This window comes from Choloepus didactylus, chromosome 4 (genome assembly GCF_015220235.1).
Source record: "Choloepus didactylus isolate mChoDid1 chromosome 4, mChoDid1.pri, whole genome shotgun sequence".
Classification (NCBI taxonomy): Eukaryota; Metazoa; Chordata; class Mammalia; order Pilosa; family Megalonychidae; genus Choloepus; species Choloepus didactylus.
In genome coordinates, this window is record NC_051310.1 from 164,833,545 (window position 1) to 164,952,549 (window position 119,005).

General features: G+C 36.2%; 1 protein-coding gene and 1 pseudogene across 6 annotated transcripts; one reads left to right on the forward strand and one right to left on the reverse strand.

The window, feature by feature from the left end:
- The first annotated feature begins 41,084 nt into the window (after positions 1 to 41,084).
- G2E3 (G2/M-phase specific E3 ubiquitin protein ligase) lies at positions 41,085 to 117,602 on the forward strand. 6 transcript variants are annotated; one of them, XM_037834726.1, is made up of 17 exons: positions 41,085 to 41,184; positions 66,202 to 66,288; positions 68,223 to 68,271; positions 70,510 to 70,550; positions 75,956 to 76,053; positions 78,445 to 78,546; positions 88,352 to 88,476; positions 89,542 to 89,707; positions 93,810 to 93,916; positions 94,577 to 94,693; positions 97,947 to 98,071; positions 98,161 to 98,293; positions 100,372 to 100,679; positions 102,553 to 102,734; positions 106,495 to 106,667; positions 115,259 to 115,449; positions 116,245 to 117,602. In XM_037834726.1, the coding sequence occupies exons 4-17, from the start codon at positions 70,514 to 70,516 to the stop codon at positions 116,499 to 116,501; spliced, it is 2,121 nt and encodes a 706-aa protein (XP_037690654.1). In that variant the 5' UTR covers positions 41,085 to 41,184; positions 66,202 to 66,288; positions 68,223 to 68,271; positions 70,510 to 70,513; the 3' UTR covers positions 116,502 to 117,602. The 6 variants fall into 6 exon arrangements, with proteins under 6 accessions (XP_037690654.1, XP_037690651.1, XP_037690655.1 ...); XM_037834723.1 differs by lacking the exon at positions 68,223 to 68,271; XM_037834724.1 differs by lacking the exons at positions 41,085 to 41,184; positions 68,223 to 68,271 and adding an exon at positions 41,332 to 42,120.
- Positions 80,219 to 82,359, reverse strand: LOC119530933 (annotated as a pseudogene).
- Positions 117,603 to 119,005: the final 1,403 nt, after the last annotated feature.

Sequence of the window (119,005 nt, forward strand, 5' to 3'; positions counted from 1 at the left end):
GAGAAGAAAAAGAAGAAAAAGAGGAGAAGGAAGGAGAAGGAGAAAGAAGAGAAGGAGAGAAGGGAAGAAGGAGAAAAGAAGGAGAAGGAGGAAGAGAAGGAGAAGAGAAGAGAAGAGAAGGAGAAGAAGAGAAGAAGAGAAGAAGAAGAAGGAAGAAGAAGAAAGAAGAAGAAGAAGAAGAAGAGAAGAGAGAGAAGAAGAAAGAAAGAAAGAAAGAAGAAGAAAGAAGGAAGGAGAAGAAAGAAGAAAGAAGAAGAAAGAAAAGGAAACTCAAATCCTCCCATATCCTTAACCACTCTCCCCCTCCATTGTTGACTTGTAGTATTGGTATAGTACATTTGTTACTGTTTATGAAAGAACTTTGAAATACTACTAACTCTAGTATATAGTTTGCAATAGGTATATCTTTTTTCCCTATATGTCCCTTGTGCCGGTTTGAATGTATTGTGTCCCCCAAATGCCATTATCTTTGATGTAGTCTTGTGGGACAGACTTTTGGTGCTGATTAGATTTGCTTGGAATGTGCCCCACCCAGCTGTGGGTGGTGGACTCTGGTGGGATAGTCCCATGGAGGCGTGGCCCTGCCCATTCAGGGCAGGCCTTGATCAGGGGAGCCATATAAACGTGCTGACTCAGAGAGACTGAACGGAGTGCAGCTGTGAGTGACGTTTTGAAGAAGAGCAAGCTTGCTAGAGAGGAACGTCCTGGGAGAAAGCCATTTTGAAACCAGAACTTTGGAGCAGACACCAGCCACGTGCCTTCCCAGCTAACAGAGGTTTTCCGGACGCCATTGGCCATCCTCCAGTGAAGGTACCCGATTGCTGATGTGTTACCTTGGACGTTTTGTGGCCTTAAGACTGTAACTGTGTAGTGAAATAAACCCCCGTTTTATAAAAGCCTATCCATCTCTGGTGTTTTGCATTCTGCAGCATTAGCAAACTAGAACATCTCTCTATTATTAACTTTCTAGTTGTATTGTCATACATTTGTTCGGGTTCATGGAAGAGATTTCTAATATTTGTACAGTTAATCATGGACATTGCCCACCATAGGATTCAGTTTTATACATTCTCATCTTTTGACCTCCAACTTTCCTTCTGGTGACATATATGACTCTGAGCTTCCCCTTTCCACCTCATTCACACACCATTCAGCACTGTTAGTTATTCTCACAATGTGCTACTGTCACCTCTGTTCACTTCCAAGCATTTAAGTTCAACCTAGTTGAACATTCTGCTCATACTAAGCAACCACTCCCCATTCTTTAGCCTCATTCTATATCTTGGTACCTTATATTTCATGTCTATGAGTTTACATATTATAATTAGTTTCTATCAGTGAGGCCCTGCAATATTTGTCCTTATGTGTCTGGCTTATTTCACTCAGTATATTGCCCTCAAGGTTTCATCATCAGCCCAATTTTTTTTAAGATGGTTTTGTTCCCATGCCATACATTCCATCCTAAGTAAACAATCTATGGTTCTCTGTGTATTCACATATTTATGTGTTCACCACCCTCACCACTGTCTATGTAAGAGCATCTACATTTCTTCCCCAAAGCAGGAAGAAGAGTCAAAGAAGGTAGAGAGGCAAAAGAAAAAGAAAAAAGAAAGAGAAAAAAATGACAGCTAGGAAGCAGCAAAAGGAAAGATAACCTTAAATCAAAGTAGAATTAATAGTCAGACAACACCACCAATGTTAAGTGTCTCACACCCCTCCCCTTTCCCTCCCTCTTATCTGCATTTGCCTTGGTATATTGCCTTTGTTACATTAAAGGGAGCATAATACAATGATTCTGTTAATTATAGTCTCTAGTTTATGTTGATTGCATCCCTCCCCCAATGCCTCCCCATTTTTAACACCTTGCAAGGTTGACATTCACTTGTTCTCCCTCACGAAAGAACATATTTGTACATTTTATCACAATTGTTGGACACTCTAGGTTTCACTGAGTTACACAGTCCCAGTCTTTATCTTTCCTCCTTTCTTCTGGTGTCCCACATGCTCCCAGCCCCCCTCTTTCAACCATATTCATAGTTATCTTTGTTCAGTGTACTGACATTGCTATGTTACCATCTCCCAAAATTGTGTTCCAAACCTCTCATTCCTGTCTTCTCCTATCACTCTGTAGTGCTCCCTTTAGTATTTCTTTAGGGTGGGTGTCTTGTTCACAAAGTCTCTCATTGTCTGTTTTTCAGAAATTATTTTGAGCTTTCCTTCATATTTAAAGGACAGTTTTGCTGGATATAGGATTCTTGTTTGGTGGTTTTTCTCTTTCAGTATCATAAATATATCACACCACTTCCTTCTTGCCTCCATGGTTTCTGCTGAGAGATCCACACATAGTCTTATTAAGCTTCCTTTGTATGTGATGGATCGCTTTTCTCTTGCTGCTTTCAGGATTCTCTCTTTGTCTTTGATGTTTGATAATCTGATTATTAAGTGTCTTGGCGTAGGCATATTCAGATCTATTCTGGTTGGAGTATGCTGCACTTCTTGGATCTGTAATTTTATGTTTTTCATAAGAGATGGGAAATTTTCATTGATTATTTCCTCTATTATTGCTTCTGCCCCCTTTTCCCTTCTCTTCTTCTGGGACACCAATGATATATACATTCTTGTATTTCATTTCTTCCTTAAATTCCCAGAGATGTTGCTCATATTTTTCTCCATCTGCTAATTTGCACATAGGCTTTCAAGTATTTTGTTCTCCAGTTCCTGAGTGTTTTCTTCTGCCTCTTGAGATCTGTTGTTGTATGTTTCCATTGTGTCTTTTGTCTCTTGTGTTGTGCCTTTCATTTCCATAGATTCTGCCAGTTGTTTTTTTTGAACTTTCAATTTCTGCCTTATGTATGCCCAGTGTTTTCTTTATAGCCTTTGCCTCTTTTGCTGTATCTTCTCTAAACTTCTTGAATTGATTTAGCATTAGTTCTTTAAATTCCTGTATTCAGTTGAAGTGTAAGTTTGTTCCTTTGACTGGGCCATAACTTCATTTTTCTTAGTGTAGGTTGTAATTTTCTGTTGTCTAGACATCCGCTCTCCTAGGCCACCCCAATCAGGTTTTCCCAGATGAAAACAAGCTCAGGTCACAGAAGGAGGAAATATTCAGTATCCAGTTTCCCTGACAGTGTGTCTTAGAGGATTGACACACCCTGTGCTTTTCTGCCCAGCAGGTGGTGCTTGTCAGCCTGTCACAGGCTGGTGTAAGGGGGTGTGGCCTATGGCTCTCCTCCCCCAGGCTCTGGGGTCTGATTCTCAATGTAAGGCAGGTAGTAGAGCTGGACCCCTCCTCTTTCCTCTTAGGAAGATATGCCCCCTATAGAGAGGTCATTTGCATATAGATAGATTCTTTGTTTCTATGACTCTGCTATCTCCACCCTTGTCTGGGTCAGAGTGCTGCGATTTTAAAATGGCTGAGGCTTTCTCTACTGCAAAGCGCTGTGAGCTGAAAATGGCTGAGGCTTTCTCCACTGAGCCACCCAGGTTGACAGAGAGAGAAAGGGACAGAGAGCCCCCAGATTCACCCGACAGCCAGAGATAGCACCTGATCTTCTGGGCTTCCCGTCCTGAGACAGATATGTCCCCTGACTCTCCCAAGGTGAGTTGTCACCAAAAGCCTCTGTCTGCTTGTTGGGGATTCACTGTCTGTATTGAGTAGTTAACATTAAAACCTGAGTCTGAGTTGGGCTGAAGTACACTCACTTGTTCTGAGAGTGCTGCTCTCTAGCACCATGAGGCTTCCATGAGGGAGGTGCTCTCAGCTCTTTGCATGGGCCCGCAATTTTTACTTACAGATTTTATGCTGTGATCTCAGGCATTCCTCCCAATTCAGGTTGGTGTATGATGAGTGGACAGTCATGTTTGTTTACTCACAGTTATTCCAGGTTATTTACTAATTTTTCTGTCATTTATGAACTGTTCCAGGGGGAGTAGCTGGCTTCCACTCCCCTCTATGCTGCCATCTTAGCTCCTTCTCCTCTAGTGTATTTTTTGTTTCATCTATTGTGCCTTTCACTCCCATAAGATCTGTTATTTTTCTTTGCATGCTTTCAAATTCTTCCTTATGTTTGCCCAGTGTCTTCTTAATATCTTTTAAATATTTAGCCATCTCCTTGAACTGGTATAGATTTGTTTGAAAATCTTTGATTAGTTTTCCAGATTCTGTATCTCCTCTGACTTTTTTTATTTTTCCTTTGACTGGACCATATCTTTCTCTTTCTTGGTATGGCTTATTATTTTTTGCTGGTGTCTGGGCATCATATTATCTTTTGTTATTGTTTGGGTTTGTGTTAATGCTCTTCTTTGACATTTGGTTCATCCATATTACCCAAGCAGGGCTGGGCTAGGGGCTCATGAAGGAGACACCACCAGTTCCAAATGGCCCCAGGAAGAGGGTCAGGTAAAGATGCCAAAAGCCTTTAGTTCACTCCCCAGAGGTTCACCTTCCTGGCCTGCCCAGCATGTAGTCCTCTTTACCCAAAAGCCCTTTAGATGTCTTCCCAGAGATGTACATTGCTTGCCTGCCAGCAGATGGTGCTCTTCAGCAACCTATTCCCCCTCAGCCCTCAGAACACAGGCTATTCTTAGCTGTAGGCTTCAGTCAATGGCCTAGCCAAGCAATGCTGGGCAGGCTAAAACAGCCAGTCTCAGCAGTCCAAATTCACTGGCCAAAAGCTGAAACAGTGCTAGACTATGTCCTGCTCTATTCTTCAGAACATGGATCTCTGCTGCCTTTTCAGTCTGCAGCTGCCTACCTGCCAGGGAGTAGAGATCCTGAAGCTTTCTGCCCTGAGAATGAGCAGCTGGGGCTGAGGTGGGTTACTCATGATCTGTCATGACAGTTTTTCTCTCTCTTTTTCCCACATTTTCTTTGGTGTTGCACAGAACTCCCTCTTATCTCCAGAGCCAGAAACACTGCTCTGGACAGTTTGTGCCTGTTTCCTAGTTGTTTTTCTGGAATAGAAGTAAGCCCAGCATCTCCCTAATCAACCATTTTGGATCCTCCCTCCACATGATCCAATCTTGCAAACATTGGGTTGGTATAATGTCAACCTCAAATGCTAAAGCTGTTATATAATCAGTCTTGGAGTCTGCTCAGGTGATGGGTTTCTCTAATAATTCTCAGGCATTCCCCTTACCATAACTCATAGCTATCACCCTCAGTCTTTTAACTGAGGAACATTCTTTCCTCACATCCCCACTAATTTAATAGGGAGGGTTCCATTGCAAATGGGACTGCCAAATAAAATGCTTTCTTGGTGGTGTCTTCCATGAAATCCCCGAAGGCTCCACTATTCATAATAACATCTTTAATAATTTGGACATTGTCTTATAGGCACTGTTGTGCCCAAATCAAGCTCAAAATAAAGACTCCAAACTTCTTGAAAAGAAAAATTCTACTATATAAGCAGAATTACAGAGGTTGAATCCATTTAGGTTTATATTGACCAATCTACACTTTTTTCCAAATTTTCACAATACTCTCAAAGCCAAAGGCTGACTAGGAAACAAAATCAATGAATGAAAACCTAACAAAAAAACTCAGCAACCTTGTAACAGTCCTCACAACACTCCTATCTACCCAGTGAAAAATCCTAATGGGCAAGAATTTCAATTTGTTCGAGATTGCAAGTCCATAAAAGAATAGTTGTTACTCACACCCCTATAACAACAAACTCCAATCTTATTTTCTTTTATGACCTCCTAAGCCTACATATTTTACAGTTGTTGGTGTGTTCTGTTTACTTTAGAATCCCTTTAGATCAAAATAGTCAATACTTGTTGCCTTCTTCTGGGATAATCAACAGTATACTTAGATTATTATGCCAGGCATTTACTGAGGCACCTTCTTAGTTTTCACACATTCTCAACCAGGACCAGGACCTTAAATTTCCTGTGAATCTATTCATCCAATATGGATGTTCTTTTGTTGTGTTATAAAAATGATGTGAGCTCTAAGACTTATTCCAGTTATTTACTTACTATTTTAGCTCATAAAATAATGTTTTCAAAGAGGAGTTATGATTTGGTTAAAATAGTGTTTTCCAGGACTCAATTTATTCCAGGAAGGTAGTCTCTCACTCTTGAGATACAAAAAGCCATTCAAGAAGATGGCGGCTAGGTGAGACAGGGCAAAAAAACACCTCCGTGAAAAATACTAGATAAAAACCAGAAAGTGACCCAGAACACCATTGCCAGTGATGCACCAGCCAGACAAGGTCTGCTAAATCCACAGGGAATGTGCATTTGGTGAAACCAGGAGCCTGCATTCTGAAACAAGTGAGTGAGTCAGCTGAAAGTCCCACAGCCATGCTGCAGTGTGGGGAATGGTGGGCTGGCATTTGGAGACAGGTTCCCAGGGAACCTACACCAATACCAAGTTTTTTAAAGACTAGTTCTTTAAAAAAAAAAAGCCCGGGAGCAGCTACAGATACGACGGGGAGAGCTGCGCAGTGAAGCATGGTGGGAGTGGACTGGGCTAACGCCTTGGTGTCTGGCATGGAGGATACCCCTTCCCACACCCTCTGCTGATTGTCTCGAGACCAGAGGAGCAGAGGGGAGCCAAAAGGAGGAAAAGAACCGCATTCCTTGCAGCCATCTCCCCAGCGGGCAGGGGATGCTCCTGCGCGGGGCCAGACCCACAGCCCAGAGCCACGCCAAGAAACCCAGTGTGACGGGGAACCTTTCTCGCAGCACTACACACAAGCCACAATATCGGCAGTGGACAGTGGCCTTTAATACACCCATGGCTGATTGTTCCGGAGCTGGGAGGGCAGAGCTGTGTGAAAAGGAGCAAGTTAATGCTTCCCATTCAACTGTCTTTGAAGTGGGCTGGGAACACCCCTGCATGGCCCAGCAACCCAGGGCTTCCCTGGTGGGCTGGCATGTACTAGTGATGTGGCACGGCCCTCCCTCAGCAGAGGTCCTGGAAGAGCACAGCTGGGAAGGGGGAACCTCTCAGAAATCCCAGGGAACCTACACCAATACCAAGGACTTGTGGGTCAGTGGCAGAGAACAGCCTTAAATCTCCGGGAACACCTGGCAGGTTTGATTATTAAAGCTGCCCTGCCTGCCTAACCACCCAGACACATGCCCCACATTCAGGGTGGACAGCACCAGCAGCACACCCAAACTTGGTTCACCAATTGGATCCCACAAGAATCAGACCCCCACACACCACAAAGACAAAGTGGGGGAAAACTGACTTGAGGGGAATAGGTGACTCACAGACACCATATGCTGGTTAGTTAGAGAAAGTGTACACCACCAACTTGTGTTTCTGAAAAATTACATTGGTATCTTTTTTTACAACTTGAAAGAACCCTATCAAGCAAAGCAAATGCCAAGAGGCCAAAAACAACAGAAAATCTTAAAGCAGATGATAAAATCAGATGATATGGAGAACCCAAACCAAAACACCCAAATCAAAAGATCATAAGACACACAGTACTTGGCACAATTAATCAAAGAGTTACAGACAGGCAACAAGAGCATGGCTTGGGATATAAAGGACATGAAGAAGAGCATGGCACAGGATATGAAAGACATAAAGAAGAAATTGCAAGAGGAAATTAAAAAATAGAAGATCTTATGGAAATTAAAGAAACTGTTGGCCAAATTAAAAAGACTCCAGATACTCATAATATAAGATTAGAGAAAGCTGAACAACAAATCAGCCTCCTCAAGGACCACAGAACAGAAAATGAAAGAACAAAAGAAAGAATGGGGAAAAAAATGAAAAAAATCAAAATGGATCTCAGGGATGCGATAGAGAAAATAAAATGTCCAAACTTAAGACTCATTGGTGTCCCAGAAGGAGAAGAGAAGGGTAAAGGTCTAGAAAGAGTATTCAAAGAAATTGTTGGGGAAAATTTCCCAAACCTTCTACACAATATAAACACACAAAGCATAAATGCCCAGTGAACTCCAAATAGAATAAATCCAAATAAACCCACTCCAAGACATATTCTGATCAGACTGTCAAATACTGAAGAGAAGGAGCAAGTTCTGAAAGCAGCAAGAGAAAAGCAATTCACCACACACAAAGGGAATAACATAAGACTAAGTAGTGACTACACAGTGGCCACCATGGAGATGAGAAGGCAGTGGCATGACATATTTAAAATTCTCAGAGAGAAAAATTTCCAACCAAGAATACTTTATCCAGCAAAACTCTCCTCCAAATTTGAGGGAGAACTTAAATTGTTCACAGACAAACAAATGCTGAGAGATTTTGCCAATAAAAGACCTGCCCTACTTCAGATACTAAAGGGAGCTCTACTGACAGAGATACCAAGAAAGGAGAGAGAGATATAGAAAATTTTAACAGACATATATAGAATATTACATCCCAGGTCACCGGGACACACATTCTTGTCTAGTGATCACGGATCTCTCTCCAGAATGGACCATATGCTGGGGCATAAAAACAAGCCTCAATAAATTAAAAAAACAAAAAATGTATTTGTTCAAAGCACATTCTCTGACCACAATGGAATACAAATGGAAGTCAAAACCATCAGATACTTGGAGAATTCACAAATACCTGGAGGATGAAAATGAGGGGGAGATAAAAACATTCCCAGATAATCAAAAGCTGAGGGACTTCATCACCAGTAATCAGTCCTATAAGAAATGCTAAAGGGAGTTGAGCAGGCTGAAAGGAAGGGACACTAAACAATTGACTGAAACTACATGAAGAAATAAAGATTTCCAGTAAAGATCACATGGTAAATATAAATACCAATGCTACTGCATTTTTTATTTATAACTCCACTATTTACTTCCTACAGGATCTAAAATACAACTGTAATGATAAATCAGTGGTTTGAGACTCAATGTAAAATACGTAATTTTTGACAAGAACTACATAAAGGTGGGGGAATGATGGAGTATAGGAACATAGTTTATGTGTCATATTGAAATTAAGTTGGTATCAAAGAAAAACAAGATTGTTATAGATTTAAGATGTTAAATTTAAGCCCCATGGTAAACAGAAAGAGAGTATCAGAGAATATGACCATAGAGATGAAAAGTAGAGTAGGGGTTCCAAGAAGTGGGGGAAGGGGCAATGGGGAGTTAAGAAATGAAACTAGGGTTTCTGTTTGGGATGAAGGGAAACTTCTAGAAATGGATGGTGGGAAGGTGATAGCATTGCAACATTCTAAATGTGATTAATCCCACTAATGGAATGCTAGGGAGGAGGTGGAATGGGAAGATTTAGGCTGTATATATGTTTCCACAATTAAAAAAAAAAAGTCTAAATAGATGACAATTAAATGCCAAGGATGATTCTGGATGGGATCTGAGGATGGAGGAGAGGAGGCTCAAAGGGACACAGATGGGTCACATACAAAAAAAAGGAAATACAGAATGTAAGCTCTGTATCAATGTTGAATTTCTTGAACTTCTTAGCTGCACTTAATGAGATTGCATCGAAGAATGTTCTTGTCCATGGGAAAGGTATATGTGAATTATATTGTTTGTCCAAAGATATTTGCAGCTTGCTCACGTATGTTCAGAGGACAGAGCAATAGATGATGGATTATAGGGAGGAAGGGAGGGAGAGAGGGAAGGAAAGAAAGAAATGGTGGTGTGACAGGATGTTAAAGGTGGTGGATGGGGTATCAGGAGAGGAGGGTGGGGGTATGATGGAGTTCTATGTATGGGGTCTGTACTGTTTTTGCAACTCTTCCTGTAAGATTGAATTTACTTCAAAATAAAATTTTTAAAAAAAGCCATTCAAAACAATTCTGGACTATTAACTAGGAGATTAAGAGGATTTCTGATTCTCTATGGCTACTGGCCATGACACTATATGATTTAATCAAGTCCTAGGTAACTGAACCTTTTCCCTGATAACCAAATATGAACACGCCCTTTGTGAATTAAAATTAGCTCTTTAAAATCCCTTCCCCCAGTCTGGGACTACCTAATTATCAAAAATATTTCTACCCAGTTATACAAAAGAGATGTGGATAAGCTGTTGATGTTTTGACTCAACTTTCTGGGAATCACCAGAGACCAATACCTTTCTACAGTCTTTCTCTTGACCCAGTGGCAAAAGTTTACTCACCTTGTCTAAAGACAAAAGACGTAGTAGCTATTATAGGGGAGACTTCTGTTGACTTGTGTATCAGGGTTCCCCGAGACTACCCCCAGGTTTGGTGACTTGCTAGAAAGACTCACAGAACTCAGCATATAGTCCTACTCACAGGTAAAATTTTTACAGTGAAAGGATATGAACCAAAATTGGCAAAAGTAAGGGCTCATGGGATGAAATCTGAAGGAAACCAGATAAAGCTTCTAAGAGTTCTCTGTTTGAGGCACCACTACTCTCTCTCTTACAGAGGGTTAATATATACACTAACAGTAGATATACTTTTGGGGTAAATAATGATTTTGGAATGCTTTGGAAACTGTGAGGATTGTCTACCTCAGCAGAAACCCCAATTAAGAATAATCAGATGATTAGAGAATTTTTGTGTGCACTAATGCTTCCTAAAGAGGTAGCTATGATAAAATAGAAGGTTATACAAACAGGATTAACATAGAGATTATATGTTAATCTGACTGATCATTATGTGAGACAAGCAACTGTCACCAAGATCCTAGCCCTCAGGATACCCCAAGACACCAAATCTTTGCTAAATTCAAGGATGAAGTTATATACTACTAGCTGCCATGTGACTTGCCATGTGACAGAGGAACCAAAGATCACCAGCAGCCAGTCCAGAATGCCACAGACTTCGAGGGGAAAGCATCATCTTGATGATGCCTTGATTTGGACATTTTCCCAGCCTCAAAACCATGAGTGACTAATTTCCATTGTTAGAGCCGAACCATTTCATGGTATTTGCTTGAGAGCCTAGGAAACTATAACAGCCACTGTACTCAATCAACATTGGTGGGGAAACATTACTAAAATTGCTGAGAGTGACTCAGGTTCATACTCATCTGTCACCAGCATAACTGTAAAACTTTAAAGGTGGGACATGAACTGGAGCCCAAATTCAAGGTCCCTTTGAAAACCTCCAAATGAATTTCAAGCAAATACCCTGGTAAGGCATTTTGAATATATCCTGGACATTGTTTGCTTATTCTCAGGATAGGCTGAAGAAAATTGTGGATTTAACTGTGACAAAACACACACACACACACACACACACACACACACACACACACACACACCACTTGATTTTGTGTTCTCAATTTGGAGGATTCCAACCCATCTCACTAATGATGGGGCATCAACGCATCTCCCCCCCCCCCAAATTTACACCCTATACCCACCAAGTAACAATTCCCCCAAGGGCACCCATTTTCCTGGGACTATTATTAAAGAGTTTGGCAAAGCTTTGCCACTTACAAAGAAATTTAACTATTTATATCACACCCAAACTTCAGGAAATGTAGAAAAACAAATGAAATTCTAAACTCAAATGAACAAAACTCAAAGACTTGAATTCTATGGCCTAAGTTATGAAATAATCAATGAAATCACAACAGCAATGAGATCAATTCCATCTGTAGTTCATTGATTCTTCATTTATGAGTTAGTAATAAGCTGGTCCATTCATCTAAGAATATCATCTCCAAATTTAGACTCCACACTACTACAAGAAGACCCACACAAATAGTCTTATTATCAGCAAAGATGAGCAGCCTTTTTTCAACATTCTTTTGAACAACCTTTGTCTGATCTAATACCTAAAGATCTAGTCTTCTGGAAAAGATATCAGAGAAAAACATCTCTCAAACCCTAATGCTAAGGACCCTATATAGTATTGTTAACAACTAGCACAGCAGTGAAACTTCAGGGATTGATGGTTAGGTTCATGTTTCTCAATTAAAAAGGAATCAACAAGTCTTGAATCACTGAAAGAGAGCCCCTTCTGGAGGCCTCAATCTGAGGAGTCCCAGGAACCCTCCAAAAGTAGACAATCTTCGGAAGAAGATAATTTACACCCAAGACCTTTGGACCAAGAAAAAATGACTACATGAGATGTAGAAAAGTTCTATCCAAGAGCCACAGGTAGTCAAGCTTTCATCTGTATTCCTTTGTTCTTTACTTTCTCTCTTAGTTTGTCAGGGCTGCTGTGACAAATACCACACAATGGGTGCCTTAAACAGTAGGAATTTACTGTCTCACAGTTTTAGAGGCTAGTAGTCCAAAACCAAGTTGTGGGTAAGGCCATGCTTTCTCCAGAGTGTCTAGCTTTCTGGTGATGGCAATCCTCCACTACATGGTGATCTCTCTCTAACTTCTCCTACTTCTGGCTTCTACTGATTGCATCTGAATTTCCTCTACTTATAAGGTCTCCAGTCATATGGATTAAGGCCCACTCTGATTTAATTTGTCTTCATCTAAAGAGAATCTTTGGAGACCCTATTCACAAATGAGTGCATATCTTAACTAATATCTTCAAAGGTCCTGTTTGCAAAAGGGTTCACACCCATAGGGCCAGTGGTTAGGACTCAAATATGATTCAATCTCCAACACTTTCCTACTTCTTTCCTTTTTTGTTGTTTGAGGTCTACCTTTAACTATGATACTGTGATAGGCAGATTAATGCTCCTACAAAATATATCCACATCCTAATCCCCAGAACCTATGAGTGTTAACTTATATCAGAAACTAATAGATTTGCAGATGTGATTGAGTTAAGGGTCTTGAAACGAGATTATCTTGCATTATTTGGGTAGGCAATAAATGTAAACACAAGTGTCCTTATAAGAGGGAGGCAAAGGGTGATTTGACAACAAAAAGATTTGACAACAAAGAGGAGAAGGCCATATGACAACTGAAGCAGAGAGATGTTTGAAGATGCCAGGATGCTAGCTTTGAAGAGGAGAGAATGGTCCAAAAGCCAAGGAATGCAAAGAATACAAATCTAGAAACCGGAAATGCTGAGGAAATGCATGCATCTTTAGAGTCTCCCAAAGGGACCATCCCTGCCAACACCTTGACTTTAGCCCAGTGAAACTGATTTTGGACTTCTGGTCCCCAGAACTGTAAGAGAATAAGTTCCTGTTGTTTTAAGCCACTAAATATGTGGCAATTTGTTACAACAGCCATAGGTGTCTAATACAGTTACCTATAAATGCCCTATTCTTTTATTTTTTCTAACAACTTTATAGATGTATAATTGATATAAAATAAGATATACATCTTTAATTAAAGCAATTTGGTAAGTTTTGCCATATATACACCTTTGAAATCATCACCATATTCAATCAAGACTATGTACATATACATTACCCTCCGAACTTTCCAAGTACCCCTTTGTAATCTCTTTCTTTTAGTTCTCTCTGCCTCTGTCCCATCCCCAAGCAATCACTGATCTGCTTTCTATCAGTATTTATTATTTTTCATTTTCTAGAATTTTACATAAGTGGTATTATATGGTATGTATTCTTCTTTGCATTCGCTCAGCTTAATTATTTCAAGATTCATTCTTGAAATAATAGCAAGTATCAATAGTTCATTTCTCTTTTGCTATAGTATTCCATTATATGGAGAATTTTTTTCATTTAGAAAACTTTTTACCTTGACATAATTTTAGACTTATGAATATTTACAAAGGTAGTCCAGACAGTCCCTGTATAACCTTCATCCAACTTCCCCTAATGTTAACACCTTAGAAAACAATGGTACGTCTATCGAAATGAAGACATTAACCCTAACACATAGGGAAATCTTTTTTGACTGACTGCTTTCACTCAGCATCATTATCTTGATATTCATTCTTGAAATAATAATGTATATCAATAGTGAGGTGGTTAGGTTCATCTGTCATCTTGGCCAGGTGATAGAGTCCAGTTGTTTGGTCAAGCCAACACTGGCATGATTGTTTCTTTGAGGACATATCATGGACTTAAATCATCAGTAAATTGATTGCATCTATGGCTAATTACATCTGCAACCAAATGAAGAAATTGCCTTCAACAAAGAGAGATGTCTCATCCAATCTTTTGCTTTAAAAGAAGTGAGGATTTCGGCAGTCAGAAGAGAGAATTTCCATGTGTACTGCAGCAGGTAGCTTGTCCTGGATAATTCTTCAAGGACTTTCATCAGAGGTCCTACCTTGTAGCTTGCCCTATGGAATTTGGATTTGTGCATCCCCACAGTCACATGAGACAATTCTTATAAAAATCTCACAATATTTACAGATATCTTCTGTCAGTTCTGTTTCCCTAGAGAACACTGACCAATACAAATAGTTTATTTCTTTTTATTGTATTATACCACTATATACATTATGCCTATCTGAATCTTGGCCCATTTGTCAATTGGGTTGTTTTCTTATTGAGTTTTGAATGTTCTTTATACACTCTGGGTGCAAGTCCTTTAGCAGATTCTGTTTTGCAAATATTTTCTCCCAGTCTTTGGCTTGCTTTTCATTTTCTTCATAGGGTCTTTTGAAGAGCAGATATTTTAAATTTTGATAAAGTATAATTCATCAATTTTTTTCTTTTATGGTTTGTGCTTTTAGTATTATCTAAGAAATCTTGACCTAACCTAAGATCCCAAAGATTTCCTTTTATATTTTCTCCTAGAAGTTTTATTGCTTTAGATTTTACATTTAGAGCTATGATATATTTGGAGTTAAATTTTAAATATGGTAGAAGGTGTGGATTGAAGTTCATTTTCTTATATATGGAGATCCATTTTTCATAATTTTCAGTGTAGCGGTCATAGACATTTTTGTTAGAATCATCCCTAAGTATTTCGTATTTTTGTTGATATTTTAAATAGTATTTTATAAAATTTAATTTCTAATTATCCATTGTCAGTATATAGAAATACAATTTATTTTTGTGCATTGATCTTGTATCAGAATCCTTTTCAAACTCATATATTAGTTCTAGTTGCTTGTTTCCTCTAGTTGGTTGGTTGTAGAGTCCTCCGTATTTTCTACATAGACAATCATGTCAGCAAATAGTTTTAGTGTTTCCTTTCCTATGTAAATACCTTCTATTTTTCTTTAAAGCCCTTATTCTTGATATTGCTTTTTCCATTTTTAGTCACTCATTGGTAGAGTCCAACACATGGCTACAATTTATGCATGAATTAGCTAAAGCATAAACACAAATGACTCTTGGGTTTGTATTCATTTTCCTTGAGGAGATTAGGAGATGCCAAGCACCAGTTTCTTGTAATGAGTCAGTTGGCTTTCTGAATAACTGGACTCAACCATTAGGTAAATATTTAGATGGCAAACAACATAATAGGTCAGACAGGCAGAAATCTAAAATCTCCTATCATATTATCCATATGATAGAAATGGAGTTCCCCATGTTTCCAAAACAATACTTAGGACCCTTTTATAAGAGCTAATTTTTTGTGTGTGTACATGTGTGTGTCTATATATATATATATATATATATATATAGACACACACGTACACACACACATACATATACATATAGGAATAGAAATTGGAAGACACCTAGAAAGCAGATAGTATGTATCTGGAGGCAGTATTACTGCCTGAGATCTTACAAATAAGGCACTCTACTCTCTTTTGCTTTACAGCTACCTATACATCTCAATACTATAAATGTCATCGCCTGGTGCCAGATCATGAGTGATGTCAAAATGTCTCCTCAATATTTTACAACTCCTAAGGAGTGTTTTAGCAGAAATAGACCATTGGGTGGCCCTCAATAATTGGTATGGGATTTGTGATAGCCTCCTGACAAATGGGAGAATGATGTCAGCAAGATGGGATAGGAAGCACCAAGCTCCTTTTTGCCCACGGAACATCAAAAAACAGACAGAGACTTCATGAGGAGGCAGTTGCATGAATCAGGCACTCCTCACCTAACAGAGGGAAATGGTCTCAGCAACCAGTACAAGGGGGAAACTAGGATCCTGGAGAGAGTGAGGAGGGGCAGCTCCCCTCTTCCATCCCCCCTCCTTCTCCCTACAACTGGAAATGCCATTCTCTTAATCCTCTCTAATTAAACCAATTGGGCATGCCACAGGAACAGAGGAAATTGGGCTGGAGGCTAATTGTTACCAAAAATACCTCCTCCACTTCCTGGGATGGTGGATTAGGGAGTTCTAGGATTCAGTCCGTCCTCCTGGGTAGCTAGCAAATAGCCAGGAACCATCTGAAACAACTGTGTGAGTGTCTCCAGATAAACTGCAGTGAAAAGCATGAGTAGATCTCTCCATGCTGCGGAGGCTGGTACCCATGCCCCACTGGTGTGGCAGGCTGCCTCGGGAACCACTCCCTGGCTGGAAGTAGAAGGCCTCTCTCCTAGGAATGGAGGGGAAGGGGGACTTGACCAGGCACCAATTGCAGCTTTTGATTAGTGAATTTGAACTGCTGGGTACCAGTCTGAGCACAGCTAAATTTACAATGCACCCAGGACAGAAAGAAACTGGTAATTTTGATTTCAACCCTGCTCCCAGCAGGGGAGGAATAAGGGTGAATAGAGAGACACAGTGGCTTCTCAGAGAGGCAGAGATCAGTTTGCTGAAGGATGGTGCTTCCCCAAGAAAAGGGGGAGACAGGGCCAGACACTGATCTGGGTCTTGATTGGAAAATTTGGGATGCTGGATTCCAGCTCTGAGAGAACAGCTACAGTTTGGACCAGCATAGAGCAAAAAGTAGCTGGCAGCCTCTGTTTTGACCCTGTCCCTGACAATGAGAGACACAGTTACCTCTCAGGGTGGCAGGAGACAGGTTGCTGAAGGGTGGCTATTCCCCAAGAAAAGGGGGTGGGGAGGCAAGGTCCAGCACAGTTTGCAATTGTTGTTTAGAGAATTCAGAGCCTAGGGTCTGGGATCCTAGCAACAGTTTCAACTCACACTGGCAAAAAGTGGCTGGGAGCCTCTATCTCAACCATGTACCTGGCAGGGGTGGAAGTGAGACTGATTTAGAGACACTTTTCAGGGCATCAGGGAACAAGGTGCTGAAGGGCAGCTCATCCCCAAGAAAAGGGGGGAGGCAGAGCCCAGCACAGTTTGCAGCTGTTGATTAGAGACTTCAGATTTCAGGATCTCATATCTGAGCAACAGTTTCAACTTGCACTTACCAAAAAAGAAAAAGAAAAAAAAAAAGCAGCTGGCAGCCTCTGTCTCACCCATGCACCCAGCAGGTAAGGAAGCTTGGTAAGATTAAGCTCTTATCAGAAACCATGGAAGCAAGAAGGCAGTGGTATGATGTATTTAAAATACTGAAAGAGAAAACCCGACAGCTAAGAATTCTTTATCTGGCAAAACTGTCCTTCAAAAATGACAGTTAAATATTCACAGATAAGCAGAAGCTGAGAAATTTCATTAACAAGAGACCTGCCCTACAAGAAATACTAAAGGGAATGTGACAGGCTGATAGGGAAATACAGGAGAGAGAGGTTTGGAGGAGAGGGTAGAATGAAGAATATCATTAAGGCAACTAAAAATATTAAAGAGAGACAAAAATAAGATATGACATAGAAAAGGCAAGGACAAAATGGTTAAAGAAGGCTTTATAGTAGTAACATTGTGTTAATGGGTTAAACTCCCCAATCAAAAGATAGACTGCAGAATGGATAAAAAATATGATCCATCTACATGCTGTCTACAAGAGACTCACTTTAGACCCAAGAACACATATTGGTTCAAAGTGAAAGATAAGAAAAGATATTCCACACAAGCAGTAACCAGAAAAGAGTGGTGGTAGCCATACTAATATCAGACAAAATAGACTTTAAATGCAAAACTGTTAAAAAAGACAAAGAAGGCAACACTGAAGGGGAAAATAGATGTCTCTACAGTAGTAGTTGGAGACTTCAGTACACCACTCTTACCAATAGATTGAACATCTAAAAAGAGGATCAGTAACGAAGCAGACAAGTTGAAAAACATGATAAATGAGTTCGACCTAACAGACATTTACAGAACACTGCACCCAACAACAGCAGGATATGCATTCTTCTCAAGTGCTCAAGGATCATTCTCCAGGATATATTATATTTTGGGTCACAAAACAGGCACTTTCTCTGATCATAATAGAATGAAGCTGGAAATAAATAACAGGCAGAGGACTGGAAAATTCACAAATTTATGGAGGTTAAGCAACACACTCTTAAACAATCAGTGGGTCAAAGAAGAAATTGCAAGAGAAACCAGTAAATATCTTGAGATGAATGAAAACCAGAACACAACATATCAAAATTTATGGGATGCAGTGAAGGCAATGCTGAGAGAGAAATTTACTGCCCTTAACACCTACATTAAAAAAGAAGAACAAGCTAAAATTGGAGACCTACCTGCCCAACTGGAAGAAATAGAAAAAGAACAGGAAACTAACCCCAAAGCATTCAGAAGGAAAGAAAAAACAAAGATTAGAACAGAAATAATTAAATTGAGAATTCTAAAAAAAGTAGAATCAACAAAACCAGAAGTTGGTTCTTTGTAAAGATCAATAAAATTGACAAACCATTAGCTAGCCTGACAAAAAAAAAAAAGAGAGAAGATGCAAATACAATCAGAAATAAGAGGGGGTACATTACTAGTGACCCCACGGAAACAAAAAGATCACAAGAAGATATTACGAGCAACTGTATACCAACAAAGGAAACAACTTAGATGAAATGGACAACTTCCCACAAAAATTTGAACAACCTACACTGACCCAAGAAGAAATAGAAGACCTCAACAGACCAATCACAATACAGAGATTGAAATGGTGATCAAAAATCTCCCAATGAGTAAAAGTTCAGGACCAGATCCCTTCACAGGTGAATTCTAACAAGCATTCAAGAAGAATTAATACCAATCCTGTTCAAACTCTTCCAAAAAGTTGAAGATGAGGGAACACTACCTAACTCATTCTATGAATCCTACATCACCCTAACACCAAAGCCAGAAAAAGATACTACAAGAAAAGAAAATTACAGACCAATTTCGCTAGTGAATATAGATGCAAAAATCCTCAACAAAATACCTGCAAATCGAATCCAACTGCACATTAAAAGAATTATACACCATGAACAAGTGGGTTTTATCCCAGGTATGAAATGGTGGTTCAACATAAAAAAATCAATTACTCTAATACACCACTTAACAGATCAAAGGGGGAAAACCACATGATCATTTCTATTGACACAGAAAAGGCATTTGACAAAATCCAGCATTCTTTATTGGTAAGAACATTTTGAAAGAGAGGAATAGAAGGAAACTTCCTCAACATGATAAAAGCCATACATGAAAAACCCACAGCTAACATCATACTCAATGGTGAAATACTAAAAACTGTCCCTCTAAGATCTGGAACATGAAAAAGATGTTCACGGTCACCTTTGTTATTTAGCATTGTGCTAGAAGTTCTGGCTTGTGCAATTAGGCAAATGAAAGAAATAAAAAGCATTGAGATTGGAAAGGAAGAAGCAAAACTTTCACTTTTGCATATGACATTATCCCATATTTATTAAGTCCCCCCAAAATCTACAACAGAACTATCAGAACTAATAAACGAGTTCAGTAAAGTAACAGGATACAATATCAACACGAAAAAATCAGTGGTGTTTCCCTAGACTAGTAATGAGCAATCTGAGGAGAAAAACAAGGAAAAAATCCACTTACAATAGCATAAAAGAATCAAATATCAAGGAATAAATTTCACCAAGGATGTAAAGAACTTGTACACCAAAAACAACAAAACATTGCTAATATAAATCAAAGAAGACCTAAATAAATGGAAGGACATTCCTTGTTTATGGATTGAAAGACTAAATGGTTTTAAGATGTCAAATTGATTTACAGATTCAATGCAATTCCAATCAAAATTCCAACAGCCTATTTGCAGAAATACAAAAGCCCATCACCAAATTTATTTGGAATGGTAAGGGGCCTTGAATAGCCAAAAATGTCTTGAAAAAGAAGAACAAAGGTGGAGGGTTCATACCTCCTGACTTTGAAGCATATTACAAAGCTAAAGTGGTCACAAAAGCATGTTACTGGCATATACATAGATATATTGATCAACAAAATCAAATTGAGAGTTCAGAAATGCACCCTCACCATTATGGTCTATTGATTTTTTACATGGCTGCCAAGTCCATCCAACTGGGACAGAGCAGTCTCTTCAACAAATGGTCCTGGAAAAACTGGATATCCTTATCAAAAATAATGAAAGAGGATCCCAACTGACACTGTACACTAAAATTAACTAAAAATGGATCAAAGACCTAAATATAAGAGCTAGGACCATAAAATTCTTAGCAGAAAATGTAGGGAAGTATCTGCAAGATCTTGTAGGAGATGGTTTCTTAAACCTTACACCCAAAGCACAAACAATGAAAGAAAAAACAGATAAACGGGTTTTCCTCAAAAGTGAATACTTTTGTGCTTCAAAGGATTTTGTCAAGAAAGTAAAAAGGCAGCCTACTTGATGAGAGAAAGCATTTGGAAATCACATATCCAATAAAGGTTTAATATCCAGAATATATAAAGAAATCCTACAATTCAACAATAAAGACAACCCAATTAAAGAATGGGCAAGACTTGAATAGACACTTTTCCAAAGAGGAAATACAAATGACTAAAAAGCACATGAAAAAATGCTTAACATCATTAGCTATTAGGGAAATGCAAATCAAAATCACAATGGGATATCATTTCACACCTACTAGAATGGACATTAAAAAAAAACCAGAAAACTACAAGTGCTGGAGGGAATGTGGAGAAATAGGAACACTTATTCACTGCTGGTGGGAATGGCGAATGGTGCAGCTGCTTTGGAAGGCAGCTCAGTGGTTTCTCCAGAAGCTAACTATAGAATTGTTGTATGATCTGAAAATCTTGATACTAGGTATGTATTCAGAAGAACTAAAACAGGGACACATATAGACTTTTGCACACTGATGTTTATAGTAGCATTATTCATGATTGCCAAAAGATGGAAATAACCCAAGTGTGCCCATCAACTGGTGAGTGGATAAAGAAACTCGTGTGTGTGTGTGTGTGTGTGTGTGTGTGTGTGTGTGTATGATGGACTATTATACAGCTGCAATGAGAAATGAAGTCATGATGCATGCAACAGCACAGTTTAACCTTGATGACATTATGTTGAGCAAAATAAGCCAGACACAAAAGGACAAATATCTTATGGTGTCACCAATATGAACTAATTAATAATATGGTGGTATACAGGAAAATATAATTAATGCCATCTAAGAACTATAGTTAACAGTAACATTGTAATATTCTTTCATCATTTGTAACAAAGCTACTATACAAAAGCTAAAGGTCAGTAATAGGGGATATAGGGGGTATGGGTTTGTTCATTTTTTGGAGCAATGAGAATGTTTTCAAATTGTGGTAGTGAATGTATAACAGTGTGATTATACCAAGCCATTGACTGTACACTTTGGATGGTTGTATGGTATGTGAATAATACTGTTTTAAAAAAGAGATAAAAAAGGATATTATTTATTGATAAAAGGGTCAATTCATCAAGAAGATATAACAATAGTAAACTTTTAGGTACCTAACAACAGAGCACTGAAATATATGAAGCAATAATTGGCAGAATTGAAGAGAGAGAGAGTTCTACAATAAAATTGAATACCATAATACACCACTTTCAGCAATGGATAGAAGTAGATAGAGACTGATAAAAAAAAAATACATATAGGACTTCAACAACACCATAAACCAAGTAAATCTAATGGACATATAGAGGACAGTCCAGCAAATAACAGTAGAATAACGTTCTCTCATGTGCCTATGGAACATTCTCCAGTATAGATCATATATTAGGCCATTAGACAAGTCTCAATAAATTTAAAAAGGATGAAAGTTTACAAAGTGCCCTCTCTGACTACAATGGAATGAAACTAGGAGTCAATATAGAAGGACAACTGGAAAATTCACATTTATCTAGAAATTAAACAACATGCTTATAAACAACCAATGGGTCAAAGAACAGAAAATAGTATTAGAACATACTTAGAGATAAATGAAAATGAAAACACAGCATACCAAAACTTATGGCATGCAGCAAAGGTGGTGCTCAGAGGAAATTTATACCTGTAAATGGCTACATTATAAAAGAAAAAAGATCTCAAATCATTAACCTAACTTGTCGCCTTGAATAACTAGAAAAGAAGAGCAGACTAATCCCAAAGTAAGCAGAAGGAAGGAAATTAGAGCCTAATCCATAGAGACAGAAAGTAGATTAGTGGTTACCAGGGGGTGGGGGAGGGAGGAATGGGGACTTATTGCTTAATTTAATGGAAACAGATTACATTTGGTATGATGTTTTGGAAATAGATAATGGTGATGGTTGTGCAACAGGAATGTAATAAATGCCATTGTATTATACACTTAAAAATGGTTAAAATGGCAAATTTTATGCTATATATAGTGTTCCATAACAAATTTTTTTTAAAAAGTCTACTGGCTCCCACCTGCAAACTCAGTAGGAACTTGTTTCCTAGGTAAAATGATGCCTGGCGTCACTCAGGATTCATTTTGGACCATCAGTTTCTCCTCTTAAAAAAAGAAATCTTTAGATAACTTAATTAAAAGAGCAGAAAAACAGAGGCTTGATTTGAGAACCAAACAACATTTAGTATTTAGTATTTGTTTGTGGCACAGTGTTTAGATGTGTTGTCTCCAGTGTGTTGAATGCTGCTGTGTAGCCACTGTGCCATCAAGTGATTCAACAAATGATTTACAAAATAAAACAAAACAAAAACCAGAAAAATCAGATAATTATAGAGACTGAAAAACTACCCCCAGAAACTGATTCACAATCATGACACCTCAATAAAAGTGTAAGCTCACAATAAAAAGACAACTCAATTTAAAAATGAGCAAAGGACTTAAATAGACATTTCTCCAAAGAAGATATGCAAATGCCTAATAAGCATATGAAAAGATGGTCAACATCATTAACCATTAGTAAGTCAAAACTACAATGAGATACCACCTCACACATGTTATGACTGCTATTATTAAAAAGAATGGAAAATAACAAGGGCTGGTGAGAATGCAGAGAAATAGGAACCTCAGTACATTGTGGTTGGAAATGTAAACTGGTACAGCCACTGTGAAAAAACAGTCTGGTGGCTCCACAAAAAGTTAAACATGGAACTATGTACCATTTGACTTAGCAGTCCCACTCCAAACTGTATCTGTGCCCAAAAGAATTGAAAGCAGAGAATCAGACAGATATTTGTATATCAGTATTCATAGCAGCATTATTCACAATAGCCAACAAGTAGAAGAAACACAGGTGGACATCAGCAGTTAAATGGATACACAAAATGTCATATTTACAATGGAATACTAATCAACCTTAAAAAGGTATGACCTTCTGATACATGCCACTACAAGAATGAACCTTGAAGAGATCATGTTGAGTGAAATAAGTCAGACACAAAAGGTACAGATATAATTTCATATGATTCCATTTAAATATGAAATAGCTAGAATATCCAAATTCATAGAGATGGAAAGTCAAGTATGGGTTTCAAAAGGTGGGGAGTGAGAAGAAGAATGTAGTGTTAATGTAACTATTATAATCTGAAATATAGATGGAAGAAGATGGTGGCATAGAGAGTGGAAGCTAGTTTGTCCCTCTGGAACAACTGATAAACAACCAGGAACAACTAGTAAATAATCTGGAATAACTGCGGGGGGACAAACATGACTATCAACTCATCATACACCAACCTGAATTGGGAGAAATGCCCAAGATCGCAGCACAAAATCTGTAAGTAAAAACTTCAGATCCAAGCTGGACAGCCTGAACTGCAAAGCTTCACAGTGCTAGAGCAGCACTCTCCAAGTGAGTGAATATAACTCAGCTGAGGTCCAACTGGAGTTTTAATTAGCAAACATGGACTGCTCAATACAAGCTACAAATCCCCAACAAGCAGACAGAGGCTTTTGGTGATGACTGACCTTGTCAAGCTACAAATCCCCAACAAGCAGACAGAGGCTTTTGGTGATGACTGACCTTGGAGAGCCAGAGGGTACCATGGACTGGCACTGAATGGGGCTTTCTCTCCCTTTTTCAGCTCAGTGGAGAAAGCCTCAGCCATTTTCAGTTCCTAGCACTCTAATCCAGACAAGGGTAGAGATAGCAAAGAGAGACTATTCAAATGTAAATGACCTCTCCTTAGGGTGTGTATCTTTACTAAGAGGAAGAAGGTGGTGCCAAGCTCTACTATCTGCTTTCCATTCAGAACCAGACCCCAGAGCCTGGGGGAAAACAGCCATGGGCCACACCTCCTTACACCAGTCTGGAGCTACAAGCTGACCTGCTGGGCAGAAAAGCACAGTGACTTGAGGCCTCACAGGGTGTACCAATCTTCTAAGACACCCTCAGGGAAACTGGATACTATTCCCTCTTTCCAAGACCTGAACCCTTTCTGGTCTGGGAAAACCTGATTGGGGTAACCAAGGAAACCAAATGCCCAGACAACAGAAAACTACACTAAGAAAAATAAAGTTCTGGCCCATCAAAGGAACAAACTTACACTTCAACTGAGATGCAGGAATTTAAACAACTAATGCTAAATCAATTCAAAAAGTTTAGAGAAGATATGGCAAAAGAGATGTTCCATATAATGAAAACACTGGGCATACATAAGGTAGAAATCAAAAGTTCAAAAAAACAATGGGCAGAATCTATGGAAATGAAAGGCACAACACAAGAGATGAAAGACACAATGGAAACATACAATAGCAGATCTCAAGAGGCAGAAGAAAACACTCAGGAAATGAAGAACAAGGCACCTGAAAGCCTACACACAAAATAACACATAGAGGAAAGAACGGAAAAATATGAGCAAAGTCTCTGGGAACTTCAGGACAAAACAAAATGCAGGAATGTACATGCCATTGGTGTCCCAGAAGGAGAAGAGAAGGGAAAGGGGGAAGAAGCAATAATAGAGGAAACAATCAATGAAAATTTCCCATCTCATGAAAGACATAAAATTACAGATCCAAGAAGTGCAGCATACTCCAAACAGAATAGATCTCAATAGGCCTACACCAAGACACTTAATAATCAGATTATTAAACATCAAAGATAAAGAGAGAATCCTGGAAGCAGCAAGAGAAAAGCAATCCATCACACACAAAGGAAGCTTGATAAGACTATGTGTAGAATTCTCAATAGAAACCATAGAGGCAAGAAGGAAGTGGGGTGATATATTTAAGATACTGAAAGAGAAAAACCACCAACCAAGAATCCTATATCCAGTAAAACTGCCCTTCAAACATGAGGGAGAGCTTAAAATATTCTCTGATAAACAGACAATGACAAGATACCTGCTCTACAGGAAACACTAAAGGAAGCACTGCAGACAGAAAGGAAAAGACAGGAGTGAGAGGTTTGGAACACAATTTTGGGAGACAGTAGCACAGCAATGTAAGTACACTGAACAAAGATGACTGTGAGCATGGTTGAAAGAGGAAGGTCAGGACCATGTGAGACACCAGAACGAAAGACAAAAGATAAAGACTGGAACTGTATAACTCAGTGAACACTAGAGTGCTCAACAATTGTAACAAAAGGTATAAATGTAAATATGTTTTTATATGAGGTAGAAAAAATGAATGTCAACATTTCAAGGTGTTAAAAATAGGGTGGGATTGGGTGGAAAATACACTCAATACAAACTAGAGATTATAATTAACAGAAACATTGTATTATGCCTCCTTTAATATAACAAAGACAATATACCAAAACTGAATGCATATGGAGGGTGGGTATAGGGGAATGGTATGGGACTCTTGGCATTGGAGATGTTGTCTGACTCTTTATTCTACTTTAGTTTAATGTTATCTTTCCTTTTGTTGCTTTCTAGCTGTCATGTTTTTTTTTTCTCTCTCTCTCTTTCCTTTTTCTTTTTCTTTTGTCCCTCTACCTTCTTTGACTCTTCCTCCTTCTTTGTGGAAGAAATGGAGAAGTCCTTATATAGATAGTGGTGATAGTGCTGAATACATAAATATGTGACTATACAGGGAACCAAAGATTGTTTACTTAGGATGGAATGTATGGTGTGTGAACAAAACCATCTTAAAAAAAAAATGGGTTGATGAAGAAATCTTGAGGGCACTATAATGAGTGAAATAAGTCAGACACATAAGGACAAATATTGCAGGGTTTCACTGATATGAACTAATTATAATATGTAACCTCATGGACATGAAATATAAATTACTAGGATAAAGAACAAGGCTAAAGAATGGGGAGTGGTTGCTTATTATAAGCAGAATGTTCAACTAGGGTAAACTTCAGTGTTTGGAAATGGACAGAGGTGATGGTAGCATGTTGTGAGAATAACAGTGCTGAATGATGTTTGAAGGTGGTGGCAAGGGTAAGCTTAGAGTCACATATGTCACCACAAGGCAACTTGGAGGCTAAAAGATGGGAATATCTAAAACAGTGAATCTTGTGTGGACAATGTCCGTGATTAATTAGAAACACAAATATTAGAAATCTCTCTCAAGAACTAGAACAAGTGTATGACACTATAACCAGAAGTTAATAATAGAGGGGCATATAGGAAAAATATATATATACCTATTGCAAACTATATACTACAGTTAGTCATATTTTAACATTCTTTCATCAACAGTAGCAAATATATACCAAAAACTATGAATCAATAATGGAAGGGGGGGCCCAAAGCCACTGAACTGGGACATAAAAGTCTTTTCAACAAATGGGGCTGGGAGAGTTGGATATCCATATCCAAAAGAATGAAAGAGGACCCCTACCTCACACCCTACACAAAAATTAACTCAAAGTGGATTAAAGACCTCAGTATAAAAGACAATACCGTAAAACTCCTAGAAGATAATGTAGGGAAACATTTTCAAGACCTTGCATTAGGTGGCCATTTCCTAGACTTCACACCCAAAGAACAAGCAACAAAAGAAAAAAATAGATATTGGGAACCTCAAGCTTAGAAGTTTCTGTACCTCAAAGGGATTTCTCAAAAAGGTGAAGAGGCAGCCAACTCAATGGGAAAAAATTTTGGAAACCATGTATCTGAAAAAAGACTGATATCTTGCATATAAAAAGAAATCCTACAACTCAATGACAATAGTACAGACAGCCCAACTATAAAATGGGCAAAAGATATGAGAAGACAGTTCCCTGAAGAGGAAATACAAATGGCCAAGAAACACATGAAAAAATGTTTAGCTTCACTAGCTATTAGAGAGATGCAAATTAAGACCACAATGAGATACCATCTCACACCAGTTAGAATGGGTGCCATTAAACAAACAGGAAACTACAAATGCTGGAGAGGATGTGGAGAAATTGGAACTCTTATTCATTGTTGGTGGGACTGTATAATGGTTCAGCCACTCTGGAAGTCAGTCTGGCACTTCCTTAGAAAACTAGATATAGAGTTACCATTCGATCCAGCGATTGCTCTTCTCGGTATATACCTGGAAGATTGGAAAGCAGTGACACGAACAGATATCTACACACCAATGTTCATAGCAGCATTATTCACGATTGCCAAGAGATGGAAACAACCCAAATGTCCTTCAACAGATGAGTGGATAAATAAAATGTAGTATATACACACGATGGAATACTACACGGCAGTAAGAAGGAACGATCTCGTGAAACATATGACATCATGGATGAACCTTGAGGACATAATGCTGAGCGAAATAAGTCAGGCACAAAAAGACAAATATTATATGCTACCACTAATGTGAACGTTGAAAAATGTAAAACAAATGGTTTATAATGTAGAATGTAGGGGAACTAGTGATAGAGAGCAATTAAGGAAGGGGGAATGATAACCCAATAAGAACAGATAAGCTACCGTGGGTAAATTTAATGTTCTGGGAATGCCCAGGAATGACTATGGTCTGTTAATTTCTGATGGATATGGTAGGAACAAGTTCACAGAAATGTTGCTACATCAGGTTATTTTCTTGGGATAGAGTAGGAACGTGTTGGAAGTAAAGTAGTTATCTTAGGTTAGTTGTCTTTTTCTTACTCCCTTGTTATGGTTTGTTTGAAATGCTTTTTTTATTGTATGTTTTTTAAATTTTTTTATATAGTTGATTTTTAAAAAAAAAGAGTTAATTAAAAAAAATGCAAAAAATACGCAGAGCCCCCTTGAGCTGGTGGAGAATGCAGGGGTATTGGGCTTCCCCACCTCGATGGTTGCTGATGTGCTCATAGACATAGGGGACTGGTGGTTTGATGGGCTGAGCCCTCTACCAAGGACTTGCCCTTGGAAAGACTGTTGCTGCAAAGGTGAGACTAGGCCTCCCTATAATTGTGCCTAAGAGCCTCCTCCCGAATGCCTCTTCGTTGCTCAGATGTGGCCCTCTCTCTCTAGCTAAGCCAACTTGAAAGGTGAAATCACTGCCCTCCCCTCTACACGGGATCTGACACCCACGGGATTGAATCTCCCTGGCAACGTGGAATATGACTCCCTGGGAGGAATCTAGACCTGGCATCGTGGATGGAGAACATCTTCTTGACCAAAAGGGGTATGTGAAAGGAAATCAAGTAAGCTTCAGTGGTAGAGAGATTCCAAAAAGAACTCAAAGGTCACTCTGGTGGGCACTGTTATGCACAATATAGACAACTCTTTTTAGGTTCTAAAGAATTGGAATAGCTAGCAATAAATACCTGAAACTCTCAAACTACAACCTAGAACCCATGAATCTTGGAGACAATTATATAAAAATGTAGCTTATGAAGGGTGACAATGTGATTGGGAAAGTCATATGGACCACACTCCCCTTTGTGTAGTTTATGGATGGATGAGTAGAAAAATGGGGGAGGGAAAAAACAAAAACAAAAACAAAAACAAAATAAGAAACAAACAAAAAAAAGCACCCAGTGTTCTTTCTTATTTTAATTGCTCTTTTTCACTTTAATTTCTATTCTTATTATTTTTATGTGTGTGGTAATGAAAATGTCAAAAATTAATTTTGGTGATGAATGCACAACTATATAATGGTACTGTAAACAATTGAATGTATGCTTTGTTTTGTATGACTGCATGGTATGTGAATATATCGCAATAAAATGAATTAAAAAAAATAATGGAGGGGGTGGTTAGGGGTTTGGGAGGATTTGAGTTTCCTTTTTTTTTTTGTCCTTATTTCTTTTCTGGAGTAATGAAAATGTTCCAACAACTGAAAAAAATTAATTGTGCTCATGGATGCACAGCTGTATGATGGTACCATGGGCAATTGATTGTACACTTTGGATCTTTGGATAATTGTATAGTATGTGAACAGTCTCAACAACAAAAAAATATATAATGAGTATAAGGTTTCTGTTTGTATTGATGGGAAAGTTCTGGTAATGGACTGTGGTAAGGGTACTGCAACATTGTGAATATGATTAATCCCACTGAATGGTATTCTTGAGAGCAGTTGAGAAGGGGAAGTTTGTATAGTATATATGTTTCCACAATTAAGAAATAAAAGAGAAACTAAAGAGACAATGACAACTAAATAGAAGGTATGATCCTGGTCTGGATGTTGAACTTGATAAGTATACTCAAGGTGTTCACATATACGAATATCCTCGTTCTTAGAAAATTTACATGACAGTATCGGTGTTCAAGGAGCATGAACTACTGTCAAATGTTTAGAAGGCAGGTAGGGAGAGGTGGGGAGGGATGTGGTAAAAGTGGCAAAATGTTAAAAATTGGGGGATCTGTGTTTCTGGGTGGGGGGTATGTTAGAGTTCTCTGTATGGGTTTTGTATTATTTTTCCAACTGTTCTGTAAGTTTGAAATTATTTCAAAATTAAAAATTAAGATTAAAAAAAAAGAGTAGAAGATTAGATTGATCATGTCCACAGATGTGAAGGCAACTTCAGCTCAGGCTGAGAAGGAGAACAGGAACCACGTACATGCACACAGTTGACCTTCAACATTGATATGACTTTATTATTCTGCTGTCTTTGCTAACTTAACTTTTCCACTGTCTTCTTCAACTTGAAGAAGTTGCAATTCAGGAAATTCTTGAAGGGAAGATATCTTTCCAGGAAAGTTAAACATTGCAAATGATTTTAATTTGTTTCAGGAACTTCCTAAAGAAGAAGATGATGATAAAGATGGAGGAAAGAGTCAGCAAGTTAGAATCTTCATAAATTTGAATTGTTTGACATGGAAACTTCTGAATTATTTTTCAATAGAGTCCCCGTTATAGAATTATATCAATTACTGTATGCATTATTTGCTTATACCCTCATATTGCTTTACATGGGAATTAATGGGAATTTTTGAGAATAATTTTCACTATGCCTAATCTTAAGCTTCTGTGCTGAATTTAGAAACTAATTCCCTTGCAAGATATGCACTTCACTACATTGAATTTTTCCAAAAAGATAAGTATGTTTAAGTGCAACCTCTCTAATTAGTTCCTTTCAACTTTTTGGTGGTAAAATATCCTGTGTGAAATGATCCTCATAATAAAGATAGAAGAAGTTTGTTTTCATATATATGTATATATATGTATGTATATATATATATTTTTTTAATTGAGATTGTTCACATACCATACAACTATCCAAAGATCTAAAGTGCACAATCAGTTGCCCATGGTACCATCATACAAGTGTGCATCCATCAACACAATTAATTTTTTTTCAATTTTTAGAACATTTTCATTACCCCGGAAAAGAAATAAAGACAAAAAAGGAAACTCAGTGCTCCCATGCCCGTAACAATGCCCCCCTCCATTATTGATTCATAGTTTTGGTATAGGTCATTTGTTACTGTTGATGAAAGAATGTTAAAATACTACTAACTGTAGTATATAGTTTACAATAGGTATATGTTTTTTTCCTATATGCCCCTCTATCATTAACTTCTAGTTACAGTGTCATACGTTTCTTCTAGTTGGTGAGAGAGATTTCTAAAATTTGTACAGTTAATCATGGACATTGTCCACCGTAGGATTCACTGTTTTAGACATTCCCATCTTTTAACCTCCAACTTGCCTTGTGGTAACATATGTGACTCTGAGCTTACCCTTTCCACCACCTTCAAACATCATTCAGCACTGTTAGTTATTCTCACAACATGCTACCATCACCTCTGTCTATTTCCAAACGTTGAGGTTCACCCTAGTTGAACATTCTGCTCATAATAAGCAACTGCTCCCCATTCTTTAGCCTCATTCTATATCCTGGTAACTTATATTTCATGTCTATAAGTTTACAAATTATAATTAGTTCATATCAATGAGACCCTGCAATATTTGCCTATATGTGTCTGTCTTATTTCATTCAATATAGTGCCCTCAAGTTTTCTTCACCAACCCATTTCTTTTAAGATGGTTTTGTTCACATAACATACATTCCTTCCTAAGTAAGCAATCGTTGGTTCCCTGTATAGTCATGTATTTATGTATTCAGCACGATCACCACTCTCTATATAAGGACATCTCCATTTCTTCCACAAAGAAGGAGGAAGAGTCAAAGAAGTCAGAGAGACAAAAGAAAAAGAAAAGAGAGAGAGAGAGTGAGAAAAAAACAAAACAAAAATGAAAACAAAAACTTGACAGCTAGATGGCAACAAAAGGAAAGATAGCATTAACCTAAAGTAGAATAAAGAGTCAAACAACATCACCAATGCCAGGAGTCCCATACCCTTCCCCATTCCTCACTCCACGTAAGCATTTAGCTTTGGTATATTGCCTTTGTTATGTTAAAGGAAGCATAATACAATGTTTCTGTAAATTATAGTATCTAGTTTGCATTGACTGTATTTTCCCCCAATCCCACCCTATTTTTAACATCTTGCAATGTTGGCATTCATTTGTTCTACCTTATGTAAAAACATATTTGTACCTTTTATTACAATTGTTGAGCATGCTAGGTTTCCCTGAGTTACACAGTCCCAGTCTTTATCCTTTGTCTTTTGTTCTGGTGTCCTACATGGTCCCAACCTTCCTCTTTCAACCATGCTCACAGTCATCTTTGTTCAGTGTACTTATATTGCTGTGCTACTGTCTCCCAAAATTGTTTTCCAAACCTCTCACTCCTGTCTTTTCCTTTCTGTCTGCAGTGCTTTCTTTAGTGTTTCCGGTAGAGCAGATATCTTGTTCACAATCTCTGTCATTGTCTGTCAGAGAATATTTTAAGTTCTTCCTCATATTTGAAGGATAGTTTTGCCAGATATAGGATTCTTGGTTGACGGTTTTTCTCTTTCAGTATCTTAAATCTATCAGCTCGCTTCCTTCTTGCCTCCACGGTTTCTATTGAGAAATCTGCACATAGTCTTATCAAGCTTCCTTTGTATGTGATGAATCGCTTTTCTCTTGCTGCTTCCAGGATTCTCTCTTTATCTTTGACATTTGATAATCTGATTATTAAGTGTCTTGGTGTAGGCCTATTCAGATCTATTCTGTTTGGGGTACACTGTGCTTCTTGGATCCATAATTTTATGTCTTTCATAAGGGATGGGAAATTTTCTTGATTATTTCCTCTAATATTGCTTCTGCCCCTTCTCCCTTCTCTTCTCCTTCTGGGACACCAAGGACATGTACATTCTTGCTTTTTGTTTTGTCCTTAAGTTCCCAGAGACATTGCTCATATTTTTCCATTCTTTTCTCTATCTGTTCTTTTGTGTGTAGGCTTTCAGGTTCTTCAGTTCCTGGGTGTTTTCTTCTGCCTCTTGAGATCTTCTATTGTATGTTTCCATTGTGTCTTTCATCTCTCATGTTGTGCCTTTCATTTCCATAGATTCTGCCTGTTGGTTTTTCGTACTTTCAATTTCTACCTTGTGTATGCCCAGTGTTTCCATTATATGGTTCATCTCTTTCTCCATATCTTCCCTAAACTTTTTGAATTGACCTATTATTGGTTGTTTCAATTACTGTATTTCAATTGAAGTGTAAGTTTGTTCCTTTGACTGGGCCATAACTTCATTTTTCTTAGTGTAGGTTGTAGTTTTCTGTTGTCTAGTCATGGTTTCCTTGGTTACCCCAATCAGGTTTTCCCAGACCAGAATGGGCACAGGTCCTAGAATGAAGAAATATTCAGTATCTTGTTTCCTTTTTATTATTTTTATGTGCCAAAATGAAGAGGGTTTGGTCCCAAAATATGGAAAGGGCTTTCTGTTTTGTTTTGTCTTACTTTGTGCTTACTGACCTTTAAAAATCAAAAGTCTAGAAATTATTGTTTTAGATATCTAATTCTGTAGTTCTCAAACTTTTGGACTTTACACTCTTTAAAACTACTGAGGACCCCCAAATTTTTGTTTAATTGGAAACTAAAGCTGAGAAATCAAAAAAAAATACATTTAGTTCATTTTAGAAATAGCAATAATGAAACTGTTACATATTAACATACATATTTTTTGTTCAAGCCAAAAATAATTTAGCAAGAAGAGTGGTATTTGTTTCCCTTTATGCAAATATCTTTAATGATGACTTAATAGAAAATAACTGGTTACTCATATCCATTTCTGTAATCTATTGCAATGTAACATTTCATGTAGCCTCCTGACAACTCCACTGTACTCTTGTGAAGAATGTAAGTGAAAAAAGCCAGTGGTCTTACTGTTTTGAAAATCATCAGACTTCATAAATCACATTTTGAGAATTTCTAATCTAATTCAACCTCCAACCTAACACTGGAATCTTCTCTGTATTAATATTGACAAAACTTCTACCTAAAATTAGATATCTTAGATCCCTTACCAAATTGACATTCTACAATTCCACAGAATTCTAAACAGATGTCCCATAAAAACCAAACTATATTATTAACTGATTGTTTAAGGTTAATGTTAGTTTTTTATAGTTCATATCTCTCTTGGTGTGTAAACTAAAGTATTGTAATGGAAAAAGAACAGGCTTTGTAGTCAAACAATCAGGTGTTACAATACCAGTTCTGCCTACTCTGGCCTTGGACAAGTTATTTAATCCCACTAAACCCTAGTTTCATCACCTATTTTCTTTGTCAGGATAAAGTAAATCAACTTTTAGACAGTCTTAGCACAGTGTTTGAATTACATAAAGTATTAAATAAATGTTAGCTCAGTTTTTCTTTTCTAATATCATGCCATTCCTTAGTCAACCTTATGTATAGGAAAACTGATTGTTTATAATCACTGTCTACATGGTGAAATTTAGTATCCATTGCTGTACAAATGCCAAAGAATTGAACTGCCTCTGAGACTTGCAAACCTAAAACATTAACAAAAAGAGGGAGGGGTGGTAGCAAACAAAACACCTGACATCCTCCTCCCCCAAATTTTCAGTATCTGAGCTACAGAAATAGCTTGTTAAAACTAATTATCAGTTCTATAAATTAACATGGATTAATTTTTCAGATTAGCTGCCAAAGTGAAAAGTAGTGAAGAGGTCACTGGGGAATTTAACACAGGCTCTGAAAGAAAGAAAGAAGGAACATGAGGTTAAAATCTATTCAGGAGAAGAGTCCTGTGTAACTCTAAGTTGACTACCAGCCTAAAGGTTCTGGGCATGGAATCCCACATGCCAATGAGAGAAGGAAAGGGATGTTAAATGTACATTTTGCTCATTTTGCCTGCCAATTATTGCCATTATAAAAGTCCTCTCATTTAAAGTTCACAACAAACCTATGAGGTAGTTATTATCTATCTATTTTATATGTGAGCAGTGAAGCTCAGAGGTTTGTGTTCTTTATACTTACCTAGCTTGTAAGTGATAGAGCTAGGGTTCCAACCCCATACTGCTTAGTTCTAAAGTCCAGGCACATCATGTTGCACTACTTGATCTCCTTGAAGAATGTTTTCTAGAGAATTGCCCTGAGGGTCGATTTAAATTTAGGCAAGTACATGCTTCCTAATTGGTAATTCTGTGCCCTGGACCTTGATATAATTTGAAGTTTAGTTTTACCCCCATCAGGACACTCAGGCGAGAAATCAGGCTCATTATAACTGAATCGCTTTATCAACTCAGTTGAGAAGTCATTTCCCTTGAGTATTCTGAGAGGGATTAAAAAAAAATCAGCAAACACAAAATAAACTGAAAATAGTTTTGATTGCCAGCAATTGCATCCAAGAAATTTTAAGATTCAGCTCTAATATGTTGTTCATTACTTCATTTATGCTGGGTGGCATTACCAACATGTGTGCCTGTATTCAGAGTTACTCTTAACTATAAAGAGGCTCTGATTTTTGTGGAAACACTTCAGGCCCAAAGATGGCAGTTAAGAAAAGTAATCCAGAGAACCATTTGTTTGAAACACCAACCTGAAGAGGAGTAATTTTAACATAAACATATACCTTTGAATTATATTAACTTTATACTATCATACCTTTGATTTACTTCATTATCTCATATAGGCTACAAGCAAACTTTAAGCCCTTTGTGTGCTAAAGCAGGAATGATATCATTCTAAATCACTGCTGTTAGTGTACCTGCTTATTATCCAAACAACCCTGAAACCAGAAACCTGAAATTGCTGTTTTGAGTGTTGCTTCCTGCTGCCAAGCCGTGGTGTGTATGACTTAAAAGACACCAAATCTCTTAAAAATTTAGATCAAAACATTCATGTAAATGAAACATTAAGGAAAAGAAATATTTGCTGATAAATGTGCCAGTTTGAATGTATTGTGTCCCCCAAATGCCATTATCTTTGATGTAATCTTGTGTGGGCAGATGTTACCAGTTTTGATTAGATTTCCTTGAGTGTTTCTTTGGAGATGCGCCCCACCTAGCTGTGGGTGATGACTCTGATTAGATATTTCCATGGAGACATGGCCCCACCCATTTAGGGTGGGCCTTGATCAGTGGAGCCAAATAAATGAGCTGATGGGCAAAGGGAACTCAGTGAAGCTGTGAGTGATATTTTGAAGAGGAGCTATAGCCAAGAGGGACACTTTGAAGAAAGCACAGGAGCTGCAGATGAGAGACAGTTTGAAAACGGCCATTGAAAGCAGACTCTTGCTCCGGAGAAGCTGAGAGAGGACAAATATCCCAAATGGAACTAAGAGTGACATTTTTGAGGAATTGCAGCCTAGAGAGGAACGTCCTGGGAGAAAGCCATTTGAAACCAGAACTTTGGAGCAGACGCCAGCCACATGCCTTCCCAGCTAACAGAGGTTTTCCGGACACCATTGGCCATCCTCCAGTGAAGGTACCCGATTGCTGATGTGTTACCTTGGACACTTTATGGCCTTAAAAAAAAAAAAAAAAACAAGGAAAAAAATATGTAGTGCCCCCTTGAGGAGCCTGTGGAGAATGCAGGGGTATTGGCCTACCCCACCTTGATGGTTGCTAACATGACCACAGACACAGGGGACTGGTGGTTTGATGGGTTGAGCCCTCTACCATAGGTTTTACCCTTGGGAAGACGGTTGCTGCAAAGGAGAGGCTAGGCCTCCCTATAATTGTGCCTAAGAGCCTCCTCCCAAATGCCTCTTTGTTGCTCAGATGTGGCCCTCTCTCTCCAGCTAAGCCAACTTGAAAGGTGAAATCACTGCCCTCCCCCCTACGTGGGATCAGACACCCAGTAGAGTGAATCTCCCTGGCAACGTGGAATATGACTCCCGGGGAGGAATGTAGACCTGGCATCGTGGGACGGAGAACATCTTCTTGACCAAAAGGGGGATGTGAAAGGAAATGAAATAAGCTTCAGTAGCAGAGAGATTCCAAAAGGAGCCGAGAGGTCACTCTGGTGGGCACTCTTATGCACAATTTAGACAACCCTTTTTAGGTTCTGAAGAATTGGGGTAGCTGGTGGTGGATACCTGAAACTATCAAACTACAACCCAGAACCCATGAATCTCGAAGACAATTGTATAAAAATGTAGCTTATTAGGGGTGACAATGGGATTGGGAAAGCCATAAGGACCACACTCCACTTTGTCTAGTTTATGGATGGATGAGTAGAAAAATAGGGGAAGGAAACAAACAAACAAACAGACAAAGGTACCCAGTGTTCTTTTTTACTTCAAATTGCTCTTTTTCACTTTAATTATTATTCTTATTATTTTTGTGTGTGTGCTAATGAAGTTGTCAGAGATTGATTTAGGTGATGAATGTACAACTATGTAATGGTACTGTGAACAATCGAATGTACGATTTGTTTTGTATGACTGCGTGGTATGTGAATATATCTCAATAAAATGAAGATTAAAAAAAATAAATTATATCTCTAATAACTACAAAAAAAAAAAAAAAGACTCTAACTGTGTAACCAAATAAACCCCCTTTTATAAAAGCCAATCCATCTCTGGTGTTTTGCATTCTGGCAGCATTAGCAAACTAGAACAATAAACAACAACCTACTTGTCTTAAAATGTATTTTGATTTAAGTGCAAAATTTGAAGTACGAAACTGGTTAGGTAAACTAATATAAGAAACACTTTTGTGAACAGGTGAATAAAATTGCATTTAGAAATTTATTAGCCCTGCTGACAGATAATACAACAATACTTATTGATCATGGGGTCACGCACTAATACTGATATTAATTCAGAGCAAATAATTATGTTGATGTTTTAGTTATGAATGTGAAATAATTTATATCATGATCAGTAAATTTTAGTTATTTTCCTTCAGTTCTGGCGGTTGGATTCCAGGAGCCACTATCAGCCAGCCATGCTTCAAAAAGAAGTACTGGAGTTTTTATTTCTGTAGGACAATCCCAAAGTTGCAGAGACTGGGTTGAAGTGTTACTTCTCAAAATGGTTGTAGCAGTTTGTGTTCCCAACAAGATGGATGAGTGTCACATTTCATCCCCCCCACCCAGTGTTGGATGTTGTACTCTTTTTAATTTTTGCCAATCTGATAAAAACAAAAAGTATTTGATTGCTTGATTTGTATTCCTCAAAGGTAAGGTAGTGAGCTTAATATTTTTTTACATTTATTGTCCTCTCTTATTTCCTCTTTAGTGAATATTTTTGTTCATTTCTTTTGCTCATTTTTATTGCTTTTATTAAAATCTAATTATAAATTTTTTTATAAAGGATTGTTAACCTTTTGTCATATGTATTATAAATATTTTATCATAGTCTCTCATTTAACTTTGGACATTTTATGGCGACTTTAATGTAGTTTTCTGGATTCATCTTTTATTTTATGTCTTCTTAAGTTCCCTGCCTTGTTTAAGAAATCTCTTCCACTCTAAAGTCATAGCTATTCTTCTGATTTTTTTCATACATATTTATATTTCAATCTTTAATTTTTATATAATTCATTTTGGTATATGTGCAAGGTAGAGGTCTAACTTTGTATCTTTCATACAGAAAGCCAGTTTTTGCCAGTTCTTATTCATTTATGGATGAAATCATTCTTCCCACTAACTGAAATGCCACTTTTATAATAAATTAATTTTTCATGTATAGTTGAATTTTTCTGGATTCTCTATTTGCCTTTTATGCTCATACTCTTTTGTTTGATCTATTTGTCTCTTTATTCTTGCTAATACTCTTTGATTGTACTAGTTTTATGGTAAGATTTACTATATCATAAGACAAATTGTCCAACCCCTGCCTCTGAAAATCTTTTTTTCTAAAATTTAAAAATTTTTGCATATTCCTATTCCTATATGAAAATTGAAATTACTTATATTCTCTAATTACATTTTCTAAAAGATATTAGGTTCTATACCTTTCTTTAAAATTTATTTCTAGGCATTTTATATTTTTTGTCAGTCAGTCTGGTTGTGGTAAAAACCAAGAACCTCTCATAGAAGGTTCTAGGAACTCTCCTGCCAAAGAAGTTTGTATTGGATCTTGTATGTAAACTGAGGACCATTGGTCTGAAAGTGTTTTTGTCTTGTTTTCTGCTGCATACTCAATGAATAGGAGGTAAAAGAGGTTATATTAACTATGATTAAAATTTTCTATAAATTCTATTCTCAACTTGTTCAGATTATTGAGGGGTTAGAAACTAAAATTCTTTGTCTTTTTTTCTTCAGTTTTTGCAGCTTTTACTAAGTGGAATACTTATATCAATGTATTTTGCTTAATTTTAAAATTTTATCAGTTATTAGATACTTCAGTCCAATAACCAAAGTTTTTAGATTTTAAATATTTACTCCAGTGAATATTTTCTTTAAAAAGTTCTTAAATTTGCATTTACTCAGGCTCCTTGATTGAGTTAATGTGTATTTATTAAACATCTTTGTGCATGCAGTGCTGTAGCTTTATTTGAATATTTATTGTATTCAAATTCACCTATACTCTCTGGGAGAAAAAAAAAAAAGAATAATCGTTTAAGTACTACAAATAACCCAATATTCCATACAATAAACACCAGCTCTATGCAATATATACAATTGAACCTGGCTAACCCTTTGGGAAAAAAATACATAAATCACTTTAAGGGGCTCTCTATTGCTGAGGAGAAATGAAGTTCATTGGTCTGACTGATGGCCAGCCTGGTTGCTAGGTTGTGGTGAATTTTTCAACGTTTTGATGAAGAAATTGAAAAATTCATTAAGGGACCTAGAAAAGGAATGACTAAGGAGAACTCAGGGGACAAACATTAAAACACACACACACACACACACACACACACACACACACACACACACCTCCTTATCTGAAGTTTTGTATGAAGAAAATCATAAATATTTTATGATCATTTTGGGGACTTTTCAAGGGCAATCTTTTGAGTATCTTTAAATTTTGTTCATGGGTAAACTTGAAAACTGAATTCCTGTGAAAGAGGAAACTTAATGGTGGAGGCCAGAATTATGAAAGATATGGGAAAATACATGCATAGTTTCTGCCTTCAAATATGACAATATATTTAATGGAGCCACATTAGACATATCATAAATCTATACATTTACTAAACTCTTATTCTGTATCCAGAATGCACTCATTTTTAAGTCATTCTTTAAAAATAATTAGCAGTGCAGAAGTAAAACATGCTTATTATATATTAAAAAAAACTCAAATGGTTATAAAGTGAAATGTAAAAGCCCTCAATCTTTCTCTTCCTGCCAGTTCACTCCCAGAGACAAATGTTGAACAATTTAAGTAGCCATCCAGAAACTTTGTATAATACACACACACATTCAAAGAGGGATACTATTCATAGCCCTTGTAAAACAGACATTTTTCAGTGTTCATTTCAGTATTCACGGATTTACTTAAAGTGTCTGCAGTAGTGTTAGTATAGATTTAGGTTATTTCCTTTTTTCCATTGTTAAAAACGGTGTATCCGTGAACAGCTTATAGCTGTACACCCCCTTGTGTCAAATTATCAGTAAAACAAATTCCTAGAAATGAAGATGTTCTGTAGTGGCTTGGTGTGAACTGATCAGTTTAGCTAAATCAGTTCTACCAGAAAATGTGCGCATGATCTGGTGACAATATCAATAACAGCCCTAAAGGTCAGGGTTCAGCTTTTGTTTTGATCCCCCACCCCTCCTGCTTAAGAGGATGGATGTCCTGTTCTTTCCGTTCTGAAAGCTCCATCTTTCAGAAGCTGAGAAAGTTTTGGATGAGGGTATATTGTATGGTCTGTGGCACAGGAAATTGACGCCGTTGCCCAAGGAATCTCCCACAACTATCTCACAGGGGTTTTGTTAAATGATCCCTTATCAGGGAGAAAAACACTTATCTTTTCTAATACCTATCCTCAAATGTTTTATTTGGGACCAGGAACTGCTTCGAAACTTGTGACTGGAATAGGAGAGATCTGTGCAACTGGCTTTTTCTTTTCCTCAAACAGGAGAGGGGAAAGAGTAAACGTCCTGACTGTGTCGGTACAAGGAAACCGCTTACTAATGTTTGTTCGGGGTTTGTTTCTTCCTTCTCGTAGTTGATGTTCTTTGCGCGAGGGCGAGGGGAAGGGCAAAAACGTCCCGATTTCCTTAGTCAGTGCATTTATTTTCCCCTTTCCCTGAAGGCTATGAAACTTCAAGATATCTCTACCCACTTCAGAAACAAGAGGGTCCTCTCAAGAGCCACCGGATAGAAACATCGAACCCGCGCCCGGGGTTCTCTGTGGACCTAAGTAGGGAGAGATCCGACAAAAATAATCCACAGGATGGGGAGGCAGCCCCGAAATTAGGAGCGACGTGCGCGACTCACAGCTCCCCACACTGCGAGCCAGGGAGGCGGGATCAAGAGTTCCTTCCGGGTTGCGGGCGGAAGTAGGCGAATTTGAATCCTAAGGGCCGTTGGATGGGGTGGCTCGCGGTGGCTTGCGACGCTGCGCGAGAGGAAAAAAGTGCTACATCCGGCTCTGGAACTTCTGCCGAGAGCGCCTTGGTGAGTAATGGGGAACGGGAAGAGACAGGATATTCTAGGGAGAGAAGCGGGAGGGGGGGATAGGACGGGGGGTCGCGAAGCCGGACAGAAGTTCCCTGAGGCGTAGCGGGGGTCTCAGAGTACCTTTAAGGGTGTCTAGTGGTGGGGTCGGGCGTGGAGACTTTGGGAAGTCGGGGGGTCTCCCCGGCCACGGCTCCCAATGGTTGCGACGTGTAGCCAACTCTCGATGAAGTGTTGAGGGTTCGGCGGCCCTGCCGGTCAGGGAGGAGAAACCTTGTTTATATGCTATCTTTGTGACTTTCTCATGAGTGCAGTTTAGTATTTCCACCAGTTCGGCTCGCATGCGAAAGCTGCAGCAGTATTTAAATCTAACTGCGAAAGCGTTATCACAGGTATTCGAATCTTCCTTTATTAAAGATGGAAGGTTGGGGGCAGGTTTAGAATGAAGAGATGCTCTACGTGGCTCAGAGTTCCTCCTAAGAGGTACGCCTGTGGCAGTCTTTATTACTCTGGACCGCAGGGAAGTGACAGCCTTTGAATTGCCTGGTGGGGATTTAAACTGAAATCTGAGTATCCTTTGTATTTTAAAACCCGGATATTTTTCTTTCACGGTTGACATTTTTCTTGTACCGCAAAAATCCGAGACTCTTGCTCATTTAAACTGGCTATAGTAACAGCGGTGATTCACAAGGGTCTTAGTTTGCCAACAATAGGGATAAGGTTTAGTTCCACAGCCCTGCCTTTTCACTCACTTCATTCATTGGCCAAATGAGTTGTTGGGAGTCATTTTGGAAGTACACTATTAACGCTTTCAGAGTCAGAGTTTTCTTTGTTTTCGTTTTTTGTTTTCTTTTTAACGACTACCCCGAACATCAAGCTATCTAACCCGGTAGCAAAGCGTTGTCTTCTGAAATAGTTTAGATGTGTATCTTTAAGGTAAATTATAAATGAATACTTTAAATGTGTAAAAATTTTATATCTTGCCTTATTGAAAGCCATTAGACTAATTTTGTTCTTTATAGGAACAGAAGGTTTGTGTTCCATTTAAGGTTTGAACACCAGGGTATCGTACTATTTAAGTGTATATTTACCTTTTAAAAAGTAGCGCGGCCTATTCCCATTCCCCATCCCAGCTAATGAGCTTTAGTTTTCAATATTAGTCAGGTCGAGTGATTAAAATAGTCAGTGTTTATTTAAGTTGAAATATCAACGTTTTGCTTAAGATTGCAACAGAGGCATTATTAGTATACTTCTCTAAGGATTGCAGAGAGTGGTTCTGCTCGTTTCTGCTCATTTCAATTTTTTGTGTAACTGCCACTTTGGTACATTTAAAGTAAATGTTTTAAATATATTTTGTTTTTCCAAAATACTTGAAGGATTTTGATTCTACATCCTAATCTGTTCCTTTTCCCTACCTAGACTTGTCTCGTTGGAATTTTTGCTTTACCCACCTAATTTCAGTGAGTTTCAAACTTACATATATTGTGTATACATTACTTTGAAAGGTTGTTAAGTGCTGATTTCTGCACTTCAAAACTCAGTGATTCTGATCTAGAAGGTCTGGAGGATTGAATAATCTGAATATTTTACTAGTGGTTAGAAAATTGGATCAGAGTTTTTAAAACACTGATCTGTACTTTCCTAGAGAGACATTATAATACTTCCATTAAGAGCATGGTTCATTGGAGCCAGATTGCCTGTGTTGGAATCCCATCTCCAACCATGAGCAAGCCATTATCTCTCTGTGCCAGAAGGGTTTTAGTGATATCATATGGTTTGTAAATTAGACAAATATGGAAAAATAAGTATTGAAATCATAGACTTAAGGACATTTCAAGTGGGAAAAAAATTAAGAGCAGTATTTGCTAATCTTCATGAAACTAAATGCTTTACACATATTAGCTCATGTAATCTTCACAACCACATTATTATTTCCATAATAAGATGAAGAAATTGAGACACCAAAAGATTTAGTAATTTTTAAAGAATTTATGTATATTTTTTCATTTAACTTCCTCCTGGTGCAGTTTTTTTTTTAATTGAGTAATCATAAGTTAAGTGTTATACCAAATTAACTTTATAATAGTGAATTATTAGCCTCATTTGTGCATTAGGGGGTTCTTTTTTTTAGATTGATTCATTCTAAATTGAAATGTTGGGTAATTAAAAAAACAGAAAAGTATGCCTTTCTTTCCCAGTGTGAGCAGTTAAGACTGTTACTTGACCTCCAGGCCTACCAACTGTTCATAGGAAAACTTGCACAATTAGTAGGGACATCATTCTGACTACCAGTGGGTAGGGTTAGTATTTGGAGCATATGATCCTAAATCGCATCCCATACTCCTTATCCAACAATTCAGTTCAGGTATTTGAATCAGAGTTGGATAGCTTATGCAGGTTAGACCATTCACATTATCTCTTCTTAAATTTTGGAGTTGGCATACCAGTAGACTATTGGGAGTGAACCTGGAAAGGTCTTTATGCACTGGGCATGACATTGAATCATGAAGAAACATGAAGCCAGTATGCAGAGAGGGAAAGGGGGACTGTTTTCGTGAGGGCTAGTTAAATATTTAAGTAAGTCAGTATAAACTTGTAACTTTCCATAGATTGTTCCTTTTAACTTAAACAGATAATCTTTTTTATTTTTGGTAAGACTTGTTAATTTATTAGTATTATTAGAGAAGTTGTAGGATTACAGAACAATCATGCATAAGATTCAGGATTCCATATACCACCCTATAATTAACCCCTTGCATTAGTGTGCTATGTTTGTTAAAACGATGAAAGTACATTTTTATAATTGTACTATTAACTACAGTTCATGGTTTACATTAGGGTTCACTGTGTAGTACAGTTGCATGGATTTAAAAAAATTTTTTTTCTATTACCATATATACAACCTAGCATTTCCCATTTTAACCACATTCAGATATATATATTTCAGTGCCGTTAATTACATTCACAATGTTGCACTGCCATCATCACCATCAATTACTAAAACATTTCCATCATTCCAACTATAAACTCTGTTCCTTTTAAGCCTTAACTTCCTATTCCTTATCCCCACCCTATCCTACAATAATTTATATTCCAGATTCCGACTCTGTGAGTTTGCATATTCCAATTATTTCAATTCAGTGAAATCATACAATATTTGTCCTTTTGTGTCTGGCTGATTTCACTCACATGATGTCTTCAGGGTTCATCAATGTTGTTGCATATATCAGAAATTCATTCCTTTATACGCCTGAAAAATATTCCAGTGTATATATATATATACCACGTTTTGTTTATCCATTCGCCAGTTGATGGACTCTTGGGTTGCTTCCATCTTTTGGCAATTGTGAGTAATGCCGCTTTGAGCATCAGTATGCAAATATCTGTTCGAGACCCTGCTTTCACTTCTTTTGAGTATGTACCTAGTAGTGGATTTCCAGGTCAAATGGTAGTTTTATACTTCGCTTTCTGAGGAGCCATCATACTGTTCCACAGCAGCTGCACCATTTTACATCCCCACCAGCAATGAATGAGTGTTCCTGTTTCTCCAACACTTGTTATTTTCCTTTTTTTAATAACAGCCATTCTAATGGCTAGTCTCCTTTCCTTTCAGTCTGTAGAGCTCCCTTTAGCATTGCTTTTAGGGTAGATCTAGTGGTGATGAACTCCCTCAGTTCTTATTTATCTGGGAATGTCTTACTCTCTCCCTCATTTTTGAAAGCAAGTCTTGCTGGATATAAAATTCTTGGTTGGCAGTTGTTTTCTTTCAGCACTTTAAGTATTTCAACCCACTGCCTTCTTGCCTCCCTGGTTTCTGATGAGAAATTGGCACTAATCTAATGGGCCCCCCTTGAACATAACATGTTGCTTTTCTCTTGCAGCTTTGAGAACTCTCTCCTTATCCTTTGCATTTGACAATGTGACCAATATATGATGGGTTGTGTTTTTCCTCATGTTTGTCCTGTTTGGTGTTCTCTAGGCTTCTTGGATGTGCATATTCAAGTCTTTGCTAAGTTAGGGAAGTTCTCTGTCATTATTTCTTTGACTATTCCTTCTGGCACTTTCTTCTCCTTCTGAGACTCCCATAATTGTTTACATTGGCACGCCTGCTGTTGTCCTCAGAAGTGTTTTAGACTATTTTTGTTTTTTATAATTTTTGTTTCTTTCTGCATTTCAGCCTGACTCACTTCAAGTGTCTTTGTCTTGGAGTTTGCAGATTCTTCCTCCAGCTCCAAGCTGCTGTTGAAACCCTCCTGGGAATTTCTCATTTCAGTTTATTGTGGTCTTCAACTCTAGTAGTTCTGTTTGGTTCCTTTTTAAAATGTCTGTCTCTTTACTAAGATTCTCATATTGATTATTTGTTGTTTTCCTGATATCTTTTCATTCTTTCTCTGTATTTTCCTTCATCTCCTATTCTGGTCATCTTCATTGGTGTTTTCTGGTATTTTATCCTCTTCCTTTGGAAAGGCCATCATTAACTATTTCTATGTTTGTCTTGTGCTCTTTTGCTGCACACTGCATATTTTAATATTTGAAAATGTTAGCTCTGGGATTTATTCCCCAAGATGTCTATTTCTTTAGTTTGTAACCTGCTGATGAGAAGACAAGAGATTTTCTTAATTATCAGCCCTCCAATCAGGAGCGTCTGCCCAAAGCAGATGCAGAATGCAGGGTCCTCCCTGTCTTTTCTGGGCCTATGTCTTGCCTGGAGGACAAATTCTGTGTTGAGGGGCATGCCTAAGAGGAGTTTCCCAAGTCAGTCCTTCCCTACTGAAACAAGGCGGGTACAAACTGGCTCCAAACTGCCATGGGGAAGAGATGAGGAAGGGCCTCAAGAGTTTCTTCCGTGTTCCCCACAGTTATGCTCTCTTGACCTGCCCAACAAATGCAGCCCTGAGGAAGGATAGCATCTTTAAGTTTCCTTTGCTGCTTTTGTCAGTGCAGGTTGGAACAATGGCCACCCTCTCAGCTGGTCCCCAGCAATCTGAAGTCACTAATCAAAAGCCATGATCAGTGATTGGCCATGCCCACCCCTGGTCTTGGGGAAGAGGATTTTTACGTCCCTTTCTGTCACCAGCTGTCACCAATGAGCTAGCTAGGAGTTAGACACCAAAGCAGCCGCCTTAGCAATGGGGATGGGTGTCAGTAAGCGTCCCCACAGAGAGAGCAATTTACTAGTCCTTAGCATAATTTAACAACCTGTTCCTCCTGCTCTTCCCTGGATGCTGTGCAGTGTGCTTCTGAACTCTGGAGTTTTGAAATAGTTGTTTAGTAGTTCTGGAAGGACTGAATCCTGGAGCTTCCTACTCTGCTATCTTCCTACAGTACTGCTCCAAGGTTGTTAACCTTTTAAACATCTTTTTAATGATATACTTTGCATACAATAAGATTCTCTGATTATAGGGATACAGTTCTGTGGTGGTTAAATTCGTTTGTCAACTTGCTTAGGTTATGGTGTCCAGTTATCTGGTCAAGCAAGCACTGGCCCGATTGTTACTGAAAGGATATTTCATAGACGGATTTGCATCTACAATCAGTTGATTACATCTTGGCTGATTGTATCTATAGTGAACAAAGGAATATGGGGAGTCTCCTGATCCAATCAGTTGGAAGTGTTAAAAGCCAGAACTCAGGATTGCAGAAGTCAGAAAGAAGATTTTCTGCCTCAGTTTTAGTCAGCCAGCTTTTTCTGGGGAATTTGGACACAACTCTTGGAATAACATCACCTTTATTGGAGTTTCCAGCTTGCAACCTGCTCTATGGCATTTGAATTTGCCAATACCCATAGTCCCATGAGCCAGTTTCTTATAATAAATTCTTGTTGTATACGTCAACCAGTATGTGGTATTTGTCACAGTAGCCAGGGCTAATGTGGATTAGATTGTATGGATTTGTTTATCACAATTTGTGACATCACAATTTGTTTATCTATTCTTCTGTTGATGGATGTTTAGGTGGTTTACATATTTTAGCTGTTACAAATAAAGCTGCTATGGACATTTGTGTACAGTAGACATGCTTTCACTTTTCATGTCTGCATCATATGGTAGGTATGATGCTTAGCTTCTCTTTTTAAAAATTAATGTAAAATTCACATAGCATAAAATTAACCATTTAAAAGTGTACAGTTCAGGGGCACTGATTCATTCAAATGATGTGCAACCATCTCCACTATCTAGTTCAAAACATTTTATCACTCCAAAACAAAATCCCATACCAGTTAAGCAGTCTCTCCCCCTTCTCCCATACCCCCAACCCTGGAAACCACAAATCTGCTTTTTGTCTCTGTAGATTTACCTATTTGTATAAATGAAATCTTACAATATATGGCCTTTTGTGTCTGGCTTTTACTTAGAGTAGTGTTTTTGAAGGTCATCCTTGTAGCATGATATCAATACTTCATTTCTTTTTATGGCTGAATAATCTTCCATTATATGTCTATGCCACATATTGTTAAGACATTTGGTTGTTCCCATCTTTTAAATATTGTGAATTGTGCTGTTATGATATGCAAATTTTTGTTCGAATACCTGTTTTCAATTTTGGGGGGTATATACCTAGTAAAATTGCTTGGTTACATGGTAAATCTATATTTAACTTTTTGGGGACAGCAGCTGCAATGTTTTCCACAGCAACTATCTATTTGTATGTTGGCCTTTTGGGCATTTGTTGTTGTTTTGGAGAAATGTCTATTCAAGCCCTTTACATTAATTGGGTTGTTTGTCTTTTTGTCATTGAGTTGTAACAGTTTCTTATATATTCTGGATACTGGGCACTTATCAGAGACATAATTTGCAAATATTTTCTCTCACCCTCCCGGTTGTCTTTTCACTTTCTTCATGGTGTCTTTGCACAAAAGTTCTAAAGTTTGACAGAGTTCAACTTATCTCTTTTCTTTTGTTGCTTGGGTTTTTGGTGTCGTAGCTAATACTAATAAACCATTGCCAAATTCCAGGTCATGAAGACTTACCCCTTATTTTAAGAGTTATATAGTTTTGGTTCTTACCCTTAGTTCTTTGATTCATTTTGAGTTAATTTTTGTGTATGGTGTGAGGTAGGAGTTCAAGTTCATTCTTTTCACGTAGATATCCAGTTGTCCCTGCACCATTTGTTGAAAAGACTATTCTTAACCTATTTAATGATCTTGGCGTCCTTTCTGAAAACTAGTTGGCCATGATATGTAGGTTTAATTCTGGACTCTAAATTCTATTTCATTGATCTATATGTCTATCCTTTTATACCAGTACTACTCTGTTTAATTACTTTACCTTTATAAGTTTTAAAATCAGGAAGTTGAATCCTCCAGCTTTTTCAAGATTGTTTTGTCTTTAGGGGTGCCTTGCAGTTCATATGAATTTTAGGATTAGCTTTTCCATTTCTGTAGAAAAAGTTGTTAGGATTTCGATAAGGGTTGCATTGACTTTGTAGGTTACTGTGGGGAGTATTGCCATTTTAACAATGCTAAGTGTTCCAATCCATGAACGTGGAGTGGCTTTCCATTTATTTAAGTCATCTTTAATTTCTTCCAGCGATGGTTTGTTGTTTTCAGTGTACAAAATCTTATGCCTCCTTAGTTAAATTTATTCCTAGGTATTTTATCAGTTTGGGTGCTCTTGTAAATGGAATTGCTTTCTCAGTTTCCTTTTTGGATTGTTCATTGTTAGTATATAGAAACAGTTTATTTTTGTATATTGATCTTGGTCTCAGCAGCTTTGCTGAATTTGTTTATTATTTCTGATTGTTTTTGTGGATTCTTTGAGGTTTTCTGTATAGAGAATTATGTCCTTTGCAAATCTAGTTAGTTTCACTTCTTCCCTTACAATTTGGATAGCTTTTATTTCTCTTTCTTGGGTTGATTCTTTTTTAAATGTTTAGCAGAATTTTACAGTGAATCCATCTTGTTCTGGGCTTTTCTTTGTTAGGAGTTTTTTGATTACTGATTCTATCCTGTTTTATAGGTCTGTTCAAATTTTCTGTTTCTTCTTGAGTCAGTGTTGGTTTGTGGGGGTTCTAGGAATTGTCCATTTTGTCTAGGGTATCTGATTTGTTGTTATGCTAATTGTTTGTAGTATTCTATTGTAATCCTTTTTATATCTGTAAGGTCTGTAGTAATGTCCTCACCTTCATTTCTAATTTTAGTAATTTCATTTTTTTCTCTTGGTCAGTCTACTTAATGATTTGCCAATTTTGTTGATCTTTTCAAAGAACTAATATTTGGTGTTGTTGATTCCCTATTATTTCCTATTCTGTTTTGTTTACCTCCATTCTAATCTTTATTACTTCTTCTGTCTTTTGGTTTAGTTGGTTTTCTAGTTCCTTATGGTGTAAACTTAGGTTTTTGATTTGGGGTCTTTCTTTTTTTAATAGGCATTTACAGCCATAAATTTACCTTTCATCACTGCTTTCACTACATTCAGTAAGTTTAGGTGTGTTGTATTTTCATTTTCATTCATCTTAAAGTATTTTCTCATTTTCCGGTGATGATTTCTTTGATCCATTGGTTGTTTAAGAGTATGTTGCTTAATTTCCACATATTTGTGGATTTTCCAGTTTTTCTTGTGTTATTGATTTCTAGTTTCATTCCATTGTGGTCAGAGAAGATACTTTGTGTGATGATATCAGTCACTTTCAATTTATTGAGACTTATTACTAACATATGGTCAGTTCTGGAGAATGTTGCGTATGTACTTGGGAAGAATATATATTCTCTATTGTTGGGTAGACTGTTGTGTATATGTCTGTCAGGTCTAATTGGTTTATGGTGTTTGAATTTTCTGTTTGTTTGCTGATCTTCTGTCTGGTTGTTGTATCCATTATTGAAGTGAGATACTGAAGTCTACAACTATTATATTTGAGCTGTGTATTTCACCCTTCATTTCTGTCAGTTTTTGATTCATAAATTTTGAGACTCTTATTAGGTGTGGATATGTTTATAATTGTCATGTGTTCTTGATGGATTGACCTTTTTATCAATATTTATAATGTCTTTGTCTCATAACAATTTTTTACTTAATGTCTGTTTTGTCTGTTGTTAGTATAGCCACTCCAGCTCACTTTAGGTTACAATTTGCATGGAATATCTTCACCCTTTTACTTTCAGCCTATTTGTGTCTTTGGATCTAAAGAGATTCTTTTGTACACCACATATAGATGATATAGATCATGTTTTGTTTCCATTCTGTCAATCTGTGACTTTCAATTGGAGAGTTTAATCTGTTGACTTTTGAGGTAATTACTGATAAGGAAGGACTAACTTCTGCCATTTTGTATTTGTTTGCTATATTTTTTGTTTTTCATTTGCTCCATTAGAGCCTTTTGTGTTTCATTGATTTTATTTTTTTTTTATTTTTGGAAGTGTACCATTTTGATTCTCTGCTCATTACTTTTTCTGTGCAGTTTCTAGTTATTTTCTTAGTGGTTACCATAGCATATGGCCTGAAACTACATTTTAATATCATTGCTGCCTTAGCATCTGAAATGGAGAGGGCTTCACAAGGCTTAACCACAAGGTCCCCTCTCCATTGTGCTCCCAAAGGTAAGGTTTCCTTGTCAAACAGTCCTCCTTGTTGAGGCAAATAGGCATGGTTCCAACTTAACCCTGAGAAGTAGTCTTTAGTTCTTTTCCAGCGCTCAGAATTATTCAAGTAAGACAATTGTATCTTCCCATGGGAACTGGGGGCCACCCCACCCTTTTGATACTACAAAGCTTACTTCCCACAGCTATTGGTTCACTCAGTCAGTGCTACTCCCATATAGATCTGTGTGGTGGCATCCTATCCCAGGCTGAGTATATGTGACTAATAAACTGCTGTTGCTCTCATCTGTCCAGTTTTGGGTATCCTGTGTTCAGCTATCCCCTTAACCCTAGGGTAGGAATCCCTCCCTCACTAATGGGGTGGAAAGTGGTGATCAAAACAGTTACTTATAACAATATGGTTTGAATTAATACCCATTTAGCTTGAATAGCATGCAAAATTTCTATTCTCATGTGTCTTTCTGTGTTTCTCTGTGTCTCCTTTATGTTGTATATTGTGGCAAATTACATCTTTAACTTTATCCATTGGTGTCATTTATAATTATTGTTTTACACGTCTTTTTTAATCATATGGGGAAAAATAGGAATAACCAACAAAAAATGTATTATTACTGACTTTTATAGTTTCCTATATAGTTATCTTTGCCAGTGTTCTTTTTCTTTACATGGTTTTGAGTTACTGTCTAGTGTCCTTTAGTTTCACCATGAAGGACTACCTTAAGCTTGTCTCATCAGTCAGGTCTACCTGCAGTGAACTCCCTTAGCTTTTTTTAGGGGGGGGAGGTGGTGGGGATGAGGGGAAGCGATACATTTATTACAGAGATACTAGTGCTCCTCACAGTGCTTGGAATTCCCATTTTAAATTTGCCTTTATATTGTGTAAAAAATACACACCAATTTTATTGCCTTATAGATAGTTCCTTTCTTTTTTAACCAAAAAGTTTCTTTAGCTTGATCTATTTACCAGATGGACTTTTTTTAAAATTCAATTTTATTGAGATATAGTCACATACCATACAATCATCCAAAGTGTACAATCAGTTGTTCAGAGTACCATCATAAAGTTGAGCTTTCATCACCCCTGTCTATTTTTTGAATATTTTCCTTGTACCAGAAAAAGTAAAAATAAGAATAAAAAATAAAAGTAAAAAAGAACACCCAAATCATCCCCCCCACCCTATTTTTCATTTAGGTTTTTGTTCCCATTTTTCTACTCATCCATCCATACACTGGATAAAGGGAGTGTGATCCACAAGGCTTTCACAATCGTACTGTCACCGCTTATAAGCTACATTGCTATACAATCATTTTCAAGAGTCAAGGCTACTGGGTTGCAGTTTGATCATTTCAGGTATTTTTTTCTAACACTTAGCTTTTTATCTGAGAATGTCTAATTTCTCCTTTGTATTTGAAAGATAGTTTTGCTAAACATAGAATTCTTGATTGACAGTTTTTTTCTTTCAGCACTTTAAATATGTGATACCACTAATTTCCAGAACTTCATGTTTTGCTTTTCTTTTTTAAGAGAATTTGGCTGTTAATCTTACTGAGAATCGCTTCTGTATGCTGAACAGCTTCTCTTTTGCTGCTTTCAGGATTTTCTGTTTCTGCCTTTGTCAATTTGACTATAATGTATCTATGTGGCTTTCTGAATTTTTCCTCCTTGGAGATAATTGAGCTTGGATATATAGAGTTCTTTAAAAATCTGAATATAAATCCTTTGTTAAATATGTTTTGCAGGTGTTCTCTCCCAATTTGTGGCTTGCCTTTTCACTTTATTAACAGTGTTTTTTATATGAAAGTTTTAGTTTTTAATGAAGTATACTTCATCAGTTTCTTTTTTATGGTCCTTAACCATTTTTGTCATAGCTAAGAAATTGTTAGCCAAGCTAAGGTCACTTAGATTGGCCCTTCTGTTTTCTACTGGAAGTCCTTTTTTTTAATCCATTTTGAATTAAATTTTATGCGTGGGGTCAATGTTCAGTTTTTTTCCCATACAAATATCCAGTTATTCCAGTACTACGTTATTTATTTAATAAACCATCATTTCTCCCATTGAATTACCTTGGCATCCTATTGGAAAAGTTATCATATGGATCTGTTTCTGGCTTTTCTGTTTTTTTCCATTGATCTATATATCTGTCTTTATGTTAATTTCATACTGTTTTGATTGATGTAGGTATTATTCGGAGCTCTCCAGAGAAACACAACCAACATGATGCACACCCACACATATGCAGATAAACACATACACATATATGCATGTACTTGCATACAGAAGTACATACCAATTGATTATAGATACAGATCCCTTATTTGAGGTAGCCTCACAGTAACAAGCAGGCCAGTGAATGACAAACAACTGGTCATCATAACCTACCCAAGTTGACACATGAAATTAACCATCACAGTGTACCTCTGTAAGAAGTCATGAAATCAAGCAGTCTGTCTTCTGATCTCTTTCTTGTAACATTCTTTTTGCTGTCATAGGGCCATTACATTTTCATATTAGTTTTAGAATCACCAGGTGTCAGTTTCTACAAAAAGAAAACCAGCCTGCTGTGGATTTTCTTTGATACTGTGTTAAATTGGCATCTTAATATTTAGTCCATGAACATGATCTATTTATTTAGGTCTTTAATTTCTCTCAGCAGAGTTCTGTGGTTTTTTAGAGTACAGTCTTTTGCCTAATTTTGCTTAGGTTTTGCCTATTGTGATTTCAGTTGTTTTTCTGATTTCATTTTCTGATTGCTTGTGGCTATTATATAGAAATATAATTTGTTTTTGTATATTAAATTTCTTTCACTAGAATTTGCTAAACTCACTTATTCTAGTCATCTGTTTTTGTAGGATTTTCTACGTGGCTGATCATGAGTAAAAACAAGTTTTATTTCATCCTTCCTAATATTTATCTATCTATCTGTCTATTTATTTATTTATTTTACTTCGGCATGCAATGTTAAATTTAAGTATGAGAGTGAACCTTTGTAGATGACCTTTACTAGACTGAGAAAATTCTATTCCTAGGTTGCTTTACAGTTTTTTCGTGAAGGGTTTTGAATTTGGTCAAATGCTCTTTCTGCATCTATTGAGATAACCATATGTTTCTTCCTCCTTTATTCTGTTAATATATGTAAAACTTTTATTGATTTTCGAATGTTCTCCAACTTTGCAATCCTGAAGTAAATAGAGATGTATTATCCTTATTATTGTTAACTTCTCTTTAATTAAAAAAAATCAGTTGCCATTTGTTGAGCATCTTATTATTGCCAGGTACTCTGCTAAATGTTTTATGTGTGTTACTTCCAATTCTTACAATACCCTTCTAGTTATCTTATTATCCTAGTTTGAGAGATAATAAAAGTGAGACTCAGAGACATTCATAGCTGCTGAGCTCTAGCTCTGAGTTTCAGGCATCACGCAGGTACCCAAAGTTCCGTAGACTGACCATGTTATAGACAATGAGCTCAGCATCTCAGAATTTGTATATGGTCATTACAATTCAGGAATAGATATGCCTGCTGTAAGAGCGTACCATCTAGGGACCATTACAATAAGCGTTTCCCTAATAAGCTATGCTCTAAGGTACAATTCTCAGAGTTTACACATTGCAGTTAGTCCATATTGGTGCGGTATTATAATGTTTGTCTTTTCATTTCTGGCCTACTTCACTCAAAATGCTATACAAAGGATCCATTCACCTTGTTGCGTGTCTCACAGCTTCATTCCTTCTCGCAGTTGTATATGCATACACCACAGTTCACCATTCTGTTCATAGTCGATGTACGGTTAGGCCATCTCCACCCATTGCAAATCATGAATACTACTTCATAAACACCAGTGAGCAAATATTCATTCACGTCCCTGCTCTCAGATCTTCCAAGTGTATACCCTATAATGAGGTTGGAGGACCTAATGGCACCCACATAGCTTCTTGTGGAACCACCGCACTGTCCTCCAGATAGGCTACACCATTTTACTTTCCCACCAACAGTAAATAGATACATCCCTTTCTCCATGTTTTCCTCCAACACTTGTATCCCTATTTATATTTTTTCCTACATTTTTATAGAGATACATTCACATACCATAGAGGCATCCACAATTTATAATTAGTTGTTCATAGTAGCATCATATAGTTGTACATTCATCACTGCAATCAGCACTTGAACATATTTATTACTATGAGAAAAATTTTTGTTAAAGAATAATGAAAGATAATTAAAAAGATATCATACAATACAATAATAAGGTCAGACAAAAACACCACTACCAAGAATCCCATGTCCCTTCTTTATATCCCCCTCTCATGCACATTTAGCTTTGGGATGTTGCCTTTGTTATATTTAATGAAGCATATTACAATGTTACTGTTAACCATTGATTCCAGTTTGCTTTGATTATATTTTTTCCCCAATACCATCCCTTTTTCAGCATTTTCCTGTATTGAAATTCATTTCTTCTGCAACATGTAACAACATTTTAATATTTGTACGTTTAGTCACTATCATTGACCACTCTAGTTTTCGCTAGATTTTATATAGTCCCAGTCTTTATCGTCTATCTTTACTTCTGGTGTCATACTTGTACTTAGCCCTCCCCTTTCAGCTTTACTAACAGATATCTTTGTTTGGTGTACTTACAATATTGTGCTACCATCAGACAGTGTTATGCTATCTATTTCGCATCTATGCAGTCAATCCTGTTGAGCATACTATACTACTTCAGCATCAAGTGCCAGATCTCTTCCCTCTTTCTATTTCCTGATGACCTGTGTTCTCAGGTTTTAACTCTCAAAGTTTGCTCATTAATGTTAGTTCATATTAGTGAGACTGTACACTATTTTCCTTTTATTTCTGGCTAACTTGGCTCAACATAATGTCCTCAAGGTTCATCCACGTTATTATATGTTCCATGACTTTGTTCTGTCTTACAGCTGTGTAATATTCCATTGTGTGTGTGTATACCACAGTTTGTTTATCCACTTGTCTGTTGATGGACATTTGGACTGTTTCCATCTCTTGGCAATCATGAATAGTGCTGCTATAAACATTCGTTTATGAATGTCCTCTCGTGTCTTAGCTTTCAATTCCTCTGAGTATGTACCTAGTAATGGAATTCGTGGATCATATGGCAAGTCTATACTTAGCTTCCTGAGGAACCACCACACTGCCTTCCAGAGTGCTTGCACCATTCTACATTCCCACCAACAGTGAATAAGTGTGCCTCTTTCTCCACATCCTCTTCAGCACTTGTAATTTTTTTTTTTTATAATGACCATTCTAGTAGGCGTGAGATACGTTTGTGGTTTTGATTTGCATTTTCCTAATAGCCAGTGAAGTTGAGCATTTTTTCATGTTTTTGAGCCATTTGTATTTCCTCTTCAGAAAAGTGTTTGTCCATGCCTTTTGCCCATTTTTAAATTGAGTTGTTTATCTTTCTGTGGTTGAGTTGTAGAATCCCTTTATATATTCGGAATATTAATCCCTTATCTGATACGTGGTTTCCAATTTGTCTTCCATTTGGTAGGCTGCCTTTTTTTTCTTTAAATTCAGTTTTATTGAAATATATTCACATACCAGACAGTCATCCATGGTGTACAATCAACTGTTCACAGTGCCATCATATAGTTGTGCATTCATCACCCCAATCTATTTTTGAACAGTTTCCTTATACCAGAAAGAATCAGAATAAGGATAAAAAATAAAAAAAAGAACACCCAAATCATCCCTCCCCATCCCACTCTATTTTTCATTTAGTTTTTGTCCCAATTTTTTTACTCATCTATTCATACACTGGATATAGGGAGTGCGATCCACAAGGTTTTCACAATCATACTGTCACCCCCTTGTAAGCTACATTGTTTTACAATCGTCTTGAAGAGTCAAGGCTACTGTGTTGGAGTTTGGTAGTTTCAGGTATTTAGTTCTAGCTATTCAAATATATTAAAACCTAAAAAGTGTTATCTGTATAATGCTTAAGAATGTCCACCAGAGTGGCCTCTCAACTCCGTTTGAAATCTCTCAGCCACTGAAGCTTTATTTCGTTTCATTTCGCATCCCCCTTTTGGTCAACAAGATGTTCTCATTCCCATGGTGTTGGGTCCAGATACATCCCAGGGAGTCATATCCTTTATTGCCAGGGAGATTTACACCCCTGGGAGTCAGGTCCCATGTAGGGGGGAGGGCATCGAGATCATCCACCAAGGTTACTTACTTAGAGAGAGAGGGCCACATCTGAGCAACAAAGAGGCACTCAGGGGGAGACTCTTAGGCACAGTTATAAGCAGATTTAGCCTTTCCTTGCAGCAACCAGCTTCATAGGGATCAGCCCCAAGACAGAAGGCTCAGCACATCAAGCCGTTAGTCCCCAGTGTTTGTGAGAACATCAGCAACAATCCAGGTGAGGAAGTCCAACACCTTTGCATCCTCCCCCAGCTCTTCAGGGGGTCCCCAAATATATATTTTTATTCTCCACTGAAATTACTTTAGGATGTGTTGCTATTTCATTCTAATCTATACAGACCTACCATAGCTCTCTTCTTATTCAAAGTTCCGTGTTATTGTAGTGTTTGAACAAACTGACTGTAGAAGTTATATTGTTTAGAAAATATAGATCCTACACCAAATAAACATCTCTTCCCTTGGTCTCACATGGAAGTTGAAGTTTTAACAGTCAGTTTCAACCTTTACCCTTTGGCCTGATTTGTTCTAGTCTCAACCAGATCTGCTTTATTGCTTTATTCATATCTCTAATTGAAGTCTGGGCTCTTACAGCTTTTTTTTTTTTTTTTTTAAACAGTTTCTGTTTGCATTAATACTGATATTCATATCTGCCGAGCTCTAGCTCTGAGTTTCAGGTGTCACACAGATACCCAGTGTTCCAGAGACCAATCAGGTTATACATTAAAGGATCAACATCTTAGAGTTTGAGGATGGCCATTACAATTCAGAAATAGATTTGACTGCTGTAAGAGTTTACAATCTGGGGACCATTACAATAATCATTTCCCTGTTAGGCTGTGCTCTACGATTCAGTTCTGAGTTTACACATTGTGGTTAGTCCATATTGGTGAGACATTATAGTGTTTGCCTTTGTTTCTGGCATGCTTCACTCAACATGCTGTCTACAGGATCCATTCACCTCGTTGCATGTCTCACAACTTCACTCCTTCTCATAGTTGCTCAGTATTCCTTTGTATGCATACACCACAGTTCACCATTCTGTTCCTCAGTCAATCTTTCCTTAGGCCACCTCCACCCATTGCAAATCATGAATACTGTATCCATAAACACTAATGTGCAAATGTCCATTCATGTCTCTGTTCTCAGATCTTCCAAATACGTACCCCATAATGAGGTTGTAGGACCTTTTGGCCCCACATACGTAGCTTCTTGTGGAGCCACCACAGTGACTTCCAGAAAGGCTACACCATTCTGCCTCCGCATGAACAGTAAATAGGTACATCCCTCTCTCCATGTTTTCTCCAGCACTTCAACTTCTACTTATATTTTTCCTACAGTCTTACAGAGATATATTCACATAACATACAACCATCCACAGTGTACAATCAGTTGTTCATGGCATCATCACATATTTGTACGTTTATCACCAGTTAGCACTTGAACATATTGATTATTATGAAAAAGTTTTTTTTTTTTTTTTGTGAATAAGATAATAAAAAGAAAAATAAAAATGTCATACAATACAATATAATAGTAAGGACAGAAAGTAACACCACCACCAAGAATCCTACATTCCTCCCCATATCCCCCTTTCATACACATTTAACTTTGGTATATTGCCTTTGTTACATTTAATGGAAGCATATTGGAATGTTACCATTGACCATAGACTCCAGTTTGTTTTGATTACGTTTTTTCCAAAATGCCATCCCTTTTTCAACACTCTGCATGTTTGACATTTATTTGTTCTCCCACATGTGGGAACATTTTTGTATTTGCACATTTAGCAACAGTCATTGGCCACTCCAGTTTTTGCCAAGTTATACAGTCCCAGTCTTCATCATCTATCTTTACCTCTGGTCTCATACATTCCCCTGTCCCACTTCTTTCAGCTTTTACTCACAGAGATTTGTGTTCCATGTACTTACAATATTGTCCTACCATTACACAGTATTATGCTGTCTATTTCTGGATCTATCCAATCAATCCTGCTGAACATTTCTGTAGTCCTTCAGCATCAAATGGCATAGGCTGCCTTTTTACTTTTCTGACAAAGTCCTTTAATGTACAAAAGTGTTTAACTTGGAGGAGATCCCATTTCTATTTCTTCTTTGGTTGCTTGTGCTTTTGATGTAAGGTCTGGGAAACCACCTTTCATCACACGATCTGTAAGAGATTTCCCTACATTTTCTTCTAAAAGTCTTATGGTGTTGGCAGTAATGTTTAGGTCTTTGACCCATTTTGAGTTAAAATTTGTATAAAATATGAGATAGGAGTCCCCTTGTATGCTTTTGGATTTGGATATCCAGTTCTCCAAATACCATTTATTGAAGAGGCTGCTCTGTCCCAGTTGCATTGGCTCAACTGCCTTATCAAAGATCAGTTGTCTGTAGATGTGAGGGTCTATTTCTGAACACTCAATTCTGTTCCATTGGTGGGTATATCTTTTCCTTATGCCAGTATCATGCTGTTTTGACCACTGTAGCTTTGTAATATGTTTGAAAATCAGGTGGTGTGAGAACTCCCACTTTGATCCTCTTCTCAAGATATTTTTTGCTACTTGGGGCACCTTGCCCTTCCAAGTAAATTTGGTTATTGATTTTGCTATTTCTGCAGAGTAATTTGTTGGGATTTTAATTGGTATTGCATTGAATCTATAGATCAGTTTACGTAGAATTGACATCTTATCTATATTTACTCTTCCAATCCATGAACCAGTATGTTCTTCCATTTTTTTAGATCCTGTTTGATTTCTTTTAACAGTTTCTTGTAGTTTTCTCTGTATAGGTCTTTTGTGGCCTTGGTTGAGTTTATTACTAAATACTTGATTCTTTTGGTAGCTATTGTAAATGGAATTTTTTTTCTTGATTTCTTCCTCATGTTGCTCATTACTTGTGTATAGGAAAATTGCTGATTTTTCTGTGTTGATCTTGTAGCCTGCCACCTTGCTGTATTCATTGATTAGCTGTAGTAGCTTTGCTGTAGATTTTTCTGGATTTTCTACATATATGATCAAGTCATCTGCAAACAGTGAAAGCTTTACTTCTTCCTTTCAAATTTGGATGCCTTTTATTTCTTTCTCTTGCCCAGTTGCTCTAACTAGAACTTCCAGCACAATGTTGGATAACAATAGTGATAGTGTGCATCCCTGTGTTGTTCCTAATCTTAGGGGGAAAGCTTTCAGTCTTTGGCCATTGAGTATGATGTTAGCTGTGGGTTTTTCATATATTGCCTTTATCATATTGAGAAAGTTCCCTTCTATTCCTATCCTTGGAATTGTTTTCAAGAAACGTTGTTGAATTTTGTCAAATGGCCTTTTCTGCATTGATTGAGATGATCATGTGTTTCTTCTGCTTTAATTTAGTGATGTGGTGTATTATATTAATTGATTTTCTTGTGTTCAATGAGCTTTGCATACCTGGAATAAATTCCACCTGGTTGTGGTGTATAATATCTTTAATGTGCTATTGGATTTGATTTATGAGTATTTTTGCATCTATATTGATTAAAGAGATTGGTTTGTAATATTCTTTTTTTTGTGGTATCTTTGACTTTGGTATTAGGGTAATGTTGGCTTCATAGAATGAGTTAGGTAGCTTTCCCTCTTCAACTTTTTTTGAAGAGCTTGAGCAGGATTGTTTCTAATGCTTTCTTGAATGCTTGGTAGAATTCACATGTGAAGCCATTTGGTCCTGTGCTTTTTGGGGGTGGGGAGTTGGCTTTTTGATGACTGACTCAATCTCTTTACTTGTCATCAGTTTGTTGAGATCGTCTATTTCTTCTTGAGTCAATGTTGGTTGTCCATGCTTTTCTAGGAAGTTGTGCATTTCATTTAAGTTGTCTAGTTTATTAGCATCATAGTTGCTCATAGTATCTTCTCAATAATATCTCCTTTATTTTGTGGGGTAAATAGTTATATCTCCTTTTGCTTTTTTTTTTTTTTTTTTTTTTTTAAGCCTAGCTAAGGGTTCATCAGTTTTACTGATTTTCTCAAAGAACCAACGTCTGGTTTTGTTGATTTTTTTCTTTTGTTTTCCTGTTCTCATTTTCATTTATTTCTGCTCTAATCTTTGTTATTTCTTTCTTCTGTTTGCTTTGGGGTTAGTTTGCTGTTTCTCTAATTCCTCTAGGTGAACAGTTAATTTCTCAATTTTTGCTCTCTCTTCTCTTTTAATATAGGCGTTTAGGGCAATAAATTTACCCCTCAGCCCCACCTTTGCTGCATCCCATATGTTTCAATATGTTTTGTTTTCATTGTCATTTCCGTCGAAGCCTCTTGTAATATCTAATGTTTTCTTCTTTACACACTGGTTCCATATATTTGTGTATTTTACGACCTTCTGCTTGTGATTTATTTCCAACTTCATTCAATTATAATCTGAGAAAGTGTTTTGTATAATATCATGTTTTTAAATTTGTTGATACTTGCTTTGTGGTGCAAAATGTGGTCAGTCCTTGAGCTTTTGAGAAAAATATGTGTCCTTCTGTTTTGTTTTGTTCTATAAATGTCAAGTCTAGTTTGTTTATTGTGCAGTTCAGCATTTCTGTTTCCTTAATTATCCTCTATCCAGATGTTCTAGCCATTGATGACAGTGGTGTATTAAAGTCTCCAACAATTTCTGTAGAGGTATCTACTTCTCCTTTCAGTGTTCTTGATGTTTGCCTCATGCATTTTGCGGCTCTATGGCTCGGTGTACAAATATTTACGATTGCTAAGTTTTCTTGATCAACTGTCTCTTTTATTAACAAATAGTGTCCTTCTTTGTCTTTTTGAGTTGTTTTACTTTTGAAGTTTAATTTGTCTGATATTAATATAGCTACTCCACTTTTTTCTGGTTGTGTGCATGAAGTATCTTTTTCCAGTCTTCGCTTTCAGCCTATTTTTGTCCTTGTGAATAAAGTGAATTTCTTGTAGACAGCAAATAGATGGGTCTTGTTTTTTAATCCATACTGCCAGTCTGTGTCTTTTTATTGTGGAGTTTAATCCATTAACATTTATTGTTATTACTGTAAGGGAGTACTTTCTTCTACAATCTGTGTTTTGGATTTTGTGTGTCGTATCTTAATTTTTTCTCTCTATCCTTTACCCTTCCTGATAGTCTTCATTTCTACACTCTTCTCCAGACCCCTCTCTCCTGCCTTTTCCAATCAGCCTGTAGCACTCCCTTGAGTATTTCTTATAGCATTGGTCTCTTATTCACAAGCTGTCTCAGTGTTTGTTTGTCTGAAAATATTTTAATCTTTCCCTCATTTTTTTAAAATATTCATTTTATTGAGATATATTCACATACCACACAGTCATACAAAACAAATCGTACATTCGATTGTTTACAGTACTGTTACATAGTTGTACATTCATCACCAAAATCAATCCCTGACACCCTCATTACCACACACACAAAAATAACCAGAATAATAATTAAAGTGAAAAAGAGCAACTAAAGTAAAAAAGAACACTGGGCGCCCTTGTCTGTTTGTTTGTTTGTTTCCTTCCCCCACCTTTCCACTCATCCATCCATAAACTAGACAAAGGGGAGTATGATCCCCATGGCCCCCCCCAATCCCACTGTCTCCCCTCATAAGCTACATTTTTATACAATTGTCTTCAAGATTCATGGGTTCTGGGTTGTAGTTTGATAGTTTCAGTTATCTACCACCAGCTACCCCAATTCATTAGAACCTAAAAAGGGTTGTCTATATTGTGCATAACAGTGCCCACCAGAGTGACCTCTCAGCTCCTTTTGGAATCTCTCTGCCACTGAAGCTTATTTCATTTCCTTTCACATCCCCCTTTTGGTCAAGAAGATGTTCTCCATCCCATGGTGCCAGGTCTACATTCCTCCCCAGGAGTCATATTCCACGTTGCCAAGGAGATTCACTCCCCTGGATGTCTGATCCCACGTAGGGAGCGGGGAGGGCAGTGATTTCACCTTTCAAGTTGGCTTAGCTAGAGAGAGAGGACCACATCTGAGCAACAAAGAGGCATTCGGGAGGAGGCTCTTAGGCACAATTATAGGGAGGCCTAGCCTCTCCTTTGCAGCAACAGTCTTCCCAAGGGCAAATCCCATGGTAGAGGGCTCAATCCATCAAACCACCAGTCCCCATGTCTGTTTTCCCTCATTTTTGAAGGACAATTTTGCCAGATATAGAATTCTTGGTTGGCAGTTTTTCTCTTCAATGTCTTAAATATATCATACCACTGCCTTCTTGCCTCCATGGTTTTTGTAGAGAAATCCATACATAGTCTTATTGAGCTTCCCTTGTATGTGGTGGATCTCTTTTGCTACTTTCAGAATTTTCTCTTTGTCTTTGACATTGGACAATCTGATCAGTAAGTGTCTTGCGGGTCTATTGATTCTTTTTGGTGTATGCTGTACTTCTTGAATCTAATCTTATGTCTTTTATAGGAGTTGGGAAATTTTCAGTGATTATTTCTTCTATTATTCTTTCTGTCGCTATTCCCCTCTCTTCTTCTTCTGGGACACCCATACATGTATATTCATGCACTTCATATTGTCATTCAGCTCCTTAAGACCCTGCTTATGTTTTTCCATTCTTTTCCCTATCTGTTCTTTTCTGTGTATGATTTCAAATGTCCTGTCTTCTAGTTCACTGATCCTTCTGCCTGTTGAAATCTGTTGTATCCCTTCATTGTGTTATTTCTCTCTTCTGTTGTGCCTTTCATTCCCATAAGTTCTGTCAGTTGTTTTTTCAAGCTTACAAATTATTTATGGTCATCCAGTGTCATCTTTATATTCTTCATCTCTTTTGCCACATTTTCCTTCAACTTGTTGATTTGGGTTGAGAGATTTGCTTGAACATCTTTAATTAGTTGCTTCAATTCCTGTATCTCAGTTGAACTGTTAGTTTGTTTGGCTGGTCCATATTTTCATATTTCCTAGTATGGCTTGTTATTTTTATCTGTCTAGGCATCTGATTCTTGATTAGTTTATTTTGGAGCTGATTTTCACTCTTTTACCTAGAGTTTTCTCTTTTTGGTTGGCTTTGTTCTCCAACCTTTGGCATTCAGTTCAACTTATTCTAGACCTCTAACATAGCTGCTGTTCAGTTGATCAGAATTTTTCACCGCTTGTTTTTCTGGTTCTTTCCCTGCCTTTATGTATCCTTTTTGTGAGAGAGTCTCCCCAGATATGGTCGTCACCAATCAGTTTTCCCAGTCCAAAAGGGCCCATGTCTCATTAGGAAGATATGGAGTTTCCCTGAGAATGAGACCCTCCTGTGAAGCCTCTAGACTCTGTGCTCTTCCTTTCCTGTCCAGCAGGTGATGTTTGTCAGCCCACAGCTCCCCACTAGGGTAAAGAAGTGCCACAGGTGCCTTTAATTCGCAGACTCTGTCTCAGCCAGGGGTGTGACTGACTGAAGCTGGTTTCTTTTTTCCAGCCCCTGGGCTCTGAGTTCTTTTAAGGAGGGCATCCTCTTGAAGTGGCCATGCTCTCTTTTAATGGGGAAGTTATGCCCTTTAGGGAATTGTCTCCCCCACTAAATTCATTGCTTTGTCTGTCAGACCTGTCTTAGCTCTACATTGCCTGGGTCCAGAGGCCAGTTGCAAATATCTGAGGCCTTTTTTAAGGAGCTTAGAATAATTATTTAAAAAAGAAAAAAAAAAAAAATCCCTTTTCAAGGCCTTTTCTCAGCCCTCTAGTTTTGTCAGTCCCAGTATAGACTATTTAAAGATACGTGCTTTAGGCTGTTATCTCTTTCACCTGAAAAAAAGCAACCCTTTTTGGAGCCAGACCCCAGCTCCCCAGGTTTGCAAATTAGAACCCAACTTGTTGCCCATTTCTGTGTCCTTTTTTCTTGGAGCCAGCACTTTTCCAGTACTCTTTTTTGTTTGTTTTCTGCTGTTATTGTGAGCCCCATCTCCTGTCTGCTTGGCCCAAGATACCCCGCTTTTTTTTTTTTTTTTTTTTCCCATGGTTGTTCCTGATTTATCTGTGCTTGGAGCTTTTATTCAGCAGTCCAAATTTCTTAATTAATTCTGCACTTGAGGCTAGGTTGAGCCCCCCTTTTTGCTCCCAGCACGGATTGTTTCTTTTTCCCTTGGGGAACCAGCTCCAAGACAATCTGCTGTGCCTGGGGTGGAGGCTCGCCAGATCCCTGGCCAGGGAAACTTACAGTTTTTCACTTCAATCTCAGCCGTTCCACCCATTCCAGATGAGTGTATGATGTGTGACTGGTCACTGAAAACCCCAAAAAGGCTTTTTCATACAGTTCCTGGCTATTTCCCGGCTGTCCTAGAGGAGTAACTAAATTCCACACCTCACCACTCTGCCATCTTGCCTCGCCTCCAGCAAAGATATTCTCTTAGTCAATGTGAAATTTAAAAATTAGGGAGGCTTAACTCAACTACTCTAATCTGTATTCAGTTTTTTTTCTGATGTCCCAAAGATGTCCTTTATAGCAATTTTATTCCCAAGGACAGGAAACAGTCTAGGTGCCTCGTACACATTTAGTAAATAAAATACTTTAATTATAATGTTTTATTATGCAATACCGAACCAGAAAAATAAATTAATGCTTTAATATGTATAGGACATGCAAAAATAACACCATCTCTTTCTAATTGTGAAGAGAAAGAATTAATAGCACATCAAATAATGTAGTTTGTGTAGTATAATTAAGTTGAACCTTTTTGATTAGTGATTTAAATCAAATCATCTCTGTAGTGAGAATATTTGTTTTTTAAAATGTTAGGTGAAAATTCTGGCAATCTTTTTCTTTGAAATATCTGTTTTCAGCATGTTTTCTGTGTATTAGACATCCCTCTATTTCAGTTTTGTTATCAACAAGATTAATTGCTTTAGGAAATGCTGGATGGACAGAGCATACTGTTAATATATTTATTCAGATGTTAGCCATCCAAGTGGAATAAGAGGGAATTTAGCTTACTTTCTTGTATTAGTTATTTATTGCTGTTTAACAAATCACCCCAAAACTTGGTGGCTCAAAACAGCAAACATTGTCTGACAGTTTGTGTAGGTGGGAATTTGAGAGGAATTAGCAGGGTGGTTCTGGCTTCGGGTTTCCTGTGAGATTATTAGCCAGCCATCATCCAAAGGCTTGTCTGGGGCTGGAAGACGAGCTTCTGTGATAGCTCACTCACATAATTGTGAGTAGGAATCCTCAGTTCCTTGCCAAATGAGTCTGTCCATGGAGCACTTTGAAAGTCCTTATGACATGGCAACTAGCTTCTTCCAGAGTGTGTGATCTATGAAAGCAAGGAGGAAGTCACAATGCCGTTTATAAGCTAATCATGCATTGTCATTTCTGCCACAGTCTTTTAGGTAAAAGCAAGTCACTAAATGTAACTACACTCACGGAGAGAAGAATTAGGCTCCACCTTTGAGGGAGGAGTATCAAACTGTAAGTATCACTGACAGTAACCCAACTGGGGATAAACAGTGAAAGAGACTCAAAATACCTCTTCACAGTGGCTTCCTGGAACTCTTCATTAAATTGTTAGTGATTTCCCAAGGAAGGGAACAATTTGACATTATTTCTAAGACCAAGTCTGTTATTAAGTTAAGGTATCAATATATTTAATGTGAAAAACATTGTTTTCCTCATTCCGCTTAGGAAGTCATAAAATTCATATACTTGAGGGGTAACATCCAGAACAAATTATAAAAGCCAAATGAAAAATACCTGTATGGTTTTTATATTTTGCTGAAGTTTTGTTTGGGAGACTGAAATAAAGTGATAGTCAATGAAGTCTTAGAAACAAAAGTTTTATTCAGGTGCTGGGGATTAGCAGAAGGTTAATGTGAACTGGTCGGAGGATGACTCTTACAATACCTTTAGAACTTCCAACTTTAGGTAACTTGATTTTGATATAATTTCAAATTTACAGAAAAGGCACAAGCATAGAATAAGACACTCCTATATATATCTTTTATTCAGATTCACCAGTTGTTTATGTTTTGTGCCATCTGCCTTTTTTTTTTTTTTTTTTTTTTTTTTTTAATCATCATTTTATTGAGATATATTCACATACCACGCAGTCATACGCCATCTGCCTTTTCAATCTCTCTCTTGTCCTAGCCCATTCAGCCTAAGACCTCCAGGGATAAACCTGTGATCTGACAGAGGCTATTGATGCATTGGAATGTAAGAGATTGCACACCTGTGTAACCACAGGGCTTCTCAGCAAACAAAGGATAAAATAGAGTTATTACAGGATTTGGGGGTAGGGTGTTGTTTAGGTGAAATTTAAATGAAACCGTATTTGACAGGCTCAGAGCAAATCCAGGGCTATGTGTAAAGGAGTCAACCTCAGGTCTGGACTACAAAGTGGAACAGACTAATGTAGATAGGAATGTTGTGTTCAGGAAAGCCCATATTGGTAGCTCTGCATGTAGGTTGGAAATCAAGACTGCTTTTCCATATCAAAGTTACCTAGATATTGTAAGCAAAAGTAGGATATTTCAGAAAATTTCCTCATGTCCCTTTGCAGCCATTTACTGATCTGAGAGGCATGCACTGCTCTGATTTTTTCATTAGTTTATCCTGTTCTAGAAGAAATATATGTTGTGTTTATAGTATTTTCCCCTCAATATTGTGTCTGGGATTCATCCATGCATTTGGAAATTTGGTAGTTTCTTCCTTTTTATTGCCAATTAGTATTCCATTGCATGAACATAGTACAATTTGTTTATCCATTTTCTTGTTATGGATTTTTGTGTTGTGTAGTGTTTTGTGTTTTCTATTTTGAGGGTATCATGAAGAAAACTGCCATGAATATTCTTGTATAAAGTTTTTTGTGCACGTAACATTTTTATTTCTCTTAGATAAATAGCTAGGTGTGAAATTCCTACATTAAAGGTTAGATGCAGGAGTGTATCTTTAACTTCATGAGAAACTGCCAAAACTTTCTAAAATAATTGTCACATTTTATATTCCTAACAGCAGTTTATGAATTTCCGATTGCTTCATATCCTTTACAATATTCGGTATTGATAATCTTTTTGATCATATTCTAGGGTGTGTTAAGTGGTTTTAATTTGCATTTTCCTGATTGCTAATGATGTTGAACACCTTTTCATGGGTTTATTGGTCATTCATTTACCTTCCTTTGTAAAATGTCTGCTCATGAATTTTGTCCATACTTTTTATTGGGTTATTTGTCTTATTTATTATTGAGTTGTGAGAATTCTTTATTCTGGCTGTGAGTCTTTGTTGGATACGTCTTTTACAAATATTTTCTCCCCATCTGCCTATTCATTTTCTTATTGGTGCATTTTGATAAGGGGAAAGTTTTAATTTTGAAGAAGTATAATTTATTAGTTTTTCTTTAATAGTTACTGCCTTCTGTGTCTGAGAAATCTCTGCCAGCCCTAAGTAATGAAGGTATTTTATGTTTTCTTATAAAACCTTTGTGGTTTTAGCTTTTATGTTTACATCTGTGATGCATTTAAAGTTAATTTTTGTTTAGTTTATGGTGTCATGTATGGGTCAAGGTTCTTTTTTTTCTTTAAAGTTAATTTTTGTTTATGGTGTCATGTATGGGTCAAGGTTCTTTTTTTTCTTTTCATAAAGCTATCCATTTTTTCTAGCACCATCTGTAGAGAAGACTTTTCTTGACCCCACTGCTTTGGTGCCTTTGCTGAAAATCAAAATGATTGAAAAAGTGTAAATCTTCTTATGGTCTCTATTTTGTTGTGCTGCTCTATATGAAATACTCTGCATTAATACACTTTGAAAGAGTATATAAAGTGCTTTGTTAGATATTGATATACAAAAGAGAAAACCTTTTCCCTTCATGTATTGATAGATTGGAGATCTTTTGTGTGATCAGCTTGTGGCAAATGATATCTGGAGGCTTTCTTTCTAGTGATCCCCCCACATACTTCTCTGCTACTTTTTTTGTTAATGTGAAGTTGATATTCACATTTCCATTCATTTATATTTATCAGTAAAGATGAGAAAGCACTTGCTTAGTACAGGGTGTACTGAAGCTCAAAATAGGAATGTTTTAGGGACCGGTTTTAAGTAACAAAGTTGTCTATACATTGAGTTAGCAAGGTCTAGACAGCCTTTTTGGCCCTGGCACCAGGAAGAAGAAGAAGATGGAAAGTAGTAACCACTTAGGAATTGTTATTTTTATGAAGAAAACTTATTCTGGAACCACTAGCCAATCATTTCAGTATCTCTAGCATACCTATCAATCACATTCATCAAATATTAGCATTGTGCTGAATTATCTGTGTATTTTACCCTAAGGGAATTTACCATTTGGCTGAGGAGTTAACAAAATTGAAATATACTTAATACAAAGTAATATGTGATTACTATTTTCCTTAAAGCCATTGAGAAACTTTAAAATATGTTTATTAAAGTTGCCTGCATTGAGAACATCAACCAATATTCTGAACCTACAGTAAATGTAAAAGTAAGCAGTAGATTGCTGCAATTCATCCTCGGAGGAGAGGATTTATAGAAATCTGTGTTTTTCATCCTTTAATGTTTAATATTCTGTATTCCATATCGTATTACTTCATTACTCTCATGTTAAGTGGCATAGTGTATACGCCTTGTAGTCACTCAGTTATTTACTAGTCTACTCCTACTTACTAGTTCTCTGACCTTGGACAAGTTTTTAATCTCTCTGAGTATCAGTTTTTGCAACTATAAAATGATACTGCATTGACCTAAAAGCATTGCTTTTTTAAAAAAATAATTGTTTTCCCACTAAAATTCTAATAGTTTGCACATGTTATTGTACTTGATATAACAACCTTTCAAGTAGGCTGTTCATATACTCTTGGTAATGTGAACTTTGATGTTACTAAAATATTATCCTTCCTCTATTTGATCTTTTGACACTAGAAAACAGGAAAAAAGTCAGATTCCAGTGATAATTTAAGTAGTGGGATGTGAGGAGATGGGCAAATATATGATCATCTAATTAGTAGTTCTCAAACAGTTCCCCCTTTTTGTAACAAATATTTTGAAATACTTTCTAATACAACCTATCTATGGACCTTGATAATTAATATAACACCTTAAATAAAGGATATATAGCATAAAATAATTTATAAAATATGTCTTCCAGTATGTAAATGTTTGAGCACTACTGTACTAGAAGATGCAATGAGGCAGTTAGATGCTTGTAGTCCTGGAAAAATTCTTCTTATCCTAAACTAGCAAGGAAAGACTTGATGTTTATGTGTAAAATGGGGTTAGGGTCTACATGTTCTACATAGTTTTTTTTGTTTGTTTGTTTTGTTTTGTTTTTTAACCTACTTGAATGTCTAGGTGGAATTTTGAAGGTCTAGACTATTCATTGTTGTATATACCTGTTCAGTATTGTAATCTTGAGCCCTTTCCACTCAATGCCAGTGGTCAACTTAATCATTTTGGCAATTAAAAAATATTTCCTCCAGATTTAAAATGTCCCCAGATTTTACCACCCTTGTTGAGAAATATTGGTCTTAGATGTGTGAAAGGTGAGGAAATTAAGTACTAGAGAGAAAAATGATCGAGTGACTTATTTGTAATCATGCATTGACTAAATTTAATTAAAGTGGATAATTTGAGATGTTAACAATTATGACGGCTGTATTGATATGTTCTTATTTTTCCTAGGAAAATGAATGGAAATAAATCTGGTGAATCACAGAACCTTGGTAAGTATATTTAAAGTATTTTAACTATAGTTTAAAATATTAATGAATCTTACTCTCTTTTATTATAACAAATCTCTTTAGAATGCTGCTCAAACGGTAGGAATGAATTTCCTGATCCATGCTTAGTTCTTGTATCTGTGCACCAAAGTATAACGTGTATTCATTTCAACAAAATCTGCTGTAAGAAGACAGTTTGTAAATTGCCAGATTTTGTTTGCATTCTGCATATATATTTATTAGATATGGTTTGTATTTGAATAGAATGGTATTATTTATTTAATAAATATAATATTTTCACCTTTTATTTACTTATTTATTTATTCATGTGACTTTTTTTATGAAAGGAAAAATACTGGTGAGAGCAATTCAAACAATACACTAATGTTTAACATGAACGGGAAAACTTTTTCCTCTAACTTCTCTAATAGAAGTAGTTACTTTTTTTTAAACCTTTGTTTTGAAATAATTTCAAATGTACAGGACAATTGCAAAATAATACAAAACTCATACAGAGAACTCTGACCCAGATACTCAGATCCACCAACTTTTTACCTTTGCCACATTTGCTGTATCATAACTATCTTATCAAAACAGTCACTTTGGATCTTTGATTTTAGTTGATCTTCTCTTCTTCATTTGTTAGTTATAAAACGTCTATTGACTTGATACCATTAAAGATGAAGAATTTAAATTTGGTTTCTTTATACTCTTCTGCCACTACTTCTCCATCTACTCTTTTTGAGTCTTCTCTGATTACCTCTAAAATTCAAGTATCACACTTAAAATTCTATATATTGACTGTCCCTTAGAGAGTATCTGTTGACTCCACATTATGTTAGATAAGGAAATCTGTGCTGATAAAGATCCCTCTATTTCCTGCATCTACCTCTGAACTTCTATCAACTATGCTAATAGTTCTGAATCTTTAGTTTGTGGACTCCCTTTGTGCTTTGCCAATGCAAATGCCAACTGTACTGTAATTTACTTAATACTTTTCCTAAGATTAAATACTTTTTTAGAAAATTTTATTAATATGTTCAATGTGGAACTTTATTTCATTATTGTAAGAGAAAGCATATTTGCCATAAATAGGTGATATTAACAATAAATATAATGAAATCAGAGCAATTTTATTGAATTTTTAAAATTAAAATAAAAAACAATAAAGTAAAATTATAGACAAAAGTAATTTGCTTATAAAACTGAAAGCCTCAAAACCTCTAGCCATTTTTCATCCAGGGCCTCCATACTGGGAGAAAGGAAGCAAGGGAAGAGGGAAAGAAAATGACATCTGGAGACCCACAGCATATAGCTGTGGTCTTCATCCTGGGTTCATCCTGAGTACTACTACTCTTCTGTAGTCTCAGTTAATTCCACGTATCTCCCTTCCTCCTGAGAGCTGCATGTATACTTATGGCTTAGAAGTATAGGCACTGAGGATGAAGAAGTTAAAGTGGGAGCTGATGGCCTATGATGACCAATATGAACAAACAATTGCTGGAGTTAATGTGGGGGCAGTTTTTTTGTGTGCGAAAGGAATGAGAGCTGAAACCTTTACAAAGAGTTGGGGCTCGCGCTTTCAGTTAGTAGTTCTCTCATTAACTTGATAATGGACAATATGTTGAGGATATTTCACAATATTAAATATCAGCTCAGGCTGTTTCTTTCCAGTTCTGGAATTTATTTTGTAAGCAGCGTGTTAACAAATATAGTACCTTTTCAACTCACGATGTCTATTCTTGATTACGTGTGTTAGTCAAAACACAAGCTGCTGTAATAGGTTAACCCTGAAATCTTAATGGTTTAACAAAAAAGTATATTATTGCTCATGTTATAGTCCAGCATGAGCTGGTTGGGAGAGATGGGGCAGATAGAAAGTCTGTTTTCCATGCAGCATTTAAATATTCAGGCTCCTTCCATCTTGTACCTATCTGTTGGTCTTGAGGTCTTCAGAGTCTTTTCTTTTCGGCTAGTGATTTTCTGCTTGTTTCATTAGCATATTATTAGGAATTTTCTGTGTAAATAAAAATAGAAGACAAAGATTAGTATTTACAATCAGTAACATTATTCAATTCTATCTATATAATCACACTGATAATACTGTCTCATTTAATCTTCATTCCTGCATAGTTTGAGGTAGTTACTGTTATCTTCATTTTTAAGATAAGGAAATTGAGGCATAAATTGGTATGTGACCTGTGTGACTGTCTAGATTCCACAGCTGGAGTATGGAGCTAAGTTTCTGACTCAGATCTCCCTGACTCCACAGGATGCCTTTTTCATTATGGTATAAAGTACACGTAACATAAAATTCACCATTGTAACAGTTTTAAAGTGTACAATTCAGTGGCATTTAGTTCATTCACGTGTGCAACTATCAACACTCTCTTCTTCCAAAATCTTTGCATCATTCCAAAAGGAAATCTCATTCTCATTGAGCAGTCACTGTTCATTCCTCCTCTCCCAAGTCACTAGCAACCACAAATCTGCTCGCTGTTTTTATCAATTTGCCATTCTGGTTATTTCATATAAGTGGAATCCTGCAATATGTGGCCTATTTGTGCCTGGCTTCTTTCACTTAGCATTACGTTTTCAAGGTTCGTCCATGTTGTGATATTCCTTTTCATGACTGAATTATACTCCATTGTATGGTTATCTCACATTTTGTTTATCCATTCATCAGTTGATAGATATTTGGGTTGTTTATACTTCTTGTCTATTGTCAATACTGTTGCTCTGAATATTTGTGAACAAGTTTTGTTTGAACACCTGCTTTCACTTCTTCTGGGTATATACCCAGGAGTGGAATTGCTGGGTCATATGGTAATTCTATATTTAACTTTCTGAGGAAACTCCAAACTGTTTTCCATAGTCATCTGCATATTTTACATTCCCATCAGTAATGTATGAAGGATTCATTTTCTCTACAGCATTGCCAACACTTTTTTTTTTTTTTTTAATTTTAGTCATCCTCATGAGAGTGATGTGTAACTCATTCTGTTCTGATTTGCATTTCTCTAATAGCTAATGATGTCAAGCATCTTTTCATATTGTTTTGGCTATTTGTATATAATTTCTGGAGAAATGTCTATTCAGACCCTTTGCCAATTTTTTAAGGGGTTTTTCTTGTTGATGAGATGTAAGAGTTCTTTATATATTCTGGATACTAAACCATTGTCTTGCCAGATATATAACTTGCATATATTTTCTCCCAGTCTGTGGATTGTCTTTTTATTCTTCCTGTGCTTTTGGTATCATATCTAGTAAGCCATTGCCAAATCCAAGGTCATTGAATTTCAATTTCATTAAATGAAAATTTACCATGTTTCTTCTAAGAGTTTTATAGTGTTAGCTCTTACATTTAAACTTTGATCCATTTTGATTTAATTTTTGTGTGTGGCGTGAGGTAGGGGCCCAACTTCATTCTTTGGCACATGGATATCTACAGTCTTATTGAGACATAATCCACATTACATGCAATTCATCTACAATTCATCCAATTAAAATATACAAATCAATGGTTTTTGCTATGAACACTGTTTTAATTACTGTAATTCTGTGGTAAGTTTTGATATCAGCAAGTATGGGTCCTCCAACTTTGCTGTTCTTTTTCAAAATTGTTTTGTCCTTTGGGGTCCCTTGCAGTTAATATATGAATTTTAGAATCAACTTTTCCATTTCTGCAACAAAGGTGATTTGGATTTTAATGGGATTGCACTGAATCTAGATCACTTTGGGGAGTATTGCCATCTTTACAATATTAAGTTTTGTAATCCAGGAATATGGCTGTCTTTCCATTTACTTAGGTCTTTAATGTCCTTCCAAAAGGTTTTGTAGTTTTCTGTGTACAAATCTTGCACCTTCTTGTTGAATTTATTCTTAAGTGTTTATTCTTTTTGGAGCAATTATAAATTGAATTATTTTCTTAATTTCATTTTCAGACTGTTCACTGCTAGTGTAAGAAATACAATTGATTTTTGAATGTTTATTATCTTGTACCCTGAAACTTTATTGGCTCTATTAGTTTTTTGTGTATTCTTTGGTGTTTGTATATATATATGATCATGTGATCTGTGAATATTAGATATTTTACTTCTTAATATCCAGTTTGGATCCCTTTTATTTCTGTTTTGCTAATTGCTCTGGCTAGAACTTCCAGGATGGAAGTGATGAGAGCACATATCCCTGATCTTAGGTTAGGTGGGAATTGTTTAGTCTTTCACTCTGAGCATGATGATAGCTGTGTGGGTTTTTCATAGATGCCCTTTATCATACTGAGAAGTTCCCTTATATTCCTAGTTTGTTGATTGTTTTAATCATGATAGGGTTTTGGATTTTTTCAGATGCTTTTCCTGCATTGAGATGATCATGTGACATTTTCCCTTTATTTTATTAATGTGGTGTATTACACTGATTCTTGTTTTTTAGAACACCTTACATACCTGGGATAAATCTCACTTGATTATGGTGTATAAACCTTTTAATATATAGCTGGATTAGTTTTGCTTACATTTTATTGAGGATTTTTGCATTTATTCATTGGGGATATTGCTCTACAGTTTTCTTTTCTTGTGTAATCTTTATCTGGCCTTTTTATCTTTCTGCTTGCCCCATCCTAAAGGTCAACCAGAGGTGACCTCCCAGCCCCTTCCTTCCTAGACTTCCTTCAGTATATCTGCTGCTTGTCTCATCTGTTATCCCTTTTCCCTGTGTTGCTGTGGTTAATATTTGCCTTTAAATGCTTTTGACAAAGGGCAGCCTCTACTGCCCAACCCATGAGAAAATTCTGAGGCAGGCAAAACAAAGACAAGGCTCTGAGCTGATCACTCTGGGAGCCATGAGACAGTCAAAACAGACAAGCACAGTTCTTGAGAACAAGGTCCATATTGTCCTATGTTGGACCAGCAAGCTGCACCAGGAACATGGGCTGCTGCCTGTATTGCTGAGCTGGGGAATTGGGGATAATAGGCAGGTAAGTTAAAACACTGTAAGACGCTTTTAACAAAATTTAGCAGCTTCTTTCTTTATTAAGCATTTCCTTGATGGTTGCAAGTTTTGATTAGATTTCAGAGTTCTGAAAAAGTGAATTCTGACTGTGCCAGCTTAATCATTGCTTTAGTGGAGGGATGGAATTTTGGAATTCCTACTCTGCCACCTTTTTCAGCAGCCATCCACAAGTTGCCATTTTTAGCTACATACTGGATTTCATCATTAAAAATTGGTGAAAAAATACAGTCACATTAATGTTTTAGAAGTAGGTATTGGAAATTTTAAGTTAGTGATAGTAATACAATGTAATTTTCTCTCTCAGAATTAAACACGTCATTTGAGAGAAGCACCAGTTCCATAAGTTTTTTGAAATTTATTACTTACTATTTTTTATGTTTACCTTTTTTCACTGTTAGTTTGTGTTTTCTGTCGAAAAAATGATGACTGTCCTAATAAATATGGAGAAAGGAAAACTAATGAAAAATGGAGTCTCACTGTACATTACTATTGTTTGGTGAGTATAATTTACAATTAAATTCTAGAAATTTGGTACTCTTTTTAAGAAAAGTTTAGGTCCTGACACTGATTTCTGAAAATTGGAGATTCTTTGGATCTCATTTCTCTATGTATCAAATGAGATTTTTCAGATATCAAATCCTAAAAATCTGAAATTACTTAGTCTATATAATACCTGTCATCATTACTTGTTTGTTTTTGTTTAACCCTTCAGGGGCTAAGTGAAGAAAAGGAGAAAATGGTTAGAAGGAAGGGTTTTTTGTTTTTTGTTTTTTAATTAAATCACTTTCTTTTGTTGCTAGTAATGAGTCTCAGAAAACACTTGTCTGAAAGTTAAGGGTGTAGAAGAAAAGTATTTTATTTCACAGAGAACCAGGAAAGAAAAGTTCTGGATAAAAGTAATAGGTATTTGCGTAAAGGAAACAGGTTAAGGGTTACTCAGAAGAAATAGAGTGATTTTGGACTCAGAATTAGCCTCTTGTTTGTTCCATTTCCCCCCTTCCCTTCACCAAATTTGCAGTTCACTGAATCTGTGCCCCAAGATATTAGCCACCACCATTACTACCTTAGCATGCCAAGGTAGCATTAGTACAGACACTATTTTTTGACCTCTGTATGTTATCTATTGCTACTTAACAAATGATCCTAAAACTAAGCAGCTTAAAACAATAAACTTACATTATCTCACACTTTCTGAGGTTTGGAATCCCAGGATTGGCTTAAGGGTTTCTCATGAGGTTGCGTTCATGTCAGCCAGGGTGCAGTCACCTGAAGACTTGATTGGGCTAGAGGATCCACTTCTAAGATGGCCTACTCACATGGCTTTTAAACCTCAGTTTCTCTAAGCTGTTGGCAGAAGAGCTCAGTTCCTTACCTCATGGGCTTCTATGCAGGGCTGCTCATGGTATGGCAGCTGGCTTACCCCAAAGTCAGTGATCGTAGAGAGAGATACAAACACTGATACCAAGATGGAAACTTATGACCTAGTCTATCATACACTATGATTTTTGCTTTATTCTGTTTGTTGAAAATGAGTCATTAAAACTAGTCATGGGTCACAGTCAAGGGGAGGCAATTAGACTCTACATCTTGAAGGATTATCAGTGAATTTGTGGACATACTAAAACTGTTTAAATGCTTCCTAGAGAAACCATCTAAAGCATTCCTTGATAGTTCTCTAAGACGACAGTTTAGTGCCGCAGGTACCCTCTGGGTTACATAGACTTACAGACTGGTCTGGGACCCCAATCAAATTGTAACATGACTTAAACATGCAGTTGACATTCCAAATATGTGTGCAAGTTGGTTTCTCTTATTATGTTTTGCAATACAAAAGAAAGTCTTGATTTTTATGAGTTTATTTTTTTTATGCAGTAGAACAAGACTTGTTTTATTACAAGATTATTTTTGCAAAACTATTAAGTAATGTGTATTACTTTTGTGTTTCTTGAGGATGCATCATACTCAACTAAAATTAAACTCTACTCCAATCACAAATTTGCTCTGTGGAAGTATTTTTGAGTTATTTAATCTGTTAAGTTGCTCTTATCAAATTTTGCATTGTATTCTGACTTATTTTATTAATGAGTGTAGTACTTAAAAAAAACTACTGACCCCAGGCTCAACTTGAAGATTCGATTTCATTATGAGCAGGAAAGTATAGAATGCTAGAGCTGAAAGAGACTTAGATATAATCCAATTCAATGCTTTTATTTTCACGTGTAATAAAATTACTTGCCCAGGGTTCCGGAAGATTAATCACAGTGCCTGGTCTACAAGTCAATATTTTTTATTTACAGTTCCATGGTTTTTCTTGATTTGTGCTCCCTTAACATATTTAAGCTATTAAGATAAAATCAGGATGGCAGAAGGTAGAAACATGGAAAAAGGTAAAATCAGATTCATATAAAGTGAAAGTTATTGAACATGATTCAGTAAGTTTCTCTGTAAGTGTACCTTTTTTTGATTGAGTATCCAACTAGATTTAACCTTAATCTGCAGTATCAGTGATACTCTGAATTATTTCCTAGTATTTTATGACAGTATTACACTTATATCTTTCTGTAGTTACTACTATCTTTTTTCTAAAGCTTAAATGTGGGTGCTTTTCCCTTTTTTTTTCTTCCTGTCTCTTTTTTGGTTACTTCCTAGAATACTTTTAGAAAGCAATTTAGTTTTATGAATTGTTAAATATATGTATCTTCCAAAATCAAAGGATGTGAGTAACCTTTTACTTTGACCATAAGAAAAGTAACTATTACAAATAAGAGGTGCTTGAAATTTGAATTGTTTTATGTCCATTTTTTTCATTGGAATGAATATTATAGATACGTTTTTCATTCACATTAGTTTCTTAGAGTTTATTTTCTAATTGAGAATATATTCATAGTTGATGTCAAGTGGAATTTGGCAGAGAGGTGAAGAAGAAGAAGGAGTTTATGGTTTTCTAATGGAAGACATCAGGAAGGAAGTGAATAGAGCTTCTAAACTGGTAAGTAAATTGTTTCACTCATTATACTATGTATCATAAATGAAATTATTACTCAGGAAGTCTTTTCTATCAATTTCTCTACTAGAAATTTATGAAACTTTGCTTTTATGTTCCAATACTTATTTTTGTCAAAAATTGTTTTAGAACATTTTGTATTTTTACAAGTGGAAGCAAGCTTAACTGGCCCTGGTAATACATGTGACAATATTGACTTCCCTTCCTTCTTTAGCCTTATTACAATTTATGCATCATGTCCTCTACTCATACCGTCAGAATTATGACCATGTGTTAACTCTCTTGTTCTGCAAACCTTCAATGCTGAATCAACGCAACCATTCCCCCACCCCCACCCCCACCCCCATTCTTAGATCTCACTTGCTGGGGAAAGAAGGATGGGTTGAGGCTGGTAATTTATTATCTCCACAATTCTTGTGACCCTTAGATAACATTGCTTGTGGTCAGTGCCCTTTCCTGTTGTTCAACATAGATATTCTAAACTCTAACCCCTTGCTCATTCAGTTATCATTTGTGAATCTTTTATATGGTAGCTACTGTATTAGGTGCCAGCAGAGGACTATTTATTTCTCCATATGGGCCAAGAGTACCATGAGTTAGAGAATATGAGGTTTGGAAGTTAGGGAACTCTGTTCAGAGAATATGATAGATACTGGAATTGGTGATTTCCATTATGAAGCAGTTTTGGGTGATGAAAGGATTTAACCTTACGTTAGAGGGAGATGAAGGATGTTCTAGTTTGCTAATGCTGCCGGAATGCAAAACACCGGAAATCGATTGGCTTTTATAAAAGGGGGTTTATTTGGTTATACAGTTACAGTCTTAAGGCCATAAAGTGTCCATAAACAAAGGGTACCTTCACTGGAGGGTGGCCAATGGCATCCAGAAAACCTCTGTTAGTTGGGAAGGCACGTGGTTGGTGTCTGCTTGATCCCAGGTTGCATTTCAAAATGGCGTTCTCCAGAACGTCTGCATCAGCTTCCAATGGCCATCTTCAAAATGTCTGTCTCAGCTCCAGCTTGCTATGAGCTCCTTCTGTCTGAGCTTATACAGTGCTCCAGTAAACTAAACAAGGCTCACGCTGAAAGGGCGGGGCCACACCTTCATGGAAATTATCCAGAGTTACCGCCTACAGTTGGGTGGGTCACATGTCCATGGTTCCAACCCAATCCACGCTAATATGTCTACCCCCACAAGAATGCATTAAAGAATATGGCTTTTTCTGGGGGACATACATGTACAAACCAGCACAAAGGGCATTGACAGACTGTAGTTGAGGAAGTCAAACAAAGTTTGCCCTCGTCACTGCTGCAGTTGTTTAGGATGATAGCAAGAGTTAAAATACAGAGAAAGCTTAAGATACATTGCCAAAGTCTTGAGGTGGAGGAAAGAAGTTAATAGGTGATGGGAGGCACAAAGAACTAAATTTTTTTTAAGTTTTCATATTTATTTTGAAATGTGTCATAAATTTTAAGGAACTTAATTTTAGGGCTTTATCATATTGATGTTTTATAATCTCATGTCATTTATTGTAGGACTTGCTTTTTTTTTTATCAGAAGCCTTATCTTTGGCTAGTTATTAGTTTAAAAAGAATGGCCGTTAACCTAAAAGAGATGCGTATCTGTCCATGTATGCCAAAACGTGTGTTCACATATATTATATTATTAATGCAAGAGTTACTTGCTTTGGTCCTCAGACAGTTCTTACTGAGGAACTGAGTGAGGGATAAGATATACCAGATGGGTCCTGAGGTGGATATGTGTGTATTATGGTCTCCAGGTGGCAAACATGGAGCTTTATCCAGAATTGTCCTGATACAAGTGTTTACAGGAATTGAGGGTTTTGTTTTGTCAGTTGTTTCAAGGTTTTGTTTAGCTAAAGCTATAGGGTCAATTCCTGAATTTCAAATAAGGTTTATTCTGTGTTAATGAAGTTTCCTGGGTTGTCTCTGAGCTCCATATTAAATTTGTCCTGGCACATTGCCTCAAATGATGTGGCAGGATCAAGGACTTAGGATCCCTCTGGAGTGCTCTGTAAGAAAGTAGACTCACTGTCTGTAGGTGAAAACTTGACATTGAATTTAGAAAGTGATTCAGAAGCAGTGTCTTCATCTTGGGCCAATCCTCTGGGTGTGACAGATGTGATGCCTGGCACACTGCTATTTATATCATCTTTAGTCTGAGACTTAAACAGTGCATCTTGTTTATCTGTTTTATCTGTACACTGTACAGGTACAGACTGGGTTTCAGTTTCAGTGTCTGGTACATTAAGTTTGCTTAAGTGGTCTTTTTGTGCTTTTACTAGCATACTTATTCTATGAAATTCTGCTTTCAGATCCCAGAAAGTCTTTTCTGTATAACTCCTTTCATGGAATAAAGGAATGTCAGGACTCCTTGGTGAAGTTTCTTCTCTAGGAGAAGAAATCTCTTTTCTTATCTTTGACTGTTTTTCTCTTGGTATTCCTGATTTCACTTTATCATGTGGCTGATCAAGAGTCAACTTATTCTTCCTTCATTCACTGTCTTCAAGCAGGGGAACGTAGCCATAACTATTATCTTAACTGGAATTCACAAGAAGTAACTATGATTTTAGCTTGTCAGTAATAGTTTGTTGAAGTGACGGCTGTTCTTGATGCTTACGTATTCTCTGCTCATAGTTTTCAGTTGGTAGGAGATGATTCTTCTTGGTGGTAGCCGGATGAGGAAAGATGGAAGTTAGTACCCTGCTAGAACTAGATTTTTTAAACAAAAGACAGTAATGGCTGCAGACTGCAACAGATAACTAAATAATGTTCTGTTTCTCCTTTCTGCCCCATCAATGTCCCACTCCCACACTTTGCTGAGTCTGGAAGTTAAGGAGGATGGGAAGATAAGCAGCTTCATTCAAGATGATCTCCACAGGAAGCATGTTAGAGACCTTTATTTCTGTTGAGGCATAGAAGCTGAAGCAATTTTTTTTTAATTTAATTTTATTGAGATTGTTCACATACCATGCAATTATCCAAAGATCCAAAGTGCACAATCAGTTGCCCATAGTACCATCATACAGCTGTGCATCCATCACAACTAATTTTTTTTTTTAATTTTTAGAGCATTTTCATTACTCCACAAAAGAAATAAAGACAAGAACAGAAAACTCAAATCCTCCCATACACCTAACCACCCCTCCTCCATTATTGACTCACGTATTGGTAAAGTACATTTGTTGCTGTTGATAAAAGAATGTTAAAATACTGCAAACTGTAGTACATAGTTTGCAATAGGTATATTTTTTTCCTTATATACCCCTCTATTATTAACTTCTAGTTATAGTGTCATACATTTGTTCTAGTTCATGAAAGAGATTTCTAATATTTGTACAGTTAATCACAGACATTGTCCACCACAAGATTCACTGTTTTATACATCCCCATCTTTTAACCTCCAACTTGCCTTCTGGTGACATACGTGACTCCAAGCTTTCCCCTTCCACCACATTCACACACCATTCAGCACTGTTAGTTATTCTCATAATAATGTGCTACCATTACCTCTGTCCACTTCCAGACACTTATGTTCAACCTAGTTGAACATTCTGCTCATAATAAGCAACCGCTCCCCATTCTTTAGCCTCGTTCTATATCCTGGTAACTTATATTTCGTGTCTATGAATTTACATATTATAATTAGTTCATGTGAGTGAGACCACACAATATGTATCCTTATGTGTCTGACTTATTTCACTCAATCTAGTGCCCTCAAGGTTTCTTCAGCAACCCATTTTTTTTGTTGCCTTTTTTTTAAGACAGTTTTGTTCATGCATGTACTTTCTGTCCTGAGTAAACAATTGATGGTTCCCTGTATAGTCACATATGTATGTATTCACCACCATCACCACTATCTATATAAGGGCATCTCCATTTCTTCCACAAAGAAGGAGAAAGAGTCAAAGAAGGTAGAGAGATAAAAGAAAAAGAAACAAAGAAAAAACATGACAGTTAAAAACCAACAGAAGGAAAGGTGGAATTAAACTAAAGTAGAATAAGAGAGTCAGGCAACATCACCAATGCCAAGAGTCCCATACTCCTCCCTTATGTTCCCCTCTTAGGCATTTAGTTTTGGTATATTGCCTTTGTTACATTAAGGGAAGCATAATACAATGTTTCTGTTAACTATAGTCTCTAGTTTGCATTGGTTGTATTTTTTGCCCCATACCACCCTACTTTTAACACCTTGCAAGGTTGACATTCATTTGTTCTCCCTCAAATAAAAACATATTTGTATATTTTATCACAATTGTTGAGCACTCTGGGTTTCACCGAGTTATACAGTCCCAGTCTTTATCTTTCCTCTCTCCTTCTGGTGTCCCACATGCTCCTAATCTTCCTCTTTCAACCATACTCACAGGCATCTTTGTTCAGTGTACTTACATTGCTGTGCTACGATCACCCAAAATTGTGTTCCAAACCTCTCACTCCTGTCTTTTCCTATCTGTCTGTAGTGCTCCCTTTAGTATTTCCTGTAGAGCAGGTATCTTGTTCACAAACTCTGTCATTGTCTGTTTGCCAGAGAATATTTTAAACTCTCTCTCATATTTGAAGGACAGTTTTGACAAATACAGGATTCTTGGTTGGCAGTTTTTCTCTTTCGATGTCTTAAAAATATTGCCCCACTTCCTTCTTGCCTCCATGGTTTCTACTGAGAAATCCGCATATAGTCTTATCAAGCTTCCTTTGTATGTGATGGATCATGTTTCTCTTGCTGCTTTCAGGATTCTCTCTTTGTGTTTGATGTTTGATAATCTGAGTATTAAGTATCTTGATGTAGGTCTATTCAGATCTATTCTGTTTGGGGTACTCTGTGCTTCTTGGATCTATAATTTTATGTCTTTCATAAGAGATGGGAAATTTTCATTGATTGTTTCCTCTATTATTGCTTCTGCCCCTTTTCCCTTCTGCTTCTGGGACACCCATGACATTTACATTCACATGCTTCAATTCCCTGAGACATTGCTCTTATTTTTTCATTCTTTTCCTTATCTGTTCTTTTGTGTGTAGGATTTCAGGTGTCTTGTTCTCCAGTTCCTGAGTGTTTTCTTCTGCCTCTTGAGATCTGCTGTTGTATGTTTCCATTGTGTCTTTCATCTCCTGTGTTGTGCCTTTCATTTCCACAGATTCTGCCAGTTGTTTTTTTTAACTTTCTATTTCTACCTAATGTTCGCCCAGTGTTTTCTTCGCAGCCTTCATCTCTTTTGCACCATCTTCCTGAGCTCATTGATTTGGTTTTTTATTTGATTTAGCATATTTCTTTGAAAATCTTTAATGGATTGTTTCGTTAAAGTGAAACATCATCTCAACTGTACCTTGATTGAGGTGTAAGTTTGTTCCTTTGACTGAGCCATATCTTTGTTTTTCCTAGTGTGGATTGTAGTTTTCTGTTGTCTAGGGATCTGGTTTCCTTGGTTACCTCAATCGGATTTTCCCAGACTAGAACGGGTTCAGATCTCAGAGTGGGTTATATTCAGTTTCAAGTCTCCCTACGTGTGTGTCTTAGAGATTGACAGATCTTCCTGTGACGTCTCTAGCTGCTGTGCTTTTCCTAACCTGCCCAGCAGGTGCCGCCTGTCAGCCTGTGGCTCCCAAGTGGCATAAGGAGGTGTGAACCCTTTAGTTTCTATTTTGGCTGTTTTCCCCCAGGCTCTGGGTTCTGGTTCTGAAAGGAAAGCTGGGCCCTATCTCCCTACTCTTAGGGAAGATAAATCCTCTGTGGAGTTATCTGCATTTAAATTGTCTCTCAGACTCTGTTATTCCACCCCTGTCTGGGTCAGAGCGCTGGAAACTGAAAATAACTGAGGCTCTCTCCACTTAGACCCTGAGGTTTGAGAGAGAGAAAAAGGGATAGAAAGCCCCCTTTTAGAGCCAGTACACAGCCCCCCAGTTTCACCCTTCAGTCAGAGGTAACGTGGTCTTCTGGGCTCCCCTTCCCAGGACAGATGAATCTTCTGGTTCCTTAAGGTCAGTTGTCACTAAAAGCCTCTGTCTGCTTATTGCGGGGCTATAGCTTGTATTCAGCAGTCCACATTTGTTCATTAAAACCCCAGTTTGAGGTGGGCTGAGCTATCTCGGAGAGTGCTACTCTCTACCACAGCGAGGTTTTGCAGCTCAGCCTGCTATGGGGGAGGCAGTCCTGGTGTGGCTCCGCAGTTTTTACTTACAGATTTTTATGCTGCGATCTCAGGCATTCCTCCTAATCCAGGCTGGTATATAATGTCATTTTGGGGTCCAGGGGGTGGAATGTGCCGGTTTGAATGTATTGTGTCCCCCAAATGCCATTTATCTTTGTAGTTTTGTGGGGCAGAAGTTTTGTGCTGGTTGGATTTGCTTGGAATGTGCCCCACCCAGCTGTGTGTAATGATTTTGATAAGATGTTCCCATGGAGGCGTGGCCCCGCCCATTCGGGGTGGGCCTTGATCGGTGGAGCTATATAAATGAGCTGACTCAGGGGGAGGAAACTGAGTGCAGCTGGGAGTGATGTTTTGAAGAGGAGCAAGCTTGCTAGAGAGGAACGTCCTGGGAGAAAGCCGTTTTGAGGCCGGAGCTTTGGAGCAGACACCAGCTGCCTTCCCAGCTAACAGAGGTTTTCTGGACGCCATTGGCCATCCTCCGGTGAAGGTACCCGATTGCTGAGGTGTTACCTTGGACGCTTTGTGGCCTTAAGACTGTAACTGTGTAGCAAAATAAACCCCCATTTTATAAAAGCCTATCCATCTCTGGTGTTTTGCATTCTGCAGCATTAGCAAACTAAGACAGTTCCCTAAGAACAAAAGTATTCACTTGATAACCACTTTAAGTGCAGTTTATCAAGTTCAAGAAATTTAATGTTGATATAAAGCTTACAGTCTATATTCCTGTTTTTTTTCATATGTCCCAATAATGTCCATTTGAGCTTCTTCTCCTAGATTATTGAATCCAGTCCTGGATTGCAATTGTCTCTTTAGTTGCTTTTTTTTTTTTTTTAATTGTGGGACATATATACAATATAAACCTGCCCATTTCAATCACTCCCAAGCATACAATTCAGTGAAATTAATCACATTCAAGATGAGTGGTACCTCACCACCATCCATTACTAGAACTTTCACATCACCCTGAACAGAAACCCTATGCCCATTATGAATTAACTCCCCATTCCCCCACTCCCTGCCCCTCCTAACTTGTACTCTACTTTCTGTCTCTATGAGTTTGCATATTGTCTGCTATTTATTGTTACCATGGTGCTTAAATCTATAACAATCTTGTTTGGTTAATAGCAACTTCATTTTAGTATTGTATACAAACTTCATTTTAATATCATATACAAACTTTATTCCTATACCCCGTGTCTCCCTACCTTTTTTGTAGTTGTTGCCACATGTAATATTTATACGTTATGAGTCCAAAGTCATTGATTTATGATTGCATTTTATGCATTTGCCTTTTACAACCTGTAAGAATTAAAAGTAGAGTTGAACACCAAAAATAAATAGTACTAGCATCTTTATTTATCCCTGTTGTACCTTTACCCAGAGATCATAATTTCTTCATGCTGCTTCAATTTATTATCTAGTGTCCTTCCAACCTGCAGAACTCCCTTTAGCATTTCTCGTAGGGCTGGTCTAGTGGTGATGAACTCCCTCAGCTTTTGTTTGGGAAATGTCTTCATCTCTCCCTTATTTTTGAAAGATAGTTTTGCTGAACACAGAATTCTTGATTGGCAATTTTTGTTTTCACCACTTTAAATATGTCATCCCACTGCCTTTCTACCTCTATGATTTCCAATGAGAAATCATTTATTCTTATTAAAGCTCCCTTGCATGTGACATATAACTTCTCTCTTGCGGCTTTCAGAATTCTGTCTTTGGCATTCAACCATTGGACTAAAATAAGTTGCATTGTAGGCTTATTTGGGTTTATCCTGTTTGGAGTTTATTGATCATCTTGAATATATATATTCATGTCTTCCTTAAATTTGGGAAGTTTTTCAGTTATTATTTCTTTGAATAGTCTTTGCCTCCCACCCCCACCCCCACCCCCTTGTTTTTCCTTCTAAGATTCCCACGTATATATTTGGTATGGTTAATAGTGTCACACTGTTTTCTCAGGCTCTGTTCACTTTTCTTCTTTATGCCCCTCAGACTGAATAATTTCAATTTTCTTGTCCTCAAGTTCAGTGATTATTTCTTCCCCCAGCTCCAGTTTCTCTAAGGAATTTTTTATTTCTGTTACTGTGGTATTCAGCTCTGTTTGGTTCCATTTCATCATTTCAGTCTCTTTATTGATACTCTCTTTGTGTTTGTCTTTCATTTCTCTAATGTACTTTAGTTCTTTGTCCATGTTTTTCTTTAGGTCTTTTAGCATATTTAGGGCTATTTTTTTAAGTCTTTTCTGATATGTTCCAGGTCTAGTTAGTCCTCCTCTTTGATGAAGTCTAATCTTTAATCTTCTCCTTTGTCTGGGCCATCACTTCCTGCTTCTTGGTATATTTGTAATCTGTTGTTGAAACCTGAACATTTTGATTTTTTAATGTGTTATTGCTGGATTTTTTATTCTGAGGCATTTATTCCTTATGTTTGTATACAGCTAGTGTTATAACAGAGCTTTTCTTGAATGCCAGGCGATAACCAAAAAAAAAAAAAAAGGAAAAAAAGAGAACACCTTTTCCAGTCTTTGCAGATTGGCCTGTGAGAGTGCTCTCTTTCAGAGCTTAGTTAGTTATACAGTTCAGGGCAGAAGTGTAGTCCTCTCTGTTTCTTTCTGCATATGCGTCTTATCTTAGGTGTGGGCATGTGCATGTGGCTCTAGGAATTCTTCCCCCATTTACGAAGATCTGAATGTCTTCTCTTCCCTAGGAAACAGTGTTTCTCTTGGTCCTGGGCACATATTATCCACAGCCAGCAAGTCTTTACCCCAGTCCATTGCCATTAGTTCTCCTACAGTGTTCTGTAGGCGAGTTCTGTAAGCTGTGCCTACACACAGGGTAAGATATGGGCAAGATATGCAATGAGTGTTCTGGCTCAATTCTTCAGGTCCCGCCAGACAGATTGGCACAAACATAGAAGCTCCTAGTGTATGCACAAAGGTTACTCTGCTCCCTTTGGAACCAGGACCAGTGACCTGTACTGGGAATGCAGGCCAACTCTATGCCAAGCCAGTGAGAATATGGGAGAGGGTCCTGCAAGGGCACCAGGGTATTGATCCTACTGTTTTAAAGTTGCCTTTTTCTTGATTTGGTGCTTGGTTTTTTACTATAAACATTTAACTGTTTTCTGTAGCTTTGAGGAAAATGTTTCTGCCGGTATTGCTGGTTGTTCAAAGCTTCTGTGGGGGAACAGATCCCTGGAGCATCTCTTTCTACCATCTTGATCATGGCAGGATCCCATATTTCATTTTAATCAGGAGATATGTATTCATAATTTTCTATCTCCAAAACATGTCTTTGTATTGAGATTTGAGTAAGAGTTTCATGTATAGCAATTATGTTTATAATCCCTTCTTTTCAAATATTTTAGCTGGCAGGAAGGGATGGGAAAAGGGCTTCTGCCCCATCCACATGTTAGATTAGAGATATTTCCTTTATTAGAAATCATTATAGAAGTGAATCTTTGATGTCTTTAGATTTTTCGTGGATAGAGACGTATTTTTCAAAAAATTTCTTCAGTAAATCATCAATCATTGATTTTCAGATTTCCCACAAGAATATGATTTATACCCTGGTCATTTTATAGTACTCACATTTTGTATGTTATGGCTCCTATTTTCATGTTTTCTTCTAGAAATGCTGTATTTGCAAGAAAACTGGTGCTTCAATTGGATGTGTTGCACCCCGTTGTAAACGAAGTTATCATTTCCCATGTGGCCTTCAGAGAGAATGTATTTTCCAGTTTACTGGCAATTTTGCGTGAGTTATTTTCACTTAAATATGAAATTTGAATGTTAAAGAAGAATGGAAAATGGATATCCCTGTGATATATTCCCAAGTAAAATTTCTTTGAAAGCTGCTCTGAATTTATATAGATAGACTGTATACAGAGATAGATAGATAGGTAGATAGATAGATGCATACATATATAGAAAGATATATATAGTCTCCCTTCCTCCTTTATTTAGGCATTTCTGTCTGCAAAGTCTTAATAATTTCCATGTCTGGAATGGGCCTGATGATTCATATTCACCTTCAGCTTCCAGCTCAAGGATATAACATGGTGCTGTTAGTTTTTTCATATTCAGTGAAATTTTCACCTTACATGATTCTAGGTTTTTACGTCACTCTTCAGAATTAATAGTCCACTTTTCTCTCACATAGTCATACATATTTTCTGCTGAGTAAATTGAAAGCATGTGAATTTGGTTGCATTCAAAAAGTTAGTATGCCCCTGATATGCCCCTGAAAATATTGTTTCCTGAGTCCAGCTTTAAATATTCAAGGTTTTATGAATTTTGGTGTTTGAGTATCATGTGTGGTCTTTTTCTTTTAGTCTTTTTTTTTTTTACCTATTCAGTGATTGCTACCATGAAATAAAACTGCATTTTAGAAAATACAAATGCAAATAAGTTTAGTTGGTAATAGGTTATTATTATTTGTATTCTATTTGTTATATGATTAAAATATTTATTTTTAAGTGTTTTTAAGTGTTTGCCTTCTTTACTTTTCAACAATGTTGAATACAATGGTATGTACACGCTATTGCTAACAATATTACATAGATTTCTCAGCATAACACTAGTTACTGAAATTACATATAAAGTAAATCTCACTACTATAAAAGTTCACATTTTTAAAGCGCAGTTCTCCTTGATCACAGATTGTGATGCTAATGTATACTACCAAGGCTTCAGTCTGTTGTAGATTAATTAAGATAGAGATGTAAATGAATTTTGTCTTATGTATGTGAATTGCATTTCTTCTGCCTAGTTGTGCTCTGTAATTCATTAGACATTGTTTTTAAATAATTTCTATTTTTAGGTCATTTTGCTGGAAACATCGACCTGTTCAAATAATTACATCTAATAATTATAGAGACTCCTTGCCATGTACCATTTGCTTGGAATTTATTGAGCCTGTTCCAACTTACAGTATACTCCGAAGTCCTTGTTGTAAGAATGCTTGGTTTCATAGAGATTGTTTACAGGTAAGATGTTTTATAAGCTTTCTCTGATTTAAAACTTGTTGTTTGGATATTTGATTTTAATTTTGAAAAACCTGATACCTGTATTTTAGTTCTTACTATTTGTAACTTTTTTAACAGCTTTATTGAATTATGTTTTACATATCATAAAATTCACCCTAGTCAAGTGTGCAATTAACATTTTAATAAATACTTTAAATATAGCCTCTTTTCTTGCAATTTTATTGAAGTATAGTCACATGCCATATAATCATCCAAAGTGTACAGTCAGTTGTTCACAGTATCATCGTATAATTGTGCATTCATCACCACAGTCAATTTTTGAACATTTTCAAATTTATTCTGAAAGAATAAAAATAAGAATAAAAATGAAAGTAAAAAAGAACACCCAAAACAACACATCTCCCCTTATTATTCATTTACTTTTTTGTCCCCATTTTCTGCTCATCTATCCAGGATAAAGGGAGTATGAGCCACAAGGTTTTCTAGTCTCTCACGGTCTTACCATATAAGCTATATAAACACTCATCTTCAAGAATCAGGGATACTGGGTTGCAGTTCAGCAGTTTCAGGTATTTCCTTCTAGCTATTCCAATACACTAAAAACTTAAAAGGAATATCTGTCTATACAATGCCTAAGAATGACTTCCAGAATGACATCTTGACTCAATTTGAACTCTCTCAACCCCTGAAACATTTCTTTGTTTCATTTCGCTTCCCCCTTTTAGTCCAGAAGGCTTTCTCAATCCCATGATGCCGGATCCAGACTCTTCCATGGGAGTCATGTACCATGTTGCTGGGGAGATTTACACCCTTGGGAGTCATGTCCCACATAGTGGGGAGGTCAGCAAGTCCACCTGCTAAGTTGGCTTAGAGAGAGGCCACATCTGAGGAACTGAGGAGGTTCTCTGGGGGTGACTCTTAGGCACGATTTTAAGTAGGCTTAACCTCTCCTTTGCAGTAACAGGCTTTATATGGGCAAGCCCCCAAATCAAGAGCTCAACCTACTAAATTGGTAGTCCCTGATGTTTGCGAGAATATAAGGAATTCCCCACGTGGGTAAATTTAATATTTCCACATTTTACCCCAGTCCCTCAAGTGGGCTTTGCAAATACTTTTTATAGTACTCTGGGATGTAGATACAGCCTTCAAATGTGTATTTATATTTATAAAATTCTGTTTTTACCTAATGATTTTGTTTGGATTTCAAAATGAATAAAACATTTAATTCCTTTTATTTACAAGTTCCATTTACGTATTTAGTGTGGAAAACTGGGACCCATGAAATGATAATTTAATTATAAACTAAAATATTTAAATGTTAAAAGAGACCTTTTTTTTTCCCTACTGTGAACATTTTATCATAACTTCTTGACTGGGAATTGATTACTATCTAATGAATTAAAAGTATTAGTTCATTGAGGCTTATTGTGTCTGTTAAATCTGTCAATTAGTTTTCAAGATAAACAGAATGTACTAAAATACACATGACATTAAACTTAATTTAATATTTCATTAATTCAGAAAATAACTTGAAAATTTTGAAGAGATCCTAGTTATTAGTAACATCAAATATCTAGTTTACATGTGTAAAAGCACAGCTAACCGATAGTTATAATGAATAAAGTGCCAGATAACAAAAGATTTACTCAAGTTTAATACTGTTTTTGAAAGCTTGTCTTTTGTTAGTGTTTAGAAAAATGAAATATAATTACTTAATACAAATTGTCCACAAATGTATTTTTAAAAGATAGGTGATGTTGTAAATTCTCTGTGTCAAGAAAGTCTTAAAACTACTAATAGTAATCAGTGTAGAAACCTTGATTGATTATGTTCTTTTTTTGTGTGTGTGGGTCTTGAATTTTTATATTTAGGATCATTCAAAGTGGCAGGATTGAGTAAATATTGGAAATTTAGCTAATTGTCACAAAGTAGTTGTTAAGAAAAGTTCCAGATAGTATAGATAATAAACAATATCAAGAAGTGTTTGTTATCCTTACCTATTCAGGAAGAAGTTCACTATTTTATATGAAAATCTTAAAAGTAATTTGTCTTAAGGGTTTGTATTTGAGTAAATGTAATTGTTGTCAAATGTATCATCCTGTTATTTTATAACAGTATGTTATTTTTCAGGACTAGTATAATTAATCTATTTATGTATTATAATGAAGCATAGGGTCTCAGTCTTGACCTAGTATCCTGATAGGGCTTTTTGTGAACACTCTGGAAATACTGATTTTTAGATTGTCTTTAAAAACTAGAAAGAATATTACTAACAACAAAATAGGTCTACTTTTTGTGAATACAATATAAAATCACAGCCACATGACCACGTGTTTATGATATAAATATTAATAAATGATTGTTACTCTCAATCAAAGCACACCAAAACAGAGCTAATTCTTGTTGAGTCACTTTCTCTAAAGGAACTTGGAACTCCACTGGTTTTTCCGCTCTGGTACCAGAGTCTTAACTGCAATAGTAAATGGAATCTCCTCAGTCTAGAGATCTATAAACGTATGTGAAGAATTTTTTTTTTTTATATCTCTGAACTTCATTATTATAAAATTGTCAAAGAACTAACAAAATTATGCAACAGACTGAGAACTGTGTGGTTAAGTTAAATATTATTTTTGTCTACCACAGATGCTTTATGTTGGGATTTTGTGGGGAGGGACTGAGATTGGTAAAAACTTTAGCTCTTTGTATCCAGGAATTGTTACTCTTGTTCAGTTTGGATTTCTCCATCATTGCTTTTTGGTATCTTCTGTGTTTCCTATGCGTAAACGCTTTGCTAGATACTTCCTTTTATTGGGTTCTGTTTTTCATTAAGATCTTAGTATGTGTCTGCAATTGCTCAAAGATCTCTTAAGATTCAGAGTTGCGTCCCTTCCATGTACAGTGTGAGTATGCACTTAGTAGTTATTTGAACCTGGGATCCTCTTTATTGAACTCTCTTCACCATCCACAAATTATTATTTCCCCAAGCCTGTCAGGTCTACCTCATATATTTTTTGTGTATCCTTTTTGTTTACAGCCCTACTCTCACTGTTTCAACTTCAGGCACATAGTTTTTGACTAGCCTTTTGCAGGAGCCTACTAACTGGTCTTTCTCCTGCTTGCCTTATTCCTGTTCAATTCATTCTTCAAACTGCTGGCTTTGATTATTAATCTGTTGCACTTCATTACTTAGTTCATTATGGCCAGAATGTAATCCCTAAATATAACACTAATTGTAGTTCCCTAATCACCTGTGTATTCTCTTGCCGCTGAGTCTTTACACATGCTATTTCCTCTCCTTGGAATGTCTTGTTCTGTTTTCCTGGCAGACCACTATTTCTTCTTTTAAACTTAGCTTTAGCCTTACCATCTCTATAATGTTTTGTTAGAATTGTATGTAGAGACAGGTACGTCTTCTTTTTAACATGTATATACTTTTTTTGCACTGTATTTAAATTGTCTGTATACCTCCTGCCTACTCACTAGAATTTGGTGAGGTAGGATCTAAGTCATTTTAGTTTCTATCTTTGCTGCATAGTATGTTTAAATATTTGTAGTGTTTAAATATTTGTTAAATGAACAGAGTGCTACTAGTGTTTCACTAGGGCCCGGCTACTCTTTCTAGTAGTCTTAAAGTTTTGCGTTTCCTTTTAAATACTCTCTGCCTACTGCTTCTGCATTTGTATTTCCTGTTAACAGTGGGAATGGGTTTTATACTACTACACTTCGGGGAAGAAAATTAACTTATAGATTAAGTTAAAAACAGAAACAGGGATGCTTATATAACAATCATCCTTCAGAGTTTGATGAATAACATATTTGGTAACAGAAATGACAAAGGTTGAAAGAAAAACATGGCTGATGAATGTAGAGCTAAGAATGGTCTATTCATTAGCTTAGTTTTTTTTGTTGTTGTTCAGGGGGAAAAGTGTCTTCAAATTTTTGCAGTTAGGATAACTCAGTCTAAAAGATCAAAGTCTGAGAATCACTAGTATAGAAAATAGGTTTTTATGATGTATTAATTAAATAGCACATGTTCTGTTAGTTATACAATTATTTAATAATCTGATATTGTTAACAATGAATTTTCTGTTTTCCACTGTAGGTTCAAGCAGTGAATGCAGGAGTGTTTTTCTTCAGGTGCACAGTGTGCAATAATAGTGATATATTTCAGAAAGAGATGTTGAGGATGGGAATTCATATTCCTGAAAAGTGAGTAATGTTTAGGATTTTGATGTAAAAAACTGTTTTAAATGTAGGATTTAAAAACAAAAGAACCATGTTTGTCTGATTAAGTGAATCATGGACAAGTAGCCATTTCAAATGGGGAAATGTAATGCCTCCAGTCGACGCCCCATCAGAGTGCTGGTTCTCTGAGATCAGAGATTGTGAGTTAAGTGTCCAATTAGTTGATTTATAGTCTGTTAATAAATACTTCAGCTGTGTACCATTTTAATTGATTGATTTACACATCATTATTAAAGGCTTCAAAATGGTGTATGTAAATTATCTAAGAACCAACATATAGTTTAAAATGTATAAGAAGAATTTCCTTAATTATCAAATATGAGGAATCAAGAAACAATGATACTAAACTTGACATTTAAAAATGGGATTAAATATTAGGAAAAATGTAAGTTTCAGAAAATTTATGCCTAATTTTTCATTTAACATTTGAAAATTCACCGTAAGAATGATTAATTCTAGGATAAAATGACAGTAATAGAGTTATATATTGAGAGAAATGATCCTAAAAAGAAAGTTTTGTCCTTGTTCATAAATATATGAAATGTTTTTATTTTTAGATTCATTATCTATCCTTTTATGTAATATTTTAGGTCAGTATATTTTATTATCTTGCTTTGATTACAGAGATGCATCTTGGGAACTAGAGGAAAATGCTTATCAAGAGCTTTTGCAGCACCATGAGCGTTGTGACGTGCGACGATGTCGTTGTAAAGAAGGGCGAGAGTATAATGCTCCTGATAGGTATTTCTGGAAGTTTCTCTTACTTCCTTATTTAAACCTTCAGCTGAGAAAGCAGATTTTCTAGTAGTGAAGCATAGTTGTTACTCTTAAGATTTTTGAAGTTTTAACTTGAGAGAATTAAATATGAAGATATTTATTAAATGTATATTTACATCTGTTTTAAAAAGAAGTATTGCTCGTCTCCCCTTTGAGAAATTATTATAGTCAGTATGGTTATAACCTATTTCTCTGGTGTCTTCTCATGAGGTTCTGTCTTCTAGAACTACTGTCTGTGTGGTAGCCACTAATCACATGTGGCTAGTAAATACTGGGAATATGGCTGTTCAAATTGAGAGATGCTCTAAGTATAAAATACATACCAAATACTTTATTAAAATTAAAAAATATATATAATTTATTTTTATATTAATTACGTATTGAGCAAAGTGTTATTTTTGAAGTATTGGCATAAATAAAATAAATTTAATTTCACTTTTTTTTTTTTTTAATGCTCTCTTAAATGTGGCTAATAGGAAACTTTAATTTACAAATACATTTTGTATTGCATTTCTATTAGACCAGCACTGTTCTGGACAGTGGTTTAATTAGATTAATCTAGCAGTATTTCATTTGGACCACTAGAAAAAGAGTTTTGCATTTGAAATTTCATGATTACCCTTGTAGTGTTGGTAGTTATTGGCTCTAATCTTAATCAACAGTGATTTTGTGCCACCTTTGTACGTTGTATTGTGTTGAGTACTAGGACTCAAAAGTGTTTCTGTGTTTCTTTTTTTAAAGATCCAAGGTAAAAAGTAAAAAACCCAGTTTTATTGAGAAATTTATGTAGGAACTTTCAATAATTTTTCATCTCTGTTATACAATCTTACTCAACATGATAAGCTGAAACAGAGCAGAATATCAGGTGCCTTGTTTTTGTAGAAAGTGATATGGCTAGGTCAGCTACTTCTTATCTTTGAAGATTCAGCTGAGGCCTTGGCCAGCTTTGAGAAGTTTTCTGTAAGCAGTTCTTCCCACTCCTGATTCCCTACTCTGGATTTAGTACCCCTTTCATTGTGCTTGTTACAATATAATTGAAATTATTTAATTTTATCTTTGCCAACATTACTTGATCTGGTAACCCTGATAAGTATTAATAATACCTCCCTCAAAGGTTGTGCTGAGGCATCTGTGAAATAATGTGTGTAAATGTGCTTTGTAAACAGTAAAACATTTAGAGTTCACAGAAGTAATATACTCATTAATATCAATATTTTCTAAATTCATTTCAGGCGGTTCCTAATTAACCTATATTTACATATTTGTCTACCAGTGGTCACCCGACCAGTAGTTACATAAACTCCCATTCCTTTGTGGCAGCTACTTCTTGAGATTGCTGTCCCTTTTTGGCTTTTCTCCTGGGACATGGACCTCTCCTATCTGAAAATTTTCTTTGTAATCTTCTTTCCTCTCATCCTAATGTTAGAAAGACAATTTCAGTGAGAGGCAGCATCATTAGGAGCATGAGTCTGAATCCAGGTAAACTGCCTTGGAAGCCTCACTCTGAGATTTACTAGCAATGTGAACTTGATTGGGCAAGTTATTTACCCCCTCTGTGCCTTGATTTCCTCTACTTCAAAATGGAAATAAGAGTAGTTCTTCTTACCTTCAAAAATTGTGATTAAATCATTCATGTAAAGAATGAGAACTGGGCCTGGTATATAATAAGCACCCATGTTAGCTATCATCTGCCTTCTCATCATCAGTGTTAGATCTATCTAGGGAAGATGGGGAGACACATACCGAGGACCCACACTTGTATACTATTCTGGTTTGCTAATCCTGCCAGAATGCAAAACACCAGAGATGAATCAGCTTTTATAAAGGGGGTTTATTTGGTTACGCAGTTACAGTCTTAAGTCCATGAAGTGTCCAAGGTAACACATCAGCAATCAGGTACCTTCACTGGAGGATGGCCAATGGTGTCCGGAAAACCTTTGTTAGCTGGGAGGGCATGTGGCTGGCATCTGCTCCAAAGTTCTGGGTTCAAGAGGGCTTTTTCCCAGGACATTCCTCTCTAGGCTGCAGTTCCTCAAAAATGTCACACTCTCAGTTGCTCTTGGGGTATTTGTCCTTTCCTAGCTTCTCTGGAGCAAAAGTCTGCTTTCAACGGCCATCTTCAAACTGTCTCTCATCTGCAGCTACTCTCTCAGCTTCTGTGCATTCTTTGAAGTGTCCTCTTGGCTGTAGCTCCTCTTCAGAATGTCACTCTCAGCTGCACTGAGTTCCTTCTGTTTGCCAGCTCATTTATATGGCTCCAGTGATTTAATTTAGACCCACCCTGAATGGGAGGGTAACACCCCCATGGAAATTATCCAATCAGAATCATCACCCACAGTTGAGTGGGGTGCATCTCCATGGAAACACTCAAAGAATTACAGTCTAATCAACACTGATATGTCTGCCCACACAAAATTACATCAAAGATAATGGCGTTTTGGGGGACATAATACATTCAAATCGGCACACATATTCATATTTGCACAAAGGTGTGATGTGCCCATACCTGCTGGAGGAAGTACATCTATCCACCCACACATATCCATATGTATACTCAGAGGTCTACATCCATTCCTAGAAAGAGAGGATGGACTCTTACCTACACAACAGCCTGTATTCATAACCATACAGAGAATGTGAATATGGACTGAAACGCACATCCAGCACAGTGGGGAAACATGGAGAAGGGAGAACAGATAAGAGAAAATATGAATATGGGTTAGATAGGAAGTCTGGATTCTGTTGAGCTGCAAAATACCTGAGGTGTGTTAACAGCCCTATTTAGGAAATATTTTTACTTTGAATGGGGAAGATAACATTTTAGATAATGTATTTAATGAACATTTCTTCCATATCATACACACTGACACAGCAATCTCTGTGTGCATAGTCATCTCCAAATACACAGGAAAATTGTTTTCTCTCTCTTAGTACTCTTTCTGTTATTTTTTTGTGCACATTTGTGTACTTGTTGACTTGTTAGTTTAAGTTTTTAAGTTAGGGGATATTTAGAGGAGGTAAATATAATAAATGGAATGGAAAAAATACTTTAGGAAAAAGTAGTATGATATCAACACAGATAATTTGTTTTCCTTCCTTTGATGAAAGGATTGGCTGTATGTGTATGGCAGAGAGTGGGCTCTATCATGATACTACTTATGATTGGAGTTAGACTAACATAATACCAAGTGTAAAATGCTTTTCCTTATTTTTTCAGCAAATGGGAAATAAAGCGCTGTCAGTGTTGTGGTTCTAGTGGAACACATTTAGCCTGTTCCTCACTACGATCATGGGAACAAAATTGGGAGTGTTTGGAATGTAGAGGTATCATCTACAACTCAGGTAACATTTTGTAATTTTGAATAAAGGTGCATATTTAAAAATTTCTACCTGTCTTTCTATTATACTAATATTGGGATTTAAATCTGCAGGGGATTTCAAAAAAGCCAAAAAACACAGTTTACCCAGTTCTAATGCCATAGGAATTACGGAGTGTTTGTTAGAAGAGTCATCACCTAAATTACTCAGACAGTCTCCTGGAACCCAGAATAAAGATCTGCTGAGGTGTGTATTTTGTATTGGAGAAAAAATATAAAAATCTGTTTGGAGAAAATTATGACAGGAAATGGCTGTATACACTTAGAATACTAGCCAATCATATAGCAGTCTGGAAGTGTTTTTCAAACTGCAGGACCCAACATTTGATCATGAAGTCAGTACGGCCAGTATTAAAAAAAGAAAATGATATGGGATGAAATAGAACAGAGAACAAAATATCAGATTACATTACACATAGAAAGAATGTATGTGAAATTTATTTTCATTTTATTGTGTACTAAATCATGATGTAAAATATATTTTCTGTTATAGATCATTTTCGAGGCAGTTTGAAAAACACTAATCTGGAAAATGCACTTACAATGTTATTTGCTTATAGAGTAAAACAAAACTAAAACGTCAAGCATACCATGTTTGTTAAATTGAAGAATCGTATTTAAGAGATCATTTATTTCTTGATGTAATCATTTCTTTACTTAATGTATTTAATCTGTGTCAGAAGTCTAAACGTTGACTCTTCTTTACAAAGTTTAAGACATAACTTAAGTATCGCATTAATTCTCAGTACTTTCATAAGACAGCAAAATAAGTAATTCTCGAGGTCATTCATAGTTAAACATTTAAATGAAGCCTATGTCTTTCTATTTTGTCTAGTCATTCAGCAGAAGTTATGATTTTTAAGTATGCGTAGCTTCGCAAAAGAGTGTTTTGAACCTTGCTTTGCCCGATAGGAAAGAAAGGGACAAATGTAATGTTAGTAGCTGAAGCATAGTTAAGTACTTTCTTGTTAAAAATAGTATCAGGTTAAAAAACTTAGAAGAAGGTAAAGAGAACTTTTATGAAAATGTTTGATAACTAATATTTGCAGTCAGAAGTGGAATATTAAGTACTGTCCAAAAAGTATAGAATTGCTATCTTAAAATACCATCCGTGTGTTGACTAAGAAGTGAAAAATTTGTTATAGATATATTTTTAGTATCAAAAAAAAATGATTTTAATATCTAGATTTCCAGAAGGGAAGCTTGACTCCTTGCTTCTGTTTTGACATGCCACTGTTATTCTAGAATACTTTTAGAATTCTCACCAGTCTGAGCAGGAGCAAGGAATCAACCTGCCAGAAGAAGGTATATATCTGAAGGATTATCTTTCTTCCTAAGGACTTGTTCTCCTTCAACCTGAGTTCATGAATAGGGGATTCATGAAGAAATGAAAGGCAAAGCCTGACTCAGGCATTATATATCTTGGGATGGGACAAATTTATACTTGAAATAGAAAGATGATCCATGGGTTTTGCCAAAACAGGATTATTTTGAGCACAATTACTTCCATTTAACAGATGGAGAAACTGAGGCAGAGAACAATTGAACTAGTTCATATTGATCATCTTGAGGTCTTGTTAAAACAGAGATTGCTGAGCCTCATGCCCAGAGGTTCTGATTCTGTAGAATTGTATTGGGGCTGAAGAATTTGCGTTTCTAACAAGTTTCCAGGTGACTGCTGCTGCTGCTGCTGGTTTGGGGAAATTGGAAAGTTACTAAGCTAGAGTAAAAGAAACTACTTAAGGAGTTGCAAATTCTGTTTATAATATTAGCTCTACTGTTAATCTTATGATTAGAAATACATTGTGTAATCTCTTAAAACCAAAGTTCTTTCACCTAATTAAGCAGAGATTACATATGCTCTATTTTTAAAGGATATGGTGAACACAAAATAAGATACAGTTAAGCTTTAGTCAGAAAGGATTGGCCAGGAAGTTGAGTTTTAAGTTTCTGACTCTTAAACCTGAATCCTCTAAGTTGATCTAACTTGAGATAATCATCCATCAACATTCTTAAAATGATTTATGACATTAAGATAATTCTAACTTGGTGAAAGATTGAGGTGAGGGAATCAATAATTTAAAACTAAGGTTATCCAATACTGTTTTTGGTTCCAGTGGCAGGCATTATTTTGTTTTTGGGTGGGACTTGGGGAAGAAATTCCTTTTAATCTTTTTTTCCTTCTTTTTTATTGGCTATATATCTACTGTTTCACTTAAAGTACTTTAGAGTACTTACCTCTATGTTTAAATTCATGTTTTATAGGCAAGGCAGCAAATTTAGAAGAGATATTTCAACTATATTAATAGAGTTAGGATTCCAAATTAAAAAAAAAACTAAAAGGTTATATATCAACAAAGCCAATATCTGGAATAGTGCCTTAGATGGATTCAGAAATCAAAAGTTTAATCCTGCATACTCAATTGAAGTAACATATGTTAACGAAAATGATAATTTTGGAAGAGAGCATCCTGGATCAAAGCAAGAATTCCTAAGTCTTTTAATGCAGCATCTTGAAAGCTCATCATTGTTTGAAGGGTCTTTGTCAAAGAACTTATCTCTTAATGCTCAAGGTAATTATTTTATTTATTATTGTATATAATGAATATAGCATGTGTAAAAAAATAAATAGATATCTGGTTAGAATTGATACTCAGTTCCTGTGTGTGTGTGTGTGTGTGTGTGTGTATGTTCACTTGGCTAATAAAATACTGATAAAAATCATAAAAAATGGGGGTGGGGAGTGATGTTTTAATACATTTATTTTGAGGTAAAACATTTTTTATTTAAGAATGTATAGAAGTTCTTTATAGCAATATCCAGTAATTCCATAATCAAATGTAACTTTATTTAAATGTAATTTATATTCACTCTCTAATTTAATTTTAATAGAGTGGCCAAATGGGATGGATGATTATTTGAAGTCTTCTTGTTCATATATTTGAAATTTACAGTTGGCATGTTTCTTCACCAAATAGGATTTTTATAACATAGTTTTCCAGTCCACATGTGAAAATTTTTCAGCATACTTTTGCTTTTAAGAATTTTCTTTCCATGCAATTATGTATGTGATACTTCTCTACCTTTACTACAATGAGGAATTATCTGATTATAACAGGCATCTCAAAACGGTAAATAATTCTAGCATTCCTTTTTTTTTAGTGGCTTTTATACTACATTTGCTGCAATAGGAAATTCAAAAAGGAGTGAGAAAACTTATTCCATTCCATTTGAATTTCTTCCTTTGTTTGTATTCCCTAGAACTTTCTCACCATTGCTTGGTACATCACTGAAATAATTGAGAAACTACTCAAATTACTATAATTATGAAACTACTGTACTACATACAGTATAAAATTAAACACATTTTTAATACTAAACTCCCTGAAAAATGCTCTCCTATTCATTAACATGAACTCAAGACAGCTTTGGCACAGTGGCAAGCATGTGGATTTAAATCTCAAAACCTGAATTCAAGTTTGTACACATCTACTTCAGTTAATCCTTAGATTAACACTTAACTTCTCTGTATCTCAGTTTCTTCATCTGTAAAATGTGACTCCCAATATGTAGCTTGTAAGGTTACTGTTGCAGAGATTTTATTAAAAATCAAGGATTGTTAATGTTGCATTAATAAATTTCTTTTGCATAATTATTTGAAAAAATAAAGGAAAATTTAAATGATATCTTTTTCAGCTATCAAAGTAGCTGAAATTTTTTTAAGTGACAATTTAAAAATATTTAAAGCTGTGAGATTGTGGTAAGATTGTGTATACTGTTGGCAGTAAATTTGTGCATTTTTGGAAGATAACTTAACGATATGTATCAGTGACCTTAAAAATATTCATATCCTTTGATTCACTAATATTTTAGGAATATATGCTAATCAAATATATAAAAACAATATATATAAATAGATGTTAATTGCAACATTACGTCTCATAGAGTTGAAAATGTTACTCAACCAGGATAGCCAGCAATAGAGGAGTAGTTTAAATTGTAGCACATCTGTTAAGTGTGTCTAATGCATTCATTAATTGTACAGTTGAGTTAATTTTCAATATAAGAAAAACTTTACAGTATAGTAAGTGGAAAATAAGTCAAACGGTTTTGTACACACAAGCACAAATATACTAAAGTATTTACAATAGTTATAATGGTGGTAGTATTATAGGTGATTTTTTGGTAAGGTTTTCTGTATTTACATTTTTTCTACAATAGTATATTGTTTTATACTCAGAAAAATATATACTTTTTGTATATTTTTGAAAAGATAATATATTTTACACATGATAAAAGATCCTAAGAATTAAGTTATTTTACACTTACCTAATGCTTAGGTTTTTTCTTAAAATTTTAATCATTTATTATATATGTATTCATTAAAAATGATCATCTGTAATAATAAAAGAAGTGTTTTCGATGTATTTTCATCTGTATTTACAGCTCTGAAAGAGAATCTTTACTATGAAGCTGGCAAAATGCTTGCCATTTCTTTGGTTCATGGTGGTCCTTCACCTGGTTTCTTTTCTAAAACCTTGTTTAACTGCCTTGTTTATGGACCAGAGAATACCCAACCAATTTTAGACGATGTTTCAGACTTTGATGTGGCACAAATTATAATCAGGGTAAGAAATGTACCTGTTTATTAAAATGTAGACAACATTCTAGGTGTACTTGAAAATAAATGACTGGTCTGCAATAGAATAATAATACTCTCTAGTTCTTAGGGGTGTAAACATATTTCTGTTTACCAACGGAGTTCGGAACTAGTTAAGAAATAGATGTTAAAGTTAAACAGCTGGAGATCAGAGTGCTAGGTTTAATGTTGATAAAACCACTTGGACAATGTGACTTAGGTCTGTGGTAAGAAAGGCTTGCTACCAGTCCCCAGAACTACTGGATTTATCCACCATGCCAGAGACAATATGAGGCAGATTTCTTATTGCAGGCTAGTTGAAAGTATACTTTTCTGCAGGCAGGTGGATTTGAAGAGAGAAAGGACTTGGCACATGAGAGATGGATGGAGAAAAAGATCAGGCTGTATTTCTTCCATATGGGAACAAATGCGGAGCTCAGTGTTCCTACCTAAAAGTAGTTACCGTTTATTGAGCACTTATACCAGTCCCTGCAGTGTACACATTATATCTAAAAATGCCTTTAGTTATAATAATCTACGTGATCAGTATTTTTACCTGCATGTTGCTGATTCAGAACTGAGGCTTAACAAGATTAACTAATATGCCTGTGGTCACACAGCTATAATAGTTCCTAGAGTTGGCATTTCAAACTGAAGTCTGACTTCTGTTCCTATGCTTTTAGTCATTAAACTCTACTGACTAATTAACTGAGACAGTGAAGCCATTTAACTTTTCCTCCCTTGACTTTCCTCTTACTATAGTTTACTGTATTCTCTACCTCTTTCCCCCTATTTCAAAGGACAGAGTCTTCCATCCATTCAGAGGAAGTCTCCTATGTTTTGATTGTTTTGATTTTAAATACATTATTCTCTAATCATCTTCAGTATCAGATGTAATCAACTATAAAATTTCTCTTGTTTCTTTAATGGCTCTGTATTAAGCAAAGATTCTGAAGCCAAGCTGCTTTCATTTTAATCCAAGCCCTTCCACTTACTTATGTGTCATATCTGACCTTGAGGAAGTACTTTACCTGTTTGTGCCTCAGTTTCATCATCTATAAAATGAAAATGCTTGAAATAGTACTTTCTCCATAGGGTTGTTTTGAAGATGGAATGATTCAATACATGTGAAGTATTAAGAATAGTGTTTGATACAAAGTAAGCACTATTTAAGTAAGTTGTTATAATGTGTTATGATAGTTTCATTTACTTGGCCCAGAACTCCACTTCCTATTTTGTATTCATTTCTTAATTTCTTGTTCTTAGGCTTCTGTTCCCATTATCATGCTTTCACTTTAGCTAGATTTTAGTTCATATCCAGGGATCTAGATCTCTACATATATGCAGATTTATAATTCCTCATCTTCTCTGACTTCTATAGTCACCATTTTCTTGGAATTTCACTCCACTGGTTTCCTTAACATTGTATCTCCTACTTTTGACTACTACTGTCTTTAATGCCTCTTCTTCCTACCCCTGAAGTGTAGGTATTTTCCAGTGTTGTCTTAACAGTTCTCATTCTATGTAAGAAAGCCTTGTCTTCTCTCCCATAGCCTTTCTGAATGATTCCCTGAACTTCATTCCCAGATTGTGTATCCAGGTAAGAGCTGAGTCCTGTTAGAGCCTTAAGTCCAACATGTTTAAAACAGAACTAATTTTTTTCCCTCAGACTTTGCTTTAGTTCCTGATTTTCTTTTTCTTTTCAAGACAGTTCTTGTTTCCAACCTATCCTGGAAAAAGGGTCAGTTTCATTCTGTCATACTCCATTTTCCAATTATATTTCAAGTCAGCTTTCTCTAAGCGTGGTTTATCTTCAGCCTTTCCGTCTTATTTCTAGGGTGTTTACTATACCAGAATCTCAGTACTTTTGTGCCTCTACAAATATCGTATTTCAATACTCCATTCAGGGTGATTCTTTCAAAAGTATAGTTTAGATCATATTGCTTTCTTCCTGAGGAATCTTCAAAGGTTTCTCATTGCCTGTTGAACAAAGTTCAGGCTCTTCATTAGAACATTCAAGATCTCCAGCTCTCCCTCTAGTTTAATCTACTCCAATTTCTGTACTTCTATCCAATTCTTATTCATTTAGTCAACAAATACTATTTATGTACTGTGTACTATCACTGAAGATAGAGCAGTGAAAAGTCCCTGTCTTCTCAGAATTTACATTTTAGAGGGAACACAGAAGATAAATATATGATAAACTATCAGATAGTGAAATGTTTTTAAAAGATAAAATCAACAATAAGAAAAATGAGAAAACAGTAAGAAAAGGAGAAAAGGAGAAAACAGTAAGAAAAAAGTAAGAAAAGAAAAGGAGAAAACAGTAAGAAAAAGGAGAAAAGGAGAAAACAGTAAGAAAAAAGTAAGAAAAGAAAAGGAGAAAACAGTAAGAAAAAGGAGAAAAGGAGAAAACAGTAAGAAAAAAGTAAGAAAAGAAAAGGAGAAAACAGTAAGAAAAAGGAGAAAAGGAGAAAACAGTAAGAAAAAGGAGATAGATATTGGTTGGCGTATATATTAAATTAGGGACTCAGCCCAACATCTGTAACCAAGAGACCCAAAATACAGGGGCTTAAAAACGACGTTTCTTTCTCTACAATAACTGTCAAGATTATAGAGTAGGAGTTTGCAAATTATGGACTGTAGGCCAGTGCTAGCCCACTGCCTCTTTTTGTGAAGTTTTATTGGAACTCGGCCCATTTGTTATGTGTCTGTGACTGCTTTCACATTACAATGGCAGAGTTGAGTAATTCTGACAGAGGCCATATGCCTTGCAAAGCGTATATACTATGTGGCCTTTTACAGAATTGGCCCCTTATGTTCTAGGAAATTGGATTCCTTCCTCTGGTTTTGCAATCAGGGTATTGTCGTCATCCACATGGTTCAAGCTGGCTTTTAAGGGAGAAACTAAAAGTGGAGGGCAGGGTAGTTTGACACATCATTTTCACTCACATCCCATCGGACACATCTTAGTCATTTGGCCAAACCAAAATGCAATGAAAGTTTGGTTATGTGCTAAAACTCGGAGTGGAGTATTGGAAGGATGAGGCAATGTAACTCAACTATAAGCCTCTAATAGAGTGTGGAGGTGGTGTTTTGAACAGAGTAGTGGGGGAAAACCTCAGATTTCAGCAGAGATGTTAAATGATTGAGGGAAACATGTAAATCTCTGGGAGAAGTGTGCTTTGGAAAGAAGGAATAGCAAGTACATTTGCCATTCAAATAAACTATTGACTACCTCAAATTTTTATCTTTCTTCCTCTGTGTCTTTGTTCACAAGCTAACATATATTAAAAGTATCTGGTACGTAAAATGGTGAAGGATCTTTTTGTTTGTGCTGTTCCCTGCAATAAACTCTTCTGATAAAATTCATGTATCCGTAAATCTCAGCTGATATTTTTCTTTTCTGATGAAATCTCTTCAGGTCATCTCTCTTGCCTTTCCAGTGCTGTGTAACTTTTTTATGTCAATTATTTCCTTTTATGTAAATAATTTCCTTTATTAAAGTGGCATGTATACATTATGTTTTAGGTTTTTTGAAGGCAGAAATTTAAGTGCTATCATAGATGTAGAAAATATTTGTTGAACGATTGTCAAACATTTATTCTAGGAAAAGATTTCTTGGCATGCTTTTCACTCCACCCTGATGTACTCAAGAGTTGAGTATATAGTAGTAAGTGACATTTGAAATATAAACTCGCACTCACAAGGAAATGTGTAAAGTGAATATATTTTCTCTTTTGTTACAGATAAATACTGCAACAAATATGGCTGACTTAAACTCAGTAATAAATGAGTGCTCTAACTATTTAGAGCTTATTGGATGTCTAAGACTTATAACGACATTAAGTGATAAATATATGTTGGTAGAAGACATACTTTTCTACCACGTAATTAAGAGAGTCCAAGCACCCTTTGAAAGGTAAGTTGTTTATTTGTGAAAGATTCTCTCAAATTACATGTTCAGTTCAAAGTGATTGTCTTATAGTGTGGGATATATTTGATAATAATATAAATGTTTATCTCAGGAAAAATTTAGTTGCAATTTAAAAGCAACACTTTAAAATTAATCTGTTATGGATGATTACTATTCTGACATTAATATACAGAACTGTGTTAAATGTATGATGCTTAAGTAGGAAAAGTAATCATTACATCAATTTATAATTATTTGTCTAAATAAAAAAATATTTTAATAATTCTTACAATGAGCCAACGTTTATTTCCACCTCTACTCAACCATATATTAACTATTTATTGATCATTTATTATCCACTGGGTAATATAATAGGTGCCGAGCATTCCATGCCCACTTTAGCGTGTAATAGTGGTCTTCAAAGTTTTTGTTTCAGTACCCCTTAAAAGGTGTTTGAAAGCTTATGTATCTACTCACATTCTTTTTCTGTTTTTTTCCTGAATAATTGAAAATATCAAATATATATGAAAGTAGATAGAATTAAATACCCCTGTAATCACCACCCACGTCTAATAGTCATCACCCTGTGGTCAGTCTTAGTCATCTACACCCTCTCTTGTTACCCTTGTTATTGACTCCAATATTATTTTCAAGTGAATACCAGACATCATATCTCAGAAGCAATCAATATATTCTTTTTTAAATTTCAGTATCATTAACCCATAGTTTTTAAATATACTTAATGTGTTAAAGCCATTGTAATTATTATCCTAATTAAAGTTCAAATTGACTCATCTTTGGCTTAATAGCCTCTTTGTGTTGGTTCTTTTGAGGTCTTTTGATAAAACTTTTAGTGGCTTTTGATAGCTTTCTTGCTATCTGAAATGACAAGGTATTTCAGGCATATTTTGTACACTCTAGCTTGGGAACCCTTGTTTCTTTTGATGATGAAACTGTGGTTTTGATATACAATTTGTTGCTAGGGATGCTCGTTTTAGCCAGGTTGTCATTTATTTCTAGGCCTTGTCAGGGGACCAAAACTACTAAAAAATATAGGGTTTTTTGTTTTGGGTTTTAGGTCAGTATTTTTTTTTTTTTAATTTAGTTTTATTGAGATATATTCATATACCGTACAGTCATCGATGGTGTACAATCAACTGTTCACAGTACCATCATACAGTTGTGCATTCATCACCACAATCTATTTCTGAACGTTTTCCTTACATCAGAAAGAATCAGAATAAGAATAAAAAATAAAAGCAAAAAAGAACACCCAAATCACCCCCCTATCCCACCCTATTTTTCATTTAGTTTTTGTCCCCATTTTTCTACTCATCCATCCATATACTAAAGGGAGTGTGATTCACTGGGTTTTCACAATCACACTGTCACCCCTTGTAAATCTACATTGTTATACAGTCGTCTTCAGGAGTCCAGACTACTGGGTTGGAGTTTGATAGTTTCAGGTATTTGCTTCTAGCTATTTCGATACATTAAAACCTAAGAGGTGTTATCTATGTAGTGCATAAGAATGTCCACCAGAGTGACCTCTCGACTCCATTTGAAATCTCTCAGCCACTGAAACTTTATTTTGTTTCGTTTTGCATCCCCCTTTTGGTCAAGAAGATATTCTCAATCCCATGATGTCAAGTCCAGATTCATCCCTGGGAGTCACATCCTACGTTGCCAGGGAGATTTACATCCCTGGGAGTTGGGTCCTATGTAGGGGGGAGGGCAGTGAGTTCACCTGCCGAGGTGGCTCAGTTAGAGAGAAAGAGAGGGCCACATCTGAGCAACAAAGAGGTACTCAGGGGGAAACTCTTAGACACAATTATATGCAAGTTTAGCCCCTCCTTTGCAGTAACAAGCTTCATAAGGGCAAGTCCCATGATAGAAGGGTCAGCACATCAAACCACCAGTCCTAAGATTTGTGACAACATCAGCATCAGTCTAGGTGAGGAAGTCCAACACTTCCGCACTTCCCCCAGCTCCTCAGGGGGGCCCTGTAAATATATTTTTATTTTCTGCCCAAATTACTTTGGGATGTGTCACTATTTCACTCTAACCTGTACTAACCTACCATATCTCACTTCCTATTCAAAGTTCCATGTATTTGTGGTGTTTGAAGAAACTGACTGTAAAGTTATCTTGTTTAGAAAATAGACATCTCTTCTGATGGTCTCACATGGGAGTTGAAGTTTTAAAACACAGTCAGTTTTGACCTTTGCCCTTTGGCCCAGTTTGCCCTAGTCTTAACCAGATCTGCTTCATCCAGATCACTAATTGAAGTCTGGGCTCTTCTTCAGCTTTTTTTTTTTTTTTTTAACAGTTGCTGTATGCGCTAATACTAACATTCATATTTGCCAAGCTCTAACTCTGAGTTTCAGGTGTCACAGAGATACCCATTGTTCTGAGACCAATCAGGTTATACATTAAGGGATCAACATCTCAGAGTTTGGAGATAGCCATTACAATTCAGGAATAGATTTGACTGCTGTAGGAGCTTACAATCTAGGGACCGTTACAATAATCGCTTTCTAAATACTGTGTTCTAAGATTCAATTCTGAGTTTCCACATTGTAGTTAGTCCATATTGGTGAGGCATTATAGTCTTTGCCTTTATTCCTGGTGTACTTCACTCAAAATGCTGTGTATAGGATCCATTCACCTCGTTGCATGTCTCACAGCTTCACTCCTCGTAGTTGCTCAATATTTCATTGTTGTGTACACTACAGTTCACCATTCTGTTCCTCAGTCTGTGTACCCTTAGGCCACCTCCACCCATTGCAAATCATGAATACTGCCTCCATGAACACCAGTGTGCAAATGTCATTCGTGTCTCTGCTCTCAGATCTTCCAAGTACATACCCCATAATGAGGTTGCAGGACATTATGGTCCCCACATACTTAGCTTTTTGTGGAACCACCACACTGATCAGGTCAGTTTTTTAAGATAAAATATGTCATGATTTTATACTGATACTTTTAATTCAAGCTCATCAGTATGAAAATTTTACTGTGTTAGCTATTTTTTCTTTGTACCATATTCCGTGTTGAAATCCCAGTTCTCAAGGACATGGGAAAATTAGAGTATTAAGTAATTACTTGATTCATTTCACATTCCATAGACAACAGCCTCAGAATAACAGTACCACGATTATCACCAATAACAAAACATTACTGAAAACATTTAAATTATTTTTGTATTTCTCTTTTTCATAGGACTGTATAGTCAAATTACTGCATTCTAAAAGTCACTTGGAAAAGTTCTCTATTTGGACATTTGTAGTCATTTGTTTCATTTTATTTTTAGTGATTGATTTAATTTAAATTTGATTCTATTTTAGAATTGTGTACAATATTTGCATGTCTTAATGAGATATATTTCAGTAGTGGGTTTTCCCCCAAATAATTCATGTATCAACAAACGGATTTTTCTCATTGCCAAGAGAGAGGATTCATTGTCTTTCATTTCTGTTTTTCTGTTTTTATAGATATGAGTAATTTACAGGTCAGGAAAAGCTTTCCTATAGAAGTGATGCTTAAATTAAAGCCTGAAAGATAGATAGAAGTTGGGCAGATCAAGATGAACAGGGTCAACTGAAGAGTAATCCCCTCCTATGTATACAAATAAAAGCTATGTTGCAAGAAATAATCTTTTAAATATAAATCTGAGCTCATAAGAAAGAGTTCTGCAGTTGCCATAGATAACAAGGGAACCGGAATCCATAGTGTCCTAGCTATCATGTAAATCAAGACCCTAAGCTTGCCCCAGTATTGGGATTGGAGTTCTGTATGGACCCCAATCCAAGACAAGGAAATAAAGTAATTAGACTTCAGATTGATTACACTTACAGTGTCAGGTAAAAGGAAATACCTAGCTGCTGTGTAGGGAAATTTGTACAGTCCTAACTTAATGGGAATGCTAAAGATAAAGCAACACTCAGTAAGATGAGTTGCTGATAAAAAATGGCAAAACACACAAAGAACCATCCAACATAGCAAGAAATAGGAATAGCACATCAAGAATTTAGATAACAGAACAAACTGAATGAGATAATGCTGTATTATTACAAGATTTAAAAGATAAAACAAGAAAATGAAGAAACAAACATAAAATGTGAAATGAATCAGTTAGTACTTTAAAATTGACAACATGATCATGGCCTTCCAGTTCTGGATAAGGTGTGTAGATGCACTTTTCTCTGTATTCCTCTTGCTGTGTACAGCTATATATAAACTCGACATTATATATAAAATGATCATAAAATTCTGAAAGGTGGAGGGAACGCAGATGGTATTAGAGACCTCAGGACCCTAGAAGTAACACAGCAGAATGAAGAAAAATCTAGACACTTCATGAAAGAAAAGCAAGAGAATTTATCACCAGCAGACCTATCCTTAAGAACAGCTATAGGAAGTTTTGAAACAGAAACCAAATTATAAAAGGTGGAATCTTGGAACATAAGGAAGGAAGAACAATGGAAGAAATAAAAATGTTTCCTTCTCCTTTTGAGTTTTTTAAATTATGTTTGGTGGTCAGAGAAAAAATTATAATATTGTCATTTTCAATGTATGTAGAGGCAAAATTAAGTAATTACATTATAATTAGGGCAAGGTAAAGGGACTTTAAGGGAAGTAACGTTTTTGGACTTTACTCAAACTGGTAAAATGTTGACACCAGTAAATAGTGATAAGTTGCTTGTATAATGTAATACTCCGAGTAACTACTAAAAAAATATATTCAAAGAGTTAGACCCCAAAATGCTACAAATAAAAACAGAATTCTAAAAAATAGTTTATTCCCAAAGGGAGACAGGAAAAAGGTAACAGAAACAAATGGTCAAGGAAATGAAATCTTGTTGAATGTGTGAAACACTAGGCAGATGAAGAGAAAATTAGTGGTCTCAAAGAGGAATATGAAGATTTTCCCAGCTCAAAGATAGAAAGACATTGAAAACATGAGAGTCATGAAAGCTAGAATGAGAGCATGCACATATACATTTAATTAAGAAAATCGGGGCAGGGCAACATTATAGGAAATGGGATTGAGAAGTTCACAAGGCTTAATGAACCATAGCAACATAAATGAAAAGAAATCTACATACTTTGTTAGCAAACTGCAACATGAGCTAAAAGACCTTATTAAAAGGCACATTAGTTAGACTAAAAGCAAATTTTTCAGTCGCATCAACATTGGAAACAGATGATTGAGGTTTACTTCATGGAACCGGTTACAGTATCACTTTTGGACAAAGTTTACCCCTTTTTAAAAGATTACTAGAGTGTATACTTAAAGAAGAAGGAAATTGGACCAAGAAGGAAAAAGTAGGATATAAGGAAGCAGCAGACAACCAAAAAAAAAAAAAAAAAAAGAAAGAAAAAAACCTGGTTAGATAAAATTCAGCATTGGTGATTAAAAAGTGACTAATTTTTGTGAAAAGTTAAAATACTAGAGAAATATTAATATGAAGATGGAAAGGGAAGTTAATGGATTTATTGTTTTAAGGGACTTGTATTATTGGGGTAGTAGTGGGGAAGTATTAATTAACTTTAGACTTTGTTAAGTCAGGTATACATCTGTTAAAGGAAACTAAAGTAACAGGAATAGAATATACAACTTCCAAACCAGTTTGGGGATTTAGGGGGGAGAAATAAGGCAAGCATAATTAATCTCATAGTGGGAGATAAAGACAGGAAAAAAAAAAACAAAAAAAAACAAAGAAGAAACATATTGAGTAGAAAGCACAAAGTAAGTAGAAAAATAATCCAAATAGATTGATAATTATATTAAATGTAAATGGCTTAGACTCTCAAGTTAATAGAGGATCTTAAATTGGATTTTAAAAATGATTTAAAAGAAAAAAAATTATATAATGAGATTAACAATCTTAAAAAGACTTCAATAGTATTATAAACAAATTCTTCAGGAAGATTAATGGTCACCAACAACATGGCCTCAAAATATTGACAGAATAAAATGAGAAATTGTTAAATCTGTGGTGATAGTGGAATAGATGTGTGCTAGTTTTCTGTGACTGCTTTAACAAATTTTTTACCACAAACTATGTGGCTTAGAACAACAGAAATTTATTCTTTCGCAGTTCTGGAGACCAACAGTCTGAAATGAAGGTGTCAGCAGAACTGTACTCCCTCTTCCAGCTTTTGGTGGCTCTGGGCATTCTTTGGCTTGTGGTTGCATAACTCCAGTCTCTTTCTCTGTCTTTGTTTGGCTTTCTGTCTGTCTCTCCTAGCAATGTGTGTCTCTTGTGAGGATTCTTGTTGTGGTAGGTTGAATTATGTACCTCAACATAGACATGTTCTTAATTCACATTTCAGTGTGTGAGAATCCATTGTAATATCTTGAAGATACTATTTTTAGTTAAGGTATGGCCCATCTGACGGAGGGTGGGTCTTCATCTGAATTACTGGAAGCCTTAGAAAGAGAACCTATGAGTCAAAGAAGCTAGAAAGAAGAGGATATCACATTGTCATGTAACAGGAGGCAGAAATAAAAGCCAGGGAACCCCAGGGATTGCCGTCAGCCAGAACTAGAATGCAACAGTCTTCAGGGAGAAAGCAAGCCTTGCCAGTATCTTGATTTGGGACTTCCATTAGCCTTATAACTATAAGCCAATAAATTCCTGTTAAAGCCAACCCATTTTGTGGTATTTGTGATAGAAGCTCTGGCGAACTAAGACTCGTGTCATTAGAGTTAGGGCCTATCAAGATAATTTCAGTAGGATGTTCTCATCTTGAGATCTAGAACTTAATTACATTTGCGAAGATCCTTTTTCCAAATAAGGTCATGTTCATTTTCCATGGAATAGGCCATGGACATATCTTTTAGGGGGCCAACAGGACATGGGCTTCTCTTTTGCAGCCATCATTCAATACACTACAGGGTGAATGTCAGTATTGGGTTTTAATTCTGGCATATCTCTCAGGCCATAGCATGGAAAATGGACTTGGAAATGTACACTTCTGGTATAACCATTCCTCTGCAGGTGCTTTGTATTAAGGTAGTAGCAGGGATATATGGAGAAATAAGCAAATAAAAGAGAGTTTAGAACAGGAAATTCATAGTAATTAGGAATGGTAGAGGGAAGAGTTAGGGACGACTTTTCAGATTTCTCACTATAGCAATTTGATGGATGATGGATCCATTTACTATCACTATAGATTCAGTAACTTTGGGTGCTTAGAAATCCTCCATATGGTGCCCAATAGTCTATTGAATATGTTTCTGGGCTGGAGAATATAGATTTTGTAGTGATGAGCATACACCTGCTAAATGAAGCCATGATGAAATTGCCTAACCTATGTATATAAAGGGAAGACAGAAGATGGCCTTGGAGAGCTCCATGAGGGACAGACAGCAACACTGAAGGCAAGGTAAATAAAGAAGAAACCTGTAAGAGAGAATGAAAAAGACAGGCAAAAAAAATAGGGAGGGAAACCAGGAGACTAATGCTTTAGAATCCAGTATTTGAAAAAGGAGGCTGTAAACAGAGTGTAATGTTACTGAAAATTCTAGCAAAATAAGGACTATTAGATGTAGTGATAAAGAGATTGTTCATGAATTTAGGGCAGTTTTTCCTGAGATGTGGATAGGAGAGGAGGAGAACTGAACGGGAAGTAAATAAATGGGACTAGTGAATGTAGGCAAGTCGTTCAAGTAGGTTGTTTATGTAGGAAAACAGATAAATTGGTGGGTGGATATAGAGATGGGGTGTAGTAAAGTTTTTGTTTGTTTTTTCCTTATTCAAAGATGGGAAAGATAAACACTTTTAAGTGCTCGTGAGAAAGAATCAGTAGAAACGGGTGAAAATCAATGTAGGAAGCTAACTTGAGAGGATTGGTAGGGAATCCAGAGCATAGATAGGAGTACAGTCAGTATTTCATATTTTTAGTTTTCCTCAATTTTGGCAGCCTGATAGGCAAAAGTGGTGTCTTTGCTCTTTGCTTATTAGCAAGAATGTGTATTGTTTTTTAATAATTCATTTGTTACTTGTATTTCTTTTGTGAATTATGCAGTTATATTTTTGCTCATTTTTTTCTATTGGATTGTTGATGTTTTAGAAAAATTATTTGTATCTTTTGTATATTGGAGAAATTAGTCTTCTCTCATGTATAGTAAAAATATTTTCCCAGTTCTGTCTTTGTTAATTTCTTTTTAGCAATACATGTTTTAAAATTTTATGTGGCTAAGATTTCTCTCTTTTCCTTTACAAATCTCTAGGAAACCTCATTTTTGTAATAACTAACTTTGAAGTACAAAAGGTTTCAGATGTCTACTCCTAAGTAAAAAATTGTTAGCTTAATTTAAAAATTATCCTTTGACACCAAATAATAATGGCAAGAGGGTCATAAAATAATTCTTTTATATTAAGATAGTTGCTTGTTGTAGATTTGAAAATATCACATCACAAATAGTTTATCTAGATATTTTTCTCAGATCTACGTAAATGTGATAGTTTGGTTGGTTGTTTTTTAACATTAGCTGTTTTGAAAAATGTCAGCTGGAAATGTTAATTCCAGCTTGTAATAGCAAACATGGTGTATGAATGTTGGCTCATTATTTTTCTTCTCTTAAGTTTTAAGCAGGGTTTGAAAACTCTTGGTGTTTTGGAGAAAATTCAGGCTTCTCCAGAAGCATTTTGTAGTGTCCTCTGTCATAAACCTGAGAATCTTTCTGCAGAGATTCTTAGTGATCTTTTTACAGTCCACACATTATCTGATGTACAAGCTTTGGGCTTTTGGAGCAATTATTTACAAGCTATTGAAGGTATGTGGATATTTTATCTTTGTGTTTGTTTCAGGATATTTATTTCTTTGAATTTTAAATTTGCTAACTGCAAATTTATGAAAGAAAACTTATTTCAAAACAAGTTTATATGACTGAGTTGATGTGGAAGGGTTACAGAATAAAGTTAGATTTTGCAATTTGTTTTCCTCTTGATAATTTGAGGTGAAAGGCATTCTTCCTAGAAAACTTTAAATATATCGGTGATTGCCATCGCAGAAAACAGTTTTAGATCTAATCATCTGTTTCATCGTTTTTGATTCTAAATTAAGTGGAAATATTCTTCATCCATTGGTTAGGGCTATGACAATTCTGTGTAATACAGTAAAAGAAAATTAACTTTCATTTGAAATTTTGTTTAGCTGGTCTTTTATTTTACACATTTGATTTTTCCTCTCTGCATTTGTTGAACTAGTTTATCAAATAGTGATGATCTAGAAGTATTTTAAAATTGTTTTTTTGTATAATCCTATCCCCGAAAGATGGAATTTTAAAAACCTATTGAATGTCTTAGACTGTATGAGAATTTTCTGTCAGAGAAAAGCTTAGAAATATACAAGTAATTGAACTAAATTATTTTAATCATCCTTTTATTTTGATATTAAAATAAACATTTATCAATGTACATTTACCTATTGCTATACTTGACTTAGTGCCAAAGAATACTTGGAGGCTCTGCCTTACAGTATTCTCAGTTTAGTTGGGGAACAGTCTATGGTGGTGGCCATATATAATATGGATTCATTTTTATTTTTCTTCTTTTGGTAAATTTTTCAGATGGTAAATCTTCAACAACAATGGAAGACATTCTTATTTTTGCAACTGGTTGCAGTTCCATTCCACCAACAGGATTTAAACCCACTCCTTCAATTGAGTGCCTGCGTATGGATTTTCCTATTGGAAACAAGTGTAGTAACTGTTTAGCTCTTCCAATAACTAATACATATAAAGAATTTCAAGACAATATGGACTTTGCCATAAGAAACACTCTAAGACTAGAAAAGGAAGAAATTTGTCACTACGCAGGACATTAAAATGTTTCTTTGAACAAAGATGCGTCTTTTAAAGCTGCTATTGATCCTTTCTTTTTGTTTCAGACGTCTGTCCATCGTCACTTTTGAACTAACTTGTCAGCTTCTGGGTCCAATAAAATTTGTGTGAACATGAAGAAATGTTTTGGCCATTTAAGCTAAAAAAACTTTTTTTTGTTAAAGTGTACTAATCAAAATTGGTGATTTTTTTTCATTGTCTTAATATACGTGCTTCATAAATTTCAATATAAAAACTTATAGAATGACTGTACAGACCTTCTTCAAGTATAGTAGTATGGTATATATAAGAAAAAAACTGTTTTACTCACTATTTTTGCAAGTTGTTAGCTGAAAGATGCCACAATAGTTTTTCTCCTTTTATGCAATTTTCAAAGTATTTCTTATTTTCTTTATTTTAAAGCATTATATAGAAAAGCTAATTGGTTAATTCCTCTTATATAAATCAGAGGTGTATATTCTGGGGTTTCTGTTTATATATGCTTTTCTAGAATGGCACTAAGAAGGTTGTTAAAAATGTTTGAAAGTCACTGATTTATATTAAAACAAACCCACACTGCAGTTAGGTTATGCCTAATGGGAAGTATTATTATATGAAAAGCAGAATTGCACAATATTCTGGAATCTTGGGGCATTCCATAGGCTTAAAAACACTTTGGAGGTTGATGTAAAATGTATTTGAAAATGCCTAAGAAAGCGTGTCTTCTTTAAAGCCTTGGCTTTAACCATAGGATTTATTATTATAATTTTTTATCCTATGTGTGGTATTAAACCACAGTATGTCTGATCCCCAATCATTTTAGGTATCAATGATCTCTACATATTGCCATATGGTAGGTTTGGCTACTAGACAGTTATTATCTAGGTGGTTGTATGATAGGTAACCTGGCACCAATGCATTATACAGTTATTTTCTTTGCTCTTGAAAGATATCTGCTATTATATAAGATGTAGAAACAAAGTTAAGAAAAAACAACAAATAAATAGAATGAAAAAAATCTAATCTTACCACACGGAGATAACTTCTGTGTTTGTGTATGTCCTTCTAAAAACTCTTAATAAAAACACTTTTATTTCCTTTCTAAACTTACATTTCCTTTATTTTTAACTTTATTAATGTTACTAAAAGTCAAAGAATACTTAAAAATAACAAGGAATCCTGTAATAACAATTTGAAGATATGTAGTCCCCCCAGTTACAAGTCCCAATGTTTATACTCTTGCAAAAGAAAAAAATTGGAAATACCTGATATCTCTAATCTATTATCAAATACAAATGAGATGAAGCTACAGTTTTTGACCAGAATGCCAAAATGAATCATCATGATTTTGGAGATTTGGGAGGTAAAATGCTTTGTTTTAACCACATTTTTGATACACAAAGCAGGTATCAGCTGTCATCATATTACAATCCTCCTCCCCAAGAAATATCCTTATATTGATAATTTTAAAGAAAAACAACAGAAGTGATTTGATTAGTCGATATATACCTTAATACCAAAGGAGAACTAAAAAACCTAATTTTAGTGTAAACTTTTCGTTACCTCATCTTTTCCAAGTTACAGTTACAGTCCTAGCAAATTAAATTTACTTAATTTGAAGTACTTGAGAACATTAAACAAGGAAGTTCTTAGCCTTGTGAATTGTGTTGAATTATTGGAATATGAAAGATAAAAAAAAGATTATCAAAAGAATTTGAATAATATAAGCCTCAGACTTACCTTAAACAGCTATTATTCCATTTGTGTTGATAAAAATCAGATATTTTGTTTTAACTCAGTTTCTATAAACCTTAAAAGGCCATTAAGCCAATAAAAACCAAAGAACTAAAGCCATTTAATTATTGTTAGTTTTAATTACTTTTCTCTGGAGTAGTAATTGAAACTGATACACACATTTTAAGTGGAGGCCAAATGCTTGGCTTAGCTACAACTAAAGTATTTCAGTTCCTTATTTAACTTATTTTATGTGTAGGCAGGGCCTTAGGGACAAGGTGGTATAAATAATTTAGAGAATTCATATTTTAAGGAGAAGCATAAATATTCACATTGGTAAATGTGTTTTCATTTGAAGGATGTCCCATTAATATGATCTTTAGATTATTCTGTAGTCATGGCGTTTTAGAGAAACCTGTAAGTTATTTCGTATGGTGTTACTATGTCAGATGTTTGTTATTATGATTTTTCTTTTTTGTTCGTTTTTAACAATCAGTGCATTATTCTTGGTGACAATGAATTTTAAAAAGAAAATGTTATATAACCCTCTATAAATATCTGTATATATTTCTTAAGTATTTCAGTCGTCTACATGCCATATATTTGAAGTTTGTTTTATATTGCTCAGTGTTGAGGAAACCCATATTGGTTGTATCTACTCTTAATGATTTTTAGTTTTATATTGGTTGTTTTTTAAAAGGTTTTTTTGGTGTGGGAACTTTGTCTGGAGGGCTTTTATACAATTCTTTCACCATTTTCAAACCAGGTCAGTTTA

Excerpts from the sequence above, each read along its gene's own strand:
- G2E3 (XM_037834726.1), top strand. The coding sequence starts at position 70,514 with ATGAATGGAAATAAATCTGGTGAATCACAGAACCTTG. Across the intron at positions 78,547-88,351 it reads TGAATAGAGCTTCTAAACTG|AAATGCTGTATTTGCAAGAA; the intron begins GTAAGTAAATTG and ends GTTTTCTTCTAG. Across the intron at positions 88,477-89,541 it reads CAGTTTACTGGCAATTTTGC|GTCATTTTGCTGGAAACATC; the intron begins GTGAGTTATTTT and ends TTCTATTTTTAG.